Source organism: Rhinoderma darwinii, chromosome 1, assembly GCF_050947455.1.
Source record: "Rhinoderma darwinii isolate aRhiDar2 chromosome 1, aRhiDar2.hap1, whole genome shotgun sequence".
Lineage (NCBI taxonomy): Eukaryota > Metazoa > Chordata > Amphibia > Anura > Rhinodermatidae > Rhinoderma > Rhinoderma darwinii.
In genome coordinates, this window is record NC_134687.1 from 426,493,141 (window position 1) to 426,637,319 (window position 144,179).

Sequence of the window (144,179 nt, forward strand, 5' to 3'; positions counted from 1 at the left end):
GGTAGATTAGGGCTCTCATTCCTTCCCCTTGCTGAATTTTCCCTGAATAACCGGGTCAGTAACTCGTCAGGGGTCTCCCCGTTTTTCTGTAATTTCGGGTTTAACCCTAGGTTCTCCTCCGTCTCCCCTGGTTGTTCCAATAATCCTGGGGTAGAGGAGGTTCATCGGGAACTGTGCACTGTCTGGGCCCAGGTTCAGAAGAACCTAGAGGCGTCCCAGAGCGCACAAAAGATTCAGGCGGATAGTAGACGTTCTGCTAACCCCCGGTTTGTCGTCGGGGATTTGGTCTGGTTGTCGTCCAGGAACTTGCGCCTTAAGGTCCCGTCCAGGAAGTTTGCTCCCCGATTTATTGGACCTTATAAGATCATTGAAGTCCTCAACCCTGTATCCTTCCGTCTGGAGCTCCCCCCATCCTTTCGCATACATGACGTCTTCCATGCCTCCCTCCTTAAACGCTGCTCCCCGTCCTGGTCCCCCTCGAGGATACCTCCTGTTCCCGTTCTCACCCCTGAGGGGGTGGAATTCGAGGTGGCCAAGATTATGGACAGTAGGATGGTCCAGGGCTCCCTCCAGTACCTGGTCCATTGGAGAGGATACGGGCCGGAGGAGAGGACTTGGGTACCTGCCCGTGATGTTCACGCTGGGGTATTGATCAGGAGGTTCCACCTCCTCTTCCCCACTAAACCGGGTCCCCTTAGTAAGGGTCCGGTGGCCCCTCATAAAAGGGGGAGTACTGTTAGGGATCTGCCAGGTACTTCATCTAGCTACACTCCTGGGATTAATCAATCCACACCTGAGGCCAGACCTGTTCGACTGACACCTTCTCCCACCAACCAGGGTGGCAGGCTCAGGAGTGGGAGAGCCTATCGCGGCCTGGTCTCTCGGAGTTAGCTCCGCCCCCTGCCCTTTATTACCTGCCCTGTGCTCTCCCTCAGTGCTTGTAATTCTTTTGGATTCCTGGCCCCACTGCTGCTTGCTCCAGCCTGCTTCTGCCGTGCTTCTGCCTTGCTGCAGTTCTGCTTGCCCTGCTTTGCTTGCCCTGGCTTGCTTCTGTCTCCGTGCCCGCTCGGGTGTACTCACTTCGTCCTGGTCCTGACTGTTCGTTCGCCGCCCCGTTTCCTCGTGGCGTTCCGTGGCTACTGCCCCTTCCCTTGCGTGTTCCCTGTTTGTCTTCCTGTGCACTTAGCCAGCGTAGGGACCGCCGCCCAGTTGTACCTCGTCGCCTAGGGCGGGTCGTTGCAAGTAGGCAGGGACAGGGCGGTGGGTAGATTAGGGCTCACTTTCCCTTCACCTCCTTCCTGCCGTTACAAGACGCTTCATCATTCGTGACATTTGAAAGTGACAGGAAAAGTCGACGTGGTTCCCAAGAAGGCATTATTTATTAAAGAAAACTAAGGGGAAATAGTCCAAATTGTGGCATAAATCTATGTCTGCTCATAGTTTTTTGCTGTTACAGATTTCAAATTGTGCCAAATTTATTAAGAGGTGTGCGCCTTTTAAAAAAATTTGTGCAAATTGATCCAATGTCCTTCTTTACATAGGCTGGCGTAATATATGCCAGTCTTAATAAATGTATGCCATATATTACATACCAAATGAATATATATACTGATGTACTAATTCCTAACATACATATGTGTGAGCAGGTATGTATTCTGTCATGTCAATAATAGGAACAGATATATGTTCTTTTGCATTTAGAGTTGGCATACTACTGCACACCACAGTGAGTTAAACGTATGCAGTCATTCCAAATGTGTATGTTTGTTCACAGGGGAATTTGCCGTCAATAAGATGGGTTTTTTTTGTCGGACAACTATGTTATGTGCAAGACCAACTTCATTGGATTGTAATTGAATGTAGACATTAGGCCACTAAAGAGGTCCTCTAGCATTATTCACCTATGGATGGCCAAATTGAGGGGAGTTTTAAACTTTTAACTTGTTTACTTTTCCCTATCCTGGAAAGGGGGTTCTGAGCTAGGACCCCGCCAATTGATAGATTGAAGGGACACACGCCTCTCTACCAAACATAATGCCTCTTGCCCTTGGAGGTCTAAATATATGTGAACCATGTCGATGGATGGCAGTTCCATTTCTTTCAATTTATGCACAAAGGATTTTGATTTACATAAATGACATGTGAGTAGAGTTGCTCTTTAAAAAAAAATCCGGTTTGTTCGATGCCTCATACAAACATGCTGGAAAGTCCCCTACAGCCCCATACTGTTCTCTCATGTACAAGTCCTTGTTAACAAATGCAGTTATAGCTCATTTCGATGCCCCATTTTTCCTGAGAAGTTCACGCTTATGCACACACCTGACTGCTTGTGTTTATATAGTTATGCCATATGAAGGAAGTGGGGTTGATTTACAAACACACCAAAAAAATAGCTAATAGCATTGAATGGGGCTCTTCTTTAGGTCACTGACATTGTAAATTCAATATTTTAAAGCGGCCAATGAAAATAAAAGTAATAAAACAGTAAAAAGCTTTTCCAAAGTAAATTACCACCTGAAAATACACCATGTTATTGACTTAGAGGGAGATCAATATGTCTCTCTACCAAGGAGTTATTTGACCAATATTTACAAAAATGTATTTCTTGTGCATATAGTTCAATTGCATTGAATTAAGTCAATAAATAATGTGCTGTCCACGTAGCTTACATAACCAGATACAAAACATGCTTCCATTTGGATCCAGCAATGAATTACTTTTATATCTCATTTTATTGACAGTATTCCTTAGCACCGTACACAGAATGACTAGAGGTGATTGCTGAACTACATCTACCCTCTCTCCTAACCAGATGCTCTAGATCACTGTAAAGATGGCTTTACACATTAGATAAATGCTGCCCATACCTGTCAATTTTAGGGAGATCGGCCGATGATCTAATGTGTATGGGAGCTTTCCTACTATCCCCTGTGAGCAGATTTTGTTCTCCCAGGAGATAAGCTGCTAGAGGTATATGGAAGTAGCTTATTCCCCTCTAAATATTATAATAAACATGCATGCTAAGTAACTGAGCATGCATGTTTATGGGAGTTTCAAGAAAGATAGCTGTTGTGCAGACAAGCATCCCTGCTTGTGGTGCCAATACCCACACCAATTTTCATTGAATGCTAAATATTGGTCAATCACTTCTCTTTATAAAGATGATTGTTCCCCTGTGACTCATGCAGGGTGTTGGTCTTTTAGCGGACAAGGGCAGTATATCAAAAGACTGACCTCTGAACTAGGTTGACATGAGCATTTTATTTACATTCACATGAGCATTTACTAGAGCTGTTTCTTTAACAAAAACTGCAAATCTGAATATGTGAAAAATGCTCAGCTCTGGTTCATCTTAGCTTTCTACAATGCAAACCGATGCCAATTGCACCAGTTGGATTCATTCCATTCCAATCTGTGCTTTACTGGACCCAAAGGGCACATCATGGCTCTGTCAACACTGGCATGCCTATTTTAATTTTTTTTAAAAACAACAACTCCATTTCTATTTTTAAAGAAAACTAATTTCACTTAAATTAAATTTCTTAAGGCACATTCAGACGTGGCGGAATTGCTGTTGAATTCCGCTGGGGACAGTCCGCAGTGGAATTCTGCAGCAGCCGTTTTTTACATTCGTTTCTATACATTTTTAAGAAAGTTAGTTCAGACGTTGCGGAAAACTCCACTGCGGACTATAGGCTGCGGTGCAGAATTTTCCCTCCGCAGCATGCACTGTCTGCTGCGGAGAAGAAGCGGAATTTCACTGCGGATTTCAGCCTTTGCAATGCAAAAACTGAAATCTGTGGCAAGTCCGCTGTGATATCTGCAACGTCTGAATTACCTGTCAAATATGCAAATGTTGGTGCAGATTTGTTGCGTAATTGGCCCAAATCTGCACCAACATTTGCTGTGGAAAAATTACGCCACTTCTGAACGTGCCCTTTTACTTTGATGACAAAGTACAAAAGTAATCTAAAAAAAAACGCAGCATGAAGAGGGCCAATGTTATTTTTATATAATTTTTCCTGTGAGGCCAAAAAACTGATAAATTACATCAGTACATTTCATCATTTGTTGATTCCCATATCAATTAATAGGATCCAGTAATAGATCCATCATAACCTTTCGCGACACCCTTCCTTTAACAGAAAAGTATTTTAAAAATGTGTTGTGCTGTGCGACCAGCATAAAAGAAGAACCCAAAATTTTTGTATGCACTTGCTCAATTTATTTGGATCAGTTTAGTATAAAAAGGGCTGGAAAAAAATGTGAGGGTGAACTCAGCCTCACATGAGTAACATAGTAGATGGATGATAAAGTTCCAGCAGTACTATCTATGAATGAGCAACAGTACCACCAGAAAAAAGGCTGCCATATAAAGAAAAAATGTTCTCCAGTGGTAGATGTGGTCTAAGTAGGTGTCACATGTCACAGACGGAACTTAGTACATTTTTGTCTCATGAGTCTTTATCCCATTTAATTCCTTGGACAAATATGTGACCACAAATCACAACCAAAGAGATGCAGTTGTGCACGCCAGTTAGTAGGCATGAGCTTATGGAATGATATTGCTGGCATTAGAATGGCATTAAGAAGTGGATTTGAGTGTTCTATAGCACCTCTTAGGGCATGACCACACGTGGCGGAATTGCTCTGGAATTCCGCTGTGGACAGTCCGCAGCGGAAATCCGCAGCGTACACGTTTCTCGATTGCCTTCCACAGCTTTGTGGTTGGGTTCGTTTACACGTTGCGGACAATTCTGCTGCGTAGCATAGGCTGCGGAGCGGAATTTGGTGTCCGCAGCATACAATGGTTGTTGCGGACGTGTAGTGGACTTGTTGCGGACTCATTGCGGAATTTCTCCATTGACTTCAATGGAGAGTCAAAATTCCGCAAAGAAGTCTGCAGATGTTATGTAGATGTTATGTGTGCTGCGGAGCATATTGGTTTTACTACCATGACATTTCTTCATTCTGGCTGGGCCTATGTATTTCTAGGTCTACAGCCAGACTGAGGAAGTCAATGGGGCTCCCGTAATTACGGGTGACTATGTGTGTGCACCCATAATTACGGGTGACTATGTGTGTGCACCCGTAATTACGGGAGCGTTGCTAGGCGACGTCAGTCCAGGGTGCTGAAAGAGTCACTGTCCAGGGTGCTGAAAGAGTTAAGCGATCGGCAGTAACTGTTTCTGCACCCTGGACAGTGACTACCGATCACAATATACATCAACCTGTAAAAAAAATAGAAGTTCATACTTACCCAGAACTCCCTGCTTCTTCCTCCAGTCCGGCTTCCCAGGATGACGTCTCAGTCTAAGTGACGGCTGCAGCCAATCACAGGCTGCAGCGGTCACATGGACTGCCACGTCATCCAGGGAGGTCGGGCTGGATGCCGAAAGAGGGACGCGTCACCAAGACAACGGCCAGGTAAGTATGAAATTCTTTTACTTTCACTAGGGAAAGGGCTGTCCCTTCTCTCTATCCTGCACTGATAGAGAGAAGGGAAGTACTTTCACCTCAATACGCAACGGCTAGTCCGCATCAATTTACTGCACATTTTGGGCAGAGCCGCAACAGAATCTGCAACGCATTGATGCGGACAGTGGCGGAAGAATTCCGACACGTCTGAGCATGCCCTTAGGCCACAGTGGAATTCTGCAGCAGCCGTTTTTTACATTTGTTTCTATAGCTTTTTAGGAAAGTTAGTTCAGACGTTGCGGAAAATAAGGGCATGTTCAGACTTGGCAGGTATCTGCAGACACTGTCCGCATCAATGCCGCTCATAATCTGCGTTGCAGATTCCGTTGCGCCTTTGCCTAAAATGTGAAGTAAAATGCTGCGGATTAGTCGTTGCGGATTCAGGTGAAGAGTACATCCTGCTCTCTTTTAAAACATTTAATCCCAGTCTGGCTATAGACCTCGACACACATAGGTCCAGCCAGAATGAAGAAATATCCTGTTAGCGAAAGCAATCCGCAACGCAACAAACACATAACATCTGCGGATTTCATTTCGTCATTTTGCAACTCCATTGAAGTCAATGGAGAAATTCCGGCACAAGTACGCATCAAGTCCGCAACAGCCAGTGTATGCTGCGGACACCAAATTCCGCACCGCAGCCTATGGTCCGCAGCAGAGTTTTCCGCAACGTCTGCACAAAGATAACTAAAAAGGTGTGGAAACCAATGGACAAACTGTCTGCTGCAGATTTCCAGTGCGGACTGTCCGCAGCGGAATTCCCCAGCTATTCCGCCACATCTGAAAATGCCCTTACAGAGCGGAATTTAGGCTGCGGTGCAGAATTTTCCCTCCGCAGCATGCACATTCTGTTGCAGAGAAGCAGTGGAATTTTACTGCGGATTTCAGTTTTTGCATTTCAAAGGCTGAAATCTGTGGCAAGTCCGCTGTGATATCTGCAACGTCTGAATTACCTGTCAAATATGCAAATGTTGCTGCAGATTCGTTGCGTAATTTCCGCGAATTTGCAGCAACATTTGCAGAAGAAAAATTCTGCAACGTCTGAACATGGCCTTAAACTGATGGCACCACAGATTTTCAGTGGGCATTATCTGTACCCTTTTCTATCACAAAAATGCCCATCATTAACGTTGATATATTACATCCAATAACGCTGATATATTACATATATTATACTTTCTCAGTATAACTACTTGCCATTCCCAAAGTAAGGAATTTTATTTTTCAATAACAAAATGCTAAATTCTTTATTAGCAAACATTTCTTCACAAATACGTGTTTTGCAGGGAATATACTAAACAAAAACAAAAAACAAAAAAAAACACTAACATATGTACTAAGCATATATCGATACTAATAGCAATTAGATTTATATTTTCATTTTGCTGTATTTGCACTACCATTGGTCATTTTGTAGTAACTCTTTAGCCAAGTCCCCCAAAAAATTGTAAAAAATATAAATATCAGTAAAAAAAAATTTCATCTTACCCAAATTCTCCAGTTTTAACAAGTCATTAAAAACTTTTCCTCATCTGGTATGAAAGGCAGCACTTATAGTGGTTCTACCACAGCTTAACCCATTTTCTCCTCTGAAGGGCACTCTCTAAATTATTTGCCATATCTTTTTAAGCTTTTAATTACAACCACAACATTGTTTTTGCATGTCATATAAAGCCAGAGTTGACTTGTGTTGATCTCCTGTTACAGGGATAAGTTCAGTTATTGAGGCACAAGCTATTCATGAAAAGGGCCTACAGATATCACTAATGAGGGTCTTGGGGTCAGGAGCTAGGCAGACGGAGAATATATCATAGGGGGAAAATAAGCCACCTCTGATCTTCAATAGACCTTTTGTGGACTAGGTAGATAGAGAATAACTAGAAGAGTGGAGGTGTGGAGAGAGAAGAGGAGGGAGACATCAGCACAGGAGGAGAAGAGGGTAAGAGGGACCTGATGGTAGAGGTGATGGTGACGTTGGGGAGGGGGCATAGTGAACTGGATGAAGAAGGGATGCGTTCAGCACTGATAATAGACTGTCTGCTGGGAGAAGACATCAGAGCTTATTCAATGTATTCTCTTCCTGCTCTGCTCCCCCTGGTCTCATATCTGGAGTGTTAATGGGCATTTTATAATAACGTCCTCAACAGCTTCCAAATTGTAGTCATAAAATGAATTTTAAAAGACTGAGAGCAAATCCATTGAGCTGGTTGGCATCATAACCGGTGCTGAGGATTGTGTCATACATTCACTGTCTCTACATTTCAGGAATAATGAACGGATATATATATATATTTTACTATGCAAATCAAATATTTTACAGGGAAGGGAGAGCCGCCAGAAAGGGCTTCCATTTGTGACTAACATTTCAATTAATTCTGTGTGTGTATATATTACACTTCATTTACCTTGCATCATTGCTGTTCTGGATATGGGATGAAATAAAATAATATTACCAATATAAACACAAATTATATTTACAAGAATATCCTGAGAGTCAACAGTGAAGTCAAATTATTTAAAGGCGAAGGAAAAAAGTATTTCCAGAACGCACAATGTGAACTTTCTATATCAGGACAACAGGAAAGTTTAGAGAATTGCGGACGGATGAGTTAACAGCTCATATTATTCTGCTTTTATAACTATAACTAAGTCATCATTTCAGTGATTAGTAAAATCTCCAAACTTCAGGGCATAGGACTAGTTGGTGCTATGTGATCAGCAGCTGGAAACTGCATATGGATTGTGTACTGGTCACTGTGCGTTGCCATATGAGACAAATAATGCAGAAACGAGAAATCCTGGGCTCTGGGTGTGCACACTCCACTGCTCAATACCCTGCACAACCATAGATAATAAAAGTATTATCTATGTGCCCGACTGACATGTATGCGAAAAACGAACGAATCTATAAAAAATAAAGGTAGCTCTAAAGTTAGGGTATGTTCAGACCTTTTTTGCTAAGCGTGTGAACATACCCTAAGACAGAAGATGAAACGAAGAAACACATCAAACGTACACACACACACACACACACACACACACACATATGAATATATATATATATATATATATATATATATAATGTATACGCAATCACACATGCATACATGCAAAGTAAATAAATACATGCATGCTTATATTTATATAAATACATCTTTATTTATACATATTGCTATTAGCACATATATGTTTATCTATATCCATTTATCTGTATACCCGCATATATATTTATATAACACACTCATAGACATATTTACCTATGTATCATATATTTATCTATACATATATTTATCCATAAGTATATACACTAGGTAAGATATATACAGATATACCTGTGTGTTTATATATGTGTGTGTATATATACATATTACATATATATATGTGTGTGTGTATGTATATATATATATATATATATATATATATATATATACATATTATAATGATTAGGGTTTTACAATGTCAAGGAAGGGCGTTGATGTAAGCGAAATAAACTATATGATTGTGAAATGTATTGCAAAAAGTTATAAGGTCTAAATATAGTTTGAATCTATATATATATATATGTGTGTGTGTGTGTGTGTGTGTGTGTGTGTGTGTGTGTGTGTGTGTGTGTGTGTGTGTGTGTGTGTAATTTAATACATAGTATATCACCAACTCATTAAGATCTATTATGATTGCAAGTAGTTCTATTGCATCCCACGGACGTTAACCTTTCGGGTGTAAAGCTGACGATTTTTTTGTGAAAAATAAAGCAGCAACAACAACAGCAGGTAAAAACCGAATACCCACGTAAGAATATACTTAGTAGAAAAAGGAGTGATTGGAAGGCAAAAGTCACGAAAACCTCAGCTGACTAGATGATATTATAAACTATATTTAAAAGCCGATTTAAAATGTTGACTAGGTGCTAAATGTGAATATACACCCATGAATTATGGCTGTACAAAGTATATTGGGATTTACAGTAAAATAATTGTTCTGAAGACAAAGTGATGTACTGTAATATTATGACATACTTCAGAGCTTGCAGAGGGTTAAAGATAATGAAGGTTTAGCTGCTCGCTGTGATGTATTCCTCTCTGCATTATAATGGATATTAGCTTATTCTACATGTCAGATGCAAAGTGTACGATAAAGAGCCACAGTCTGGACTTGATGATCCGACGATCCAGTGATCTCTGACTCATAGAGGACTCAGCAACCATGATCCTGGCATAAAAAATACACTACATATGTGTGCGTGTGCGTGTGCGTGTGCGTGTGCGTGTGCGTGTGCGTGTGTGTGTGTGTGTGTGTGTGTGTGTGTGTACACTAAATACAGATATCGTGAAGCAACACATACCTCAAAGCAATGCTGAGCTTCTATGTGCTGCTGATTATTAATATTCTGCATGTATATGTATTCGATCAGTGTGGGAATCATATGGGAAGAATCTGGAGGAGCGGGTATATATTTATAGGTGCACCCTTCAAATGACATTATATCTGCCGGATGTATAAGAGACACAACAACTGAGGATGAATAGATTAGATAGATAGATAGATAGATAGATAGATAGATAGATAGATAGATAGATAGATAGATAGATAGATAGATAGATAGATAGATAGATAGATAGATAGATAGATAGATAGATAGATAGATTTTTTATGTTTTCTATTATAAAAATACTGTAGAACTTTGAAATAAATGGTATTTAAGGAAAATAAAATAAAATTGAGGTTTATTGCCAGACCTACAAGTGTTCCTGGGTGTTGAAGATGCTTCCATAGTTCCTGACCTTTTGCATCTTTTTCTGGCACGGCTTGACCTAGGGAAATGAAAATAAAAAACCATAAGACCCAATGATATATCTTATTTTGTGCCTCCATTTCCTGCTAAACTCATAAAAACTTTTTTTTTCCATTTGATTTACAATGCATCTATGAACCTGCTCACAGGAACATGTGTTCGGTCTTGTAGAAGTGAACCATAAAAAGCAAATTGCTGCAGACTGAAACCCACCAAACCTAGCCTTTTTTATTGGTACTTAATGGGAGAATCTGGACTGGACTGGGCACGGCACCCTCATTGTGAGGAGGATCAAAGCAACCCACTAGGCTGTGGGACTCTGTACAGGAAACTTGGGTGATGGACAATAGAAGTAGATGCAGGAACTGAGTGGTCTCTGTATGTTACCCTCCAAGGGGTCACTTTGAGAAATATACACACACACACACACATACACACACATGTGTATATATATATGTATGTATATATATATATATATATATATATATATATATATATATATATAAATATACATATATATATATATATATATATATATATATATATATATATATATATATATATATATATATATATATACACACACACACACACTGTATTATTCTTGTATATAGAGTGCAGCCAGGCTTTTTGTGTCCCTGCATAATCCGTCTTCTCTGGTGATTTGCAGGCCTACACAAACCTTTTCAATGTGGGAATATGTGGGTGTATGTAGAATACTTGCGATTCAATGCAGGGCCCCTAATAAGCTGAATCGGTGTAATAACCTCAATCACATGTAAAGCAGAATGCACTTATTATAGAGGATTAGACTTTATGAACTACATCCCCACTGCATCTCCCCCAAACATACCTAATGTATTCCATAACCTATGACAAGCATCCATTTATTTCCTATTCCGACTGCTGGCTATCAACTTGGATTTCACTTTAACCAGAAAAACAACTTTTTTTTTTTCTCTGGTAAACCATTTTAATTAAGTGTAGCAAAGGGCTTTTCTGCCCTAGACTAGGGGGACATGGGATCTGAGTAAATTAACTCGTTCGGGGAAATTACATTTGGAATCAGAACAGGACTAGCCTGGTATTATGTGTGCAAGAGCCAGGAGGGGAATAATTGTAGGAATGTAGAATAGATTACAGCCTATGCCGCAGAGAGAAAATGTCCTATATGTATATATATTGTGTGTATACGGAGAGAATGTGACAGGTATGAGGAGGGAGAGAGGTGTGTAGATGTGGTTAAATCACCCACCTGGGCTCTCACTTCTCCTGCTTACAATGTGAAGATCTCATTTTTGTTTTACATTAACGGTCTAAAATCTTAATCCAGGTGTTGACTAAGTGTTTATCCACTCTGCCCCATGGGAGCTTGGACTGGAAGCAAGGAAATCTAATGGATTCTAGACGAGATTGCATTTGCAGGCTGCTATTTAAGAAGCGAACAGAAAATAATTGAGTCTCCTTTACCAGCAAATATAGATGTATCTATCTATCTATCTATCTATCTATCTATCTATCTATCTATCTATCTATCTATCTATCTATCTATCTATCTATCTATCTATCTATCTATCTATCTATCTATTATCTATCTATCTGTCTATCTATTATCTATCTCAATGCTGGTACTCTGCTCCGGAGGTTCATGTGCTGCAGTTTGAAATCCCAATTTCTGGCTTGTGAATTGAACTCACCAGCGAACACCAGAGCTGTATCGGTGTTATTGAGGGTAGTCCACGCATAGAAAAATGATACAACATCAGTTCCCCACAAAGTTGGTGTTTTCACTTACTGACATGAAGTTTTCGTTTTGTATTATTTGGATATTGTGTGAAAATTGTGGCCAAAGCAACATGACATTTCATAGGGACAACATCAGCAGAGTGCACATTTGTATCATGTATATACACACAAACACGCACACACACACATATATATATATAAATATATATGTAAATATATATATTTTTTTATATATATATATGTATATATATATATATATATATATATATATATATATATATATATATATATATACACATATTCCAGAGAATAACATCGATGGCAACAGAGTATGATGATATAACGGCTTCTGCATTTAGTCCTTGTGACGAAAGTAACAATGTAAGCAGCAGTAATAAAAGAATAAATACATACATAAGGAAAGCTATACTATAACATTACATTGTTAGAATAGGAGACACAGCTATCCTCTCTATCTATAGAAACGCACACACACATTTTATATATATATATATATATATATATATATATATATATATATATATATATATATATATATATATATATATATATATATATATATACATATATATTGTGAACAGAGATGTAGATCCCACGTGTTACTAAAGAGTATTTGAGATGCCCGTTGCTGAGTAATGAATCTATGGTGCAGTAAATGAAGGAAATGCCTTCTCACCCTTCCATTCTTCCCTCACATGATTTCATTGTTACATGTGCTCCATCATTTCTCTAAGACCAATCAGTAAATCTTCGTGGCTAAGCTTGGTGACTCCTCTTTCATAGTGCAGACAATCTGGCAGCCCAAGTCAAGTTAATGTCAGAATTAGAACAACTAATGTCTTGACATTCCCAATGTTGCCAACTGAAATATCAAAGAACGAGGGAGAGTGTGAAGGTTAAGGGGCAATCAAATAGGGACAAGAATAGCTGGATATTAAGATATGGTTTCTATGCCAGAGATAGGTAATGGAGAGAAAGACAGAGAATTGGAGAGTTGATTCATACCCAATTCCATGGAGATCCCGTGAATTTTAACGCTACTCTGCAGAATGACTCGGAATGTCATAGGCTACAGCAGAATTCAGGCTATTGTGTTGGGTTTTTTGTACTTTTTTTTTATTAAGAGGTGGATAATTGAGGTTGGGCTGTAAGTCTCTTCATGGGTCTCAGCCAAATGAAAAAAAAAAAAGGAAAAAATAATAAATGAAACAAATGAGTTGTGGCTTTTGTCACATAAAAACTGATGTGGATGATTGCTGCCAAAGCAAGGGTATAGAAATCTTTAAAAATGTGTGTGTGTGTGTGTGTGTGTGTGTGTATGTGTGTGTGTGTGTGTGTGTGTGTGTGTGTGTGTGTGTGTGTGTGTGTGTGTGTGGATAGATAGATAGATAGATAGATAGATAGATAGATAGATAGATAGATAGATAGATAGATAGATAGATAGATAGATAGATAGATAGATAGATAGATAGATAGATAGATAGATAGATAGATTTAATAAAACATGTATTTTATTTTTCTGTCTGTGTGTCTTCCATTTTTCTATTTAGTCTATATAAAACCATAACAAAATAACATCATGCAACGGATAACTCATTAGTCAAACTAGAGAAAATAAACAGATGAGGGCTAAATGTGGGTGAATATTGTAGGCTGGGGATGCGCTGTGGCTCATCACGGGTTAATCTCGAGCTTATCTAGGCAGAAGCAATGGACTAGTCTTTATCAGAGTAAATAATTAGTCAGTGAAAGAGAAAAGGTTCAGGCAGGTTATCATTGGCTATATATAGATGTGGCATGGAAGGTGTCATCTTATTCATTTGACGTGCCATTTTGTGCAAGTAGTAAAATAAAAAACATATCAGACTTTTCATCCGCCTTCTCCCTCTTATATACGAAACCATCCTGGTAAGATCTAATTGTAGCAGAACCTTTGTTAAAAAAAAATAATATACTCTACAGAGATAAGACTGGCATAGTGTGAAGGCTAGCTGGACACTGCACATCTCTGCACCAGGCATGCCCAGCAGCAGACAAGGGTACATGTGGTGACGTCACTGAGCCCTGGAGGTGCACTGTCTGCTCCCTCAGACAAACCCTCTGTATGCTCTAGTTTCACCAGCCATAAACAACAATATTTCATTTTTTCTACAGGCATCTGAAAGTTGACTGTACTTCTTCTGTCCTAACTTTTTCTCAGTCAAGGAGGAGGATTTCATTGCTACTAGCCGTATCAAGAAGCCAAGACCCCAGGGCATTAATATTGCTACTATTGTGCCACTCATCTGGATCATTTGCGCCACTTTATTAACGGTAAGAGCAAAGAAGTCGCTTACAACAAGTTCAAGCCTTAGTATCTTGAATACAATATGCTGATCTGTGCCATGTATGTTGTACAATTATTGTCTCATGTTCTTAGACATTACATATATGCATATATATATATATATATATATATATATATATATATATATATGTCCGTGATCATAGGGATTTATATTTCATGAGAGAAGTGTTTATCTTGCACTATAATTTTGGTTGAGGATAGTTCTAGGGAGATGTTACCTTTGCCAATAACAGCAGAGAGGCCTTTCCTGTGTATTTTTGAGTAGAGATGTGCTTACTCCACTGCTGTCAGTGTGAGGGATGGAAGGGAAGTGTTCACCTGAAACCCCCTCTCAATAAATAAATAGCACACGCCGCCATGTAAATCGATCATGTCATTTAGCTGAACTGCACAACAGTATTATTAGTATTACTTTGGGTTTAGTCTTAAGTTTTATGATTACTGGTTAATAAACGCTCTTAGATTTATCTTAAAAGTGTAATATATGACAGTGAGATGCGAAAAAATGTATGTACTCAACTAAAGTCCTTGTGTCTTGTGACACTAAAGTCACCAGACGAATGGCGGTGACATTGGGATGGAATTATTGGGTTTAAACTGAATATAAGGAGTGGTGTCCAGCATGGAAAGTGAGTTAAGAGGATGTGTTAATTCAATATATAGTTTGTATAGTATGACAACGATGATAGGAAAAGAGAAAGAAAGGAGGAAAGAAAGAAAGAAAGAAAGAAAGAAAGAAAGAAAGAAAGAAAGAAAGAAAGAAAGAAAGAAAGAAAGAAAGAAAAGGAAAGAGAGAAAAAGAAAAGTAAAAAGAAAGAAAGAAAGAAGGAAGGAAAGAAGGGAAGACCCATATTAAGAAGAGGACAGCAGGAAGAAAGAGGGGGAAGGAGGAGAGAGAAATATCCAGATAAAACCAATCTCCTTTGCAGTATGACGGTTTGATTATTTTATTATAGCCGGACCTGCTGCTTTGTATACATTGTACCATCAAGTTAAATAGTTGGAGCATTCCAAGGACTGAGGACTCTATTTTTACATCTTTTGATGTCTCGTGCTGCAGCTCCAGTTGTGGTGAGGGAGGCAGAGATACTTTGGAAAGTCACAATCTCATTACTAATGAAAGACATAGCCTAGTTAAGACACTTCAGATCGTCAGGAGGAAGAATTGTCCTGTGCATGTATTGTTGGGGAGATGCTGCACTGCAATTACAAGCGGCAGTAAAGGGGTTAAACCAGGCAGGGGTTAGGGGGAGACTGTCTACAGATGGCATGCAATGAAGGGTGATCACAGGCTGGGAAATAAGGTTATGGAGATATACGCGAGACAGAGAGGTCTGGTATAGGTGAGTATGAGTGAGAGATCCAGTGAGTGTGAGTGAGACAGTAGTAGTAAGTGTGACTGCGGTGCACGTTAGGCGCTGGTTGGGCAGTGTCTACACACTTGCACTGCTCCCACTCTCTCCCCTCCTCCCCATCAATACACTACACTGTGTGCAATAGAACAGCTTGTATTTCTCTGTGTATTCAGCGCACACTGCCCTCCAGAGAGAGATCCAGAGACACACAGAGGAGAGGAAAGGATAGACATACAGAGACAGGCACACAGTATAGATCGTGCTCAGACATCATCCTCATCATCCTCATCATCACAAGGCTGCCCTTCCTGTAACCCTAAAGCCACAGCGGTGTCCCCATCTCTAGCTAGAAGAAGACTGTGCTGCAGCCTTCATGCCGGCGATAAGACGCGCTCCAGGATTTATCTCCCCTCTGACAATCTGAGTGTTCACAGGGAAGGATCCTGTGTCTGGGAATGAGATCCCCACTCCTGCTCCAGCCACACAGCAAATCTAGCACGGGGTGAGCTGAGGAAGACGCTGCTGCCCCTGTGATCACATTATTGCTCCATACTAGAAGATAAGGGCTGTGCATGCATTCCAGTACAAGAAGCCAGCCTTCACCATCTTTACTGCACGAGCTCAGACACTCAGCAAATTAGAATCTGAAGGAATAAACAAGGGCCTTCCAACCGACAAAGGATCCCAGGTACCGTGCTTCCCAAAATTCTACCCCAAGCCCCTCTGTGGGGCTCTCTACTGTGTGCTGAGGGAGATCAATCCACAAAACCTAGTCATCTGGATTGTACTTATTATTATTATTATTATTATTATTATTATTATTATTACTACATACTACTACTTTTACTACTATAGAATCCCCATAATCATTACTATAACATTACTAGTACTATCACTAGTATTACTATTAATATTATCTATTTTATACTAGAAGGTAGACTTGTATTTTTGTTACAGGTCACACTAAACAATATTCTTCCATGACTCACATGGGTATTATAAAAATAATAGTATGAAAGTCAGAAAATACTAATAAATGTAATACATGTGACATTTACTGCAATAATATCTTCATATGCAAGGGCTTATTATCATCAATTAGATTAATGTTTACAGGTGCTTACTCCAAAGGGTAAATTAACTTTATGGAAAGAAGGGAAATTAGGATTTATTATCTCTATCACTTCAAGGTAGAGGGAGTAAAACAATGTCATGGTTGACCCTAGTAATACAAAACAATAATCCCAGTGCATTGAGAAGTTGCCTGGACGCTGTGCACAGTACAAAATGATATTAGAACTACAGCGTAAAGTTTTGTAACTCATTTTCCTCTAACTGCTATATAGATAATGGCTTCCCTATACAACTAATATTTACATCATGGATTTAATCTATATATATATATGTATATATATATACACACACACACACACACACACACACACACACACACACACACACACACACACACACACACACACACACACACACACACACACCAGGTAAAGTTGGTGAAAAAAATAAGTGGACTTTATTCAGCTATCTGCAACGATTCAGCCCAACTCGCTGGGGCCTTTCTCTCTCTCTCTCTCTATTTATTTTATTTTTTTCATGGGGTATTTCTATTTGAACCCACTTCCGTAGACAGAAAGTGTCTACTATCAGGAATGCCAGTTATCTGGTCACTTGCTCCTTGCTAGTAATGTCAGTCAGATAGTTTGGAGTTAATTAGGAAGAGTGAAGTCAGTGTACATGTAAATACAGTAAAAAAGATAAATAAAAAAAAATCACTTCCCATAGTGACTGCATGCAGCATTCACAGGATAATTATTTTTTTGTATATTCACAGGACAATAGTATAAATAATAAATACAATAATTGTGATATATATATATATATATATATATATATATATATAATGCGAGTGTGTTCCCAGTTTGAATTTATTTGCTGTATAAAATGTGTTTGCCTCAGCTTGTGTCTTGTACTTGCAGTAAAGCAGTTATTGAAAATACATGATGTATGCTATAAGGAATATTTACATTTCTGCAAACTGTATACTAAAGTGTGTATTTACATAGAGCACGTTCTGGACATACACACCAGTGCATCCAAATGAATTAATAGAATATTGTAATTTTATACTATTTTATAACACCTAACTTTAAAGGGAATAAGAGTACACATAAAGATGAATAACTAGATAGACATTCCAGTTTACACATTGTAAAGGACAGTCATTTATATGAATGAAGAACCTGTAGAAATGTGTTAACTAATAAATGGAGTAATGGGATGGCTAGTAACACAGATAGTGCCTCCTACTCCCTTTAGAAGCCAGCTTTGTAACGTGTAGACACAGGCACTGATATCACACACATATTACGACCTACATTTGCTTGAAGCACAGGGTCCCTGTGTAATATGGCGGACACCGATGAGGGATATGGGATGCCTGATACTCCAGTGGAACCAGACCCCAAGGAGCTGCAGTGTGATCCTAAGCAGGACAGCCAGCTAGGGGCCAGCAGCAAGACCCCCACCTCCCCACAAGCGGCCTTTACTCAGCAGGTAAGCAGCCAGGTCGCTTCTAGAAGTCCGAAGAAAGACATAGTGTAAAATATGAAATTTAAGAAAAGGACTAATAGTCCAGAATATGAAACTTAAGAAGTAGGCTTATAGACATGTATGCAGCCATGTGTAAAAGTAACTACACAATAACATAAAGGCAGATCATATGGGAAAGTAGCAGCCATTTTCATAAAACTAGTTTACATACAGGAAGAGAGAACTATATATACTACCCTGCAGCGATCTAATGTACTTGCATGGCTCTATGTATTTTGTACCAGCCTGTGTATGTATACTGACAATGTAACATATAGTTCTCTATAAAATAAATATAAACAATTGGAAATAACAAACGTCACATTAACAATGACTCACGTATTAAATATCAAGCTTATTTATTAGTGTTGATATTTTCTATAAAAATTGTCACACGTGTATGGGGGAATAGATAGATAGATAGATAGATAGATAGATAGATAGATAGATAGATAGATAGATAGATAGATAGATAGATAGACAGATAGATATGAGATAGATAGATAGATAGATAGATAGATAGATAGATAGATAGATAGATAGATAGATAGATAGATAGATAGATAGATAGATAGATAGATAGATAGATAGATAGATAAATTTTATATATATATATATATATATATATATATACATATATATAAAAATATATAATAGATAGATGATAAATAGATGGACATTATATATATGTATATATATATATATATATATATATATATATATATATTAGATGATTGATTTATAGAGATATAGATGATAGATAGATAGATAGATAGATAGATAGATGATAGATGATAACTAGATAGGTTTTGTTTATAAATATTTATATATATATATATATATATAATAGATGATAAATACGTAGATCATATATATATATATATATATATATATATATATATATATATATATATATATATGTATATATATATATATATATATATATATATATATATATTAGATAGATCGATTCATAGATAGATAGATAGATAAATAGATAGATGATAGATAGATAGATAAATAGATAGATAGATAGATAGATAGATAGATAGATAGATAGATAGATAGATAGATAGATAGATAGATAGATAGATAATATCGTGTACAGTCACACTAGAAAATGACTTGTCTTTGTGTGTATGTATATCTGTACTATAGGTTTGTGTATAGCCCATAGGGGCTACTATTTATTACTGCGATATTTGGTGTTGGATACAATGTGTGTAATCATTTGTTTTACATAACATTCTACGTATAGAAATCCTCACGATTCAGTAATAGACTCAGGAGCCTAACAAATGAGTATGAAGTGATAAACATGTTGCTCTGTGCCCAGGGAATGGAAGGCATTAAGGTGTTCCTGCACGAACGGGAGTTATGGATGAAGTTTCATGAAGTAGGCACGGAGATGATAATCACCAAGGCCGGAAGGTAAGGACACCAGACATTGTCACTATGTGCTGAAGATGTCGGTAAGTTTTTTTTATCCTCTGATGTGTTTGCTAATCCTTTTTTAGCCCCAAAGTCCTAGACAATTATTTTATTAAATAAACTGGTTGTCAGATTACTAAACTTAAATATGTCACTACATTAGAGAAAGATGCTGGTATAGGGAAAAGGAGATGTAAATTAGGGGGCACTAAACTGCACAGGAGTCAGTACACACGGAGAAAGATGGAGAAATGGAAAAAATAATAATGTATAATATAACAATGGACCCAGATACGTGACAACACTCATGTATACCTATATTGTGCCAATGGGAATTAACACAAGGACCTGAAAAGATACAGAGGATACAAATGGGAAATGAAGATAGAAGTAAAAGGTGGCGGAAGACACAGCCATCCCCAGCTAGTTGTTCAAAATCACCGGAGTATTTCTTCCCAGTGCACTGGATTGAATCAAAGAGTCTGGGGAAACGGTCTGGCAGATCCTCAGGATTTCCTAGTACAATCTTTATAGAGACATTTCATTGTTAGTAAATTATACATGTATTTTGTGGAGGTGTGTGATGAATATCACACATTAATGATGACTTGCGCGCGCCTGTGTGTGTGTGTGTGTGTTTGTATATATATATATATATATATATATATATATATATATATGTACATATGTTTAGTATATGTGTGTGTGTGTGTGTGTGTGTGTGTGTACGTATATGACAAGTGGTTAATGCAAGCCCCTGTACATACTACTATAAAACAGACTATGTGTATAATAGCAGAAACGTCCAGGTGATGAATAGTCAGGCGGATCCAGTTTCCCCCCGAGCAGGGGAATAAATAGCTTTTACTGCACTTTTGTTTAAAAGATAAAATAGCAAAATCGCCTTTATTAAACTGTGCCAGGAATAGGAGCGACACAGTCACATGTGTACACAGCACCGAGGCGCCTTTCTCCAGGAGGAAGGGGATATATATAATCTACAAACAATATTATATTCTAGGCTTCCTGTACAGTACGACGAAATTAAAAAAAAAATGATGTCATTTATGCTACACAGCCCATAGTCACAATCATCTTTACTATGGTTCTGGTTCTGGTCGGATTATAATGGCAACAAGTTTTCAAAGAATTGTAAATACCAAACACAAAATAAACAGCTATCACTATTGTAAATAATAATAATAATAATAATAATAATAGTCCTAACAACAACAACAACAACAACAACAACAACAACAACAACAATAATAATAATAATTAATTAACATTATTATTATTACGTTTAATACATTTACTTTATTAAGCTTTTTCTATAATTTTTAGAATAGTAACATGTAACTAAATCCCTATACATATTGAGTCGGGAGCTTATATAGTGCTTGTGAGGACATGGTCTCATTAAAAATTGTGTAGAAAATAGAAAGCAGTGTACAGTACACATACACGCACACACGCACACACGGAACAAGAGATACGGGAAGCTTTCTCTATATTTCTACCTCTGATGACTGATATGTTACAAGTTAAAGTTGAACGATGGCTTCTTGGTCGGATAGGATATTAACAACTAGTGCACAATATTCCAGCAGTGAAAGAGTTTGGGGTGAAGTGACATTTGAATGTGAGATGCATCTTTAATATAAATTAGGTAGAAGATAATACAAATGTGCAATAATCCTACCAGAAAACCCGCGTCTAACATGCCCAGTGCTGAACATATCCTCGTATCGACAACAAGAACACAAACGATCATATTCAGCGCCCACAAAACAAACTTCCTAAACTTTTATATCCATTACAGCCTACAGCAAGTGGGTGTTCTAAAATGTTCGGGGAAAGTGTCTATCTATCTATCTATCTATCTATCTATCTATCTATCTATCTATCTATCTATCTATCTATCTATCTATCTATCTATCTATCTATCTATCTATCTATCTATCTATCTATCTATATCTATCTATCTATCTATCTATCTATCTATCTATCTATCTATCTATCTATCTATCTATCTATCTATCTATCTATCTATCTATCTATCTATCTATCTATCTATCTATCTATCTATCTATCTATCTATCTATCTATCTATCTCATTATTTATTTATTATATATTTATTTAAATAATAATAATAATAAAAATACAGACATCTCCTAAATATCAATTTTTAAACATTGTAGCGCCAGGCTAGAAAATCGACAGCTCTTACTATGGCTATAAGGATTTGTTCCTCATTTGTACTGTTGACTTGAGGTTCCCTGCCACTCCATAGTCCTCCTTCACACTCACTATTTTTCCAGCGTTTTTAAACGCTAGTAAGAAAAACAAGGCATGAATTTCAAGGGTTTTTCATGTAGATTTTTTTTTTACAAGTCTTTAAAAACGCTGAATAGTTTGTGTGTTAAGGAGGTCTAAGGGCATGACCACACATGGCGGAATTCCTCCGCAACTGTCCGCATCAATGCCGCACCTAATCCGGGTTGCGGATTACGGCTGCGGATCTGCACAAAATGTGCAGAAAATTGATGCGGACTAGCTGCTGCGGACTGCGGGAAAAGTGCTTCCCTTCTCCCTATCAGTGCAGGATAGAGAGAAGGGACAGCACTTTCCCTAGTGAAAGTAAAAGAAATTCATACTTACCGCCCGTTGTCTTTATGACGCGTCCCTCCTTCGGCATCCAGCCCGACCTCCCTGGATGACGCGCCAGTCCATGTGACCGCTGCAGCCTGTGCTTGGCCTGTGATTGGCTGCAGCCGTCACTTACACTGAAACGTCATCCTGGGAGGCCGGACTGGAGACAGAAACAGGGAGTTCTCGGTAAGTACGAACTTCATTTTTTTTTACAGATACATGTATATTGGGATCGGTAGTCACTGTCCCGGGTGCAGAAACAGTTACTGCCGATCGCTTAACTCTTTCAGCACCCTGGACAGTGACTATTTACTGACGTCTCCTAGCAACGCTCCCGTCATTACGGGAGCCCCATTGACTTCCTCAGTCTGGCTGTAGACCTAGAAATACATAGGTCCAGCCAGAATGAAGAAATGTCAAGTAAAAAAAGCAAGACGCATCCGCAGCACACATGACATGTGCATGACAGCTGCGGACTTCATTGCGGAACTTTGAATCTCCATTGAAGTCAATGGAGAAATTCCGCCATGAGTCCGCCACTGCTCCGCAACAGACAGAGCATGCTGCGGACACCAAATTCCGCTCCGCAGCCTATGCTCCGCAGCGGAATTGTACGCATCGTGTAAACGAACACTGCTAAATTAAAGTGAAAGTCAATGTAGAAACGGCTCCGCTGCGGATTAACGCTGCGGAGTGTCCGCAGCGGAATTTAAGTGCAATTCCGCCATGTGTGAACCCGCCCTTAGTGGTGGCACTGATACAGACCATAATGCTTAGAATCAAATTTCATGACATGTTACTCAAAGAATTACTAGGGAACCTCAAGTCAACAGTACATATAGGGAACAAATATTCAAAGCATTTTTTTTTCTAATTTAGAAACATTTTTAAACTTTATTTTTTTGGAATGGTTTAAAAATCCTATACGAAAGCCCATATCCAAAGCATGTTGCGTTTAAAAAAAAAAAAAAAAAGCCACTCACCCCAAAAACGCCATAAAGATGGCACAAACCAAAATGCTGCGTTTGTAGACATTTCAACATTTCACTATAGACTTTAAAGTAACATCTGGCTGCAGCGTTTTTTTTTTTTTTAAACCTCTTATTGGAAACTTTCTAATGAGTGCTCTCTATTGGGTGTAGATGTAGTATAAGGCTAGATTCACACACAGTGTTTTGCTGCATTTTTCGTGGTGTTTGTGTTGGTGTTTTTTACAGCGTTGTTTTTTTTTTTTAGGTTAAAAATAATGCAGCCAGATGTTACTTTAGAGTCTATAGGGAAATATTGAAAAGTTTACAGACACAGTGTTTTGGATTAAGTGACATTTTTTTTTTCAAAATGCAGTATGCGTTGGGTATGTAGTTTTTTTTTCATAGACCTCTCTATAAGAATTGAAAAACACCAGAAAAAAAATGTTAGAAATGTTTAAAAATCAAAAACACCAGCAAAAACGCTTGTAAAAAAATGCCATGAAAATGCCTGGCAAATTTTACAAGAGTTTAAAATTGCTGAAAAAATAGGGTATGCGAAGCAGGCCAAACACTTGTGAAGCTGTATTGAAATACTTTGCTAAAAAAAACCATGACAAAATAATTTCCACAATCGCTGCCTCTATAGACTGTAAACATTTATACACATATTTCAGGTGATTATAAAATAATAACTGCACCATGGTAAGAAGGTGCATTTCCTGTATGATCTAAGGAAAAGTCATGCCACTTAAGAATAGTCCCCCCCCCCCCCATACATTTCCAGGCAGCCTTTATCAATCCTGTGACTGGATACATTATATCTTCCTATAATTGGTGTTTACCAAACTCTCATAACTGCACAGATGGAACAGCTCCAGCTATAAATTCAGCACCAGTTTTATCACAGAAGGGGGAATTCTACTGAGAGAAAATGGATTATTGGGGAATGAGGAATCATATTGTTCTTTGAAAGACTTTGCTTACGTTTTAATTACTAATAAAAAAAAAGGATCAAAACATTAATCACACTATATATACTGTATGTGCATACATACCTCTGGCTGGTATACTGTATCCAATACTGTTAGATCAATGACCAATCATATATTTAATAATATATTTATAATGTATTTTAGTTATGGCCAGATATAGATACCCAGATGCATGAATGCAATATACAGAACTGCAGAAACCTAGTTAAGTCATGCACAATTCATATATGTAAGTCAAGGAAATAACCGCTGACTATTACAAGACAAGTATATACAATATTCTAAATCTAATAGATACAGAGGCCGCTTACATGGTATGATTTTTCTAACTACTAATTTATCAACATTGGATGGGCATTTCCATCATTATAAATATCATACTTATACCGTTATTCTCAACATAAGTTCAACCAGAGCGTCAATGTATTTCAATAGACGTCAGACAATCAATAACAATGATTTTTATATATGAATGATCAATTTTAGTTTTAGCGTTTATTGTTGAACTCTTGGAAATGTAATAACTGTAACCATAATAGAGACGTGTTAGAGATGAACTTAGATGTAGCGAATATTGGTAAGGTTTATACCAAAACCACCAACAATAACAATAATATCTTATTGATAAATGACCAAATGATGGTTTCCCGTTCATGAAAATGTTCATGCATGGAAGTTTATCATTCTGCCTGTTAGGTGTAGACAGACATCTTAATAAACAGGACGATAACGCTGCTTGATAATCACTTTGTATAAAAGGAACTTTATGTCATGATTTATAAGTAGCTCAATGTTATCTTCCCTATCAAATCACAGAAGGAAGGCTTACCACAAAGAGTGGTCATGGGAAGAGATGGGGGAGAATATGATGTATAAACTGGAGTCAACCTGTGTAATTATTAAACCTCTAATAGTAGTGTGCATGCTCCAAATTCAATACTAGGTATGACAAATAGGAATTGGATATATTTTCTATTCCATTGATGCAGCAGCGCAGGAAGGCAATCACATATTATGGAGCCTTTGAATCATAAGAAAAACTGTTCCCTTCCTGTGTAATAGAGAATGGTATGTCTAGATAAATATGGGTAATAATTATTAGAGAGGATGGAGTCAAATATGTCACCAATGAATGGACAGAAGGCACACCCTAAATAATAAAACTAATATGGCCTGAAGGGATCAAGTGGAAAGAATGTGTAAAATTATAATTACGTTCCATTTTTAGTTTCCACTAAAGTGAAGGGAGATTGTGCATGTACTTGAGGCTTAAGTCGGATCATTAAGTCTTTCCTCATATATTCATGCTTCTTTATTTTCCGGTTCCAGGCGTATGTTTCCAAGCTACAAGGTAAAAGTTACTGGCCTCAATCCGAAAACCAAGTATATCCTTCTCATGGATATTGTGCCAGCTGATGACCACAGATACAAGTTTGCTGATAACAAATGGTAAGCTGCTTCCCTTCATGTATTTATGTGAAGGGTGCCTGTTTGTTAGCTAGTGAAAGCTGTTTTTTTGGGGGTCCTTTTTTGGTTAATGAGCCAATAATCTGTTGTACTACATGAGATCACTGAATACACAGGGATTTTTTGCTATGGTCTAAAAGATCCCAGGAGTCATTCATCATTAGTGATGTTACATAGTATGGTTGAAACAAAGACTCGTCCACATCAACCAGGAGATTGTGGTAGGGATACATTATATAGCTTTATTTCCCCTATTTATCCTGAAGGGAAACATTTCTGCCCTAAAAAGAAAAACATTTCCTTCCTGATCCCAAGAGACCATCAGACTGGATCAACATTCAAACAATTCTATACATTTATGTTGTGATGGCATTTGATACATTTCAAGTTACTTGAATTGGAATTGGAGGTCTATACAACAGGTCCAGTCTGACATACATTTATGTCACTTTCTGCAGCACATAGCTGTTATAAATATATTGCCCAATATGGCAAATGTTTTTAATTGGTATTTTGCCATTTTGTGATACGTGTCCCTTTGTCTTTAATTACTCGCATTAACCATATATAACATTATCAGCAGAATGTAATTTACATTTACATGTTACAGTTTAAAAAATGTCCAATATATACTCTGACTGAATTATAACCAGTTGAAAAAAAATGCATTGCCACATTTTCTGTATGCTCAGGTTATTGGTCTCCTTTTTCTTCAGAGTTAGAGCATATTTATTGATACGTGTTAAGAAAAGTCACTTATATACTCTCTAAGCCGTTATCTGAACATCCTGATACTGTCATCCTATACCTGTACATGAGGTTGTAAAACAGCAAGAAATTGCTGTTAAATTAATTGATTACATTGGATTGGAAATTTTCTTGTGACCTTTAGTATTTGAAACTATTTTACACAGTAATGTAGATTTTAATGTCAATTAATCTTATGACTAGGACACAATAGAAAACTCTGTTCACTCCATCACTGCTTCTAGAATACTTTTTCTTTGTTTCTAAACTGAAATATATATAACTTTTATTTAACCATAGATGGGCTCTTAAATAATCATGGCGTATGCGATAGCTGCAATATTTACAATCTATTATCCCTATTCTTATGATTCCAACTGCTTCATAAATGTGTCCAAATAGGCAGAATGGCCCATTCCCTCGGATCCTATGAGTTACACAATGGAACTGTATTTGTACTGGGGAACTGCTGGATAGTTTATTGGGAGTTGTATATAGATCTATTCTCATATGAATTATTTGGATGATTGTTATTCCTACCTAAAAAGGAGCCAATTGTTATAAGTAAGTGAACTGGATCACCCATGGAATGGTCTTTGTACAAAACAGTGGGGAAAACATGACCTGATTTAGTTAATAAGAGGTGACACCTTCTGAATTGTGTGTGCTCAATCCAGGTAACAATTACAGGCAAATGTTAGAATTGTTACTTGTTTAAATGCCAAAGAAATGGAAAAGATTGTAAATTATTCTACTGTGTAAGGGAAGGATAAAGATGGAGACAGCCTGTGACAATTCTCCTTAGAAACTGAAGTCCTAAGTCACCCCTAGGTCCTACCTATGTCATTTAGTGACTGCCACTACTAGATACAATATTTTCTCCACTCCCAAACACAATATGCTTATGTGTGTCTTCTATTTTAAAGTCTATTACGTTTGTAACATATGTTACATGTACTATATGTCATGTTATGAGTAGGTGTTTCTTCATGTATACAACTGAGAAGATAACAGAAATGTAAATTAGAAATCTACCAAATATTTATAAACAGATAAAAATCGCATGATATACAATTCTACAGTGACAGTGTGTAAACATCTATAGCTATTGACTTTTGTACGTAGAGATGTATTGTCATAATATCTGTTAGCTATCCTACCCACAGTCATGACATAATCCTAATAATCCTAGATCTACTTTTTAAATGATCCATGAATTTAATGTGACCACCATTCATGGAGATTGCTAGGATGTTTTTCCTCTTATTTGGCAGCTGCCTCACTGGGGCTTCATGTTTCCTTCTTCGAGATCAAAATAACAATTTTACCTCTTCTATACATGTAAACTTTGATTATATACAGGTTGTTTCATCACAATAGTTCTTACCTTTTCATACCACATTTTAACAATAGGGTCACTGTTTCCATAATTCCCTTGTTGCTGACTGAATGGCAGACTTATTTTTCCATTTTATTAGTAAATTTGATTTAAGTTATCATTTTTAAATTGAGATAAAAAGCAGTCTCGTTCCTTTTCGTGCTCCATACAATAGTGTTGTCTTGGTCTGATGTTAGAGTATCAGGTTTCTGTCAACAAAGTTGGAGCCCATACAAAAAGATTCGACACTAGCTACCTATAATTCATTTAGTATAATTTAATATTGGAGCGTTCTTTTAGGCACCACATAGCCTATCACATTCTGAGCAGAAGATCCTCTGGAAAGTTTTCTCCCTCACTTCCACATTCTTGCTGTGCTGTCAGACTGCCCTATATTTATCAGTTGCCCTTATCTACTTTAAGTTGGAGGGGACTGTGATTCTCTGTGCTACATTGTTTACATCCCTAAAAATACAAAAATACAAAAAGTACAAAAATTCTGTTTCAAGGTTCTGAATTGAAACAGCTTTTAGGCTACGTTTAGTCTTCCACCCAGCTTGGAGCTCTTCCTTCACAATAGTTAAGAAGAAATAACCAATGTGCACAACTTAACACAGTGCCAATAGCAGTATTTTTGCCCAAATAACTAGAGAGGGGTTTTTACTAAAGCTTAGAAATTAGAGCTTTAAATGTCAGTGGTTGGCAAGGTGGTACAGTTTTTTTTTTTGTAGTAACATTTGTGTTTTTGCTTTTCCATCATAGGTCCCAGTATATTTGACTGCAAAAATAGAGTAGTCCAGCAATATTCTTGCTGTCAAAAATACCAGAACCCCTATGTAAACCTGATGGACCACATTGTAAGTCAATGAGATCCGTCATAGCTGTCATGGGAGTCATTGTCACGATCTGTGGGTATGTGGACCCCCTGGGCCGTACCGCCGTAGCAGGATAGCAGCTGGCCAAACAGTGTACCAAATCAATGTCTATATAGTCCAAGCACAAGGGTACCTCTCACAGTTCAGACAGTAATAAAGGCTCAGATGGGGACTTGGCAGCAGACACCAGGCGTGGTGTAAAACAGCACTTTCTAAAGCACAGGAACAATGGTAGCAGGATGCAGGTACGGGATGCAGGTATACAGGATGCAGGTACGGGAACACTGGGAACAGGATAACACTAAGGGACCATTTGCAAGACTAACACGGGTAAACACAACAACGCTCAGGCAATGAGCAAAGGGGCAGGGCCCTTCTTATAGTCCAGGGTGATCATGGACTACGGGACACAGCAGAACGGAGCGGAAGTGAGCGCTGGCATCTCCTAGGGAGCAGATGTGGGCCAGCGCTTACAGATCCATGGCTGTAGCCATGGGGGTGTGAGTAATCCCGATAGTCCGCGGCCATGGACGCTACAGTATCCCCCCTCTTACGCTCCCTCTTCTTGGGATCAGAGCGAGATAGGAACTTCTTAATGAGGGTAGGAGCATTGAGGTTCTCTTCTGGCTCCCAGGACCTCTCCTCTGGACCAAACCCCTTCAATCCACCAAATAAAAAGTTCTTCCTCCTACTCTTTTGAAGTCCAGGATCTCCTTAACCTCGAACACATCGGAAGAACCGCTGGGAGCAACTGCAGGGCTAGGTGTTTTTGTGTAGCAGTTCGGGACCACAGGCTTCAGGAGCGAAAAATGAAAGGAGTTGGGGTTCTTGAGTGTAGAAGGCAGCTGAAGCATGTAAGAGACAGGGTTAATTTGCTGTATGATCTCAAAAGGTCCGAGGAACTTGGGAGCAAAGTTGTATGAAGGCACCTTTAGACGGATGTTCCTTGAAGACAGCCAGACTTTGGTATCCGGAAGATACTGAGGCGGCTCTCTTCTTCTTATATCCGCCTTTTGTTTCATGCAATCGACTGCCAGCAGAATAGGGGACCGGGTTTGCTGTCGGATCTGTACAAAGTCCCCGAATACAGAGTCAGCTGCAGGCACCTGCGACCTTGCTGAAACAGGAGGAGGAATTAGTGGATGCTGGCCGTCGACAATGAAGAACGGTGTAGAAGTAGTGGACACACTTGTGTGGTTGTATGAGAACTTGGCCCAAGGAAGAAGCTGTACCCAGTCATCATGCTGCATTGAGATGAAGTGTCATAGATAATTCTCCATGATTTGGTTAATCCTCTCGACTTGGTTGTTGGACTGGGGATGGTAGGCTCAGGAAAAGTCCAACTTTACATCTATGTTGGAAGAAAAAAGGACCAAAGACGGCGCTGCTACTCAATAAAAGTAAATGAATAATCAATGATATTGATGTTTTATTGCAGTCAGGCTACGCGTTTCAATGCCGCACCGGCATCTTCATCAGGCCTTATCAAATAACTATACAGACACAAATGTTTAAATACACCATGCAGTAAGAAAAAAACCGCCAATGTGATCGGGGTCAAAGTGCCTCAGTCCTTTTTTCTTCCAACATATATTGTCTCCATTACGGTGGCCTTTTGGCTTCACCGGTTGGGATCTCGGCAGCAGTACTCACTCCATACTGCAATTTCAATGCGAATATTCTTCTGCCCTGTGGTGAGCATTCACTTGTATTTACTGACTGCTACTCCTTGGATTTACTTACACTATGTGGCGCCATGCTTTTTTTCTTTATTTCTATAACTTTACATCTAGGAGTTTACAGAGGGCTCTCCAGAATTTTGAGGTGAACCCCCCGATCAGACACGATATGAAGGGGCAGGCCATGTAAACGGATATTTGTTCTTGACCATGACTCGATTGAGACCAGGGTAGTCAATGCAAGGCCGAAGAGATCTGTCTTATTTCTTGACAAAGAAGAACCCGGCCCCAGCCGGGGAGGAGGATTTTTGTATGAAACCCCTCTCCAGATTCTCCTTGATATAGGCCGACATAGACTGAGTCTCTGGCAAGGGGAGAGAGTATACACGACCACGGGGAGGGTAGACGCATTTGGAACCAGTTCAATGGGCAGTCATAAGCCCGGTGTGGAGGAAGCGTCTCAGCCTCCTTCTTGCTGAAGACATCCGCAAACTGAGAAAAATGAGGGAGCAATCCTGCCAATGACTGAGGCAGAGGAGGCTGGATAGGATGGATCTGTAACAGACAGCGGCTGCGACATTTGGAGCCCCATTGGAGAACTTCTCCGGATTTCCAGTCCAGGACTGGGTCATTTAGTGGGAGCCAAGGCAGACCCAGTAGGACAGAATTGATGGCTTTAGGCAAAACAAGAAACAAACTTAGTGCCGAATGAAGGGCTCCAACTTGGAGCTTCAGCGGCTTGGTTTCAGATACGATCCGGTCGGGCAGAGGCAGTCCATTCACCGAGGCAACAGCCAAAGACATCTCCAGAGGGACTGTCGGCAACTGGAGAAGATCCACTAGGTCTTTTTGGATAAAGTTTGCTGCGGACCCCGAGTCCAGATTTGCAGAGACCCGGTCCGTCTTTTCACCAGACACTAAAGTCACGGTAACGGACAGTTTCGAGGAGAACTTTCTATCTAGTGCCGTTCCATCTAGGGTTGTCTCTCCAACCAATCCTAGGCATTGGAGTTTTTTTTGTTTCTGAGGGCACAAACGCACAACATGGCCTCCGAGGCCATAATACAGACAAAGTCCTGAAGTGCATATGGGGTGTTTCTCCTGGGCAGACAGTTTGAGCCGGTCCACCTGCATAGGCTCCTCTGGTGGAACAACTGGTGAGGGCAACAGGGATTGCTGGAAGATAGGAGTCAGCTTAGGGAATCTTCTCTCCCGACGAACCTCTTGGGATCGCTCCCGGATCCCCATGTCAATCCTGGTGGTTAAAAGTATGAGTTTATCCAGGGTAGGTGGCAGATCATGAGCGGCAAGCTCGTCTTTAATTTTAGGAGACAGTCCCTGCCAGAATGTAGCCACCAAGGCGTCGTTGTTCCAGGACAGCTCTGCTGCCAGAGTGCGGAACTGAATGTCGTAATCGCCGACGGAGGTGTCCCCCTGGCCAAGGGTCCGAAGAGATGCAGCTGCTGAGGAGACTTTTCCAGGTTCCTCAAATACCAATGCGAAAAGTCTGTAGGAAAGACTGGAAGTCAAGGGTCTCTGGTCCCTGACGTTCCCAGATAGGGTTCGCCCATGCTAGGGCCTTGCCAGTATGAAGTTGGACTGTAAATGCGAATCTTGCGCCATCAGTAGGAAATGTTCTGGCATGTAGACTGAAGTGGATCTGGCACTGGTTCAGAAATCCCCTGCAGGTCCTCGCATCCCCTTTGTAGCGAGGAGGTAGTGACAGCGAGACTCGGGAGTCTGCACTAGTGAAAGGATGGGTAGCAGGAGGAACAGCCGGAGCAACAGGAACGGAAGCTGTGATGACTGCAGCTTGCGCATCCAGCCGATGTGTGATGGCGTTCATCGCCTGGAGGAGTTGATACTGTCATAATTGGCAGACTAGCATATCTGCCTGCATGGCTTGTGATGTCGTCAAGGTTTTGGGTTGACCAGCGGGGTCCATGGCCTGAAAGTACTGTTACGATCTGCGGGTATGTGGACCCACTGGGCCATACCGCCGTAGCGGGACAGCAGCTAGCCAAACAGTGTACCAAGTCAATGTCTATATAGTCCAAGCACAAAGGTACCTGTAGCAGTTCAGACAGTCGTAACGGCTAGGCTCAGATGGGACCTTGGCAGCAGACACCAGGCGTGGTGTAACACAGCAGGCATGACCGATGGCACAACATGACTCCAACTTTCTAAGGCACAGGAACAATGGTAGCACGGGATACAGGATACAGGTAGCAGGTGCAGCAACACTGGGAACAGGATAACCCTAAGTGACCATTTGCAAGACTAACATGGGTAAACACAACAACGCTCAGGCAATGAGTGAAGGGGCAGGACCCTTCTTATAGTCCAGGGTGATCATGGGTAAATTGATGATTATTTCATGTGCGCGCGCTGGCCCTACGGGACACAACAGAACAAACTGGTAGTGAGCGTTGGGGTCTCCTAGGGAGGAGATGCGGGCCAGCGCTCATAGATCCATGGCTGTGGCCGTCGTGGGGGGGGGGGGCGAGTAATACCGATGGTCCGCGGCCATGGACGCTACAGCCACCATGCCAGTGTGAACAGAGACTAAAAGAGAACGCTTGAACTGCTTATCAATTAGGGGTTGCTTCATTCAGAAGGTTTTTGTTACATTTCACACAGAATAATAAGGGCTGAAGCAAATATAATGTACAAAATATAGTTTTCAATTATAGTCGGAAGAGATATTTTGCATTCAATTAAGAGACACCACATCAAGATTTAACAGTCATTTTTAAGGTAGCATTTCCAGTCTGGACTTCTTGTATTAAAAACTCTCCATGTATTAAACATACATTTGTAGCCTTTACTAGTAGCTTTAAATAATAATATTGTTCTGAATTCAGTTTAATAGTCATTAATCTAGATCACATATGTTTTATTAGATTAATTACATTTTGATTATAAAAAACAAAAGGCATCATAAATGAAAAAAGAAAATTGCTAACGTAGTTTATAGCAGGATACTACTTTCTGCCATAGACTTTATATTAGTACTTTTTCATGGTTTTGGCAAAACAATGAATAATCTGGTCATACATTAACAGTCACATTTGGTTGACTGTAACAATGTCTTAACGGAGTTGGATACAGTCGTGCTTCTTGGAAGGCTTTCTGATACTTAAGACAGTTTTACTGTATATCACATCTTGTTCTATTTAAGAATGGGCGTTCCAAACATAAGCCACAGTTTAAATCCGTGTTCTTGGCGGAGAAGCAGAGGAACACTCTGAGTAGAAGCTGTTGATGGGGAAATGCTTCTGTTGGTAATTGTTTACCGTAACCAGTAATTTCTATAATCAATATCACACACCCTCGTTCAACTATGCAAAATATATCATAGCAAGCACAGATAAAAATAAATAGGTGCACCACTACATAAAATAAAATTTACCGCATAAATCACCTCAAAGAAGTGGTGCAGCAAATGACATGTCCTCGGAGGCAGATATCCTATCGAACACAATGACATGCATCCCTAGTGTCGTAAGATTATTGACAAGTAGTGATAAGGACAAAAATTGCACCAAATGTAAAAAAAATAGTGCACTTGGCATTATAGATTTGGTAATAGTCACTTGGTATGTTAGACACATTTGTATTCTTATGTTCTCTTATGCCATTCGTACATATACTGTACACTAATGTTGCAGGTTTTCGCTGCATTCTCTTAGCCTCGACTCCTTTTCTAAACACTTTTCATATTTGTTGAGGTGGACACTTAAAAGAAAAAAAAAAACACATAATACATTTGGTGCATGCCCTTTTTGCCACAACTTGTGTTAAAATTCTGGCACATTTTTCCTAATAAACCACCCTCTGTGTGTAAAATATAAAGTCTTAAAGTTCCCACTTCACACATACACAATTTAGTCTAAGGACAAACCATTCCTGTTGGATAAAGTATTTTACGTATCTCATGTGTCAAAAGCCTTTAAAAATAATATCAATTTTATGAACATTTTACTTTAATAAAATCTTGTTGGACGATAAAAAGGAAATCCAACAAATAGCATCACACTCTTAAAAATACATTGCAGCTAATGTACCAAAGAAGGCTCAATACTGCACTATAATATTGGTGAATAGTAACACAAAAAAGCACACTAAAGCAACACAAAACAGTCAACTATAGAAGTTGTAGTTACTTTTCTACAGTTCTTTGAATTTTTTTAAATATTACCTGGAATCAGGCAGCACATATGATTGAAAGTGCTCAGTCAGGTCCCTAAAATATTATCCAGAAAAAAAGACACAGGAAGGGAATTGATAGATCAATGGTGGAAATGTGTGCCAATAGGGTTGCTATATGAAGCATTTGCTTTCATTGCATCATTGCCCATCTGCACAACTCTGCCTAAATGTGCATTTGTACAAGTAACATACCTTGGAGAGAAAGCATTATATAAGCAAAAAGTAATTGGTGTAAGGCTTTGTTCACATCTGCATCAGGGCTCTGTTCATGGGTTCCATCGGAGCTTTCCGTCAGGGGAACCCATGAACGGAATCCTGACTGAAACAAACACAGATCCCATAGGTTTCCATTTGCATCACTATTGATTTTAATTGTGACGGATCCGATCCAAATGGTTTCCATTTGTCACCGTTGTTTAAGGGTTCCGTCGTTTTGAACGCAGTCGACTACAGTATTAATTCCGTCAAAATGACTGAACCCTTAAACAACGGTGACAAACGGAAACCATTTGCACTGGATCCGTCGCCATTGAAATCAATGGTGATGCAAACCCTGTTTCACATTTCCAATAGTTTGATCTGCACTTGCTTAGGTGTAACCACCTCTTTCTCTTGCTATTAGGTCTTCCCACCATGTTTAAACGATTAGCTCGGTAGGTACTGGTTTAGCCTATCACTTCTGTTAGTAACTCTATTACAGCTGATTAGTTTCGAGCGGGGTTCCGTTTCATGGATTAAGTTTTCCTATTGTTAGCAGATGGGTGAAAAGAGGGAATTTTCGTATTGACCCATAAATTTTGCATATTTACACCATAACCAGCAGGCACCCTCATATAACAAGACTGAGTTTTTTTTTTTTAAACCAAGGCCTCATGCACATGAGTATGTGCATTTCGTGCAAGTGCAAAAACTATTGATATAGTATAGTGCATTGTGCCCGCTTATTTCATTTTCACGGATCGAGTTTCCCTTTATAGTCTTTATATGTTTACCGTTATAGTGGTATGCATAGCCCGAATGAAATGCAGTGACGCTGAATTTGGGATCCCTGTGATACATGTCTACATGAGGTCTTACGGAAAGTTGCCATTTTTAACCAATAACAGTGTCTGGAGATCCATGGATGTACCATTCCTTTACTCAATTAGTGTTATTTTCAATTATTTTTATTTGTGATCCTAAAAGTCCTATACACAGTCTCTAGTACTTTGTAAGCAAACTGCCAACTTATTACTTGATCCTGAACAGCATGATCCTATAGTCATTCTATACAATTTAGTAAATTTCTTTGGTTTGTGTTCTTGATGTAGGTCAGTTACTGGGAAAGCTGAACCTGCAATGCCTGGGCGTTTGTATGTCCATCCAGATTCTCCTGCTACTGGTGCACATTGGATGAGGCAGCTGGTGTCCTTCCAAAAACTGAAGCTCACTAATAACCATCTAGATCCTTTTGGACATGTAAGTACGATTTTCTTACTGTTTAAGGCCATTCTACATTATTAAAAGAAACAACAATTATTTGCAACCATAAGAATGATTTGGAAATGTTTGATCTCTGACTAAGAATTAATGAGCAGTATGTTCAGCGTGGCCCACAGTAAAATATTGAATAAACATCAGATAGAATTAGAAAACTTGAAAATAAGTACAAATTGTCATAAAAAATGTCTGCTGATGGGATTGTCGGGCTAAGGTCTCTGGGCTTGCACCTGTTTTCTTTGTGGACATAGTGCTGCTTTCTTTTTGTGTGATGTTGTTGTGATGTGATGTATTGTACAGTACAGTACAGTACAGTATAGAAAGTATTATCTTATGGCTTGAGATTATAACGTGTAGAACCTTATGTAAAGTCAGATTAAAGAGAACTTTTCACCTGCCGATACATGTGCAGCTGAGTGCACCATGTAATAGGCAGGGCTGCACAAACCTTGTCTCACTTTAAACATTTTTTCCTATCCTCCTTTATTTTGATATCGGTGCTGTTATATTTGGCGCCCGATATGTAAATAACCCCTTGAACTGTCAATGGAGCGTGTAAATGGCAAGGGGTCGTGTTACTATTGCTGTGACACTGTCCAATCAGCTACGGACAGTGTCACAGCGGCTTGTGCTGTGTGATCCCTCTCGCGAGATCACACAGTCTTTCCTTCACTGTCTGACAGGAGCTGGAGAGAGGAGAGCATGCGTGCGCGTTCATGCATGCACGCATACCTTTGCCACCACAGTACAGAAGAGAAGAAGAAGAATGTAAATTTTTCTTCTTCTGTTCTGTGGTGGCGGGAGTATCGTCGGCAGCGGCGTATGAGCTGTGTGCGCGCGCACACGCTCTCACGCTTCAGCTCTCGGCAGACAAGAAGATCACAAGAGATCACACAGTCCTGTCGTCCTTGTCTGCCTCAGAGCTGAAGAGTGAGAGCGTGCACGCGCGCCGGCACGCATAGCTCCAATGCCGCTGCCGACGATACTCCCGCCGCCACGGAACAGAAGAAGAATTCACATTGTTCTTCTCTTCTTCTGTTCCGTGGCTGCGGCAGAGCTGTGCGTGCGTGCGCTCTCTCCAGCTCTTGTCAGACAGTGAAGGAAAGACTGTGTGATCTCGCGAGAGATCACAGCAGAAGCAGTTGTGACACTGTCCGTAGCTGATTAGACAGTGTCACAGCGATGTTACACGCCCCCTTGCCATTAACATGCCCTATTGACAGATCAGGGGGTTATTTACATATCGGGCGCCAAATATATCGGCACCGCTATCTAAATAACGGAGGAGGATAGGAAAAAAAATTTAAAGTGAGACAGGGTTTGTGCAGTACTGCCTATTACATGGTGCTCTCAGCTGCACATGTATGGGCAGGTAAAAAGTTCTCTTTAAATGCACATAGACAGACTGTATATACAATTATACACAGATCCTTGCCTTTTGCTTAATGTAATATGCACATGTCATAACTGGTGACCAATCTAACATGCAGAAACTTTATCAAGGTGTCCTGGCTTTGATGTTTTAGTAGCTTAGATCTACTATGTGTACATTTTGTAAACCACTATGGTTCTATCTATTGTGAATATTGCATAAGGGGCTCATGTTTAAGAGGCAGGGTATCTTTTTTAGGCAGATATGTTCAAACCAGTCATACATCTTGTCATACATAAGCCACTCATCTCAGAACTATATATATTGCAGGTGTCAGATCTCAACACACCTGGTTCAGCGCTACTGCAATGCCAAATTTGCAATAATTTTATGCACACAGCTTCATACTAGCATACAATGAGCTCATTACTAATTCTATATTTTCCACAATATTAACAGTAGTTCTAACACACCAACATTACATACGTAAGTCCCAATTTGTGCAGAGAGTTTAGGCTGGGGCTACATGGTAACAAAAAAATATGGTCAATTGTGGTAAAATTGTGATTGCGGTGCAATTTCTAATTATTCCCCAAAAGTTGCATGTGAGCTTTCTGGCGATTGTAATACTTTCAACATGGTATTTACCTCAATCTAGCGCTATTTTCTGTTGCTCTGTATTATAAGAAGTTCATATTAAACGGGGAGCAAATGAAAGGCTGTAATCAGTAAGAAAATAAGTTATAATACAATGGAAGCGATTCTTTAAAACACTATTAGTTAAACATTCCTTTAAACCGCACAATTGTGACATGCTGTGCAGGGAGATGAAAGGGGCATACCGTGTATGAGGTATGAGCGCTGTGTATTCATTGCCTGACTATATTCTGTTAGTGAAATCATGCGGGTTACCATAGTAACAGACTGGGACTACTGGCAAAAAGAATCTCTGATATTGCACCAAAATTCACAGCCACTCCACATTTTTTCACTATACCAATGTAAAACTATAAATGTTTAACAGCGTATTATAGACAGGAAATATGTAAAATGTATCAATAAGTCATTTTATGTGTTTATTCAAAAATGGATTACAGCATATTGACTTCATATTGGCTGCTAACGTCTGAGCACACCCTACAGTTATCACGCTTTTTAGGGGAAAGCTCATCTTAGGAGTCTAAGCCCTTCCTCAGGAAATATATAAGAAAGTCAATAATAATATATGATAATAATGATGATAATAATATGATAATAATAATAGTAATAATAATAACAATAATAATAATATTCATAATTGACTCACCCCTTTAACCCCTTAACGTCGAAGGACGGATGTATCCGTCCTGTGCAGCTGCTAGTTTGCGCAGGAGGACAGATATATCCGTCCTGTGATGGCGCGGGTACTGCCAGTGTACCCACGCGATCAGGGTCAGGAGCATGGCTGTTATACACATCCTGGCTCTTGCTGCAACTGCCGGAATCGAAGTGCGCTCCGATTCCGGCAGTTTAACCCATTAAATGCCGCTCTCAATAGCGACAGCGACATCTAATGTGTTTGACAGAGGGAGGGAGCTTCCTCTGTCACCCCATCGGCGCCCCCGCAAACAAATCGCGGTGCGCCGTCGGGTTTCCATGGCAGCTGGGGGCCTAACAAAGAACCCCAGGTCTGTCTTCAGAATCCGCCTATTAGCCCATGCCTCCGGCATGGCCTAATAGATTGCCTGTCAGTTTTACACTGACAGGCAATAATGCTTTGGTATACTAAGTATAGTGAAGTCCCCTGGTGAGACTAAAAAAAAAAAAATGTAAAGCAGTTAACCCCTTAGTGACCAGCCCATTTTAGGCCCTAATGACCAAGCTATTTTATTCGTTTTTCTATCGTCGCATCCCAAGAGCTATAACTTTTTTATTTTTTCGTCTACATAGCTGTATGAGGACTTGTTTTTTGCGGGATTAGTTGTACTTTTTAATAGCACCATTTTTGGGTACATATAATTTTTTTATTAACTTTTATTAACTTTTTTTGGGGGGATTATAAAAAAAACCTGAAATTCCGCAATTGTTCTATGCGTTTTTAAATTGACGCCGTTCACTATGCGAAGTAAATAACATGTTACCTTTATTCTATCGGTCGGTACGATTACGGCGATACCACATATGTAGAGGTTTTTAATGTTTTACGACTTTTGCACAATAAAAACACTTTTGAACTAAAATTATTTGTTTTTGCATCGTCGCTTTCCAAGAGCCGTAACTTTTTTATTTTTCCATCAATGTAGTGATTTTTTGGGCTTGTTTTTTGCGGGACGAGACGTAGTTTTGATTGGTACTGTTTTGGGGTACATGGGACTTATTGATTCATTTTTATTATGACTTTTTTGGGGGGCAATGGAAAAAAATTGCAATTTCGCCATGGTTTTTTGCCTTTTTTTTTTACGGTGTTCACCATGCGGTTTAAATTACATATTAACTTTATTAATGGAGTCATTACGGTCGCGGCGATACCATATATGTTTACACTTTTACTAAATAAAACCACTTTTTATGGAAATAATTGTTTTATTTCTTTTTTTACTGTAATTTTTATTAATAATCTTTATTTCACATTTATTATTTATTTCACTAGTCCCACTAGGGGACTTTACTGTGCGATCTTCAGATCGCTGCTATAATGCTTTGGTATACTTCGTATACCAGAGCATTATTGCCTGTCAGTGTAAATTTGACAGGCAATCTATTAGGACGTGCCTCCGGCGCGTCCTAACAGGCATATGTCCAGGGCAGACCTGGGGGCTTTTATCAAGCCCCCGGCTGCCATGACACCCCATCGGAGACCCGCGATTGCATTTGCGGGCCGCCGATGGGTGACAGAAAATAAGTTAAATGCAGCGGTCGCTATTGACTGCGGCATTTAATGGGTTAAAGGGCCGCGATCCAAGTAAACTTCGATCGCGGGTGTTGGAGCAGGAGCTCAGCTGTCATCAGACAGCTGAGCCCCGGCTCCAGCCTGCACGGGAGACCCGTGCAGGACTTAGACTAGGCTCATGTGAAAAGGCGTCAGCCTAGCCTAAGGCCCCTTAGTGACTCACGTGAAAAGGCGTATTGGTGGTCACTAAGGGGTTAAATAAAGTTTGTGGAAAAAAATTAAAAAAATTTACAGTCACAATCAAAACTACTTTTTTTGCCCAAAAAGTGGTTTTATTTAGTAAAAGTGTCAAAACAAATAACACATACACATATATGGTATTCCCGCGATCGTAACAACTTGAACAATAAAATGAACACATTAATTAAACCGCTGAATGAACGGCGTCCAAAAAAAAGCAAAAAACAATGGCAAAATTCTCTCTTTTCTCCCATTCCCCTCCATAAAAAAATTAAATAAAAGTTAATCTATAAGTCCTATGTACCCCAAAAAAGTACTAATGAAAACTACACATTGGCCCGCAAAAATCAAGCCCACATACGGCCACATTGACGGAAAAATAAAAACGTTACGGCTCTTGGAATGTGGTGATGCAAAAATAAGTAATTTTTTTTCTAAAAGGGTTTTTATTGTGGAAATGTAGGAAAACATATAAAACCTTTACATATTTGGAATCCCCTTAATCGTGCCGACCCATAGAATAAAGTTAACATGTTATTTACGCTGCATAGTAAACGGCGTAAATTTATAACGTGAAAATCAATGCTGGAATAGCTGCTTATTTTCAATTCTCTCCTAAAATAAAGTTAATAAAAGTTAATCGATATATTATAAGCATCTAAAAATGGTACAATTACAAAATACAACTCGTCCCGCAAAAAACAAGCCCTTATACGGCTATGTCCATGGAATAAAAGAACAAGTTACGACTCTTGGAATGTGACCGTGAAAAAACAAAAATAATCCTTCGTCATTAACGTGCGAAATGGCCTCGTCATTAAGGGGTTAAACTCAATAGACCCTATGAAGATAGGTTAGGTTAGGCATTTATCATGCTTACCCATGGGTAGGTCTCCTCCACTAAACAGGCAATGGGTCCACTTGTCGTGTGATGTAGATGTGGCATCAAATAGCACCAGGGGAGGCTCCCCTATACGGACACCCCTGCCCAAAATTAATATTGCTCAGACCACAATGTAGACCTCAAGATATAAATGACACCCTCCAGTATCAGCCTCACCCTCATCAGTACTTGGATGGAAATAATTTCATAATGTAGTAAATCACACTAAGAAATATATAATTCAATTATACAACTGTACTGTAATGTATACGAATGTAAAGCTACTGTGATGAAACTGTTGGTATATTATTGACCTATGTAATTTGTAATTAAGTGTAAATATGCAGCTGCTCAGGGCTGAGTACACTATGGTACACTGTCAGAAGAGTCACGTTTTGCAGTTGCTCAGGTCTGAATACACTATAGTACACTGTCAGAAGAGTCATGTTTTGCAGTTTCTCAGGGCTGAGTACACTATAGTACATTGTCAGAAGAGTCATGTTTTGCAGTTGCTCAGGTCTGGGTACACTATAGTACACTGTCAGAAGAGTCATGTTTTGCAGTTGCTCAGGTCTGGGTACACTATAGTACACTGTCAGAAGAGTCATGTTTTGCAGTTTCTCAGGGCTGAGTACACTATAGTACACTGTCAGAAGAGTCATGTTTTGCAGTTGCTCAGGTCTGGGTACACTATAGTACACTGTCAGAAGAGTCATGTTTTGCAGTTTCTCAGGGCTGAGTACACTATAGTTCACTGTCAGAAGAGTCATGTTTTGCAGTTGCTCAGGTCTGAGTACACTATAGTTCATTGTCAGAAGAGTCATGTTTTGCAGTTTCTCAGGGCTGAGTACACTATAGTACACTGTCAGAAGAGTGATGTTTTGCAGTTGCTCAGGGCTGAGTACACTAAAGTACACTGTCAGAAGAGTCATGTTTTGCAGTTGCTCAGGTCTGAGTACACTATGGTACACTGTCAGAAGAGTCATGTTTTGCAGTTGCTCAGGTCTGAATACACTATAGTACACTGTCAGAAGAGTCATGTTTTGCAGTTGCTCTGGTCTGAATACACTAGAGTACACTGTCAGAAGAGTCATGTTTTGCAGTTTCTCAGGGCTGAGTACACTATAGTACACTGTCAGAAGAGTCATGTTTTGCAGTTGCTCAGGTCTGGGTACACTATAGTACACTGTCAGAAGAGTCATGTTTTGCAGTTTCTCAGGGCTGAGTACACTATAGTACACTGTCAGAAGAGTCATGTTTTGCAGTTGCTCAGGGCTGAGAACACTATAGTACACTGTCAGAAGAGTAATGCTTTGCAGTTTCTCAGGGCTGAGTACACTATAGTACATTGTCAGAAGAGTCATGTTTTGCAGTTGCTCAGGTCTGGGTACACTATAGTACACTGTCAGAAGAGTCATGTTTTGCAGTTTCTCAGGGCTGAGTACACTATAGTACACTGTCAGAAGAGTCATGTTTTGCAGTTGCTCAGGTCTGGGTACACTATAGTACACTGTCAGAAGAGTCATGTTTTGCAGTTGCTCAGGTCTGAATACACTATAGTACACTGTCAGAAGAGTCATGTTTTGCAGTTGCTCTGGTCTGAATACACTATAGTACACTGTCAGAAGAGTCATGTTTTGCAGTTTCTCAGGGCTGAGTACACTATAGTACACTGTCAGAAGAGTCATGTTTTGCAGTTGCTCAGGTCTGGGGACACTATAGTACACTGTCAGAAAAGTCATGTTTTTCAGTTTCTCAGGGCTGAGTACACTATAGTACACTGTCAGAAGAGTCATGTTTTGCAGTTGCTCAGGTCTGGGGACACTATAGTACACTGTCAGAAAAGTCATGTTTTGCAGTTTCTCAGGTCTGAATACACTATAGTACACTGTCAGAAGAGTGATGTTTTGCAGTTGCTCAGGTCTGAGTACACTATGGTACACTGTCAGAAGAGTCATGTTTTGCAGTTGCTCAGGTCTGAGTACACTATGGTACACTGTCAGAAGAGTCATGTTTTGCAGTTGCTCAGGTCTGAATACACTATAGTACACTGTCAGAAGAGTCATGTTTTGCAGTTGCTCAGGGCTGAGTACACTATAGTAAATTGTCAGAAGAGTCACGTTTTGCAATTGCTTAGGGCTGAGTACACTATAGTACACTGTCAGAAGAGTCATGTTTTGCAATTTCTCAGGTCTGAATACACTATAGTACACTGTCAGAAGAGTCATGTTTTGCAGTTTCTCATGTCTGAGTACACTATAGTACACTGTCAGAAGAGTCATGTTTTGCAGTTGCTCTGGTCTGAGTACACTATAGTACACTATCAGAAGAGTCATGTTTTGCAGTTGCTCAGGTCTGAGTACACTATGGTACACTGTCAGAAGAGTCATGTTTTGCAGTTGCTCAGGTCTGAATACACTATAGTACACTGTCAGAAGAGTCATGTTTTGCAGTTTCTCAGGGCTGAGTACACTATAGTACACTGTCAGAAGAGTCATGTTTTGCAGTTGCTCAGGTCTGGGTACACTATAGTACACTGTCAGAAGAGTCATGTTTTGCAGTTTCTCAGGGCTGAGTACACTATAGTACACTGTCAGAAGAGTCATGTTTTGCAGTTGCTCAGGGCTGAGAACACTATAGTACACTGTCAGAAGAGTAATGCTTTGCAGTTTCTCATGTCTGAGTACACTATAGTACACTGTCAGAAGAGTCACGTTTTGCAGTTGCTCAGGTCTGGGTACACTATAGTACACTGTCAGAAGAGTCATGTTTTGCAGTTTCTCAGGACTGAGTACACTATAGTACACTGTCAGAAGAGTCATGTTTTGCAGTTGCTCAGGTCTGGGTACACTATAGTACACTGTCAGAAGAGTCATGTTTTGCAGTTGCTCAGGTCTGAATACACTATAGTACACTGTCAGAAGAGTCATGTTTTGCAGTTGCTCTGGTCTGAATACACTATAGTACACTGTCAGAAGAGTCATGTTTTGCAGTTTCTCAGGGCTGAGTACACTATAGTACACTGTCAGAAGAGTCATGTTTTGCAGTTGCTCAGGTCTGGGGACACTATAGTACACTGTCAGAAAAGTCATGTTTTGCAGTTTCTCAGGGCTGAGTACACTATAGTACACTGTCAGAAGAGTCATGTTTTGCAGTTGCTCAGGTCTGTGGACACTATAGTACACTGTCAGAAAAGTCATGTTTTGCAGTTTCTCAGGTCTGAATACACTATAGTACACTGTCAGAAGAGTGATGTTTTGCAGTTGCTCAGGTCTGAGTACACTATGGTACACTGTCAGAAGAGTCATGTTTTGCAGTTGCTCAGGTCTGAGTACACTATGGTACACTGTCAGAAGAGTCATGTTTTGCAGTTGCTCAGGTCTGAATACACTATAGTACACTGTCAGAAGAGTCATGTTTTGCAGTTGCTCAGGGCTGAGTACACTATAGTAAATTGTCAGAAGAGTCACGTTTTGCAATTGCTTAGGGCTGAGTACACTATAGTACACTGTCAGAAGAGTCATGTTTTGCAATTTCTCAGGTCTGAATACACTATAGTACACTGTCAGAAGAGTCATGTTTTGCAGTTTCTCATGTCTGAGTACACTATAGTACACTGTCAGAAGAGTCATGTTTTGCAGTTGCTCTGGTCTGAGTACACTATAGTACACTATCAGAAGAGTCATGTTTTGCAGTTGCTCAGGTCTGAGTACACTATGGTACACTGTCAGAAGAGTCATGTTTTGCAGTTGCTCAGGTCTGAATACACTATAGTACACTGTCAGACGAGTCATGTTTTGCAGTTGCTCAGGGCTGAGTACACTATAGTAAATTGTCAGAAGAGTCACGTTTTGCAATTGCTTAGGGCTGAGTACACTATAGTACACTGTCAGAAGAGTCATGTTTTGCAGTATCTCAGGGCTGAGTACACTATAGTACACTGTCAGAAGAGTCATGTTTTGCAGTTTCTCAGGGCTGAGTACACTATAGTACATTGTCAGAAGAGTCATGTTTTGCAGTTGCTCAGGTCTGAATACACTATAGTACACTGTCAGAAGAGTCATGTTTTGCAGTTGCTCTGGTCTGAATACACTATAGTACACTGTCAGAAGAGTCATGTTTTGCAGTTTCTCAGGGCTGAGTACACTATAGTACACTGTCAGAAGAGTCATGTTTTGCAGTTGCTCAGGTCTGGGGACACTATAGTACACTGTCAGAAAAGTCATGTTTTGCAGTTTCTCAGGGCTGAGTACACTATAGTACACTGTCAGAAGAGTGATGTTTTGCAGTTGCTCAGGTCTGAGTACACTATGGTACACTGTCAGAAGAGTCATGTTTTGCAGTTGCTCAGGTCTGAGTACATTATGGTACACTGTCAGAAGAGTCATGTTTTGCAGTTGCTCAGGTCTGAATACACTATAGTACACTGTCAGAAGAGTCATGTTTTGCAGTTGCTCAGGGCTGAGTACACTATAGTAAATTGTCAGAAGAGTCACGTTTTGCAATTGCTTAGGGCTGAGTACACTATAGTACACTGTCAGAAGAGTCATGTTTTGCAATTTCTCAGGTCTGAATACACTATAGTACACTGTCAGAAGAGTCATGTTTTGCAGTTTCTCATGTCTGAGTACACTATAGTACACTGTCAGAAGAGTCATGTTTTGCAGTTGCTCTGGTCTGAGTACACTATAGTACACTATCAGAAGAGTCATGTTTTGCAGTTGCTCAGGTCTGAGTACACTATGGTACACTGTCAGAAGAGTCATGTTTTGCAGTTGCTCAGGTCTGAATACACTATAGTACACTGTCAGAAGAGTCATGTTTTGCAGTTGCTCAGGGCTGAGTACACTATAGTAAATTGTCAGAAGAGTCACGTTTTGCAATTGCTTAGGGCTGAGTACACTATAGTACACTGTCAGAAGAGTCATGTTTTGCAATTTCTCAGGTCTGAATACACTATAGTACACTGTCAGAAGAGTCACGTTTTGCAGTTGCTCTGGTCTGAGTACACTATAGTACACTATCAGAAGAGTCATGTTTTGCAGTTGCTCAGGTCTGAGTACACTATAGTACACTGTCAGAAGAGTCATGTTTTGCAGTTGCTCTGGTCTGAATACACTATAGTACACTGTCAGAAGAGTCATGTTTTCCAGTTGCTCAGGGCTGAGTATACTATAGTACAGTGTCAGAAGAGTCATGTTCTGCAGTTGCTAAGGGTTAAATACACTATAGTACACTGTCAGAAGAGACACGTTTTGCAGTTTCTCAGGTCTGAGTACACTATAGTACACTGTGAGAAGAGTCATGTTTTGCAGTTGCTCAGGTCTGAGTACACTATAGTACACTGTCAGAAGAGTCATGTTTTGCAGTTGCTCCGGGCTGAGTACACTATAGTACACTGTCAGAAGAGTCATGTTTTGCAGTTTCTCAGGTCTAAGTACACTAAAGTACACTGTCAGAAGAGACATGTTTTAAAACTGCTCATGTCTGAGTACACTATAGTACACTGTAATAGGAGTCATGGTTTGCAGTTGCTCTGGACTGAGTACACTAAAGTACACTGTCAGAAGAGTCATGTTTTGCAGTTTCTCAGGGCTGAGTACACTATAGTAAATTGTCAGAAGAGTCATGTTTTGCAGTTGCTCTGGTCTAAGTACACTATTGTACACTATCAGAAGAGTCATGTTTTGCAGTTGCTAAGGTCTGAGTACACTATAGTACACTGTCAGAAGAGTCATGTTTTGCAGTTTCTCAGGGCTGAGTACACTATAGTACACTGTCAGAAGAGTCATGTTTTGCAGTTTCTCAGGTCTGAGTACACTATAGTACACTGTCAGAAGAGTCATGTTTTCCAGTTGCTCAGGTCTGAGTACACTATAGTACACTGTCAGAAGAGTTATGTTTTGCAGTTGCTCAGGGCTGAGTACACTATAGTACACTGTCAGAAGAGTCATGTTTTGCAGTTTCTCAGGGCTGAGTACACTAAAGTACACTGTCAGAAGAGTCATGTTTTGCAGTTGCTCAGGTCTGAATACACTATAGTACGCTGTCAGAAGAGTCATGTTTTGCAGTTGCTTAGGGCTGAGTACACTATAGTAAATTGTCAGAAGAGTCACGTTTTGCAGTTGCTTAGGGCTGAGTACACTATAGTACACTGTCAGAAGAGTCACGTTTTGCAGTTTTACTGGTCTGAGTACACTATAGTACACTGTCAAAAAAATCATGTTTTGCAGTTTCTCAGGTCTGAGTACACTATAGTACACTGTCAGAAGAGTCATGTTTTGCAGTTGCTCAGGTCTGAGTACACTATAGTACACTGTCAGAAGAGTCATGTTTTGCAGTTGCTCAGGTCTGAGTACACTATAGTACACTGTCAGAAGAGTCATGTTTTTCAGTTTCTCAGGTCTGAGTACACTATAGTACACTGTCAGAAGAGTTACGTTTTGCAGTTGCTCAGGTCTGAGTACACTGTAGTACACTGTCAGAAGAGTCATGTTTTGCAGTTGCTCAGGGCTGAGTACACTATAGTACACTGTCAGAAGAGTTACGTTTTGCAGTTGCTCAGGTCTGAGTACACTATAGTACACTGTCAGAAGAGTCATGTTTTTCAGTTTCTCAGGGCTGAGTACACTATAGTACACTGTCAGAAGAGTCATGTTTTGCAGTTGCTCAGGTCTGAATACACTATAGTACACTGTCAGAAGAGTCATGTTTTGCAGTTGCTCAGGGCTGAGAACACTATAGTACACTGTCAGAAGAGTCACGTTTTGCAGTTGCTCAGGTCTAAGTACACTATAGTACACTGTCAGAAGAGTCATGTTTTGCAGTTGCTCAGGTCTGAATACACTATAGTACACTGTCAGAAGAGTCATGTTTTGCAGTTGCCCAGGGCTGAGTACACCATAGTAAATTGTCAGAAGAGTCACGTTTTGCAGTTGCTTAGGGCTGAGTACACTATAGTACACTGTCAGAAGAGTCACGTTTTGCAGTTGCTCTGGTCTGAGTACACTATAGTACACTATCAGAAGAGTCATGTTTTGCAGATGCTCAGGTCTGAGTACACTATAGTACACTGTCAGAAGAGTCATGTTTTGCAGTTTCTCAGGTCTGAGTACACTATAGTACACTGTCAGAAGAGTCATGTTTTGCAGTTGCCAAGGTCTGAGTACACTATAGTACACTGTCAGAAGAGTCATGTTTTGCAGTTTCTCAGGTCTGAGTACACTATAGTACACTGTCAGAAGAGTCATGTTTTGCAGTTGCTAAGGTCTGAGTACACTATAGTACACTGTCAGAAGAGTCATGTTTTGCAGTTACTCAGGGCTTAGAATACTATAGTACACTGTCAGAAGAGTCGTGTTTTGCAGTTGCTCAGGTCTGAGTACACTATTGTGCACAGTCAGAAGAGTCATGTTTTGCAGTTGCTCAGGTCTGAGTACACTAAAGTACACTGTCAGAAGAGTCATGTTTTGCAGTTGCTCAGGTCTGGGTACACTATAGTACACTGTCAGAAGAGTCATGTTTTGCAGTTTCTCAGGGCTGAGTACACTATAGTACACTGTCAGAAGAGTCATGTTTTGCAGTTGCTCAGGGCTGAGAACACTATAGTACACTGTCAGAAGAGTAATGCTTTGCAGTTTCTCAGGGCTGAGTACACTATAGTACATTGTCAGAAGAGTCATGTTTTGCAGTTGCTCAGGTCTGGGTACACTATAGTACACTGTCAGAAGAGTCATGTTTTGCAGTTTCTCAGGGCTGAGTACACTATAGTACACTGTCAGAAGAGTCATGTTTTGCAGTTGCTCAGGTCTGGGTACACTATAGTACACTGTCAGAAGAGTCATGTTTTGCAGTTGCTCAGGTCTGAATACACTATAGTACACTGTCAGAAGAGTCATGTTTTGCAGTTGCTCTGGTCTGAATACACTATAGTACACTGTCAGAAGAGTCATGTTTTGCAGTTTCTCAGGGCTGAGTACACTATAGTACACTGTCAGAAGAGTCATGTTTTGCAGTTGCTCAGGTCTGGGGACACTATAGTACACTATAGTACACTGTCAGAAAAGTCATGTTTTGCAGTTTCTCAAGGCTGAGTACACTATAGTACACTGTCAGAAGAGTCATGTTTTGCAGTTGCTCAGGTCTGGGGACACTATAGTACACTGTCAGAAAAGTCATGTTTTGCAGTTTCTCAGATCTGAATACACTATAGTACACTGTCAGAAGAGTGATGTTTTGCAGTTGCTCAGGTCTGAGTACACTATGGTACACTGTCAGAAGAGTCATGTTTTGCAGTTGCTCAGGTCTGAGTACACTATGGTACACTGTCAGAAGAGTCATGTTTTGCAGTTGCTCAGGTCTGAATACACTATAGTACACTGTCAGAAGAGTCATGTTTTGCAGTTGCTCAGGGCTGAGTACACTATAGTAAATTGTCAGAAGAGTCACGTTTTGCAATTGCTTAGGGCTGAGTACACTATAGTACACTGTCAGAAGAGTCATGTTTTGCAATTTCTCAGGTCTGAATACACTATAGTACACTGTCAGAAGAGTCATGTTTTGCAGTTTCTCATGTCTGAGTACACTATAGTACACTGTCAGAAGAGTCATGTTTTGCAGTTGCTCTGGTCTGAGTACACTATAGTACACTATCAGAAGAGTCATGTTTTGCAGTTGCTCAGGTCTGAGTACACTATGGTACACTGTCAGAAGAGTCATGTTTTGCAGTTGCTCAGGTCTGAATACACTATAGTACACTGTCAGAAGAGTCATGTTTTGCAGTTGCTCAGGGCTGAGTACACTATAGTAAATTGTCAGAAGAGTCACGTTTTGCAATTGCTTAGGGCTGAGTACACTATAGTACACTGTCAGAAGAGTCATGTTTTGCAGTATCTCAGGGCTGAGTACACTATAGTACACTGTCAGAAGAGTCATGTTTTGCAGTTTCTCAGGGCTGAGTACACTATAGTACATTGTCAGAAGAGTCATGTTTTGCAGTTGCTCAGGTCTGAATACACTATAGTACACTGTCAGAAGAGTCATGTTTTGCAGTTGCTCTGGTCTGAATACACTATAGTACACTGTCAGAAGAGTCATGTTTTGCAGTTTCTCAGGGCTGAGTACACTATAGTACACTATCAGAAGAGTCATGTTTTGCAGTTGCTCAGGTCTGAGTACACTATAGTACACTGTCAGAAGAGTCATGTTTTGCAGTTGCTCTGGTCTGAATACACTATAGTACACTGTCAGAAGAGTCATGTTTTCCAGTTGCTCAGGGCTGAGTATACTATAGTACAGTGTCAGAAGAGTCATGTTCTGCAGTTGCTAAGGGTTAAATACACTATAGTACACTGTCAGAAGAGACACGTTTTGCAGTTTCTCAGGTCTGAGTACACTATAGTACACTGTGAGAAGAGTCATGTTTTGCAGTTGCTCAGGTCTGAGTACACTATAGTACACTGTCAGAAGAGTCATGTTTTGCAGTTGCTCCGGGCTGAGTACACTATAGTACACTGTCAGAAGAGTCATGTTTTGCAGTTTCTCAGGTCTAAGTACACTAAAGTACACTGTCAGAAGAGACATGTTTTAAAACTGCTCATGTCTGAGTACACTATAGTACACTGTAATAGGAGTCATGGTTTGCAGTTGCTCTGGACTGAGTACACTAAAGTACACTGTCAGAAGAGTCATGTTCTGCAGTTGCTCAGGGCTGAGTACACTAAAGTACACTGTCAGAAGAGACATGTTTTTAGAGCTGCTCAGGTCTGAGTACACTATAGTACACTGTCAGAAGAGTCATGTTTTGCAGTTTCTCAGGGCTGAGTACACTATAGTAAATTGTCAGAAGAGTCATGTTTTGCAGTTGCTCTGGTCTAAGTACACTATTGTACACTATCAGAAGAGTCATGTTTTGCAGTTGCTAAGGTCTGAGTACACTATAGTACACTGTCAGAAGAGTCATGTTTTGCAGTTTCTCAGGGCTGAGTACACTATAGTACACTGTCAGAAGAGTCATGTTTTGCAGTTTCTCAGGTCTGAGTACACTATAGTACACTGTCAGAAGAGTCATGTTTTCCAGTTGCTCAGGTCTGAGTACACTATAGTACACTGTCAGAAGAGTTATGTTTTGCAGTTGCTCAGGGCTGAGTACACTATAGTACACTGTCAGAAGAGTCATGTTTTGCAGTTTCTCAGGGCTGAGTACACTAAAGTACACTGTCAGAAGAGTCATGTTTTGCAGTTGCTCAGGTCTGAATACACTATAGTACGCTGTCAGAAGAGTCATGTTTTGCAGTTGCTTAGGGCTGAGTACACTATAGTAAATTGTCAGAAGAGTCACGTTTTGCAGTTGCTTAGGGCTGAGTACACTATAGTACACTGTCAGAAGAGTCACGTTTTGCAGTTTTACTGGTCTGAGTACACTATAGTACACTGTCAAAAAAATCATGTTTTGCAGTTTCTCAGGTCTGAGTACACTATAGTACACTGTCAGAAGAGTCATGTTTTGCAGTTGCTCAGGTCTGAGTACACTATAGTACACTGTCAGAAGAGTCATGTTTTGCAGTTGCTCAGGTCTGAGTACACTATAGTACACTGTCAGAAGAGTCATGTTTTTCAGTTTCTCAGGTCTGAGTACACTATAGTACACTGTCAGAAGAGTTACGTTTTGCAGTTGCTCAGGTCTGAGTACACTGTAGTACACTGTCAGAAGAGTCATGTTTTGCAGTTGCTCAGGGCTGAGTACACTATAGTACACTGTCAGAAGAGTTACGTTTTGCAGTTGCTCAGGTCTGAGTACACTATAGTACACTGTCAGAAGAGTCATGTTTTTCAGTTTCTCAGGGCTGAGTACACTATAGTACACTGTCAGAAGAGTCATGTTTTGCAGTTGCTCAGGTCTGAATACACTATAGTACACTGTCAGAAGAGTCATGTTTTGCAGTTGCTCAGGGCTGAGAACACTATAGTACACTGTCAGAAGAGTCACGTTTTGCAGTTGCTCAGGTCTAAGTACACTATAGTACACTGTCAGAAGAGTCATGTTTTGCAGTTGCTCAGGTCTGAATACACTATAGTACACTGTCAGAAGAGTCATGTTTTGCAGTTGCCCAGGGCTGAGTACACCATAGTAAATTGTCAGAAGAGTCACGTTTTGCAGTTGCTTAGGGCTGAGTACACTATAGTACACTGTCAGAAGAGTCACGTTTTGCAGTTGCTCTGGTCTGAGTACACTATAGTACACTATCAGAAGAGTCATGTTTTGCAGATGCTCAGGTCTGAGTACACTATAGTACACTGTCAGAAGAGTCATGTTTTGCAGTTTCTCAGGTCTGAGTACACTATAGTACACTGTCAGAAGAGTCATGTTTTGCAGTTGCCAAGGTCTGAGTACACTATAGTACACTGTCAGAAGAGTCATGTTTTGCAGTTTCTCAGGTCTGAGTACACTATAGTACACTGTCAGAAGAGTCATGTTTTGCAGTTGCTAAGGTCTGAGTACACTATAGTACACTGTCAGAAGAGTCATGTTTTGCAGTTACTCAGGGCTTAGAATACTATAGTACACTGTCAGAAGAGTCGTGTTTTGCAGTTGCTCAGGTCTGAGTACACTATTGTGCACAGTCAGAAGAGTCATGTTTTGCAGTTGCTCAGGTCTGAGTACACTAAAGTACACTGTCAGAAGAGTCATGTTTTGCAGTTGCTCAGGTCTGGGTACACTATAGTACACTGTCAGAAGAGTCATGTTTTGCAGTTTCTCAGGGCTGAGTACACTATAGTACACTGTCAGAAGAGTCATGTTTTGCAGTTGCTCAGGGCTGAGAACACTATAGTACACTGTCAGAAGAGTAATGCTTTGCAGTTTCTCAGGGCTGAGTACACTATAGTACATTGTCAGAAGAGTCATGTTTTGCAGTTGCTCAGGTCTGGGTACACTATAGTACACTGTCAGAAGAGTCATGTTTTGCAGTTTCTCAGGGCTGAGTACACTATAGTACACTGTCAGAAGAGTCATGTTTTGCAGTTGCTCAGGTCTGGGTACACTATAGTACACTGTCAGAAGAGTCATGTTTTGCAGTTGCTCAGGTCTGAATACACTATAGTACACTGTCAGAAGAGTCATGTTTTGCAGTTGCTCTGGTCTGAATACACTATAGTACACTGTCAGAAGAGTCATGTTTTGCAGTTTCTCAGGGCTGAGTACACTATAGTACACTGTCAGAAGAGTCATGTTTTGCAGTTGCTCAGGTCTGGGGACACTATAGTACACTATAGTACACTGTCAGAAAAGTCATGTTTTGCAGTTTCTCAAGGCTGAGTACACTATAGTACACTGTCAGAAGAGTCATGTTTTGCAGTTGCTCAGGTCTGGGGACACTATAGTACACTGTCAGAAAAGTCATGTTTTGCAGTTTCTCAGATCTGAATACACTATAGTACACTGTCAGAAGAGTGATGTTTTGCAGTTGCTCAGGTCTGAGTACACTATGGTACACTGTCAGAAGAGTCATGTTTTGCAGTTGCTCAGGTCTGAGTACACTATGGTACACTGTCAGAAGAGTCATGTTTTGCAGTTGCTCAGGTCTGAATACACTATAGTACACTGTCAGAAGAGTCATGTTTTGCAGTTGCTCAGGGCTGAGTACACTATAGTAAATTGTCAGAAGAGTCACGTTTTGCAATTGCTTAGGGCTGAGTACACTATAGTACACTGTCAGAAGAGTCATGTTTTGCAATTTCTCAGGTCTGAATACACTATAGTACACTGTCAGAAGAGTCATGTTTTGCAGTTTCTCATGTCTGAGTACACTATAGTACACTGTCAGAAGAGTCATGTTTTGCAGTTGCTCTGGTCTGAGTACACTATAGTACACTATCAGAAGAGTCATGTTTTGCAGTTGCTCAGGTCTGAGTACACTATGGTACACTGTCAGAAGAGTCATGTTTTGCAGTTGCTCAGGTCTGAATACACTATAGTACACTGTCAGAAGAGTCATGTTTTGCAGTTGCTCAGGGCTGAGTACACTATAGTAAATTGTCAGAAGAGTCACGTTTTGCAATTGCTTAGGGCTGAGTACACTATAGTACACTGTCAGAAGAGTCATGTTTTGCAGTATCTCAGGGCTGAGTACACTATAGTACACTGTCAGAAGAGTCATGTTTTGCAGTTTCTCAGGGCTGAGTACACTATAGTACATTGTCAGAAGAGTCATGTTTTGCAGTTGCTCAGGTCTGAATACACTATAGTACACTGTCAGAAGAGTCATGTTTTGCAGTTGCTCTGGTCTGAATACACTATAGTACACTGTCAGAAGAGTCATGTTTTGCAGTTTCTCAGGGCTGAGTACACTATAGTACACTGTCAGAAGAGTGATGTTTTGCAGTTGCTCAGGTCTGAGTACACTATGGTACACTGTCAGATGAGTCATGTTTTGCAGTTGCTCAGGTCTGAGTACATTATGGTACACTGTCAGAAGAGTCATGTTTTGCAGTTGCTCAGGTCTGAATACACTATAGTACACTGTCAGAAGAGTCATGTTTTGCAGTTGCTCAGGGCTGAGTACACTATAGTAAATTGTCAGAAGAGTCACGTTTTGCAATTGCTTAGGGCTGAGTACACTATAGTACACTGTCAGAAGAGTCATGTTTTGCAATTTCTCAGGTCTGAATACACTATAGTACACTGTCAGAAGAGTCATGTTTTGCAGTTTCTCATGTCTGAGTACACTATAGTACACTGTCAGAAGAGTCATGTTTTGCAGTTGCTCTGGTCTGAGTACACTATAGTACACTATCAGAAGAGTCATGTTTTGCAGTTGCTCAGGTCTGAGTACACTATGGTACACTGTCAGAAGAGTCATGTTTTGCAGTTGCTCAGGTCTGAATACACTATAGTACACTGTCAGAAGAGTCATGTTTTGCAGTTGCTCAGGGCTGAGTACACTATAGTAAATTGTCAGAAGAGTCACGTTTTGCAATTGCTTAGGGCTGAGTACACTATAGTACACTGTCAGAAGAGTCATGTTTTGCAATTTCTCAGGTCTGAATACACTATAGTACACTGTCAGAAGAGTCACGTTTTGCAGTTGCTCTGGTCTGAGTACACTATAGTACACTATCAGAAGAGTCATGTTTTGCAGTTGCTCAGGTCTGAGTACACTATAGTACACTGTCAGAAGAGTCATGTTTTGCAGTTGCTCTGGTCTGAATACACTATAGTACACTGTCAGAAGAGTCATGTTTTCCAGTTGCTCAGGGCTGAGTATACTATAGTACAGTGTCAGAAGAGTCATGTTCTGCAGTTGCTAAGGGTTAAATACACTATAGTACACTGTCAGAAGAGACACGTTTTGCAGTTTCTCAGGTCTGAGTACACTATAGTACACTGTGAGAAGAGTCATGTTTTGCAGTTGCTCAGGTCTGAGTACACTATAGTACACTGTCAGAAGAGTCATGTTTTGCAGTTGCTCAGGGCTGAGTACACTATAGTACACTGTGAGAAGAGTCATGTTTTGCAGTTGCTCAGGTCTTAGTACACTATAGTACACTGTCAGAAGAGTCATGTTTTGCAGTTGCTCCGGGCTGAGTACACTATAGTACACTGTCAGAAGAGTCATGTTTTGCAGTTTCTCAGGTCTAAGTACACTAAAGTACACTGTCAGAAGAGACATGTTTTAAAACTGCTCATGTCTGAGTACGCTATAGTACACTGTAATAGGAGTCATGGTTTGCAGTTGCTCTGGACTGAGTACACTAAAGTACACTGTCAGAAGAGTCATGTTCTGCAGTTGCTCAGGGCTGAGTACACTAAAGTACACTGTCAGAAGAGACATGTTTTTAGAGCTGCTCAGGTCTGAGTACACTATAGTACACTGTCAGAAGAGTCATGTTTTGCAGTTTCTCAGGGCTGAGTACACTATAGTAAATTGTCAGAAGAGTCATGTTTTGCAGTTGCTCTGGTCTAAGTACACTATTGTACACTATCAGAAGAGTCATGTTTTGCAGTTGCTAAGGTCTGAGTACACTATAGTACACTGTCAGAAGAGTCATGTTTTGCAGTTTCTCAGGGCTGAGTACACTATAGTACACTGTCAGAAGAGTCATGTTTTGCAGTTTCTCAGGTCTGAGTACACTATAGTACACTGTCAGAAGAGTCATGTTTTCCAGTTGCTCAGGTCTGAGTACACTATAGTACACTGTCAGAAGAGTTATGTTTTGCAGTTGCTCAGGGCTGAGTACACTATAGTACACTGTCAGAAGAGTCATGTTTTGCAGTTTCTCAGGGCTGAGTACACTAAAGTACACTGTCAGAAGAGTCATGTTTTGCAGTTGCTCAGGTCTGAATACACTATAGTACGCTGTCAGAAGAGTCATGTTTTGCAGTTGCTCAGGGCTGAGTACACTATAGTAAATTGTCAGAAGAGTCACGTTTTGCAGTTGCTTAGGGCTGAGTACACTATAGTACACTGTCAGAAGAGTCACGTTTTGCAGTTTTACTGGTCTGAGTACACTATAGTACACTGTCAAAAAAATCATGTTTTGCAGTTTCTCAGGTCTGAGTACACTATAGTACACTGTCAGAAGAGTCATGTTTTGCAGTTGCTCAGGTCTGAGTACACTATAGTACACTGTCAGAAGAGTCATGTTTTGCAGTTGCTCAGGTCTGAGTACACTATAGTACACTGTCAGAAGAGTCATGTTTTTCAGTTTCTCAGGTCTGAGTACACTATAGTACACTGTCAGAAGAGTTACGTTTTGCAGTTGCTCAGGTCTGAGTACACTGTAGTACACTGTCAGAAGAGTCATGTTTTGCAGTTGCTCAGGGCTGAGTACACTATAGTACACTGTCAGAAGAGTTACGTTTTGCAGTTGCTCAGGTCTGAGTACACTATAGTACACTGTCAGAAGAGTCATGTTTTTCAGTTTCTCAGGGCTGAGTACACTATAGTACACTGTCAGAAGAGTCATGTTTTGCAGTTGCTCAGGTCTGAATACACTATAGTACACTGTCAGAAGAGTCATGTTTTGCAGTTGCTCAGGGCTGAGAACACTATAGTACACTGTCAGAAGAGTCACGTTTTGCAGTTGCTCAGGTCTAAGTACACTATAGTACACTGTCAGAAGAGTCATGTTTTGCAGTTGCTCAGGTCTGAATACACTATAGTACACTGTCAGAAGAGTCATGTTTTGCAGTTGCCCAGGGCTGAGTACACTATAGTAAATTGTCAGAAGAGTCACGTTTTGCAGTTGCTTAGGGCTGAGTACACTATAGTACACTGTCAGAAGAGTCACGTTTTGCAGTTGCTCTGGTCTGAGTACACTATAGTACACTATCAGAAGAGTCATGTTTTGCAGATGCTCAGGTCTGAGTACACTATAGTACACTGTCAGAAGAGTCATGTTTTGCAGTTTCTCAGGTCTGAGTACACTATAGTACACTGTCAGAAGAGTCATGTTTTGCAGTTGCCAAGGTCTGAGTACACTATAGTACACTGTCAGAAGAGTCATGTTTTGCAGTTTCTCAGGTCTGAGTACACTATAGTACACTGTCAGAAGAGTCATGTTTTGCAGTTGCTAAGGTCTGAGTACACTATAGTACACTGTCAGAAGAGTCATGTTTTGCAGTTACTCAGGGCTTAGAATACTATAGTACACTGTCAGAAGAGTCGTGTTTTGCAGTTGCTCAGGTCTGAGTACACTATGGTACTGTAAAGGATCTGCCAGACACAGCTTCTGTGTCGACGCCGGTGGTTAGTCAGTCTGCACCTGCTCCTATGTCTGATCGAGTGACCCCCTCCTTCTACCAATCAGGCTGGGAGGCTGAGGAGTGGGAGAGCCTATCACAGCCTGGCCAGACGGAGCTAGCTCCCGCCCTCTGTCTATTTATACCTTCACTTCCTGCTCCTCCTTTGCCTGTAATTCTGTCTGTGTCCTGGCTCTGCTGCTGCTGCTTGAACATTTTGTCCTCTGCTTCATTTTGACCCTGGCTATACTGACAATTCTCCTGCTCTGCGTTTGGTACCTCGTACACTCCTGGTTTGACTCGGCTCGTTCACTATTCTCCTGCTCTGCGTTTGGTACCTCGTACACTCCTGGTTTGACTCGGCTCGTTCACTACTCTCGTTGCTCACGGTGCTGCCGTGGGCAACTGCCCCATTTCCCTAACTTCTGTGTACCCTTGTCTGTTTGTCCGTCGTGCAATAATTGAGCGTAGGGACCGTCGCCCTGTTGTACGCCATCGCCTAGGACGGGTCATTGCAAGTAGGCAGGGACTGAGTGGCGTGTAGATTAGGGCTCACCTGTCTGTCTCCCTACCCCGGCATTACAAGTACACTGTCAGAGGAGTCATGTTTTGCAGTTACTCAGGTCTAAGTACACTATAGTACACTGTAATAAGAGTCATGTTTTGCAGTTGCTCAGGGCTGAGTATACTATAGTACAGTGTCAGAAGAGTCATGTTCTGCAGTTGCTCCGGGCTGAGTACACTATAGTACACTGTCAGAAGAGTCACGTTTTGCAGTTTCTTAGATCTGAGTACACTATAGTACACTGTCAGAAGAGTCATGTTTTGCAGTTGCTCCGGGCTGAATACACTATAGTACACTGTGAGAAGAGTCATGTTTTGCAGTTGCTCAGGTCTGAGTACACTATAGTACACTGTCAGAAGAGTCATGTTTTGCAGTTTCTCAGGTCTAAGTACACTAAAGTACACTGTCAGAAGAGACATGTTTTAAAACTGCTCATGTCTGAGTACGCTATAGTACACTGTAATAGGAGTCATGTTCTGCAGTTGCTCAGGGCTGAGTACACTAAAGTACACTGTCAGAAGAGACATGTTTTAGAGCTGCTCAGGTCTGAGTACACTATAGTCCACTGTCAGGAGAGTCATGTTTTGCAGTTTCTCAGGGCTGAGTACACTATAGTAAATTGTCAGAAGAGTCACGTTTTGCAGTTGCTTAGGGCTGAGTACACTATAGTACACTGTCAGAAGAGTCACGTTTTGCAGTTGCTCTGGTCTAAGTACACTATTGTACACTATAATAAGAGTCATGTTTTGCTGTTGCTAAGGTCTGAGTACACTATGGTACACTGTCAGAAAAGTCATGTTTTTCAGTTTCTCAGGGCTGAGTACACTATAGTACAATGTCAGAAGAGTCATGTTTTGCAGTTTCTCAGGTCTGAGTACACTATAGTACACTGTCAGAAGAGTCATGTTTTGCAGTTGCTCAGGTCTGAGTACACTATAGTACACTGTCAGAAGAGTCATGTTTTGCAGTTGCTCAGGGCTGAGTACACTATAGTACACTGTCAGAAGAGTCATGTTTTGCAGTTTCTCAGGGCTGAGTACACTATAGTACACTGTCAGAAGAGTCATGTTTTGCAGTTGCTCAGGTCTGAATACACTATAGTACGCTGTCAGAAGAGTCATGTTTTGCAGTTGCTCAGGGCTGAGTACACTATAGTAAATTGTCAGAAGAGTCACGTTTTGCAGTTGCTCAGGTCTGGGTACACTATAGTACACTGTCAGAAGAGTCATGTTTTGCAGTTTCTCAGGTCTGAGTACACTATAGTACACTGTCAGAAGAGTCATGTTTTGCAGTTGCTAAGGTCTGAGTACACTATAGTACACTGTCAGAAGAGTCATGATTTGCAGTTTCTCAGGTCTGAGTACACTATAGTACACTGTCAGAAGAGTCATGTTTTGCAGTTGCTAAGGTCTGAGTACACTATAGTACACTGTCAGAAGAGTCATGTTTTGCAGTTTCTCAGGTCTGAGTACACTATAGTACACTGTCAGAAGAGTCATGTTTTGCAGTTGCTAAGGTCTGAGTACACTATAGTACACTGTCAGAAGAGTCATGTTTTGCAGTTACTCAGGGCTTAGAATACTATAGTACACTGTCAGAAGAGTCGTGTTTTGCAGTTGCTCTGGTCTGAGTACACTATAGTGCACAGTCAGAAGAGTCATGTTTTGCAGTTGCTCAGGTCTGAGTACACTATAGTACACTGTCAGAAGAGTCATGTTTTGCAGTTGCTCAGGTCTGAGTACACTATAGTACACTGTCAGAAGAGTCATGTTTTGCAGTTGCTCAGGTCTGAGTACACTATAGTACTGTAAAGGATCTGCCAGACACAGCTTCTGTGTCGAAGCCGGTGGTTAGTCAGTCTGCACCTGCTCCTAAGTCTGATCGAGTGACCCCCTCCTTCTACCAATCAGGCTGGGAGGCTGAGGAGTGGGAGAGCCTATCACAGCCTGGCCAGACGGAGCTAGCTCCCGCCCTCTGTCTATTTATACCTTCACTTCCTGCTCCTCCTTTGCCTGTGATTCTGTCTGTGTCCTGGCTCTGCTGCTGCTGCTTGAACATTTTGTCCTCTGCTTCATTTTGACCCTGGCTATACTGACAATTCTCCTGCTCTGCGTTTGGTACCTCGTACACTCCTGGTTTGACTCGGCTCGTTCACTATTCTCCTGCTCTGCGTTTGGTACCTCGTACACTCCTGGTTTGACTCGGCTCGTTCACTACTCTCGTTGCTTACGGTGCTGCCGTGGGCAACTGCCCCATTTCCCTAACTTCTGTGTACCCTTGTCTGTTTGTCCGTCGTGCACTAATTGAGCGTAGGGACCGTCGCCCAGTTGTACGCCGTCGCCTAGGACAGGCCGTTGCAAGTAGGCAGGGACTGAGTGGCGTGTAGATTAGGGCTCACCTGTTTGTCTCCCTACCCCGGCATTACAAGTACACTGTCAGAAGAGTCATGTTTTGCAGTTACTCAGGTCTAAGTACACTATAGTACACTGTAATAAGAGTCATGTTTTGCAGTTGCTCAGGGCTGAGTATACTATAGTACAGTGTCAGAAGAGTCATGTTCTGCAGTTGCTCAGGGCTGAGTACACTATAGTACACTGTCAGAAGAGTCATGTTTTGCAGTTGCTCCGGGCTGAGTACACTATAGTACTCTGTCAGAAGAGTCATGTTTTGCAGTTGCTCCGGGCTGAGTACACTATAGTACACTGTCAGAAGAGTCATGTTTTGCAGTTGCTCCGGGCTGAGTACACTATAGTACACTGTCAGAAGAGTCATGTTTTGCAGTTGACCAGGGCTAAGTACACTATAGTACACTGTCAGAAGAGTCATGTTTTGCAGTTTCTCAGGTCTAAGTACACTAAAGTACACTGTCAGAAGAGACATGTTTTAAAACTGCTCAGGTCTGAGTACACTATAGTACACTGTAATAGGAGTCATGTTTTGCAGTTGCTCTGGACTGAGTACACTATAGTACACTGTAATAGGAGTCATGTTTTGCAGTTGCTCTGGACTGAGTACACTATAGTACACTGTCAGAAGAGTCATGTTTTGCAGTTGCTCAGGTCTGAGTACACTATAGTACACTGTCAGAAGAGTCATGTTTTGCAGTTGTTCCGGGCTGAGTACACTATAGTACACTATAGTACACTGTCAGAAGAGTCATGTTTTGCAGTTGCTCCGGGCTGAGTACACTATAGTGCACTCTCAGAAGAGTCATGTTTTGCAGTTGACCAGGGCTAAGTACACTATAGTACACTGTCAAAAGAGTCATGTTTTGCAGTTTCTCGGGTCTAAGTACACTAAAGTACACTGTCAGAAGAGACATGTTTTAGAGCTGCTCAAATCTGAGTACACTATAGTACACTGTCAGAAGAGACATGTTTTGTAGTTAATCAGATCTGAGTACCCTTTTTTACACTGTCAGAAGAGACATGTTTTACAGTTACTCAGGGCTGAGTACACTATAGTACACTGTTATAAGAGTCACGTTTTGCAGTTTCTCATGTCTGAGTACACTATAGTACACTGTCAGAAGAGTCATGTTTTGCAGTTGCTAAGGTCTGAGTACACTATAGTACACTGTCAGAAGAGTCATGTTTTGCAGTTTCTCAGGTCTGAGTACACTATAGTACACTGTCAGAAGAGTCATGTTTTGCAGTTACTCAGGGCTTAGAATACTATAGTTCACTGTCAGAAGAGTCATGTTTTGCAGTTGCTCAGGTCTGAGTACACTATAGTGCAAAGTCAGAAGAGTCATGTTTTAAAACTGCTCAGGTCTGAGTACACTATAGTACACTGTAATAGGAGTCAAGTTTTGCAGTTGCTCTGGACTGAGTATACTATAGTACAGTGTCAGAAGAGTCATGTTCTGCAGTTGCTCAGGGCTGAGTACACTATAGTACACTGTCAGAAGAGTCATGTTTTGCAGTTGATCAGGTCTGAGTACACTATAGCACACTGTCAGAAGAGTCATGTTTTGCAGTTGTTCCGGGCTGAGTACACTATAGTACACTGTCAGAAGAGTCATGTTTTGCAGTTGCTCCGGGCTGAGTACACTATAGTACACTCTCAGAAGAGTCATGTTTTGCAGTTGACCAGGGCTAAGTACACTATAGTACACTGTCCGAAGAGTCATGTTTTGCAGTTTCTCGGGTCTAAGTACACTAAAGTACACTGTCAGAAGAGACATGTTTTAGAGCTGCTCAGTTCTGAGTACACTATAGTACACTGTCAGAAGAGTCATGTTTTGCAGTTTCTCAGGTCTAAAGCACTAAAGTAGACTGTCAGAAGAGACATGTTTTGTAGTTGCTCAGGTCTGAGTACACTTTAGTACACTGTCAGAAGAGACATGTTTTGCAGTTACTCAGGGCTGAGTACACTATAGTACACTGGTATAAGAGTCACGTTTTGCAGTTTCTCATGTCTGAGTACACTATAGCACACTGTCAGAAGAGTCATGTTTTGCAGTTGCTCAGGTCTGTGTACACTATAGTACACTGTCAGAAGAGTCATGTTTTGCAGTTGCTCAGGGCTGAGTACACTATAGTACAGTGTCAGAAGAGTCATGTTCTGCAGTTGCTCAGGGCTGAGTACACTATAGTACACTGTCAGAAGAGTCATGTTTTGCAGTTGCTCCGGGCTAAGTACACTATAGTACACTGTCAGAAGAGTCACGTTTTGCAGTTGCTCCGGGCTGAGTACACTATAGTACACTGTCAGAAGAGTCATGTTTTGCAGTTGCTCCGGGCTGAGTACACTATTGTACACTGTCAGAAGAGTCATGTTTTGCAGTTGACCAGGGCTAAGTACACTATAGTACACTGTCAGAAGAGTCATGTTTTGCAGTTTCTCAGGTCTAAGTACACTAAAGTACACTGTCAGGAGAGACATGTTTTAAAACTGCTCAGGTCTGAGTACACTATAGTACACTGTAATAGGAGTCATGTTTTGCAGTTGCTCGGGTCTAAGTACACTAAAGTACACTGTCAGAAGAGACATGTTTTAGAGCTGCTCAGTTCTGAGTACACTATAGTACACTGTCAGAAGAGTCATGTTTTGCAGTTTCTCAGGTCTAAAGCACTAAAGTAGACTGTCAGAAGAGACATGTTTTGTAGTTGCTCAGGTCTGAGTACACTTTAGTACACTGTCAGAAGAGACATGTTTTGTAGTTGCTCAGGTCTGAGTACACTTTAGTACACTGTCAGAAGAGACATGTTTTGTAGTTGCTCAGATCTGAGTACACTTTAGTACACTGTCAGAAGAGACATGTTTTGCAGTTACTCAGGGCTGAGTACACTATAGTACACTATTATAAGAGTCACGTTTTGCAGTTTCTCAGGTCTGAGTACACTATAGTACACTGTCAGAAGAGTCATGTTTTGCAGTTGCTAAGGTCTGAGTACACTATAGTACGCTGTCAGAAGAGTCATGTTTTGCAAGTTTCTCAGGTCTGCGTACACTATAGTACACTGTCAGAAGTGACATGTTTTAGAGCTGCTCAGGTCTGAGTACACTATAGTACACTGTCAGAAGAATCATGTTTTGCAGTTACTGAGGTCTGAGTACACTATAGTACACTATCAGAAGAGTCATGTTTTGTAGTTGCTTTGGTCTGAGTACACTATAGTTCACTGTCAGAAGAGTCATGTTTTGCAGTTGCTCCGGGCTGAGTACACTATAGTGCACTCTCAGAAGAGTCATGTTTTGCAGTTGACCAGGGCTAAGTACACTATAGTACACTGTCAAAAGAGTCATGTTTTGCAGTTTCTCGGGTCTAAGTACACTAAAGTACACTGTCAGAAGAGACATGTTTTAGAGCTGCTCAGTTCTGAGTACACTATAGTACACTGTCAGAAGAGACATGTTTTGTAGTTGCTCAGATCTGAGTACCCTTTCTTACACTGTCAGAAGAGACATGTTTTGCAGTTACGCAGGGCTGAGTACACTATAGTACACTGTTATAAGAGTCACGTTTTGCAGTTTCTCATGTCTGAGTACACTATAGTACACTGTCAGAAGAGTCACGTTTTGCAGTTGCTCAGGTCTGGGTACACTATAGTACACTGTCAGAAGAGTCATGTTTTGCAGTTTCTCAGGTCTGAGTACACTATAGTACACTGTCAGAAGAGTCACGTTTTGCAGTTGCTCAGGTCTGGGTACACTATAGTACACTGTCAGAAGAGTCATGTTTTGCAGTTTCTCAGGTCTGAGTACACTATAGTACACTGTCAGAAGAGTGATGTTTTGCAGTTGCTCAGGTCTGAGTACACTATAGTACACTGTCAGAAGAGTCATGTTTTGCAGTTACTCAGGGCTTAGAATACTATAGTTCACTGTCAGAAGAGTCATGTTTTGCAGTTGCTCAGGTCTGAGTACACTATAGTGCAAAGTCAGAAGAGTCATGTTTTAAAACTGCTCAGGTCTGAGTACACTATAGTACACTGTAATAGGAGTCAAGTTTTGCAGTTGCTCTGGACTGAGTATACTATAGTACAGTGTCAGAAGAGTCATGTTCTGCAGTTGCTCAGGGCTGAGTACACTATAGTACACTGTCAGAAGAGTCATGTTTTGCAGTTGATCAGGTCTGAGTACACTATAGCACACTGTCAGAAGAGTCATGTTTTGCAGTTGTTCCGGGCTGAGTACACTATAGTACACTGTCAGAAGAGTCATGTTTTGCAGTTGCTCCGGGCTGAGTACACTATAGTACACTCTCAGAAGAGTCATGTTTTGCAGTTGACCAGGGCTAAGTACACTATAGTACACTTGTCAGAAGAGTCATGTTTTGCAGTTGCTCTGGTCTGAGTACACTATAGTACACTGTCAGAAGTGTCACGTTTTGCAGTTGCTCAGGGCTGAGAACACTATAGTACACTGTCAGAAGAGTAATGCTTTGCAGTTGCTCAGGTCTGAGTACACTATAGTACACTGTCAGAAGAGTCATGTTTTGCAGTTGCTCAGGGCTGAGTACACTATAGTACACTGTCAGAAGAGTCATGCTTTGCAGTTGCTCTGGTCTGAGTACACTATAGTTCACTGTCAGAAGAGTCATGTTTTGCAGTTGCTCTGGTCTGAGTACACTATAGTTCACTGTCAGAAGAGTCACATTTTGCAGTTTCTCAGGTCTAAGAACACTAAAGTACACTGTCAGAAGAGTCATGTTTTGCAGTTGCTCAGGGCTGAGTACACTATAGTACACTGTCAGAAGAGTCATGTTTTGCAGTTGCTCTGGACTGAGTATACTATAGTACACTGTCAGAAGAGTCATGTTTTGCAGTTGCTCAGGGCTGAGTACACTATAGTACACTGTCAGAAGAATCACGTTTTCTAGTTGCTCGGTGCTGAGTATACTTTAGTACACTGTCAGAGGGGTCATGTTTTGCATTTGTTCAGGTCTGAGTACACTATAGTACACTGTCAGAAGAGTCATGTTTTGAAGTTGCTCAGGGCTGAGTACACTATAGTACACTGTCAGAAGAGTCATGTTTTACATTTTCTCAGGGCTAAGTATAATATAGTACACTGTCACAAGAGTCTCGTTTTGCAGTTGCTCGGTGCTGAGTACACTATAGTACACTGTCAGAAGAGTCATGTTTTGCAGTTTCTCAGGGCTGAGTACACTATAGTACACTGTCAGAAGAGTCATGTTTTGCAGTTTCTCAGGGCTGAGTACACTATGGTACACTGTCAGAAGAGTCATGTTTTGCATTTGCTCAGGGCTGAGAACACTATAATACACTGTCAGAAGAGTCATGTTTTGCAGCTGCTCAGGTCTGAGTACACTATAGTACATTTTCAGAAGAGTCATGTTTTGCAGTTGCTCAGGTCTCAATACACTATAGTACACTGTCAGAAGAGTCATGTTTTCCAGTTGCTCTGGTCTGAGTACACTATAGTACACTGTCAGAAGTGTCACGTTTTGCAGTTGCTCAGGGCTGAGAACACTATAGTACACTGTCAGAAGAGTCATGTTTTGCAGTTTCTCAGGGCTGAGTACACTATGGTACACTGTCAGAAAAGTCATGTTTTCCAGTTGCTCTGGTCTGAGTACACTATAGTACACTGTCAGAAGAGTAATGCTTTGCAGTTGCTCAGGTCTGAGTACACTATAGTACACTGTCAGAAGAGTCATGTTTTGCAGTTGCTCAGGGCTGAGTACACTATAGTACACTGTCAGAAGAGTCATGTTTTACATTTTCTCAGGGCTAAGTATAATATAGTACACTGTCAGAAGAGTCTCGTTTTGCAGTTGCTCAGCTCTCAGTACACTTTAGTAGACTTTTAGAAGAGTCATGTTTTGCAGTTTCTCAGGTCTGAGTACACTATAGTACACTGTCAGAAGAGTCATGCTTTGCAGTTGCTCTGGTCTGAGTACACTATAGTACTCTGTCAGAAGAGTCACATTTTGCAGTTTCTCAGGTCTAAGAACACTAAAGTACACTGTCAGAAGAGTCATGTTTTGCAGTTGCTCAGGGCTGAGTACACTATAGTACACTGTCAGAAGAGTCATGTTTTAGAGCTGCTCAGGTCTGAGTACACTATAGTACACTGTCAGAAGAGTTATGTTTTGCAGTTGCTCAGGGCTGAGTACACTATAGTACACTGTCAGAAGAATCACGTTTTCTAGTTGCTCGGTGCTGAGTACACTTTAGTACACTGTCAGAGGGGTCATGTTTTGCATTTGTTCAGGTCTGAGTACACTATAGTACACTGTCAGAAGAGTCATGTTTTGCAGTTGCTCAGGGCTGAGTACACTATAGTACACTGTCAGAAGAGTCATGTTTTACATTTTCTCAGGGCTAAGTATAATATAGTACACTGTCAGAAGAGTCTCGTTTTGCAGTTGCTCAGCTCTCAGTACACTTTAGTAGACTTTTAGAAGAGTCATGTTTTGCAGTTTCTCAGGTCTGAGTACACTATAGTACACAGTCAGAAGAGTCATGTTTCGCAGCTGCTCTGGGCGGAGTACACTATAGTACACTGTCAGAAGAGTCATGTTTTGCATTTGCTCAGGGCTGAGAACACTATAATACACTGTCAGAAGAGTCATGTTTTGCAGCTGCTCAGGTCTGAGTACACTATAGTACACTGTCAGAAGAGTCATGTTTTGCAGTTGCTCTGGTCTGAGTACACTATAGTACACTGTCAGAAGAGTCATGTTTTGCAGTTTCTCAGGGCTGAGTACACTATAGTACACTGTCAGAAGAGTCATGTTTTGCAGTTTCTCAGGGCTGAGTACACTATAGTACACTGTCAGAAGAGTCATGTTTTGCAGTTGCTCAGGTCTGAGTACACTATAGTACATTGTCAGAAGAGTCATGTTTTGCAGTTGCTCAGGTCTGAATACACTATAGTACACTGTCAGAAGAGTCATGTTTTGCAGTTTCTCAGGGCTGAGTACACTATAGTACACTGTCAGAAGAGTCACGTTTTTCAGTTGCTCAGGTCTGAGTACACTATAGAACATTGTCAGAAGAGTCATGTTTTGCAGTTGCTCAGGTCTGAGTACACTATAGTAACTCTGTCAGAATAGTCATGTTTTGCAGGGGCTCTGGGCTGAGTACACTATAGTACACTGTCAGAAGAGTCATGTTTTGCAGTTTCTGAGTACACTATAGTACACTGTCAGAAGAGTCATGTTTTGCAGTTGCTCAGGGCTGAGAACACTATAGTACATTGTCAGAAGAGTCATGTTTTGCAGTTTCTCAGGGCTGAGTACACTATAGTACACTGTCAGAAGAGTCATGTTTTGCAGTTTCTCAGGGCTGAGTACACTATAGTACACTGTCAGAAGAGTCATGTTTTGCAGTTACTCAGGGCTGAATACACTATAGTACACTGTCAGAAGAGTCATGTTTTCAAGTTGCTCAGGTCTGAGTACACTATAGTACACTGTCAGAAGAGTCATGTTTTGCAGTTGCTCAGGGCTGAATACACTATAGTACACTGTCAGAAGAGTCATCTTTTGCAGCTGCTCAGGGCTGAGTACACTATAGTACACTGTCAGAAGAGTCATGTTTTGCAGCTGCTCAGGGCTGAGTACACTATAGTACCCTGTCAGAAGGGTCATGTATTGCAGTTGCTCAGGGCTGAATACACTATAGTACACTGTCAGAAGAGTCATGTTTTGCAGCTGCTCAGGGCTGAGTACACTATAGTACCCTGTCAGAAGGGTCATGTTTTGCAGTTGCTCAGGGCTGAATACACTATAGTACACTGTCAGAAGAGTCATCTTTTGCAGCTGCTCAGGGCTGAGTACACTATAGTACACTGTCAGAAGAGTCATGTTTTGCAGTTGCTCAGGTCTGAGTACACTATAGTACACTGTCAGAAGAGTCATCTTTTGCAGCTGCTCAGGGCTGAGTACACTATAGTACACTGTCAGAAGAGTGATGTTTTGCAGTTGCTCAGGGCTGAGTACACTATAGTACACTGTCAGAAGAGTCATGTTTTGCAGTTTCTCAGGGCTGAGTACACTATAGTACACTGTCAGAAGAGTCATGTTTTGCAGTTGCTCAGGGCTGAATACACTATAGTACCCTGTCAGAAGGGTCATGTTTTGCATTTGTTTGGGGCTATGTACATAATAAGTTTTATGTCATAAAAGTCATTATTACATTTGTATAGCACAGATGTTCATAGTGTGCGTGCGTGTTGTGGTTAGCAAATGGTTGGACAGCCCATATGTTTAATGTGCACAGTTGAATACCCTAGAAAATAATATAAAGTTCCTTGTAACAAACCGAAAAATACCCAAATCGGAGCATAGAGACCAAAAAGGTTGTTTACATATGTAAAAAATATATATTTTGTCATTTTCTTAAAACAACAATATGAATGTCAAATATATACATAAATATAAAAGGAATATTTTAAAAAGGATGTTAACAATGAGCAAAATACACTACTGCAGTTAGTAAGTAGGAGTGAATAAAACAAAACTCGAGCATAGCAAATGGATGCTAGTTGATGCAAAAAAGATTTCAAGAGATGTCAAAACCCAAGAAAAGGGAAAAGAAAAATCTATGTATCAAATATTGTAATGATGATAAAAAATACCAATGGTCGGTTTAAAAAAAGTCGATGAAACTAAGTATGTTACAAAAACGTAGGAAACATTGTTTACAAAAACAGACTATAAGTATTTAAGTGTAATAACATCAGTATAGATTATCGGAGATCTAAATAAAGCATCATACATAGGTGAAGTACAACAGACAGTGCGTTTCAGCTATGAACAGGTGTTAGTTAGTGTGCAACTTACTTAGTCCATATAACTCAGTGGTTTCTGCAAGTGTACTGCGCCTCGACTCATGTTTTACTAAGTATTCCTCAGGAGGGTGGCTAGAAAGATACTTGATGTGCACAGTTAAATACCATAGAAAATAATACTTGTAAATATGTTGATATGTTGAAATTTTTCGATCATGTTTCCAATGCGTGGCAAATCAATTATTTTTCATTGAGCTCTTTTGGTACTAAATCTTCATGATATTATTTTACAAACTAGTAAGTGAGATCTAGAAGGTAGGATCAGTTTTGTAATTTCCCAGTTTGCTGATCAAGACATAATTTTGCATAAAATATTAAATAACAGAATATATCTACTATTTTGATATAGTGACAGTCTAACCTCCAAATATGTAAATGCTAATGATTATATTATTGCATATGTTCTAATGTAAATAGTATCTGCTGCAATAATGCTATAGTACAATATATTCTCATCGCAGTATATAGTTTAGTGATGCCATACCATCTTAGTTTCCTATTGAGCCATTTTTCAAGAATTTTTTTATGAAGGAGAGAGGGGTTGCCTAAATTAATGTAAAGGTAAAAACTTTAGTGAACACTTTGACCAATTACAATGAGTTACTGTCAGGATACTCCTAAACTAAATATTCTTAATATAAATATAGAATTAGTATTGAGATCATTGTACGCTAGTATCAAGCTCTGTAAATAAAAGGATTGCAAATTTCGCATGACAGTAGGTCTAAGCAGGTGTGTTGAGAGCTGACACTTGTAACATGAATAGTTCTTAATTATAATTTTAAAGGACCAGAAAAAAATTTGTTTGGAGTTTTTTAATAATTTGTAGGCAATATCGTATGGCAAATTAAAGGAATTAACCATTTACAGAATAACATCTCCAACAAACTTCTACACCAAGAAATCTATAGCTATAGGATATGCCTAAAAAATTCCCATAGGTAGGTGTCCCACCTCTGGGACCCAGCCGAATGGAAAAAAATGTGTTCTCTGTCTTTTTAAACTCTAGTCACAACGGTGAGGAGAAGGGAGGGAGTGGCACATCTCTATGGCAGTCTATAGGGATTTATGTATACAGCCCAGTGCTCCTTCTGATGTTTCCATAACTTCCCATATCCTATAATGTAGCATGCTGTGCACATACATGGCCATGAATGAAATTTGGCCAGAAACAGAATTGTAACAGGAGACATTCTAATTTACTGTGTGTTTAACAGCCTACCTTAAGCGTATCTTGAAAATCTACCAGTGGTACTGTATAGCGTTTGATATAAGGGAGCATATGGAAATGTTCCACAGGGAGGGTCCCTCACTATATTGCTACTATAAAGGGTAGAAATATATCAAAAGAGTAGGATTAGTTATTGGAACCAGTTATTAGGGTATGTTCACACGCTAGCTGGCTTTTACGGCTGAAATGACAGCCTGTTTTCAGAAGAAAACAGCTGCGTCGTTTCAGCCGTAAATGCTCCTCCTCGTAATATACGAGGCGTCTGTGACGCTCGTATATCTTGAGCTGCTCTTCATTGACTTCAATGAAGAACGGCTCAAATTACGTGGCAAAGAAGTGTCCTGCACTTCTTTGTCGAGGCAGTCAATTTACACGTCTTCGTTTGACAGCTGTCAAACGACGACGCGTAAATTACAGGTCGTCTGCACAATATGTCGGCAAACCCATTCAAATGAATGGGCAGATGTTTGCCGACGTATTGTATCCTTATTTTCAGACGTAAAACGGGGCATAATACGCCTCGTTTACGTCTAAAAATAGGTCGTGTGAACCCAGCCTAAGTGTTACAGAGGATGTAAATGCGACAATATCACAGTTGATATTGGACAACACCTTAAAACGTGTGGTTTTATTAGCTTAAGAAATCAACCATACTGTATGTCTGATAATGACCCTCACTACCAGGATTGTGACAAGGAAGGCAGAAGCACGATACTTTGAAATGAGTAAATTTCCTGAAATTCATTTCGGGGACGATTCTATTGAATCGGCTGTACAATCCTACTTGTTCCGAATAAATTTGCAGCGATTCGCAAATGCCCCAATTGCCCTGTCTGAGTCTCTGATGTCTTCTAGGACTGTATCCAAGATGGATACAGTCCTAGAAGACATCAGAAAGTTAAACACAGCAGTCGTACACTTGCAATTCTACTCCGAAAGTTAAAAAAACGGATACTCATGTTCGCAGGTCTCTCGTGGCAGCTTCCCTGCCAACCTCCTGAGATGAGGTAATTTTGCCCCATGTAACTGCTGCTGCACCGCATCCCTGGCAGCCTCCTGAAATGACGTAGTTTTGTCCCATAAAACAATTTTATCAAAGGGAGCCGCCAGGGACGCGTCACAGCAGCGTTCACATGGCAAAAAACTACATCATCTCAAGAGGCCAGAAGGGACATGTCGCTATGGGAGACCAGGTGAGTATGGAATTTTTTTTATCTCCTCTTCTATCATCTTCCCTTTTTTAATCTGTAAAATGTTGGCCATCATTTTGCAGTTTTGTACGCCATGAACCCCAAAAGTTTCGGATTTTGCAGAATTTTTAACTTTTAGGAAATTTGGATCGAATTTGATTTGTTTAGAATATGTTCGCTCATCTCTAATGATAGGTTTGGAGCAAGCAAGGGTATGGCCAATTCAGAGATGTGTCCCTGTATCTTAAAGGGGGTATCCAGGGTCAGGAAAATATTGCTGCTTTCTTCCAGAAATAGCACCACACCCGTCCATGGGTTGTGTCTAGCTGTAATGATAGGGGTAGGGAAACGGACAAGTGAGCCCTAATCTACCCGCCACTCTGTCCCTGCCTACTTGCAACGACACGCCCTAGGCGACGGGGTACAACTGGGCGGCGGTCCCTACGCTCAGTAAGTGCACGAGACAAACAGACAAGGGTACACAAAGCTAAGGGAAATGGGGCAGTTGCCCACGGCAACACCGTGAGCAACAAGAGAGGTGAACGAGCCGAGTCAAACCAGGAGTGTACGAGGTACCAAACGCAGAGCAGGAGAGTAGTCAGTAAGCCAGGGTCAGTATGGAGCAGGATCAAATAGTCAGGAGCTGTAGCTGGGCCAGGAAACCACACGAGAAGAATCACAAGCACTGGAGGAACAGGAAAGGCAGGTATAAATAGACAGAGGGCGGGAGCTAGCTGAGTCTGGCCAGGCTGCGATAGGCTCTCCCACTCCTAAGCCTGCCAGCCTGAGTGGTGGAAGCTGGAGTCAGTCTCAGAGACATAGACTCAGGTGCCGACTGATTACCTATGGGCGTTAACCCCGCTGTGCCTGGCAGATCCTTTACAGTACCCCCCCTTTTATGAGGGGCCACCGGACCCTTTCTAAGTGGACCTGGTTTATTGGGGAAACGAAGGTGGAACTTCCTGACCAATACCCCAGCGTGAACATCCCGGGCGGGTACCCAAGTCCTCTCCTCAGGCCCGTATCCTCTCCAATGGACCAGGTACTGGAGGGAGCCTTGGGCCATCTTGCTGTCCACAATCTTGGCCACCTCAAATTCCACCCCCTCAGGGGTGAGAACGGGAACAGGAGGTCTCCTCGAGGGAGCCAAGGACGGGGAGCAGCGTTTAAGGAGGGAGGCATGAAACACGTCGTGTATTCGAAAAGATGGGGGCAACTCCAGTCGGAAGGAGACAGGATTGAGGACTTCAATGACCTTATACGGCCCAATAAACCGGGGATCAAATTTCTTGGACGGGACCTTAAGGCGCAAGTTCCTTGACGATAACCACACCAGATCCCCGACCATAAACAAGGGGTTAGCAGAACGTCTTCTATCAGCCTGAGTTTTTTGTACGCTCTGGGACGCCTCTAGGTTCTTCTGAACCTGGGCCCAGACTGTGCACAGTTCCCGATGAACGACCTCTACCTCGGGATTGTTGGAACTACCAGGTGAAACGGAGGAGAACTGTGGATTAAACCCAAAATTACAGAAAAAAGGGGAGACCCCTGACGAGTTAATGACCCGGTTATTGAGGAAAAATTCGGCGAGGGGAATGAATGAGACCCAATCATATTGACAGTCAGAGATAAAACACCTTAAGTATTGTTCTAGAGATTGATTAGTCCTCTCAGTTTGGCCATTAGTTTCAGGATGGAAGGCAGAGGAGAAGGACAGATCAATCTCCAACTTTTTACAGAAGGCTCTCCAAAACAATGAAACAAATTGTACCCCTCTGTCCGAAACAATATTGACAGGGACCCCATGGAGACGCAGGATGTGTTTGACAAACAAGGTAGCTAACGTCTTGGCATTGGGTAGTTTCTTGAGGGGCACAAAGTGGCACATCTTACTGAAGCGGTCTACTACAACCCACACCACCGACTTGCCTTGAGATGGAGGCAAATCGGTGATAAAATCCATGGAGATATGGGTCCAAGGTCTCTGGGGAATGGGCAAAGAATGTAGTAAGCCCGCTGGTCGGGACCTGGGAGTCTTGGACCTAGCACAAACCTCACAAGCGGCGACGTAGGCCTTAACGTTTTTAGGCAACCCAGGCCACCAATAGTTTCTGGCAATGAGGTGTTTGGTACCCAGGACGCCTGGATGACCAGATAGTGCGGAGTCATGGTTTTCCCTAAGTACCCTTAGCCGGAATTGCAGGGGAACAAACAGCTTGTCCTCAGGAAGGTTCCCGGGAGCTGAACCTTGATCAGCAGCGATTTCTGAGACTAAATCAGAATCAATAGAAGAAATGATTATACCAGGAGGCAGAAAACAAGCAGGATCTTCCTCCGAAGGGGGGCTGGCCATGAAGCTACGCGACAGTGCATCGGCCTTAATATTTTTAGACCCAGCCCTATAGGTAACCAAAAAGTTGAATCTGGTAAAAAATAGCGCCCATCGAGCTTGTCTCGGGTTTAGCCTCCGGGCAGATTCTAGGAAAACCAGATTCTTGTGGTCGGTAAGGACAGTTACCTGGTGTCTAGCCCCCTCCAGGAAGTGGCGCCACTCTTCAAATGCCCATTTAGCCAGGGTCAGTATGGAGCAGGATCAAATAGTCAGGAGCTGTAGCTGGGCCAGGAAACCACATGAGAAGAATCACAAGCACTGGAGGAACAGGAAAGGCAGGTATAAATAGACAGAGGGTGGGAGCTAGCTGAATGTGGCCAGGCTGCGATAGGCTCTCCCACTCCTAAGCCTGCCAGCCTGAGTGGTGGAAGCTGGAGTCAGTCTCAGAGACATAGACTCAGGTGCCGACTGATTACATATGTGCGTTAACCCCGCTGTGCCTGGCAGATCCTTTACACTAGCATTGCATTGCATCTCAGCTCCATTGAATCGAATGGTGCTCAGCTGCAATACGAGACTCAACCAATGAACAGGTATGGTGCTGATTTTGGAAGAAAGCAGCCATGTTTTCCAAATTCTGGACAACACCTTCAACCCTGAATGTCTTTGACCTGTTGTATTCGTGTTAGTAACATAGTTTTATATAATTTAGCCCGCTAGTATTTTTGTGAATAAGCTTTAACTTTTCAGAGACTATGAAAGGGTTATTTAGAAAACTTTGGGGGCGGATGTACTAATGTAGTCTAAGTTTTAGACTGTGTAAACGTAGACCAGGCAGTCAGAAGATGCGCCAAAGTTTTTTCAGTCGTGAATACTGTATGATAAGCTTGGCGCATCTTGCTTGAGCTGCTAGACACTTTTCTCCTTCTTATACCACTTTTGATTTGGCATAGATTGCACAGAAATTTGTGCCATTTTTTTGGGGGCATGATGTCACACGATGGAGCATTTAAAGGGAATGTGTCGCTAGAAAAATATATTTTTTTTTTAGTTAAACTGTTAGTATATAAATGATTACACATTGTTCTAAGTTTTTACATTTTTTCACAAGTCAGGAAATATTATAAATTAGATTCTAATTTATAACATTTCCATGTGCTGGTCACTAGAGGGAGCAATTCCCAAAATTGCAGCATTGGCATGTGGTAAAGCAACCTCATTGGTTTATGCTGCAAAATTGGAGAAGACACACTCGCTCTAGTGTCCTCAAGCAATCCCTCCTCCCTTATTCTGGCTAGTGCCAGGAGAAAGGAGGGGGTTGAATGTTCAAACCTCCTACACTGTGTGCCGCCATTTTTTGAGCGAATGCACAGTGTAGGAGGATTAGATACAGTGGTAATCACACAGTATAACATGAACATACACACACATCACATACACAAACATAACTTACCTTCTCCTGCAGTCGCTGCCGCTGCCTCCGCTCCTAGTCCTTGCTTCTGAACATATGGACGGAAGCCGCGACCGGAAGTAGTCATCTTACTGTCCGGCCGCAGCTTCCTGTCCACATGAAAATGGCGCCGGATGTCGCTCTGTCGAAGACCTCCCTTTTGGACTGTGTGGGAGCGGCGCATGCACACAGATGGCATACGCTATAGTGAATGGAACGGCTCCCGTTCGCATTCTCTATGGGGATGTATGTGCCGTATTCCATCTCTGTATGTGTCATTAATCGACACATACAGAGATGAAAAAAAAATGTCAGCCCCCATAGAGAAGTAAAAGAAAGAAAAAAGAAAAAAGTAAAACACAAAAACACAAATAAATAAAATTTATTTTAATGACATACTAAAAGCAATAACATATAAAAATATTTTTTTTTCGTGACACCTTCCCTTTAAAGCCAAGCCCCTTTTTAGAACACTTTTAAAAAGTGTCTAGTGAGGCACAAATATCTGGTTTAAGAAGAAATGCGCCAAACTGCACCAAGATGTGCCAGATTTTGGCGCAATCATCGACACATTCAAGCTGCAGACACATTAGTACATCTGTCCCATTGCCGGATTAACCAAATTGTAGTGAGAAGATGGTAATTGTCAGCAAATTACTTTGCAAACAGCGTGCTGGGTACTTCCTTCAAGGGTTCATTGTAGAAAGATTTAAGCAGCCATCGGGTAAGCTCTGTGATCAGATGGTGGTTAACGCAGGTGATGCCAATGGAGCAACAGATAAAATCTCAGTCATACATCAGTTCATGAATGAACAGGGTTTTTATATGCACACTGCTGTTTGGCAGGAACGAACTCTGCGGCTTTTCAGGATTGATGGAATGGTTGTCTTGGAAAAAAGGCAGAGAGGGAGAGAAGCCTTTAGGGAGACAGGAACCACACGAAAGGGAGGGCTTCTAGGATTTAACTGTATATGCTATTCTACCCACAATGATACATGTTTTATGTGCTGCTCAAATAGAATGCGATCAACAAAGGAAATGAGAAGCAAAGGTTAAACAGTTTTAACAGTTCAAATAACACGGATATAGAAATGGCACAAGATAAAAGTAAAATAAAGACTGGACCTATTTTACATACTTTAAATAATGATGCTGCAATGAAGATAGGCTGCGGGTCCCATACAAAATGCCCAATTCATTACTGAAAACATAAATGCAGAAAAAATTAGGGCTCATTTATCCATTGCCGTACTACAAAAAGAGTAAACATGAGGGTCAGTAGTCTATGTTAAAGTAATGCTAATTTCTTACCTGAAATATCAACAGCCCCAACAGCTTTAATAAAAGACAAGTTATCCGAAAGGATTTCTGGCTTTATGTAAAAAAAAAATAAAAAAAATATATACATTTAAAAAAAATAATATGTATATATATATATATATACTATATATATATATATATATATATATGTATATATATATATATATATACTTTGTGCTTCTACACCCAACCACACTTTATTTGTTGTCAGTGAATGAGAATATTCTTGTTTGCGTTTAGTGGCTGAAAACACATCCTGACCTAAACCTACTCACACAACTGATGGGCTTTTTAGGACAGAGTATCAGTTGGACACGATCAGGACAATTCTTCAGCCTTTGAATGTAAGCAATTAATGTTTCCGTCCACCAATGTCAAGTAGACATCTTGCAAACTGGGGTAACTCATAAAAAAAAGAAACATACACAAAAATAATGTACATTATTATAAGACTGGACAACCCTAGGAATTTTAGACTTCTCGCCGGTTGACAAAATGGATGAGATTTCCGTTTTCCTCCAGGTCAGACATTGCACAAAATTAGACGCTTGCATACACAGGCCAATAGACAGCCGGCTTTGGCATATGGTTGTTCAGTTGTCTGTTACAGTTTACTAGTTGCATTATAGGCCTAATGCATGGAGCCAGAATATAGCACCCATAGAAGTCTATAGAGACATACCTTTTTTTCTGTTGCATTCTGTGCTATGTTCAATCACATTCTATATTACGGAGATATTCTCCCCTAGAGGCATTGCTTTTGGGGGAGAATACCTCCTTTATGTTATGTCGTACGGATGCACCATATGGTAGCACGTAGAATGCCGTCATAAATGCTTTTTCTACACGGCTCTGCCATCTGCATTAGCCCATAAGATGATAGTTCACATAGATGACTGAAGTAGCTAAACATTCCTTAGGGCTCATGCACACAGCATTATTACAGCTTTGTGCAGGTGCTTTTTATTTAAAACCAATAATAGGATTCTGTGAGACCCATGCTATAAAGAAAAGGTTAAGAAACATTTATATACACTCATGTCATTTTGGCTGTTATTAATATTAGTTTTTACTAGAATCATTTCATTTATGAATGGGAAGAATTCTGAAAATTCCCTTTTTTAGGAAAGACAAAAGTTGTTTTACAGAACACGGTGGCAGCTGCACCATTGGCAGAATACAGGCTGTTGTAAATGGTGACATGTATTCTGCTGGAGGACTTTCAGTGTATAACGGCTGCCGTCACTTCTGCTGATCCCCGCCGCCGTATAATTACATCTCCACTGCGTCCTCTGGCTCCTGGCCAACGCCACATTCCTGCCTTCTTCTCTGCTGTTTGCGGCATTCCTTGTCGCTGCTCTCCTGATGTGTCTCGTGCACTTCCTAGTGCACGCGAGTTGACTCCTTCAGTTTTAAAGGACCAATGCTCGCCTACTACCCAGTTTTTTCATGCTATAAAAGGAACCTCCACTGTCTACCATTGCCTGAGCCATTAGGTTCTTTCCTAGCCTGCTAGTGATACCCTTCATTTATTTAATTTGGATTTCCTGTGATTGACCTTTGCCTGTATCTTTGACTATCCTTGCCTGCCGCCTGCCCTGACCTCTTGCTTGTAAACGGTGACGGACCTCTGCTGCCTGCCCTGACTTATGCTATATCAGACCTCCTATTTTTTTCTGCTGATTTTGTACTACACCTGTTTACGTTGGCCATTTCCAAGGTAGACTACTCTGGGGGTAGTACCTGGGGTTCCCATGCAGCCAAGTCCAGATCCCTGTATAGGGGTTAAAGGGTGAATAAGTGGGGTTCCACTAGACTCCGCTCCCGAGTTTAGCCCCATGTCAAATCCCTTGCTGACACAGTAGGTTAACACATCCTCTACAGTCCCCATTTCATTTCCCACGGGTCCTGTGACACATTACTATGCGTAAGTTTACCAAAGGTGCTGTGTAGTGTTGATAATTTAGACTCAATAAAAGACCTAATTTTTGTACGGATCGGTAATATGGTGCATAGAGTCTATTATGGGCTCTTACTGTACTTCTGTAAGTAACCTATTTTATTTGTTATATGGAAGTCTCACGATGAGAATCTGCAAGAGCTAAATTGTGGCAGACTCAGTCACATGTTGTATTACAGAAATATGACAATGTTTCCAGGGGAGAATTCAGCGCCTCACAGATGCACCATATGATGGCACATTGAGTTCCTTCAGATTCAATGCTATGCTCATGGATCCTTAATATGCTGAAACGTTGCCATTTATTTACTTAAAGGGGCATAACAGCCCAAGGCATTTATGGTATATCTAGAATATATTTCATGAATGTCTAATAAGTGGGAGTCCGGCCTTTTGAACTCCCACCTATCAGGCATATGGAGGTCTGTGTGTTTCTCTAACTCCTGTAGAGTATAATAGAGAGAGTGCAGACAGCTCTCTCCTGCATCTTCTTAGCGGTCAGCTTGTATGGCACAACGGGAGTCAGGGACCCCCCTTCTTCTGATCATATGTATAAGCCCTAATAGTTTGGTTTTTGTGTGGACGTTGAATGTCCGATTACACACAAAAGTCTATACAACACAGTCCATACAGTAGTAAATCCTCATCATCAGCTAGAAGAAACTAAATAGAACAAGTACACCAGCTCCACCCTAAGCAAAGGAATGAGGAAGATAAAAGCGTAATCGAGGCCTGAGCTTATCCAAAGAGCTAGTAACAGTCACCCCTTTACACTTGGCAACACTATTCAGAATACTGTAGATTTAATAATTACAACAGGTATTCAGTGTAGAAAGAAGAAGCTCTAAGTCTACTACGTATATAGAGCTCCATTTTGGAATATATATTAAGTTTGGAAAACTCCACCAACAAAAGATATTTATAATATAGAAATACTATAGATTGGGGCCAAAGATGGGTGTCAAAAATGATCTCTCCCACTTGTAAACAAACAAAAAAACAATGCCTGCCAATCTAATAAATTAGGTTGAAGGTTTAGGTCTGTCGGACACATCTCTGATAGACAAATAAATATCACGTCACTCTATATAGCCATACTTTTCATACAGCATGTTTCTGCAGTGAGGGTTAAGGGGGTAGAAGGATTCAATCACTAGGACTGACTGTCAGGGAGACCTGAGTTAGGGTCGGCGATGCAATGAGTGACCAAGTGACTGAGAAATTATTTCCATGAGAGCTGATATAGCTGACAGCTACTTCCTGTCCCAGAAACAGAACACAGGAGAAGTCTGGGGCACAAACAGCTGAGCTTACAAACTCACAGTTACTGCACATGAGGATTTGGGAGTACAGTCAAGTTTTCATTTTTGGCTGGAGGTACACTCTAATCTCTATGTCAGCAACTAGTCAGTGTGATGTCCTAATGTCAGGAGAGGGAACAGCTTACGGCTAAAGCTGATGGATGCACTGTACTACAGACTTCCAGTATTAGGTGAAATTAAAATTGCTCATGATTGACATAGACACATCCTGAAGATGTTAAACTGCAATGTTTCTCTTTTTTGCAAAAACTTTTAAATATGAAAAATATATGATATATCACTTAATAAAAAAAAGTAGATGAAAACGGTCCATAAAGAAAAAATAGGGGCATGTTAGATTGCCAGATAGTCAGAAAATTATTTTAGAAAGGAAGAATGGATGATACTAAGGTAATTATTTTCCCATTAAACATAGGATTAAAACTTGTCAGGGCAACTTGCAAGGGTGTAAGAAAACTTTTTTAACAAGTACTTTATTAGGTTTTTCTGTGTTTAATGCATCCAAAGTATAGAAGTGCAAAGGTACCAAGGAGCAGGAGAACAACACACTGTTGATGAATAACATCCACCGGCAGCTACGCTGCCTGGCATCACTTGCAGTGAAACCCATGCTTGTGCCCACAAGACCACTATTAGCTCCTCCTGCTCCACCAGCTCCTACAGATCATGTCCGTCCCCATCCAGTGTTCACAAAAATTTGGTTTCAAGTCTTTAGGTTTTAGGGCTCCCCAGAGTTAAAGATGTTAAATGCTTAATATGTAAAGACATGCTATGCAAGAAGGGCCAACATGTTCAACACATTTATAGTGTGGGAATTTCTAGACTGAGCTTTGAGTATAAACAAGCTGCAGAAATGAATCTACAACTATTGGTGCTAGTCCAGTAATATTGTAAAGTTTAGTAGATATGAATTCAGTATCAAATATATTCTTTGCATTCGTTATTTTTCTGAAGTAAATATAAAAATCGATTGTTAAACATGGACTGTACATGCATATAAAAAAATTTAGAAGACCACAAAGACTGAACAGTGGTAGGTCAGCGCTATTACAATAGTCAACCTTTATAAGGCCTATTGCAATAAGTTATGCAGTGCTGTATAAACCGATACCACCTATAGCTACAGTGATAAAACAAGTTTGTGGTTGTCTGCTTGGTTCTTAGCAGCTGAATGTGTCGTGTAAGGCCAGTGTGATGGTTTCTTCTACTCAGTAAGAGTGGAAAACCATTAAGAAGTCAATGGAGAACACAGAAATGATTACATCACCAGAATGTTTATTTGTACTATACAGAACACAAAGGGATGGATGAGGGGCTGAGAATGGGGCTATGTGCTTATCTGCTGAATGCTGCTAGTGAGTATGTAGATAAGACAGAGTGACTTTGGATTTAACCTTGGAGTTCCTGAGACTTTCACATGGAGATATAATTCCAAATGTACTAATCTACTAGAAGTACAACATTTGACTCACTGCTAACCTATATTTGCCTGGGCAGCTCATTAATTTAAAATGTAAATGATGATAAAATATTAGTAAATATACATACACTGCTTACTATTACTTAGAGAATAACTTGGAGCTTATGTTGAGTAAAATTTCTACCGCTTGATAACTAAACTTAAGTATATCGCAGGTTAGTAGAGCACAATAAATGAAATAGTTATGAGGGTTGGGGTTAAACTGATTTAGTTTCAAATACCCTTATGTTTAAATATGGAAAGCAGCAACACTGTATAGTATATGTTTAATTAATCTATGACTCTTATTGGCAATAGAAATATAACAGGTAGTAATGGCGCTTGTCCCGGTTGCAGAATGTAGAAAAATTAGAGATGGAGCCTGAATATGGGACAACTGCTAAAAAATGCAGAATACAAGTCATATAATGGACAGAAACAGTGTTAGGCTGGGTTCACACGTGGCGGAATTTCACTTAAATTCCGCTGCGGACACTCCGCAGCGTTAATCCGCAGCGGAGCCGTTTCTCCATTGACTTCCACTTTAATTTAGCAGTGTTCGTTTAGACGATGCGTAAAATTCCGCTGCGGAGCATAGGCTGCGGAGCGGAATTTGGTGTCCGCAGCATGCTCTGTCTGTTGCGGAGCAGTGGCGGACTGGTTGCGGACTCATGGCGGAATTTCTCCATTGACTTCAATGGAGATTCTAATTTCCGCAATGAAGTCCGCAGCTGTCATGCACATGTTATGTGTGCTGCGGATGCGTTTTGCTTTTTTAACTTGACATTTCTTCATTCTGGCTGGACCTATGTATTTCTAGGTCTACAGCCAGACTGAGGAAGTCAATGGGGCTCCCGTAATGACGGGAGCGTTGCTAGGAGACGTCAGTAAATAGTCACTGTCCAGGGTGCTGAAAGAGTTAAGCGATCGGCAGTAACTGTTTCTGCACCCGGGACAGTGACTACCGATCCCAATATACAGCTACCTGTAAAAAAAATTGAAGTTCATACTTACCGAGAACTCCCTGCTTCTGTCTCCAGTCCGGCCTCCCAGGATGACGTTTCAGTCTAAGTGACGGCTGCAGCCAATCACAGGCCAATAACAGGCTGCAGCGGTCACATGGACTGCCGCGTCATCCAGGGAGGTCGGGCTGGATGCCGAAGGAGGGACGCGTCACCAAGACAACGGCCGGTAAGTATGAATTTCTTTGACTTTCACAAGGGAAAGTGCTGTCCCTTCTCTCTATCCTGCACTGATAGGGAGAAGGGAAGTACTTTTACCGCAGTCCGCAGCAGCTAGTCGGCATCAATTTACTGCACATTTTGGGCAGATCCGCAGCAGAATCTGCAACGCAGATTCTGTGCGGCATTGATGCGGACAGTTGCGGAGGAAATCCGCCACGTGGGGGCATGCCCTTAGGGTACGTTCAGACGTGACAGAATTTTTCCACTGCAAATGTTGGTGCAGATTCAGGGCAATTACGCAACGAATCTGCAGCAACATTTGCACATTTGACAGGTAATTCAGACGTTGCAGATATCACAGCGGACTTGCCACAGATTTCAGTTTTTGCATTGCAAAGGCTGAAATCCGCAGTGGAATTTCGCTTCTTCTCCGCAACGTCATGAGCATGCTGTGGAGGAAAAATTCTGCACCGCAGCCTGATTTCCGCAGTTATTTTCTGCAACGTCTGAACTAAGTTTCCTAAAAATGTATAGAAACAAATGTAAAAAACGTCCGCTGCAGAATTCCACTGCGGACTGTCCCCAGCGCAATTCAACAGCAATTCCGCCACGTCTGAATGTGCCCTTATTCCTCATGTACACACTAAAGACAGATTATTCTAAAAAGTCACCTAAAAGGTTTAGGTACGCTAGGTGTGCATGAATCTTTGTCAAGAAAGCCTAGCTACAGCTCTGAATGTGACACCCTGTTACACAACACCATGGTCCCTAATCTATTGTTGCTTACTTAATAATAAAATAATAATTATAAATGTCCTCTTCTGCTACAATTTAAAAGGATTGCTTTCATTCAAATGGGCATGACCAAAAACCTCTGTATAAATTGGAGACATACAGACATACAGTATAGCCTCATAGACTTCTATAGGTGGCATATTACAACTCACAGTTTGTACAGCCACTTGCATGAGGACTATAGAATACAATTGTAACAGACTACCGAAATGGTTTCCCGATGTTTAACAAAGTGGGAGTCGACATTAACTGTCAGTTGCCCAAAATAAAAAGACTGTATGACTTTCACTTTAATTACACTGAAATAAGTCTACATATTAAAGAAAATAAATCTGGTTTGTGTCACATCTCACATAACCTGATGCTGATAATAATGTTCTAAAAAATACACTGAAAATGCAATTTAAAGATTATATGCATCTATCAACTGAGTAACTACTTGGCCTTTGGTACTCCATATGCTTAACCAAAGTGTCAGTCACATGTGTGGATGGCCCTCTAACATGGCAACACGTGATTTTTCTCATTATATAATTAATATTATGCTTATGAAACCAGAAGACTGCAAAAACAGAACAACATAAAATAACAAGTAGTGGTAGGCTGCATTCCCACAGTGCAGATTCGCTGCAGATTTTGCATGCCTTTTTTTTTTTTTAGCCAAAACCAGAATTGGATCCAGGAGAGTAGACTAATAAGGCCGTTCTTGATATATTTCTTCTGTTTCAGTTCCGTTTCTGGTTTTTGGCTAAAAAAAAATGCATGCAAAATCTGCACTGTGGGAACCCAACCTTAAAGTTATGTCATAGAAATGTAATCATTTACATAGTACAATTCTATTCATATTAGCACATATTTTTTTTTTAACCCTCTTTAATAGAAACTTGAAACTAATCTATGCAGAAATGATTCATCTCACTATTTAAGAAAGCAAGGAAGATTAAACCACACTCAGGTAAAGTGTACACACTAAATCTTTCCAATAACTGGTCTATTGCTATCAAAGAATTGATGCATGACCCTCATTAGCTAAACTGACTTGGGCTTCTCAATTCCTATGAACAAAGAGACAAAAGAGACATCTCTAGCAATAAACAAAGGATCAAATCCAGCTCACATCCACTATTGGATAAGGAGTTCCAGAGACAAAGAGATCTAAGCAATGAGGAGAGCAGAGGGCAACATGAGGCCGGATGGAAGTGCAAGCAGCTCCTTCCAAACCTCAGTCACTCTTGCAGGGGTTAAGTCACTCTTCAAAGGCTTCTACAGATAAGTCCTGCTTTGAGCCTGTATATTTATCATAAGACAACAGGCAAATTCTATCAGCATCCGCTAGAATGGCTGGAAATTCCATTTCGACATATCTTGTCTACTTTAACCCTTTAACCTCCATATGCATGTAGATTACCCCTGAAGATGGCATAACTAAGATGCTGTAAATAATTTCTATTATAAATGAGTTGCAATGCCAAAGATGCTCAAGATGGTTGGCAGTAGAGTGGTTAAAGGCATTATGAGCAATCTCACATTCCGCCACTCATTCTAGCTCTGGAATGTAAGAGTACGGTGATATGACATTTTAATTCAAACAGATTTCCTAATTTCTTGGTTGAGGATACTAGTACACACGGTCGGATCTCTTTTGGCAATATTTCCGTTTTTATTCTTGAGTTCATCTTAATACTAACATCTTTGTACAATATTGGGTATTTTATAAATGTGTTGTGTCTGTGGGAGAATGTCGGTTTCCACAGAAAACTTGTTTGGGGGTAATTTCAATAGTTTTCATGCATAAGGATATGGCACCTTGTCTAGGAGTAGTCTTTAGCTAACCATAGATATGAGACAACTTGTTTGGCCAAGAGCAATCGCCTCCACCTCCACCGGTCACCATAGACATGAAAGCGGACTTCAAACATAAGATAATAGATTGTCTGCATATCTCATTAAAGTTGCCTTGATCTGCCAGCAAATATCTCATGTAAACAGACAACTTGAAGGTATCTAGAAACTTTTATAAATTCATAAATGCTTATTCAGATAACAGCTATCTCCCTCGGCTACACCATAAACATGCACGCTCGAATTAGCTAGGCATTCATATTTACAGGGCATGAATTTCGAGACACATCTTATACTGCTTAATTCCTGGGGAACAAAGAATCGGGTACGTTGAAAGCAGGCGTCGAGTGACAGTTGGGCTGCCCCATACATATTATTGATGATTGCTGGTAGATTCTACCCAAATAGTGGAGAGAACAAAAAGGTCAATTTACCAGGGGCATCCACCTCCCAGTTCCTTCCAGACACAGCAGAAAGACATTAGGCCGGTGCCCACGTAGCGTAGCCCTGCCAAATTTCCGCAATGGAATTCTGTACGGAAATTCTGCAGCGTTTAGAGTAGCAGCAAAGTGGATGAGATTTAGAAAATCTCATGCCCACAATGCGGAAAAAAACCGCAGCGTAAACGTAATTAACTTGACCTGCGGTGCGGAATTTAATGTCAATTTATGCTGCGTTTTTGTTAATTTTCTCTTTTCTGTTGCAGAAAGCCAAGCGTTACGTTTTTTTGCAGCGAAATCACAGCGTTTACGCCGTAAAAATCGCAACTCCGGAAGAAAAAAATTAACATACTTACCCAGAACGCCCTCCTTCTTCATGCAGTCCGGCCTCCTGGGATGACATTGCCTCCCATGTGACCGCTGCAGCCAATCACAGGCTGCAGCGTCACATGGCCTGAAACGTCACCCCGGGAGGCCGGAGCGGATGTCAGAGGAAGGAGGGGGTAAGTATGTACGGCTTATCCTGCGCAGTGGAATTCCCGTCCGAAAAATTGCACCACAATGTGGTGCGATTTTTCAGACGGAATGTCCTGCGGGTTCTAGGTCGGACACTCTGCGTGATTTTTACGTGATCTAGCATGTTACATCCTTGTCTCCCCCAACAGCAGTGACCACCCTTATACACATTAGATGGTTAGTGGATCTAGTTGGTTTCTGTGATATCTTTTGAGAATTATCTAATTTATATGGCCAAATTATGTTAGCCATTCTCTATATGAAAATGTTACTGGTGAAGAATCCCTTCCTAATATTTTGCACAAGCGCCTCCACCCACATTGATTCACCCCCTTGGTGTTGTAGAGACCTTAGGTCCCTGTCATGGAGACCCAAAGTTCCCTACTGGGAACCCCACAATCTGTACCTGGGCTCGGCTGACCTGATTCACTAACTAACACACAAGACCAGAAGAGAATACACTTCATCAACCACTGTACGCAATGGGACAATGCCACATTTCCACATGAGCATGAAGATACAGTGTTGTCACATATTCGGATTAATGCTTAGTAAACAAAAATATTCATTGGGGCGTCCAGGGAGTAAGGGCCCTTTTACACGAGGCAATTATCAGGCAAACGGTTCACAGAACGCTTGTTCCCGATCATTGCCCTGTGTAAACAGGGCAACGAACAGCCGATGAACGAGCAAATGCTCATTCATCGGCTGATTGTACAGTTTTGGCAGCCTAAAATATTATCATTGTCGGCAGCACATCTCCCTGGGTAAACAGGGAAACGTGCTGCCGACATGATAGAAATGTATGGGGATGGGCGATCGTAGTAACGAGCGCTCGTCCCCATCCATTACTGAAAATAGCTCCTTGTGAAAGCATCAAACGAGCGCCGATCGATGAGTTGTCTTGTTAATCGGCTCTCGTTGTCACGGCCAAAATGGTGCCGGTGTAAAAGGACCCTAAAGGGGGTTTTCCTTTAATACTACTTGTTACCTATATCAAACACTAAAGTATTAATAATAACAGGCTGTATTGTTATTTTGTTGCTGTTATTGTTAAATAATTATTTAAAAATTCTTATATGATTTCTATCTACTACTTTACCTAAACAAAAAAATGACCAGATTTTATGACTGTAAAACTTCTAGCTGACATTGTAAACTTGAGACGCTCTTGGTAACTTATCTGGCTGGTAGATACACATCAATACATCATCTCTACCAGCTACAAAGAGTCGGAGTGTAACAAAGCATATAGTTATTGCAGCAAAGTGGTGGGAGGTGAGGAGGGAGACTGGGGGTTGGCACAAGGGGGTAACAGCCGTGCCCCTACTGTGAGAAGAGACTGAGGGAATAGGGTAGCATGTCCCCCGAGAGCAAAAGTGCAGCAGTAGCCTCTCAGTTAGAGGCACTGTAATGAAATTAAAAGCCATTAGATCATTCACTGCTGAGGCCTGCAAGTTACCTACATGTCAAAGGAATTTGGCTAAGCCAACAAGATGAGAGGGGCCTCGTGAGCTGAGATGTCTCCCTTGTTGAGGTGGCTGGCGCGACTTGGCTTCTGCTGACGCCAAATGTTATAGTGGTGATTTACATGTAGTCATCCATTTTTAAATGACAAACAGGACATTTTATTTATACATGTGCTTAATAGTCTTAAGATATTATGACATATACCTCTCTTCCATTTACAAGAAGATCAGTACAAGACTCTAACCTCAAAATGCAGATATGTTTTTTTTCTTTTATAGAAATGAAACCTCCAAGTTTTACTTACTCCATAGGCATCAGGGAAAATATTTAACCTTTCATATCACCAATATGCATCTCTGCCATGTCCTTTCAATATGATAAATTAATCATGCACCTTTACAATAGCAACAACAATTTTGACTTTAATAAATATGCAAGGTATTACTTACTTATATTATTTGCGTGTCGTAACTTACATTACAAAACCCAAAATCAGGGGGTTAATCGTCAATTTTAGGAGAGTGGATGGAGACATGAAAATCATTCCTTTTTACCATTGCCAACTATGCATCCGGAACAATGAACATAAATACAACATAAAATGAAAGAGCAATTTATACCAACTTACAAACAGCTGTTTCAGGTTTGTTAGTCTTCAACAGTGCAAGGTTTGGAAAGCAGGTCTCTATGGCATAGGGCTTGGTGAGATACATCATGCATTTGTTTGATAGTCTGAAATCAGTCTCGATGAATTCTCTTTATTATCAATGTGCCAATACTGAATACCAAACATTTATATTGTCTCTTTAGTATACATACCAAGACACGGTTATTGTAGAAAGCTCTTGGGATGCGTGATTGAAAATAATTAATATTCCTTTTTCCTAAATCAACATAACTGCTTTGGAGTGAGAGAGGGCAAAAGCTGCTTCTGCAACCTGGCATCTAGCCCTTGAAAATGGTTATTCTTCCAGATTCTGTAAACTTTATGGATTTTCCTATTCAGAAGTGGAAATCTTTACATCTCTAAATAGGGGCATTGGATGACATCAATTAACCCTTTAACGGAAGGAAGATTGAATGATGTCACATAACACCTTAAAAGTTCTGTATAAAAAACTTATTTGTCTATTGGTCAATCACAACTATCCTTATATAATAATAATAATAATAATAATAATAATAATAATAATAATAATAATAATAATGGGGTTTCCACATGTTTCACTGTTGGTAGAGTAATACTGTATATCTTTAAATGATCTGCCCTGTAACCTGTGCAATAATGTAGGTAATAAGAACTAAGCCATACTAGTAAGGGTGTATTCACACATTATGATTTGCTAAATGGTGGCAAACCACCATAAGAACGCGACATGTAAATAAGGCCTAATGGTGATGACACTGATCTATTGCTTATTCAGTTTTTTCTCTGTATCTGATCTGGAATGCTTATTATTAATTCTCACTAGGGCGCTGGTGTCCTTTTCTGTCACGTATTGCTGTGGGTTGCTCTGTCACAGATTTAGCTTTTTACCAGCATCCGTGATCCTATGATGCTGGTTCATCGTTTGTCAGCAGTACGTTTGTTTGCACATTTTCCTTATAATGGAAAATTCCAAGTCTTAGGCCCCATGCACATGACCGTAATTTTGGTCCGCAATTACAGACCATAATTGCGGATCAAAATACCGTAGAAAGTAGCTGTAAAACATAAGATACGTCCTATTTTTTTTATGTTTCGGACCGTGCTGCCATACTTTATAAAATGTGGGTGATGGTCCGCGGCCGTGCCTGTAACCACTGGCTGTGATTATGGGCAGGGCCGTGTGCAGGGAGTCTTACTCAGATTTCTGACTCTTAGGCCACTGTCACACGGCAATATGCTGGTCAGTTTTTTGTTTCAGAATTTGGAAGCCAAAACTAGGAGAGGGTCCAAAACACAGAAGAAGTACATATCTATTTATTATATTTTTTCTATGTGTAGGTTCCTCTCCTGGCTTTGGCTCACAAATACTGACGCAAAATACTGACCACAATACTGCCGTGTGAAAGTGGCCTTACGCAGAGATCCTAAGTATTGTTCCTGTTCTTTTTTCTTGTCTAATCCTAAGCACTGCTACTGTTTCCTATATGGCATCATGGTCTTGAGACTCTTGACCACTGTGTTTGTCTCCTGGTTATGCTCCTCCTGGTATAAGATCCTACATTTTTTCTGGGCTGTAAACATTTGCTTGTGACTACAACCTTGGTTTTGTTACTAGATATTGTTAACCGCCAGTGATTGTGATCTTAACATTGGCTTGTCCTTAACTTTGTTCTTGTCTGTTCCCAAGCTACTTGTTTCTGCCACCACTATTGCCCCTAGTTGGGTAACCAATGTGTCTTAATAGTTACATACTACAAACAAACAAACAAACAAACAAACAAACAAACAAACAAACCCTGTGTAGTCTGAACCTGCAGTGATACTTTCTTCCATCTGTCCCCTACTTTTTTGTTAATCTATACTCGGTAGGTTAGCATGATGTAGGGAACAGATAAAAGGGAGTGTCACTGTAGGATGAGACTTCATAGCGTTTCTTTGCAGTCTATAACCATTGATCTGTATAGGAGCTATAGAAACAAACAGTAGAATACTTTAAACCCAAGAGTGTACTGTAGTGATGCTCCCTTTCATCTGTCCCCTACTATTTGCTAAACTACATTTGGTAGGTTAGCAAGAACCTAGGGAACAGATGGAAGGAAGTACAGGACTACAGGTTCAGACTACATAGAGTTTGTTTGTAGTCTCTAAACACGCAGACACATAGGTCTGCATAGGAGCTGTAGACACAATTGCTTCATTTGTTATTTTGGATGCATAGGAGCAATAAAAAGTGGTTGTAAAGATGAACATACCTATTAATTTAGCATTTTTCATTCCTATTAAAATTACATAAAATAACATAATAGGAAGCAATAACAGTCACCAAAATAGACAGTATAACAGACTACACCGTGTTCCAAATTATTATGCACATTGGATTTAAGTGTCATAAACATTTAATTATTAGTTTTTCAATTAAACTCATGGATGGTATTGTGTCTTAGGGCTCTTTGGATCATTGTAATCAATCTCAGACACCTGTGAGAATTAGTTTGCCAGGTGTGCCCAATCAAAGGAAAACTACTTAAGAAGGACGTTCCACATTATTAAGCAGGCCACAAGTTTCAAGCAATATGTAATGACAGGGTAGGGAGCCAGACAGGTGATCCCTAATCTACCCGCCACTCAGTCCCTGTCTACTTGCAACGACCCGTCCTAAGCGACGGGGTACAACTGGGCGATGATCCCTACGCTCAGTAAGTGCAAGACAGACAAACAGACAAGGGTACACAGAAGCTAGGGAAACGGGGCAGCTGCCCACGGAGACACCGTGAGCAATAAGAGTAGTGAATGAGCCGAGTCAAACCAGGAGAGAACGAGATACAAAACGCTGAGCAGGAGAGTGGTCGGAAAGCCAAGGTCAATAACAAGCAGATGATGAGAAGTACAAGCAGCAGCAGCAAGCCAGGAAACAAGCATAGAAGAATCACAGGCAAAGGAGGAACAGGAAAGGCAGGTATAAATAGACAGTGGGCGGGAGCTAGCTCCGTCTGGCCAGGCTGTGATAGACTCTCCCACTCCTAAGCCTGCCATCCTGAGTGGTGGAAGATGGAGTCAGTCTCACAGACATAGGAGCAGGTGCAGACTGATTGCTCACGGGCGTCGACACAGAAGCTGTTTCTGGCAAATCCTTTACACAATATGGGAAAGAAAAAGGATCTCTCTGCTGCCGAAAAGCGTGAAATACTGCAATACCTTGGACAAGGTATGAAAACATTGGATATTTCAAGAAAACGTAAGCGTGATCATCGTACTGTGAAAAGATTTGTGGCTGATTCAGAGCACAGACGGGTTCGTTCAGATAAAGGCATAATGAGGAAGGTTTCTGCCAGACAAATTAATAGGATTAGGAGAGCAGCTGCTAAAATGCCATTGAAAAGCAGAAAACAGGTATTTGAAGCCGCTGGTGCCTCTGGAGTCCCGCGAACCTCAAGGTGTAGGATCCTCCAGAGGTTTGCAAGTGTGCATAAAGCTATTATTCGGCCACTCCTAAACAATGCTCACAAGCAGAAATGGTTGCAGTGGGCTCAGAAATACAGGAAGACTAATTTTCAAACCGCGTTGTTTACTGATGAGTGCCGTGCAAGCCTGGATGGTCCAGATGGATGAAGTAGTGGATGGTTGGTGAATGGCCACCATGTCCCAACAAGGCTGCGACATCAGCAAGAAGGTGGCGGAGTCATGTTTTGTGCTGGAATCATGGGGAGAGAGCTGGTAGGCCCCTTTAGGGTCCCTGACGGTCTGAAAATGACCTCTGCAAAGTACGTAGAGTTTATGACCACTTTCTTCCGTGGTACAAAAAGAAGAACCGTGCCTTCCGTAGCAAAATTATCTTCATGCATGACAATGCACCATCTCATGCTGCAAATAATACCTCTGTGTCATTGGCTGCTATGGGCATAAAAGGAGAGAAACTCATGGTGTGGCCCCCATGTTCCCCTGACTTCAACCCTATTGAGAACCTTTGGAGCATCCTCAAGCAAAATATCTATGAGGGTGGGAGGCAGTTCACATAAAAACAGAAGCTCTGTGAGGCTATTCTGACATCCTGCAAAGATATTCAAGCAGAAACTGTCCAAATACTCACAAATTCAATGGATGCAAGAATTGTGAAGGTGATATCAAAGAAGGGGTCCTATGTTAACATGTAACTTGGCCTGCTAAGTTTTTTTTAATAGAAAGAGCTTTTGATTTCTGTAAATATGACCTCCTGATGCTGCAAATTCAACAAATTACCATTTTAGTTCTCTTTACAACCTTTAGGGTATGTTCACACGGCCAAATTTCAGACGTATACGAGGCGTATTATGCCTCGTTTTACGTCTGAAAATACGGCTCCAATACGTCGGCAAACATCTGCCCATTCATTTGAATGGGTTTGCCGACGTACTGTGCAGACGACCTGTTATTTACGCGTCGTTGTTTGACAGCTGTCAAACGACGACGCGTAAAAATACAGCCTCGTCAAAAGAAGTGCAGGACACTTCTTTGGACGTTTTTGGAGCTGTTTTCTCATAGACTCCAATGAAAACAGCTCCAAAAACGGACATAAAAAACGCAGCGAAAACGGCGTGAAAACGCCGCGAAAAATGCGAGTTGGTAAAAAAAACGTCTGAAAAGCAGGGTCTGTTTTCCCTTGAAAACAGCTCTGGATTTTCAGACGTTTTTGTTGACTACGTGTGAACATACCCTCAAAATGTTTTGATCTCTGTTGTGCATAATAATTTGAAACAGTGCATTTTGAGTTTTTTACTTCTAAAAAAAATCTGTTATCATTAGGAGATTTGTTCAATAAAATTTGCATTATACTCCAGCAGTTGATGGCTTGAAGATTATACTGACTGTCATTTGCATCGACTATTCAGGAAAATCAGCGAAAAATAACATTTGCATAATAATTTGGAACGCGGTGTATTTCAATCACCTTAAGGCTGGAATCACACATGCAGTTTTTGATGCCGTTTTTTTTCATCCAAATACAGGAGTGGATCAAAAAAAAAAGAAAAAGTATAAAGGAAAGCCAGACATGTTTCCTTTCTTTTGTATCCAATCCTGTGTTTGCAAAAGAAAAAAATAAATAAATAATGCAAAAACGACATGTTTGATTCCAGCTTTACAAAGATATATTCGAATTTCTGAATTTTTATTAGGGACCTGACAAACAAGTGCATTCATGCAGTTTATCCATTAATCCTGTTGAATAATATTGCAATACAATTCCACTCACATGCTTATACAAGCATGTAACCACACAGTTATGATTCCACAAGCTTCGCCTTTCTTCTTTACCCTTCTGGATCATCAGTGTTGCGTTTTCTTCTTCCATTCTTTTCCATTCCTTTTAGAACATAAAGATAAAAAAAATAACTTGTTATAATTTTTTGTAGCATGAAGACAGAAGACACAATGATACATATTATTACACAATGATACATGTTTTAATGTTATGTTCTCTCTTTCAGATCATTCTGAATTCCATGCACAAATACCAGCCCCGGCTTCACATAGTTAAAGCTGATGAAAACAATGGATTTGGGTCCAAGAACACTGCTTTCTGTACCCATGTCTTCTCAGAGACTGCATTTATAGCTGTAACATCTTACCAAAACCACAAGGTAAAAACTTCTTGCCATTAACTTCTACTCCACAAGTAATATAAGGCCTCATGCCCACTTCAGTTTTTTTTTCAGGGTGCTATCCATTTTTTTAACTGATAGCACCCTGATACATTCATTTGAATGGGGCCATGCACACTTCTGTTGTTTTAACGGAAACGTGCGGCCGTTCCATCAAAAATAGGACAGGTCCTGCTCCTGTCCATTTTTGATGAAGCAGTCTCGGCCTTTTCATTGATTTAGTCCGTAAAACAACGGACTGCACACGGAAGCCATCCGTGTGCGGTCCGTGTTTCACGGATCCGTCATTAGCGGTCGTACAACGGCCGACAGAAGTGTGCATGCACACTTTTGTGGCAAACTAAAATGATAACAAATGAAATAACACAACTGCTGCTGCTTCCCTCTGTTGTAAGAAAGAGAGTATACTCAAATACGAACCTTGATATCTCCAAAATCACTTGCATTTAAAAATGTATAGATAAACACACATCTGTGGGATTCTGGGTAAGCGGTGAAAGAGTTAATGAAAAAAATATTCTCATCCCTGAGCTGCCAAGCCTCTCTCAGGCTTGTGCACACATTTTACGGGTTTCTGGAAAGAAGCACAGGCAGCCAATGCTTTTTACTTCTGTAACATCTGTATATAAAGTGAACCATTTTGCCCATGTGGAGAAATGTTAAAAAGAAATAAAATAAAAATATATACAGACCCTTGGAAAGAATTCCATCTTTCACATCTTAAATTAAGGGAGGAGGGGAGAATTATAAAATATCTCCACTGTAAACTGCATGGCCTGACAATTTATGTAAGTGCCCAAATAATGCAGCGGATTTTTATCTGGGAAATGTACTGAATGTACCCGTATTCTCCAACAAGCTGCAATGTGATTCACACATGTTCTCAATTGCGGTTTTTCTGCAACTTTCATGAGATTCTTTTCATACAACTTTCTCTTATCAAATATATGAATAAAAAAAGACTTGGGGTGATAAAAGTCACATAAAAATGGTTAAATGTAATAGAAAATGTGATGAGACAAAAGCCTATGTGTAGCCCTAGCCGGAGGGAGTCTTTACACAAGCTGGTTCTGTGATCAGTTTTATTACACCATTTGCTCAAATCGAAGCAAAAAATAAAATAAAAAATGACTACAAAACACCCTAAGGGCTCAAAACTATCATGAGGCAGTCTCAATGCAGATATGTCAGGATGAGATTATAAGAGCCAACCTTTGCAGCAATCATTAATTTCTTTGTGTCATAGGGATTTATGAAAGAAGCCATACAATAGTACCGTAGGTTTACCTGTGACAGTCATATCTTATAGGCAGTCACATCAGTAAAGCCCCTATTACACTGGCCGATAATCGGCCGGTGCAGCGAGGGCCGATCAACGAGACAGTTGATCGGCGCTCGCTTGCTCCTGTGACACGGAGCTATGGATGGAGACGAGCGGTCGTTACTCCGATCGCTCATCCCCATACGTTATTATCATGTCAGCAGCGCGTCCCCCTCTTTACGCAGTGAGATGTCTGCCGACAATGATAATCCTTTACTTTTTTTAAATTATACGACCAGCAGATGATCGAGCGTTTACTCGTTCATCTTCTGATCACTGCCCATTTTACACAGGGCAAACACGGGAACGAGCGTTATATGAACGCTCGTCTGCACGATAATCGTCCTGTGTAAAAAACCCTTAAGTCATAAACATCTATAGTGGGGAAAAACCCCTTTAAATAAAATGAAACCATGTAGTAAATTTTCTATGTGTCAGTGTATGCTAAAGAATACCGATAACCCGATAACAAGTCTTGAGTTTATTTCTGGACCTTAGTGATGCTTTGAATTTAATGCTGTGATACAACAATATACCAGACTGCAGTCATATCTTTTTAACAGATAACACAGTTAAAGATTGAAAATAATCCATTTGCCAAGGGATTTAGAGGAAGTGATGATATGGAGCTGCACCGCATGTCTAGGATGCAAAGGTATTGGTTTTATTATTTCCTTTGTATTTTAACCCATTCATGACCACGGGTCATTGATGCCCCTGTGTCCAGGTCAAATTTTCCATTTCTGATATGCACTTCTTTAAACGATAATATCTTTGCAACCCCTTTGAATATCACAGCGATTTTTACTTTGTCTTTTACAAGATTTATGAGGCTTTAATTTTGTAGCTTAGCTTTATTAATTCCATATTTTTAATTATTTATTATGAGCAGGCAAATAAAAGCTGTGAAAAAAACAACAGTTTTATATATGTATATATACATATATATATATATATATATATACATATATATATATATATATATGTATATATATATATATTTATTATTATTATTATTATACACACTGTTGCAGCTCTATAACAATTAGTCTTCTCTCTCCGTCAACCTGGTTCGGTGTGAGGGGTGAGTGAAGAGGGCTCCAAGGCTATAGTCACACGACGTGAAAATAAGGGCAGTTAACAACAGATCAACTGTCAATTTTTCATGGCTGTTTTGCATCAGTCTGTCTCAAAATTTTAATCCATTTCCCGGGCGTCTGACCATTTTTAAATGCCATTTACCATCTGTTTCTCATGGACGTTAAAAAAATGGCTGAATTTTATTCGCTAGGGTTTTTTTTGTCCCAGCCACCTGAAAACACCACAGTGCCCATGTAGATAGTGCCGCAATACCCCTGTAAATAGGGCCGCAATATCCCTGTAGATAATGCCACATTGTCCACTGTAGATAATGCCAGTACCCACGAAGTGCCCCCTGTAAATAGTACCACAGTTCCCACTATAGATAGTGTCAACAAAGTGCCACAGTTTCCACTGTAGATAGCACCACTCCCCCACCCACCCCTGTAAATGGCACCCCCTTCCCGTAGATAACACCACTGTATCTCCCTGTAGATTACGCTCCAGGAGTAGCCCCTGACGTCATTGGCCATATATGGATAGTGACGCCAGGGGCTTCTCCAGCAGCGGAATCCCTGGCCAGAGCGTCAGCTGGGGATTCCACTTCTAGAGAGAGCCCCTGACGTCACTGACCAAATGGACAGTGATGTCAGGGGCTCTCTCTAGGAGCAGAATCCTCGGACAGAGGGATTCTGCTTCTACAGGGAGCTACAGTGGTGCTATCTACAGAGCGATCTGAGCTCCTAGAGGGGTCTTAGGTGGCACTATCTACGGGGTGGTGGGTGGGTGCAATGCTATCTACAGTGGGGGGTTGCTATCTACAGGGGGGTTGGCGCTATCTGCAGGGGGTAGCACTATCTACAAGGGGGTGGAGAGACTTCGGAGCTCTCTGTAGGAGTGGAATCCCTGGCCAGAGCAATCTGACTGTGAATTCCGCTCCTAGAGGGAACTTAAGTGGTTCTACCTACAGGGGGGTTTGCGCTATCTAAAGGGGGTTGTGTGTGGCACTATCTACATGGGGGTTGTATTCTGGGGCTCTCAAAGCCCTAGCAGGTATGAGAGTGCAGCGCTGCTTGCACTGAAATAGCACTGCACTCATTAAATCCCGTTTCAGGCTGCCAACGTTTATAAACGTAACAACTGCACGGGGCATTGGCAGTTGGAACGTATATAGCTGTATGGTTGTCGTGAAGGGGTTAAAAAATGACATGACAGTAACATCATAATGTAAATTTATACAATTTGTATAGAACAAGTCAATGGATGATATATAATTAGACTGACTGATTTAAAATAAGTGAACTATAGACTACTTTGCGTGCCTTCTTTTATTTTAAATTCTTAACCACTTGCTAAAATTTTTATCATGGCAAAGTTTACTCATCAAATTATTAAATGTACCTAATGGTACTGAATAAATGAAAAGAATAAATAAATAACAAAAAAGACCTTCAAACTAAAAACAAAAGATCAAACCGCTGCGCCAACAAACCCATACCACCAGCACTAGCCTTCATTACATTAATGCATTTTACATGGATTTTAGTCTATCCAGCCCCAGCCAAAAGTATGCAAGCCTCTGTAGCCTTTTAAAAAAAAAAAAGAAATGTATGTGTAGTATGATTAAAAAAAATTCAAATTGCCATTTATTAAAAATGTTCTTTACTTTTTGCGATGCAGCTTCTATGTATGCACTATACATAGATGCTGCATAACGCCACTGTCAGTCGAATCCGGCAGTCTACTGGAGTGACAGTGGCGCCTGTGTGAACCACACAGGATAAGCCTAATAACGATCACACCTAAGTTCATTAAAGGGTAACTAAATGCTCAACAAACTTCTGACATGTCATAGTGACAAGTCAGAAGTTTTGATTCGTGGGGTCAGAGCACTGAGACCCCCACCAATCGCTAAAACGAAGCGGCAGAGGTGGTCGTGTGAGCGCTCAGCCGTTTAGTTTCTGTTCGGCTTTTTCCGGAAATCAATGTAGCGGTGTACGGACTCAATAAAAAGTCTATGAGCCCGTACTCTGCTACATCGGCTGAGCACTCACACGAGCACTTCTGCCGCTTCGTTTTAGCGATTGGTGGGGGTCTCAGTGCTCGGACCCCCACCAATCAAAACTTCTCACTATGACATGTCAGAAGTTTGTTGAACATTTAGTTACCCTTTAACTAAGATGTGCTTGGTATTAGCAGAGAAGGCTTTCAATCAGCCTACATGGACAGGATAAGCAGGACTCTCACTGTCTCTTCTAGGAGTCCTGTCAGGGTTTTCTCTACATCAAATCACATTAAACGTGTTTTCCGGCACCTCACATATAATGGACAATCACCTACAGCTGCCAATACAAATTACTTTTCAAATTACCGAAGCTGGAGAATCTGCACTTTTTTGCGATCCCGTCACGTTAGGTTACGCCGACCCTGTCTGATTTTGACTCTTCCAGTGACGTCCCGTCCATTCCCTGCCCATGCCCCTTTCTGCCATGCTCAATGTATGTAGCGTTAGAGCTGACATCACGTACAGGGGCCGAGCAGATACTCTCAATCATCCACAGAGCATTGATGCTTCAGACTAACAGTTTGCTTCACCCATGCTCAGCCCATTGCCTCCATTGCGCCTGTGTGAGGATTCTTTCTTCACACAAGCCTTGTTGACTATACTGAGCCTGCACCAATCCAGCAGTCAATGAAAATAAAGTGGGCAGTCTTGCTGAGAACAGAGGAGAAGTGTTGGGCGAATCTGGAGCTGGCTGATATGCCAGTGGTATGCATTTTAGTAGATGTTGCATAGGAGGTTTGGAAACTGCTGGAGACCAGTACTCCTGGATGTTAGCCAGCAGAAAACTGTCATAAACAAGAATAAGGTATTTAGGGGGTTTATTAGAAGGTATTTAGTCATTTGAGATTAGGGTCAGAAAACCCCTTTAAAGGGAATGTGTTGCCAGAAAAACATGTTTTTTTTTAAAAAATTAAACATTTAGTGTGTGGGTGATTAAACATTGTTCAAATTTTTTTTTTTTTTTTTTGCACGAGCCAGGAAATATTATAAATTATTTCTAATTTATAATACTACCCATTTTTGGTCACTAGATGGAGCTGTTCCCAAAATTGCAGCATTGCAACATTGGGTTAAAAGCCCTCGCTCTAGTGAGCTCTCGGCATCCCCCCCTCCTTTTTCCTGGCTAGTGCCGGGATAAACGAGGGGTTTGAACGGTGTAACCTCCTACACTGTGTGTCGCCATTTTTTGAGCTAACCCACAGTGTAGTAGGTTTACATACAGTAGTAAACACACAAAAACACGAACATACATTGAAATCTCTTACCTGCTCCTGCCGCCGCGGCTCCCTCCGGCCCGTCCGCTCCGTTTGCTGCCGCTGGTGCAAGTGCACAAATCCGGAAGCCGCGACCGGAAGTAGTAATATTACTGTCCGGCCGCGACTTCCGGTCCACAGGAAAATGGCGCCGGACAGCGCCAATTTCGAATAGGACTGTGTGGGAGCGGCGCATGCGCAGTTCCCACACAGACGCCGTACACTGCAGTCAATGGGACGGGAGCCGTTCGCAGTCCCTATGGGACTGTGGCTGCCGTATTCCATGTCTGTATGTGTCGTTAATCGACACACACAGAAATGGAACAAAAAATGGCAGCCCCCATAGGGAAGAAAAAGTGTAAAAATAAGAAAAAGTAAAACACAAACACACAAATGAATATAAACGTTTTTAATAAAGCACTAACATCTTTAACATATAAAAAAATAATTTGTGATGACACTGTTCCTTTAACATTCAGTATCTATCACAGAGCTCAGCTTCTATCCCTCAATCAAATATTGCCTTCAGATAGGGCAGTGTAAATCCCCTGACAGATTTGCGTAAAAAAAAAGCACGTTGTATTTACTAACTTTACAATTGATGTAAATGGGAAGCTTAATCAAGTGTTTTTTTGGCGAATAAAATGCGCCAAGAACCACTTAAAATACTCGCCAAGTGAACCTGTCAACTGATATGTCATCATTCTTAGACTTTTGATGTGTCCTATAGCTTCTGCCAGCTGCATTGTACAATCTCTTCAAAAATAGGAGCAGGACAATGCTTAGCAATTTGAAGACACCTTTTCCTGACTTGTAGCCAAAAATAAGGAGGGAGGTGAGTCTCCCTCCCACATTTACAGCAGTTGTAAGTCAGGTTGCTTTGCCTGATTCACTTTACTATAATTCTTGGAAGTGCTCCCTCTGGTGGCCAACATAGGAAAACATGTCAAATTCTTATTTAATGTTTAATACTTTAATAAAAATTCTAATAAAAATAAGTAACTTGCTTGACATTTTGTTTTAATTCGCGACACATTCCCTTTAAATAATGCTCTAAATAATGCTTAAATTTAATATATTGCTTGAATAAATATTTATGGCTACAATTGAGATTAAATTAAGGCTTGGTGTACAATTTGGCCTTCATTGTATTGTATGTTAATTTTTTCTACATTTGATTATGTTTTTGTTTCTGCAGTAAAGAGTATCCAGTTGTTCCAAGAAGCACTGTGCGACAAAAAGTTACTTCTAATCATAGCCCATTCCCCTCTGAATCACGCAATATTACTAGTTCCTCTAACCTCAGTTCCCAGTATCAGTGTGAAAATAGTGTAAGCAGCACCTCCCAGGACCTAATGCCTCCTTCCAACTCATATTCTTCCCTGCCACATGAACCTGGTCCAATATACCACTGTACAAAAAGAAAAGGTAAGTGAACATGAGTAGTAATTACAATAGGAAAGTAACATTTAATATGTGTGCTATTTTATAATGGATTTTCAACATGAGTGGTGGAGGGAATAAGGGTCCAGTTCACATCTCTTTTTTCTTCCGCAACTATACGATGAGGATTCCGGATGTATACGTCCAATAGAAGGTAGCGACGTATTCCACTGTATTGGCATACAGTGGGATACATCACCCGAACTCAGGAACATATAGAAAATGCTGCAGACTGACAAATAGTGGGGGCAAATATATATCCTATTTACTTTTTATAAACATTAGTGTTCCTTTAATCTTTCAACCAATGGTCTCGTATCCACAAAACAATTCCCTAAATCCCATAAGAGGACTTGGACAGCCAAGTTGCCGAGTTCAAAACCTCATTCGATCACCAAATGCTGACTTGCAAAGACTTCTTGAATGTTTTAATACCAAAAGATAGCATTTCTTCAAATGATATTTGTTTAATTCCATCAGTCAAATAATCTGGAAGAATTTGCCATTCTGGCAACTGTCTAGACATGTAGGTGCCAGATTATTGCAATTGTGTTACTAATGGATGAATTTGCAAGTAACCAACCAAATAACCATTTCAATTTTTTGTTGCTGTTCGGTTAATGCCAGACGCGCGTCGCATGGACATATATTAGTCTATGGGGCCGTGCAGACATGTGCGTGATTTTTACTCAGCGTGAGTCTGCTGAAAAAAAAGTCACGACATATCCGTTCTTTGGGCGTTTTTCGCGCATCACGGACCCATTGAAGTCAATGGGTGCGTGAAACCCATGCATGCCACACGGAAGCACTTCCGTGCAACCAGCTGTGAAAAGGATGAATGAAAACAGAAAAGCACCACGTGCTTTTCTGTTTACAAACATCCAAACGGAGTGTCATAATGATGGCGGCTGCGCGAAAATCACGCATCATATGCTGAGGCCACACGGAGCTGTTAAGTGCCTTTTGCGCAGGCAAAACGCCACGTTTTTTGCGTGCGCAAAAAGCACACGCTCATGTGAACCCAGCTAAAAAGTCATAATGATCTATAGTAATCATTATTAATGTCATTGAATAGGGATTAATACGTTTACACACAGTACATCCGGTCACTGAGTTAAAAAAACATGCCGCATAAAAACCATGGGTGGAAACAGATAACTAAGGCCCCTGTGCAAAATAGAGTGTGGGCCCTTCTGCCAGCATGCCTGCAACTTGCAATTTGTCAAATTTAAAATAGTGATTGTAAAAATAATATTTTTTGCTGTTATTTCTCCATAAAATGTCTGGTTAGTCTTAATTTCCCTATAGCAATTGGTAACATCACTGTTGATCTTGGGTTGTCAAAAGGTTAATGGTAACATTCCTTGTGATGTAGAGCAGAAAAGCGGTTTACATTTGATTACATCCTTGGTGTTCTAGGTAAAGAATGGGTTAATGGTAACATCCCTTGTGACCTAGGAAAAATTAAGGCCTTAGGCCCCATGCACACGAACATATTTTTGTTGCCGCAATTCACCCGCAAATCTGCAGGTGAATTGTGGCCCCATTCATTTCAATGGGCCCCATTCATTTCAATGGGCCCATGCACACGACCGTGGTTTCCACGGTAAGTGCATTGCCCAGGAGCCTGGACTGCAAAAAGATAGGACATGTCTTATTAGGCCGTATTTTGCAGGCCAATGCTCATAGAAATAAATGCACGCGGCCATGTCCACGGCTCTCGATTTGCGTCCGAGACGCAAATCACGGCCGTGCGCACCACTACGGTCGTGTGCATGAGGCCTTAATAATAAGGGTATGTGCACACGTAGTGATTTCAGGCGTATTTTGGGGCGTTTACGCCTCGAAAACCGCCTGAAAAATCGGAAGCAGAACGTCTACAAACATCTGCCCATGGATTTCAATGGGAAATACGGCGTTCTGTTCCAAATGGGGCGTTCTTTTACGCCTCATTTTCCAAAAACGGCGTCTGGGCCGCAAATCATGGCCGTGCACACCACTACGGTCGTGTGCATGAGGCCTTAATAATAAGGGTATGTGCACACATAGTTTTTTCAGGCGTATTTCAGGGCGTTTAAGCCTCGAAAAACGCCTGAGAAATCGGAAGCAGATGGGGCGTTTTTTTTACGCCTCGTTTTCCAAAAGCGGCATGTAAAAAGACGCCCGCGAAAAATAAGTGCATATCACTTCTTGGGACGTTTTTGGAGCCGTTTTTCATTGATTCTATAGAAAAACAGCTCTAAAAACGTCCGTAATAAATGCAGCGAAAATCGCGAGTGGCTTAGAAAACGTCTGAAAATCAGGAGCTGTTTTCCCTTGAAAACAGCTCCGTATTTTTAGATGTTTTTTGTTAAGCATGTGAACATACCCTAAGTAGTTACTAAGGGTATGTGCACACGCAAACTCAATGACGGAACCCTTACACAACGGTGACAAACCGGATCCGTCACCATTGAAATCAATTGCAATGAATTGCACTGGATCCGTCACCATTGAAATCAATGGTGATGCAAACGGAAACTTATGGTTTCCGTTTGTTTCAGTTTGGATTTCGTTCATGGGTTCCCTTGACGGAAAGCTCAGACGGATGCCAGGAACAGAGTCCCGACGCAGATGTGAACAAAGTCTTACTCCTTCACTGACCTAGACCACCAGGGATGTTATTATTCATAACATTCTTAGTGAGCTAGTGCAGTGAAGGGTTTAATGATAAAATTTCTGGTGCTTTTTGGCAATTAAAAGGTTAATGATAACATCACTTGTAGTCCAGGGTAGTCGAGGGGTTAATAATAGCATCCCTGGTGGCCTAGGGCAGTGAAGGGGTTAACTATTGATTTTTAAAACTGCTGCAAGCACTCCTTCCACATGCAACTGCATGTGTAGACTGCTCAGACACACAGATACTGCGAGAGAAGCAGGATACTTGTATCTAAAGTGTAGCTAAACATTTGACAATCTTCTGACATGTCATAGAGACATGTCAGTAGTTTGGATTGGTGGCGGTCCGAGCACTGAGACCCCAACCAATCGCTAGAAAGAAGCAGCTGAAGTGCTCGTGTGTCTGTTCGGCTTTTTCCGGAAAGTCGATGTTTCGGAGTACGGGCTCATAGACTTTCTATGGAGTCCGTACACTGATACATTTATTTCCGTAAAAAGCCGTGCAGACATGAAGGGGCTGAGTGCTCACACGAGCACTTCAGCTGCTTCTTTCTAGCGATTGGTCTCAGTGCTCGGACCCCCACCAATCCAAACTACTGACATGTCACTATGACATGTCAGAAGTTTGTCAAACGTTTAGCTACACTTTAAACTCCCTGTGGCCAGAGTGGGCCCCCCCCCCCCCTGAGCCCCGATGCATATTTCCGCCCCTGATCCAAACCATGTTTGAATTTTGAAGTTGTCACCTTGGTAAGAGGTTGTAAGGCTATTTGCAATGCGCACACAAAAAAACATAACTGCTTGCAGACAGTGTCTTTTTTTTCTTAAAAGGAATATTTTTTAGGTTTAGACATATTTGCTAATATATTTTATGACAGTATCATAAATAATGGTTGTGTATTTCAAGTATTTCTAAGGGATATATAAAAAATACATTGATAAAAATCCTCTTTATGAGAAATCTTTATTTTCTCTGCAGCGAGTGAAGAATCAGCTGAGCATCCTTATAAGAAGCCCTATATGGATACATCTCCAAGTGAGGAAGACCCATATTACAGGTCTGGGTACCCCCAGCCATCCTCCTCCTCTTCATCATCAACATCCTTTCGTACAGAGTCTGCCCAACGACAGGCTTGCATGTATGCTAATTCAACCCCTGCTACAGAACCAGTTCCAGGCATAGAAGACATTACTTGTAATAGTTGGTCAGGTGTACCCTCCTATAGCAGCTGTACCGTGGGAGGTGGCATGCAACCAATGGAACGACTGCCCTACCAGCACTTCTCTGCTCATTTCACCTCTAGCTCACTCATGCCCAGATTGGGTAACCATGCAAGCTCACAGTCTGCCGATACCCACACTATGTTTCAACATCAACCTTCTCACCAGGCTATTGTGAGGCAATGTGCTCCTCAGTCTGGATTACAACCAGCATCATCACTTCAGTCCTCTGAATTCATCTACCCACATGGAGTACCACGGACCCTATCCCCACACCAGTACCACTCCGTCCATGGGGTGGGCATGGTGCCAGACTGGAATGAGAACAGCTAACAAAACAGACATGAGACAAATGTTTTGGGTAAAGTCTAAGCAAAGTGTCTCTAGGACCACAGAAAGTGGACATATGTCGAAAGGACAAGATTTGTATGCTAAACTGTTATTTCTTGAACACCTCAAAACAAACATTCACCTTGGTCACTTTCTTCCTATTTCTTCTGACTACAGAATCACAAATAGGACAAAAAGGAATGTTGGATGGGCGAAATATTAGTAAAATATATAAGTCTGTTGGAAAGAGCCTATTTAAAGGCTTTGCACTTCACACAGCAGGCTGCACCGTTACGGTGCCTATGTATAAGAAAGAAAGTGAAAAACTCATGCACTTCATGAATTCACCCGCATGCCTCTGCCATGTATACTTGGTGTTTGCAGTGTGTTACACTGTGTGATATTGGAGGCCGGAACTATGGGTTCAAAACATGTCAGCAAAAAAATGGACACAGCAAGGTTGTGTTGGAGAGTGGCAACTATGCCTTCCAGGATATTCTGGTGTTTTTGTTTTTTTTAAGGTATGGGACTAATACTTTAAAATATCCTTACATACATGTGCACACGACCTAATGTGTACACATGTATAAGAAATTCAGGACAACAAGTTGTGATATTAAAAAAACACAAAAAAAAAATTAATCACCATAACAGATCCAAATGGTCCAAACCAACCCAAGTTGAGGTTTAAAAAAAAATAAATTAAAAATATACCTGTGTTCATCCTTGGTACAACATTATATACTGCAAATAAATTCTACCCCTAGACCCAAGACATTAGAAATGCTTCAGATTTCAATTCTGTGCTTCATTTGTTTTCAAGTATAATGTTACAAAAGCATTTCCCTCGACTGCTTTATTTTTTAATTGAAATATTCTTCAAAGAATAAGTCTATTAAAAGATTTTTTTACCATCAATGCATTTTAATGTCGCATCAATAAAGTTGAGCAACTTCCCATTGATCTCGGAGCCAGTCTAACCTTTTAACATGCCTGGCATTTGGGTCCCTGCCTTCTCCAGAAACACGCTGTGCTATGTTTGTTAACTGTTGTGTTATTGACATTGTTATATAATAAAAGATAATATATTTTTTCTGCTTGATCTTTTTGGGAATGTTTCTTATACAAATGGCTATTATGGTATAACAAATTAATACTGATGAAATCTAAAACGAAAGTTATGTTTACATTGAAAACCATTTTACAGTTTATTTATAGACACAATACACATAAATGGCTGAGTCAGGCGTCATGCACACAACCGTAATTTTTCTCCTCAATTACAGATCCGCAATTGCGGATAAAATACTGACTCATTTATTACTATCGGCCGCGGACACCTTCCTGTATATTTACAGGTGTGTGTCCGGGCCGTAGAAATTACCTGCAAAAAATAGGACATGTCCTATATTTTGCATTTACGGACCGTGCTCCTGACGTGTGCATGAGGCCTAACTTTGTAAATATATTACATTACTTCGCTTGTACTGATCTTGAGTACAGCCACTATTATAGTCCATACCTACTTTTAGATTTCATCTGCTTGCTACTGAACCAGTGTCTACAGACAAATCCTTTTTCATGTAGCTTTAAGTGTGGCCAGATGTTACGCTAAAATCTATAGTAAAACATCAAATTACCTACACACAACTGCGTTTTGGTTAGTAGCGTATTTGAGGCAATTTTGTGGTCAGCTGCATTTTTTTTCAAGCGCAGCATTCTCTGGGTATGGTGTTTTTCCAGGCGTTTTTCCCATATGCTTCTCCTAAAAAATGCTAGAAACGAATCACGTACAAAATGACACCAAATGAAACATGACACCAAAAAATTCCACTAAAAACACAAGAAAAAACTCAGTTTTATTTGAAAACTGCTAGCATTTTTAGGCCAGGGTCATACACACAGTTTTAATGCAGTTTTTAGCTCAGTTTTCTGAGCAGAGCACAGAAATAGACACAAAAGAAAGGAGATGCATCAGTCTTTTCTTTATATCTTTCCTTCCTTTTGGATCCACTTTGGATGATTTTGGCTGAAAAAAAACCTACAAAAACTGCATCAAAACTGTTTTTGTGATCCTAGCCTTACGCCTCATGCACACGACCGTTGTGCCACTCGGGCCGTTTTTCACGGCATCAGAGTGGCACCCGATAGTCTTCACGGACCCATTCACTTTAGCATGTGAATCGAGTACGTGAAAAATGATCTGAGTCTCCGATCCGTGGAAAGATAGGACATGTTCTATCTTTCCTCGGATCGCTGACGGAACTCGGCCAGCGCACACCTTCGTGTGCATGAGGCAAAAGAAGCGCTATTTGATGCAGTCTAAAACACCAGCAATTTTCTGTGTGCGAAGGAGTCCTAAAGGGGTATTCCCATCTCGAGTATTTATGGCACATACACTGAATCTGGCAGAAGTGCCTGATAGGTGTAGGTCAGGTGTAGGAGGTATCCTGTGAATAGGCCATTAAAGCGCAAGATTGGAGTACCACTTTAACTGGGCTCTTACTGTATAATGCAGGTTCTAACAGATTGCAAATCACCAGAATGCAAATGACTAAAGCAAGCTCTGTTCATACAAATCCTGTGAATGGACCTGTGGGTACGAATGGGTAATAGTTTAAGATGTATGTTTTTAAAGTTACTCAACTTTTTACTTAATGGTATATGTCGACTGTAAAATTTTGTTCAAATGGTGTTATGTGAAGCTTCACCTTAAACTTTCAGGCCTACAGGGAATTCATTTCCAATAATGCAATGAATTAGATTCCCTACAGTGCTTCAAAGGTGGACCTTTACTTGAATTTATACAAAATCATGAGTAAATTTAATGAATCATATGCAATTAAACGATGGTTATGGCATATTGGGCATTGATTAGTGTTTTTTGACAAAATATTTTTACTGTAGTGCCTAGTCCCTTGTAGAGAAGTGCTCTAGTCTTCTTATTTCCCATTGACTGTAATGTGAAGTGACCTTGCATGCAGCACCACTTCTCCAGGGACTGGGCATCCAGAGGTCGGACCCCCACCAATCTGACTTTTATCAGCTAATATTCCATAAAAATCTTAAGAACCATGTTCTGGTTTAACGGCTATCGCTTGTTTGTATATTCAAGTGATTTGACTTTCACTTTTACCCATCCAAAAAGTTTTCCTTCAGTCATGTTAAACCTGCAGTCCTAGTCCTTTACAGCACAAAGATAAATAGGGTTTGGTGTAAACTCAGTATATTTTAGTATCTTTTTTTTATAAATTATCCAGTTTTATTTAGAAGCACATTTTTGATTGAATTATATCAACCAATCATTGAAGAGCTTTTACCGGAATAGAGCAAATTAGATTATGACAGTACAATCTGTTATCGTTTGTTTTTTTTTTGCAATTTTAACTACCACGCTCAATGTATATAGCAAAAAATGAGGAAATGAGCCATCTTACCTAGCTGAGTAAGTTACCAACATGAGTTTGCACTGAGAGGCTAATATGAAGACACAATCTTTAAATTAGAGGTCCTTGCAAGTCTTTTTTATGACAAGAAATAAAGCAAACGTTTTTTCTTTCAAAATAAGCTTTTTAGGGAAAAACACATTCCACTAATACAACTGACCGACAATTTCTAGACAAAGGAGTTAAATAATCATCACTCCCGATTGCCTCAAGATTTTTCTAACTGAGCATGCATTGAGAGGTATGGAGGGAAAGGAAAAACCACAGCTATATCTCAGGGGGGTACTTAAGAAGAAAGGCAGCAATGGATCTGCCAACATGAGCCAAGAATCAGGAAACCTGGAATGTGTTTAAGATCTTATTTATGTGGTGATCGGGAGGATAAGAACCCAGTTATCCAGAAGTCCCCCAACCCCGGCCTAGTTTGGTGCAGCTACAAAATTTATCGAGAAGACTAAGTTGTGAGAGAAAATGAGATGCAATGGAGTATGGAAAGATATTGCTTAGAATGGCATACTGCCATTGAATGCATGTCTACAAAGAGACGCTTAGATATCTTGACAGTAGCAAATGCAGCTGGAAGATGAAAGGTTTAATCACATGTTGGAAAAAAATGAAGGTGCAGCACCATAGGCTCAGAAAAAAACAAATAGAAAATACATTTAGGCATGAAAGGTAAAGCTAAATCCAGGCTGGAAGGCAGAGGGCACTCCAGTATATTTGTTTTGGGACGTCGAGGTGGCTGCATTACATGTCAGATTGCTACTCATTGCAATTGCCTGGAGGTCCCACATGTGCCTATGCCGGATATGTTACATAGGAGAATGCAAGATTTTGCGTAGGATAGTTCTTACCCTTGTCTCCACTACTCCGCTGTGCAGCTAAAGCTTTTAAAATGTGATTTCATTTGTTAGATGAAAATGAAATATTCATATTATAGAAATGAATAAATTAAAAGCGATCTCCACTTATGCTGTGTACTAACTTTACGGATTCTCCCTGATTCACCACTGCCCATCTCATGAGTACCCTGCTATTTGTTTTTTTAGAATCTGGCATCTTGTCTGTCGCTCATAATAGCGTCATGTCACATGGCGATAGACAACATGTTATGACGCCACATCAAAAAACAAGTATCAAGAGAACCAGGAGAACGGCAGTGGAGCAACAACAAAAGTTGTATAAATATCACAAAATTAGTTATTTTATGTTCATATAAACCTTATATATAAAAATACAAATGAGAAAACCTCTTTAATTACAGATTAGGCCTTGTACACTCCCTTATGCAGTGACTGCCTCAGGAAAAGTTTAATATTACATGCGGAAAGCCTATGTGACAAATGAACAGACTGGGTGCATCAGAGCAAGAGCTTCTACTTGTTAGCACCAATCTGATCTGATTTATAAAGGGTGCTCCCGAGCCTGGGAACTCCCCCCCCCTCCCCAATGCCATATTACCATATTACATGATCATCTGTCATTCAACATTCTAGTCAAATATGATATGAAACTCCATGTGAAATAGTTCGTCTTGTAGGTGTAGTTTTTAGAAATACAAACTGGAGGTGGTTTAGAAGAGCTTAAGCTTCATGTATACTTCTAATGGCAGTAGGGCCGGGTATTTCTGTCCATGAGATAAATGTATTCAATAGCATAAAACATCAATAGAAATCCTCACGTCCCACTACTCTACTTGTTTTGGATTTTGGAGGCTATACTCACTTTCATTAAGTTTCACTCTACCGATTTAAACAGACATGTTCCTTCCTTTTTATAGCCAACCCAGGAAATTGTTTAGTCACTTTTTTCTAGTGCAAAAGATACATGGTCCCACAGTCCCATAAAAGTAAATTTGCATATATATATGTATAGGTACAAGGTAAATATCTAATGCAGTGCTTTAAATGTGTTCAACAACGGTTCTGCTTTGCAAAGCATACAATGCAGGGAGAGAACATGTAGTATTACTTTCCTGAGATAGGGATAGCCATGGGGTCAATTTGTCCATATCTAGATGTAATACTGCAGACAATAGCATAATACTAAAGCATGGATGAGGTTGAAGTTTCTCCAAGGGCAAGTATTTGCCTGATAATAAATTAGTTATAGGATAGTTAATACATGAAAAAGCAAATATTTTCTTTTGAATGATGACACATTTAAAATCACATCCTTAGCACAAAAAAAAGGAAAAAAAAAAAGGAAAGAGGGACACGGGTCCAAGAGAGGCTAATAACAAGGTTGGTCCGATACTTTTAATGTAAATAAATATCAATAAACTTGAGCTGGAAAAAGTGGTGCAGGGCTTCATAAATATGGTGCAATAGACCAATTGTTGCACTCTATTAGTGTCCCAATATGAAGAAGTTGCACTTGCCACCTCCTACGTTTCCATAAATAGTTGTCAATCCTGACCAGCCATTACTAAGCCTTAGGATATGTCCACACGTAGGGTAAACACTGCAGAATTACCGCAGCGTTATACAGCAGCGGCAGAGTGGATAAGATATGAACAAATCTCATCCACACGCTGCGTAAAAAATCAGCCTAAAAAAGTTTGATAAATTGAACTGCGGTGCAGATTTTTAATCAACAGCATGTCAATTTATGCTTCAGAATCAAAAAATTGCAGTTCAGAAAAAAAAGCTTATACTTACCACGTTTTCCGTAGTAATGATGACACGTCCCCCTGTTCTCTGTCCAGGCCAGCCTCCTTGGATGACATAACAGGGTGTGTCAGTCACATGGGATGAAACGTCATCCCAGGAGGCCGGGCTGCACGGACAACAGAGGAACGCGTCGCCATGACTACGGAGAATGGGGTAAGTGTAAGATTTTTTTTTTAACCGCTGTTTTCTGCAGCGGACATCCCTCCTGAAAAACTGCAGCACAATTTCGTACGTTTTTTCGGCCATAATGCCAGGGCGTATACACTGCCTACTTTTATGCGGCGTATACGCCCTGTGTGATCAGGTCCGGCCTTAGGATAGATGGCGCCCCTTGCGAAATGATCTTTCGGCACCCCACCCCCATCATTAAAAATAATGACCCATAAAAAAAGTATAATGCCCCTTTAGTGCCCCCATACAGTATAATAATAATATTTAATAATATATTACAACCCCTTCAAGAACACAGTATTTTGTCCTCTAATTGTGCCCACAGTATTATGCCCCCTGTAGTACCCCTACACAATATAATGTCCGCTTAGTGGCCCCCACACAGTATAGTGCCCCCCAGTAGATTTTGCAATACAGCCTCCCTGTAGACAGTGCCATAATCCCCCACCTCCTCCTTGTAGACTGTGCCATACAGCCCCCCCCCACCTCCCCCTTGTAGACAGTGGCCCCATACAAAAACAAACATTTTACTCACCTAGGCCCCCTTCCCACGACGAACTGAGCTGCTCGAATGGATTCTTGCGTAGGCCGGCGTGATCCTGTAGCCTAGTACAGAGTTTCTCAACCTTTTCAGACTCGAGACAGCACTGGAAAAATAACATTTCCTCAGGGCACCCCTACCAAAAATTGTTTCAAGAAAGACAGAAAACGGCTACAAACAAGCACTACACTTTTAGGGTTATGTTCACACAGTGTTTTTTGTAAAGAAAAAAAAAAATCTGCCTCAAAATTCCTTCAGGAATTTTGAAGCAGATTTTGTATTGACGGCGTTGTTTGACCTTTTTCTTTTGCCTTTTTTTCTTAAGCCGTTGTAGCTAATGCAAAAGACGCAGGGAAAGAAGTGCCAAACAAGCGCCGCATTTATTTTCTGCCTCCTATTAATTTCAATTGGAGCTCAGAGGTGGAAACTACTTGAAGACCATTAGCCCCCCACTCACAGTAAAATGACCATCAGCCCCCACTCACAGTAAAATGACCGTCAGCCTGCCACTCACAGTAAAATGACCATCAGCACCCCACTCACAGATTCCCCCTTGTAGATAGTGCCGCACAGCCCCCTTGTAGATAGTGCCACACAGCCCCCTTGTAGGTAGTGCCACATAGTCCCTTGTAGGTAGTGCCACACAGCCCCTAGTAGGTAGTGCCACACAGCCTCTTGTAGGTAGTGCCAAACAGCCCCTTGTAGATAGTGCCACACAGCTCCGTTGTAGATAGTGCCACATAGCCCCCTTGTAGATAGTGCCACACAACCCCTTGTAGATAGCGCCACACAGCCCCCTTGTAGATAGCGCCACACAGCCCCCTTGTAGATAGCACCACAAAGCCCCTTTGTAGATAGCACCACACGGCCCCCTTGTAGAAAGCGCCACACAGCCCCTTATAGATATTGCCACACAGCCCCCTTGTAGATAGTGCCACACAGCCCCCTTGTAGATAGTGCCACACAGCCCCCTTGTAGATAGTGCCACACAGCCCCCTGTAGAGAGTGCCACACAGCCACCCGTAGAGAGTGCCACACAGCCCCCGGTAGGTAGTGCCACACAGCACCTTGGTAGGTAGTGCCACACAGCACCTTGGTAGGTAGTGCCACACAGTACTCTGGTAGGTAGTGCCACAGAGCACCCTGGTAGGGAGTGCCACACAGCCTCCTGGTAGGTAGTGCCACATAGCACCATGGTAGGTAGTGCCACATAGCCCCATTGTAGGTAGTGCCACACAGCCCCCTTGTAGGTAGTGCCACACAGCCCACAACCCCCTTGTAGGTAGTGCCACACAGCCCACAGCCTCCTTGTAGATAGCAGCCCCCTCCTGTAGATAGAGCCACTGTAGCTCCCTGAAGGAGCAGAATCCCCGTGTGGCCGTGTATTCCGCTCCTGGAGCGCCCCGCTTGATTTCTCTGTCCATATATAGACAGTGAAATCAGGGGATTCCGGTCCTTCAGGGAGCTACAGTGGCGCTAGTAGATAGCAGATCAGGGAGCTACCTCCCAGCTCTGCTATAGTGCCATCGCTAGCGGCGCTGCCACCCATGGGTACAGCAGTAGCGACGACACTGAGTGAAGAAGCGCCCGGGCTGAAAGGCGACTGCTGAGTCGCTGGGCCCGGGCGCTTTTGAAACAAGCAGGGGAAGGGAGCCAGCACAGCGCCCCCTTCTACCTGCTGGACTGATGCGCCCTGTGCAAAGCAATAGGTCGCACGCCCCTAAGGCCGGCCCTGTGTGTGATGTTGGCTTCAGGCTGGTCAGGATTGACAATTATTCCTGGAATTGTAGGAGATAAGGACTGCAACTTCTTCATATTAGGACACTGATAGAGCGCAACAATTACTTTATTATAACATTGAACATTTGATGAGGTTGAACACGCTTATTAGATTGTTTGCTGCACCCAGGTATCTATCGTGTATGTGGGCAAAATTATTACCCTATGGATTTCATTAATATAGTGTTTGGCATGAATAAAATATTTTTCAATGTAAAACTGTTCTCAAATAATTGAGAAATCTGCCCCTATGTTTCTAGGAAAGAAAGGCTTAGTAGATGATTCTGAGACAATAATTTATTGGGGCAGATTTACTAATTCTGTCGTAAATTCAGACAGTTTATAATTAGACTAGATGCACCAAATTTATCACGGTGGTATAATTTATCTCAAGCTGAAGGATAAATTTGACGCACTTTTAGATGATTCTGTCTAACTTCAATCCAGCTCTTGCTTGACCTATTTTGTTACATTTTTTTTGTCGCAATTTTTTTTTTGGTGCATCGTAAGCCACACCCCTTTTGTTAAGCCATCCACCCATGTCTGAGGAGTTGCAAACATCTGTTCTTTTTGGCGCATTTCAGTGATAAATTTGTCTGAAATTATTGCAACTTAGGCCAGAATTCTGGCGCAACACCAATAGTAAATCTGCCCAATTTTCTTTTTCACTCTTCTTTTATAATATAATTGGTATTGCCATTTCTGATAGAAATAATGGAACTACCACTACTGGTGATGACACATAGAGCGTATATTACATGTACAGACAGCATGGTTATCAGCTAAGAGAAGAAGGTATCAAAACAGGCATAAGGGGGATCTGACAGATACATTCACAGTAGCAGGTTTGAAGGATGTATTTTATTATTGTATTACAAAAAAAGATGTTTTGCAAGTGGAATAAACAGAACCACATTGGTAATGACCCTATTAGTAGATCTCATGTTCTTTTTTAAGTTCTGCCATGTCCTTTAGAAAAGCAGTGGTTATCCTCTTTACAGAGGTTTTTTATTACCAAATGCTTTTGGAAATGGCATCTCTTTAGGTGAATATACAGCTGTGGAAAAATTAAATTATTATGAAGATTTACTATAAAAGGAAAAAGCAACGTATCAATAATTTGCTTTACAACATTTAATGACCAAATAACACACAATTCTTTGTTTTGTTAAGGAGGCTTTTCAATGTCTTACGCTCCACCTTCCTTGGTTCATATAAGGCTAAGAACTGAACACGTACACAAAAATGTATAAGGGTATAAAGTACAGTAGTGCAACCATGTGCAAAGCTGTGCTCTATTTGATGTTGAGCAGATCCCTTCTGTGGAAAGGCCAGCAGCTCCCTCCTAAGACCCTTTAGTTACCTAGTGGTCCCCTCCCCTTATCCTAGCAGAACTAGTTCCATATGGACGTGTGGCTGCAGTATGGAATCCTGATAAATTGCTGTGCACATTGCGGGCAGCACCAACATTAGAAGGAGGGAGTCAGCAGCAAGTCAATTCTTAACCAAAGCACTAGAAGGAGGAGAAAGGAGGGTGAATGATAGAGGATAAAGGGTGGGGGATGTCAATTTTTCTTAGTGGCAGGAAGAATTTTTATAAACATCTGCATTACCTAACGGATAGACAGGGAGTGGGTGGGTTTTCTTATCCAACTGAATGTGAAGACGATACAACTGCTCCCCAAATAATGCTTGAACCATATAGTAAGGTAAAAGGTACTTTTATCAATTGACTATGAACACTAAAAATAGTACCAGTTACTATTTGAAAAAAGAATAGATAACAAAAATGACTGTGCGGTGGACTCTTTTTGCAACACACATACAATATATGAGTATAGGTTGAATAGGGTGCCGTTCAACAGGTGTAATAAACCCTGCTGATGCGATTTAGATGATCTTTCTCAAAAGGGTCTGTCTCCAGTTCCCCCTGAACACAGACATAGTTTAAATATTAACTCCTCTTTTCATATGGCCATCATGGTCTAGAATCTTACCAAGACCAGGGTTGTTTAGGCCAGGATAACAAACACACAGTTTTGATGCAGTTTTTGGTGCAGTTTTTGACTCCGTTTTTTTTAGCTAAAGCCAGAAGTGGATCCAAAAAGAAGGAAAGATATAAAGAAAAGACTGATGCATCTTGTTTCTTTTGTGTCCACTCCAGTGTTTAGTTAAAAAAAACGGAGCCAAAATCGGAGTAATCCTGGCCTTACAGAAAAAAAAAACCTCACATTTGAGTTCTATATGTGAGGACCTTATAATATCAAAAGTATTATGTAATATAACGTACTAATGACTACACATCATTCGCCAGATTGATACAGATGTCAATAGAGGTTAATGCGTATTAACTGTAGATTTTTTCCGCATGGAATTACTGATGGCAAATCGGCAGCAGAATACAGTACCATACATGTGAATGAGATTTTAACAAATGTCATCTACATGCTGCAGAATTTTTTTGCACGGAAATTGGAGTGCAGTGAGGATTTTAAAATCCACATTATGTTAAAGAGGCTCTGTCACCAGTTTATCACTTTCCTATCTCCCACGTAATCTAATAGGCGCTTTATTGCTGATTGCTGATAACTCCTGTGTTTTTTGTTTTAATTTTTTTTTTATTATTTCCAAAGTTATGTTCTTTTTAGAGTTATGCTAATTTTCTCTTAATGGCCAACTGGGCATTTTTTTTTCTTTTCACCATGTGGGCGTTGTAAAGAAAACTGTATGACGCTGACCAATCAGCGCCATACACTTCTCTTCAGTCCAGCCCAGCATGATCTCAGCTAGAATCGCGAGATCACACTGTGACGTTACTTACTCCCGCAGGTCCTTGACGAGAGCGACGGAAGACAGACCAGACATCGCCTCCATCCGTTCCAGGACGATTATCCTCCAGCAGCACCACAGAACAGCTAGAGGCGATGTCTGGTACAGTGAAATTCGTAGGTGGATTTGCTGTGGATATTTCCGTTATGTGTGCAGGGGAATCCACTCAAAATCATTTTCTGATATTCCATAATTGACATTTAAGATCACATTGAAGGTTAATTTTTGAAAATCTGACACAACATTTTAGGAAAACGTTGATTTGAAAGGACTCTTAGACGATTTTGATCATAAAGAGTGATCGTCGGTTAGAAAATTAAGTCAACAATTGTGACAACCACCTGATGGGCAACAGTAACCTCTAAGTTTCTAAAAAAAAAACTGGTCGGCGATGTTTTGAAATTTTCATTCGAGTATCGAAAGGAGTTGAATGTGTATGGGTCACTCGTGTGTCCACAAACGATCGTTTTGCACACAAACCACAAAGGGGGAAAGTAGGAGGGTTGTCTAGGGTTTGTCACTGACGCCAATATAGCTGCCGGTAATCTTCTTGTCCCATTGGACATGTATGGGCAAATTGAACGACTATAATTAATGGCCAACATTATCTGAAATATGTTTGGAGACGTCGCCTTAATGATTATTTTTAGGACGAACGAGTGTTACTGCTGTCTGATATGTATTGCCAGCTTTAGGGTGTTGTGAAACATTTTCAATAACAGAAATCTATTAACAGTGTCAAAATTATTTGATGTAGATCCCTTTCATTCTGAAAATCAGTGGTGGTTTGAGATCCCACACTTCACCAATGGGTCCTTCTCATATGTAGGCTGAGTTCACACGTGGTGGATACACTGCGTAATAGCACGCAGTGCATCCGCCCTGTGCGCCTCAGGGAATTCCGAGCGAAAAAGCGCATCGAACTGTGGTGCAGTTTTTCACCCAGAATGTCCGCTGCGAAAAACTGCAGCACTTAGCCGGCAAGCTAGCAGACAGGCCTCCTGGGATGATGTCTTATTCCAGGAGACCACTGCAGCCTGTGATTGGCTGCAGCGGCAGTTACATGGGATCAAGCGTCATCCCAAGAGGCCGGCCTGGATGACGTCAGAGGGCCGGCCTCTTGGGATGACGTTTCATCCATGTGACCACCACTATAGCCTGTGATTGGCTGCAGCGGCAGTCACATGAGATGAAGCGTCATCCCAAGAGGCCGGCCTGGATGACGTCAGAGGGCCGGCCTCCTGGGATGACTTTTCATCCATGTGACTATCACTACAGCCTGTTATTGGCTGCAGCGGCGGTCACATGAGATGAAGAGTCATCCCAGGAGGATAAAACACAGACTCATAGGTAAGTTTAGTTTTTGTTTTTTTCTGAGTTCTGTTTTTTGCGGCGCGATCGCTGCAAATCCGCTGCAAAAAACGGAGCAACTGCTATTTGATGCGGGACTTACATCACCATTGAATTTAATGGGGAAATCCTGAAACATGTAAACAGCGTTTACGTAAAGACAATGGACATGCTGTGGAATGAATTTCCGCACCACAGGTCAATTTCTGAGTGGTATTTCCGCTCAGTATTTACGCAGAGTGTGGATGAGATTTGTTCAATCTCATCCACCTTGCTGCTACAGTATTTGCTGCGGATTTTCTGCAACTAAATCTGCAGTATTTACGCAAGGTGTGAACCGGCATGTACTGTATATCTACGACATAACAGATCAAACAGGTCATGTTTTTAGGACTTCCTTAGTATTGCAGAGGTGATATACTTATTGTGTCGCATCAGAAGTTGCAACAGTTCTATCCATGGGATACCCTTAAAGGGGTTTGCCCATCACTGACATTTATGGCATATCCACAGGTTATGGGATAAATGTCAGATAAATGCGGGTCACACCTCTGGGACCCGCACCTATGTCTAGAACAGGTCCCCCTAAACCCCGTTCTCCCTTTCTTGCTTCCTGCTGCCACTTGTCATTTCTGACCATGTAATCAGAAAACAGCGTAGCTCACTGAGCTATGTGGTTTCTGTAACTCCCACAGACGTGAATGGTAGTTACGGAAATCCTGTGGATATGCCATAAATATCCCTATTGGGCAAACCCCATTAAAGCCTACCTAACACCTGGATAAAGGTATGAATTTGACTCATACTTACTAACAGTTCAGTTCTTTGGCAGGATAATACTGCAAACTGAACCAAAAAACGCATGGTGTGTTGTTGTTTGGCATAGCAAGCAGGGTAGCCCGCTCTATGAATTATCAAGGCGTCACAAATAGGCTTCTACCTGGCTATACACGTTGTGCCTCATGACGTACACACTATCCCTCCATGTTTCACTCACTTGCACCCCATTATCCATTTATTTCTATTGAGGCACTTCATTTATTACTGCCCCCTATATTTCACTTATAGTATTACACTTGCACACACACTATTCATTTATTATTTCTTACTACACATCCCATGCACCACACACCACTCCCCTCAAGACTAGTGGGAGTGGCTATTATTATTTAAAGCACCTGCTCACCCTTTCATCAGCATTTCTGGCCTGGCTGTGTCCATTTGTAAGTATGGCCTTTTTCGGTGTTTTTGTATATGTCCCTGTGTTTTTATCGGTTCTGTTTGTGCATCTGGAACGTTCTGTTCCAGTTTAGGAGTTAGGGACTCGCAAGTCTGGGGATCCTTGTCGTGGATTGCGAGCTTGCGTCCTTTTGGCCAAAATGATTACAAATACCCCAGGTATTTTTCATTATTATGTATATTCGCTTCTCTTGGACACAGCCGGGTCTTTGATGCTGGGAGAGCATGGTGTGTTGTTGTTTGGCATAGCAAGCAGGGTAGCCCGCTCTATGAATTATCAAGGCGTCACAAATAGGCTTCTACCTGGCTATACACGTTGTGCCTCATGACGTACACACTATCCCTCCATGTTTCACTCACTTGCACCCCATTATCCATTTATTTCTATTGAGGCACTTCATTTATTACTGCCCCCTATATTTCACTTATAGTATTACACTTGCACACACACTATTCATTTATTATTTCTTACTACACATCCCATGCACCACACACCACTCCCCTCAAGACTAGTGGGAGTGGCTATTATTATTTAAAGCACCTGCTCACCCTTTCATCAGCATTTCTGGCCTGGCTGTGTCCATTTGTAAGTATGGCCTTTTTCGGTGTTTTCGCATCAGAAGTTGCAACAGTTCTATCCATGGGATACCCTTAAAGGGGTTTGCCCATCACTGACATTTATGGCATATCCACAGGTTATGGGATAAATGTCAGATAAATGCGGGTCACACCTCTGGGACCCGCACCTATGTCTAGAACAGGTCCCCCTAAACCCCGTTCTCCCTTTCTTGCTTCCTGCTGCCACTTGTCATTTCTGACCATGTAATCAGAAAACAGCGTAGCTCACTGAGCTATGTGGTTTCTGTAACTCCCACAGACGTGAATGGTAGTTACGGAAATCCTGTGGATATGCCATAAATATCCCTATTGGGCAAACCCCATTAAAGCCTACCTAACACCTGGATAAAGGTATGAATTTGACTCATACTTACTAACAGTTCAGTTCTTTGGCAGGATAATACTGCAAACTGAACCAAAAAACGTCGAAGTTTATGAAATTTGGTTTAAATTTGGTTTCTGGTAATTTTGGGGGCATTCCCAGTTGGAACAGGGCGGGGCATAAAATGTTTTGGGGATTTAAATGTTAGTAAGTATGGTTTAATAAAAAAAATAGTTACCCAGCATGAAAATAAATAATGAAAGAAATATAAGTTATAAAAATGTTGAAATAAAGGTCAGGTCCAAACATTCGCTTAAGCAGAACCCATCATGCCACGGCACCTTCCCATAATCCCCAGCGGCATACAATGTCAGAAGGCAAAATATAGTTATCACAAGATCTATCATCCCGGTTTAAAAACAGCACTGTATATAGCAGTATATAGCATTTGTACAGCAGTTATCGATGTAAAGATGCGATTATTATAATCTGTGACATTTTTCTTTAGTAAGTATTCGATTTTATGGTGCGGTTTTTGGTCTTGTATTTTATTGGTCCAAGAAAAAGCACCGTCTAAAAGCCCCCGTAATGTGTCTGTCCCAATATTACTAATAAAATGAAACCACAAACATTTATTTTATTATAGATTTTTAGAGTTTTATCAATTGTATTTTTTATCAATTGTATTTATCAATATGTATTTTTGCATATTTGAGTGCATAAAAATAACAACTGATATATATATATACATATATATACACACACAAATATATATATATGTGTGTGTGTATATATATATATATATATATATACATACATACATACATACATACATAGGAGGCTATATACACACGGGCACATATGAACACAGACACGCACACACACACACACACACACACACACAGGGGGCAGAGTCTAACTGCCCAACTGATATCATGTCTCCCATACATTGCTCACATAGAGAAGAGAACATCCTGCTCCCAAATCCCTTTGTAGCGCACACTCAGAAGCAGCAGTAACATGGAGGACATCATACAGCAGTAATAAGCAGTGTAGGTATAAATCCAGCACTGGGGTGAGATATAACACTTACTAGAAGCTGCAGCAGCATCATCTCTGTGTGTCTCTCTCTGCCTCTCTCTAACTCTGAACCCTTCTCTCCTCCCCTTCCCCACGCTATAGACTTCTATGAGCAGCATGTAACCTGATCCCTCAGTGAGCTAATAGTCCATCTAGTCTCTTATGACTGATTTTAGCAGTAAATTAAGAGAAAATTATCACTGCGGGAGGCAGTGGGGAAGGACAAAAGTGCCTTATAAGTGGAGAATGAGGCATTTTTCTCTAAAATGGTATCCGGGCCATATATCATGGTGCCAGTGTTTAAACACAACAAGCCAGCATCCTCCTCACCTTAATTTATATCACCGCCACTCCAATCGTTACACCACCATGTGGTCGTTTCTGTATACCACTGGCCTAGTAAATGAACTGTTGTTTGCATCAAATCTTGGCCTAGTGTCACCACTTGCGACTAAACCTGCATTACTTAATGATACTCGTGCTTACAGGCACACAGGCATATTTATTTACACACACACACAGACACACACACACACACACACACACACACATACAGACACATATACAGGCGCAAATAAGAGAGCTTCTCCAGTATGCACTTACCCCGCAAAAGCTCACACGTTCCTTGCAGGGGATGAATTTCCCTTTCTTCTGCTGCCTCTGCTCCTCCCCCCGCATCTGTGGACAGGAGCAGAGAATGTAGGAGTAGTGGGAGACTAAACCCACTGAAATAGGAAACAATGCAGCCTGTAAAATAACAGATCCGAATATGGGCAATTCGGGCGGCCATCCGGGGGCCCGAAGTTCATAGGGGGCCCATGGGATCCGGCCGGTTCTCCCCGGTTCTCCCAAATCGTTTGTTAAAATTGCAGCCGATTCGGACAAACGGGGATAAGCGGGACCCAGAACCAGGCCTCTGCACTCAGTTGTATTCACGTCCTTAGGACACATGGTGCCTGCGTTGTTCCCGCCGGATAAAGCCTGGTCGCTGACCAAGCCTGCGCGGCTGGAGGACGGGAATGCAGACAGATGAGCATGTAATGTTTTTTTTTTTCAGTAGATAGAGTTGGGGGGCTCTAACTACAGGGGGTACTATATACAGGGGGCTCTATGCGGGACACTATCTACAGGGGACTCTATGATGGCACAATCTTTAGGGGCCTCTATATGGGCACTATCTGCAGAGGACTTTATGGGGGCATTATCTACCGGAAATTTTATGGGGGCACAATCCACAGGGGGCTTTATGGGGACACTATCTACAAAGGACTCTATGGTGGCACTATCTAGAGGGGACTCTATGGGGGCACTATCTACAGGGGGCTCTATGGGTGCACTATCTACTGGGGGCACTGTGTGTGTGTTTGGTTCTATACTTTACACTGCTTGACACAATTGTATTCAGGAGCACAGTGTATGGTACTGTTATATTCAAGGGAACAGTGTATGGTACTATTACATTCAGGGGCGCAATCAGTGGCATAACTACCGTGGTAGCAGCCATAGCAGCTGCTACGGGGCCGGCGACTTGAGGGGGCCTGTGCCGCCAGCCAACACACCCTCACCATATGCCCGGTGGCGCTGCTAGCAGCCGCTATGGCTGCTACAGCGGTAGCACCGCTACTGTGGGGCCCGCGCCGCCGAGCCTCCAACAAGTATGGGCCGGGCAACGCAGGCCCTCTCATGCCCGTAGGCATTGCTAGCACCGGAGGGGGCCCCAGTGCTAGCGACAGCCACCCCATTTTGCAGTAATTGTACCTGCTTCTATAGCACGCAAGTACAAATACATGCATTAGCGCTGAATGCCCGACCATTCAGCGCCTTACAATGATGCTGATTGGCGGAGCAAAATGACTTGCCCCGGCAATCAGCCCCTTTCAATGAGGCTAGCGCTGATTGACGGGGCAGAATGTCATTCTGCCCCGCCAATCAGCGTCATTGAACAACACGTCGTTCAGCTCCAGCAGACCTGCTCAGAAGAGAGCAGGTTTTCATTGCCATCGGAGAGCGGGATCATGTGAGTATGTAAAGTTTTTTTGTTTTTTTTCTAATAAAACTGTGAGTAGCTGTAATGACGGGGGGTAGGGAAACGGACAAGTGAGCCCTAGTCTACCCGCCACTCTGTCCCTGCCTACTTGCAACGACCCGCCCTAGGCGACGGGGTACAACTGGGCGGCGGTCCCTGCGCTCAGTAAGTGCATGACAAACACGACAAACATACAAGGGAATACAAGCAAGGGAAAGGGGCAGTTGCCCACGGCAACACCGTTAACAACCAGAGTGGTGAACGAGCCGAGTCAAGCCAGGAGTGTGCGAGGTACCAAACGAAGAGCAGAAGAGTAGTCAGTAAGCCAGGGTCTGTATGGAGCAGGATCAAAATAGAAGGAGCTGTAGCTGGGCCAGGAAACCACACAAAAAGAATCACAAGCTCCGAGGGACAGGAAGGGCAGGCTTAAATAGACAGAGGGCGGGAGCTAGCTGAGTCTGGCCAGGTTGCGATAGGCTCTCCCACTCCTAAGCCTGCCAGCCTGAGTGGTGGAAGCTGGAGTCAGTCTCAGGGATGTAGATTCAGGTGCTGACTGATTAATTATGGGAGTTAACCCCGAAGCTGTGCCTGCCAGATCCTTTACAGTACCCCCCCCCCTTTTATGAGGGGCCACCGGACCCTTTCTAAGTGGACCTGGCTTACTGGGGAAACGCAGGTGGAACCTCCTGACCAATACCCCAGCGTGAACATCCCGGGCGGGTACCCAAGTCCTCTCCTCGGGCCCGTATCCTCTCCAATGGACGAGGTACTGGAGGGAGCCTTGGACCATCTTGCTGTCCACAATCTTGGCCACCTCGAATTCCACCCCCTCAGGGGTGAGGACGGGAACAGGAGGTCTCCTCGAGGGAGCCAAGGACAGGGAGCAGCGTTTAAGGAGAGAGGCATGAAACACGTCGTGTATACGAAAAGACGGGGGTAACTCCAGCCGGAAGGAGACAGGATTGAGGACCTCAATGACCTTATACGGCCCAATAAACCGGGGAGCAAACTTCTTGGACGGAACCTTGAGACGCAAGTTCCTAGACGACAACCACACCAGATCCCTGACCATAAACAGGGGGTTAGCAGAACGTTTTCTATCAGCCTGAGTTTTTTGTACGCTCTGGGACGCCTCTAGGTTCTTCTGAACCTGGGCCCAGACTGTGCACAGTTCCCGATGAACGACCTCTACCTCGGGATTGTTGGAACTACCAGGTGAAACGGAGGAGAACCGTGGATTAAACCCAAAATTACAGAAAAAGGGGGAGACCCCTGACGAGTTACTGACCCGGTTATTAACGGAATATTCGGTGAGGGGAATGAATGAGACCCAATCATATTGACAGTCAGAGACAAAACACCTTAAATATTGTTCTAGAGATTGATTAGTCCTCTCAATTTGGCCATTGGTTTCAGGATGGAAGGCAGAGGAGAAGGACAGATCAATCTCCAACTTCATACAGAAGGCTCTCCAAAACAATGAAACAAATTGTACCCCTCTGTCCGAAACAATATTGACAGGGACCCCATGGAGACGCAGGATGTGCTTGACAAACAAGGTAGCCAATGTCTTGGCGTTGGGTAGTTTCTTGAGGGGCACAAAGTGGCACATCTTACTGAAGCGGTCTACTACCACCCACACCACCGACTTGCCTTGGGATGGAGGCAAATCGGTGATAAAATCCATGGAGATATGTGTCCAAGGTCTCTGGGGAATGGGCAACGAACGCAGTAAGCCCGCTGGTCGGGACCTGGGAGTCTTGGACCTAGCACAAACCTCACAAGCGGCGACGTAGGCCTTAACGTCTTTAGGCAACCCAGGCCACCAATAGTTTCTAGTAATGAGGTGTTTGGTACCCAGGATGCCTGGATGACCAGATAGTGCGGAGTCATGATTTTCCCTAAGTACCCTTAGCCGGAATTGCAGGGGAACAAACAGCTTGTTCTCAGGAAGGTTCCCGGGAGCTGAACCTTGATCAGCAGCAATTTCAGAGACTAAATCAGAATCGATCGAGGAAATGATTATACCTGGAGGCAAAATACAAGCAGGATCTTCCTCCGAAGGAGGGCTGGCCATGAAGCTACGCGACAGTGCATCAGCCTTAATATTTTTAGACCCAGCCCTATAGGTAACCAAAAAATTTAATCTGGTAAAAAATAACGCCCATCGAGCTTGTCTCGGGTTTAGCCTCCGGGCAGATTCTAGGAAAACCAGATTCTTGTGGTCGGTAAGGACCGTTACCTGGTGCCTAGCCCCCTCCAGGAAGTGGCGCCACTCTTCAAATGCCCATTTAATGGCTAAGAGTTTGCGGTTGCCAATATCATAGTTACTCTCAGTTGGCGAAAACTTCCTGGAGAAGTAGGCACATGGGCGGAGATGGGTGAGGGACCTGGTACCCTGGGACAAGACAGCCCCCACTCCCACCTCAGATGCGTCAACTTCCACGATAAATGTCTCCATTTGGTTGGGCTGAACCAGCACCGGGGCCGAGATAAAGCACTTCTTAAGGACCTCAAAAGCCTGGACAGCCTCAGGAGGCCAGTGGAGGAGATCAGCTCCTTTGCGAGTGAGGTCCGTAAGAGGCTTAGCGATGACCGAGAAGTTAGCAATAAATCTCCTGTAATAATTAGCGAACCCCAAAAAACACTGTAACGCCTTCAGGGAGGCAGGTTGGACCCATTCCGCCACAGCCTGAACCTTGGCGGGGTCCATGCGGAATTCATGAGGAGTGAGGATTTGACCCAAAAATGGTATTTCCTGTACCCCAAACACACATTTTTCGGTTTTGGCAAACAGTTTGTTTTCCCGAAGGACATGGAGCACCTTCCTGACATGCTCAATGTGGGAGGACCAGTCCTTGGAAAACACCAGTATGTCATCAAGGTACACTACAAGAAATATCCCCAGGTAATTTCTCAAAATCTCATTTATGAAATTCTGGAAGACCGCAGGGGCATTACACAACCCAAAGGGCATGACGAGGTATTCGAAATGGCCTTCGGGCGTGTTAAACGCAGTCTTCCACTCATCCCCCTCTTTGATGCGGATAATGTTATACGCCCCCCGTAGGTCCAACTTAGAGAACCATTGGGCCCCCTGAACCTGATTGAAGAGATCAGGAATCAAAGGAAGGGGATACTGGTTCCTTACCGTGACCTTATTCAGGCTACGGTAGTCAATGCATGGCCTAAGACCACCATCCTTCTTCCCTACGAAGAAGAAACCAGCACCTACCGGAGAAGTAGAGGGACGAATGTAACCCATGGCCAGGCATTCCTGGATATACTCTCTCATGGCTTCACGTTCAGGACAAGAAAGATTAAATAGCCTACCCTTAGGAAGCTTAGCTCCTGGTACCAATTCGATAGCGCAATCGTATTCTCTATGAGGAGGTAACACTTCGGAGGCCTCCTTAGAGAAAGCATCAGCGAAGTCCTGAACAAACTCGGGTAGCGTGTTCGCCTCCTCAGGGGGAGAAATAGAATTAACAGAAAAACATGACGTAAAACATTCATTACCCCATTTGGTTAGCTCCCCAGTATTCCAGTCAAACGTGGGATTATGCAACTGCAACCAGGGAAGGCCTAGAACCAAATCGTACGATAATCCCTGCATCAACAGTACAGAGCACTGCTCCAAATGCATGGAGCCAACAAGGAGTTCAAAAACAGGGGTATGCTGTGTAAAATAACCATTAGCAAGAGGAGTGGAGTCGATATCCACTACTGGGACAGGTTTAGGCAAATCAATAAGAGGCATAGCAAGAGCCATAGCAAATTCCACAGACATGATATTAGTAGAGGACCCTGAATCCACGAAGGCACTGCCGGTAGCAGACCTACCACCAAAAGAGACCTGAAAGGGAAGCAATATCTTAGTACGTTTCCTATTTACGGGAAATACCTGTGCGCCCAAGTGACCTCCCCGATGATCACTTAGGCGCGGAAGTTCTCTGGCTGCATTCTTACGCTTAGGACAGTTGTTCACTTGATGCTTGTCATCCCCACAGTAGAAGCAGAGACCTTTCTTGCTGCGGAATTCTCTACGTTTTTGGGGGGACATTGAGGCCCCCGAGTTGCATAGGTATCTCTGAGTCTTTCGGGGAGGAACGAAGCAACGGAACTTCGGGAGGCATCATCGGGGAGTCGGAGGAGAAAACACATAAACGTTCACGTTGTCGTTCCCTGAGACGTCGGTCAAGTCGTACCGCTAAAGCCATAACCTGGTCTAGGGAGTCAGAAGAGGGATAGCTAACTAGCAGGTCTTTCAGGGCATTCGACAGACCCAACCTAAACTGGCACCTTAAGGCAGGGTCATTCCACCGAGAAGCTACGCACCACTTCCTAAAGTCAGAACAATACTCCTCAACAGGTCTCTTACCCTGACGTAAGGTCACCAGCTGACTCTCGGCAAAGGCAGTCCTGTCAGTCTCGTCATAAATAAGTCAGAGAGCAGAAAAGAAACAATCAACGGAGGAAAGTTCAGGGGCGTCAGGAGCCAAGGAGAAGGCCCACTCTTGGGGCCCTTCCTGGAGCCGGGACATAATTATACCCACCCGCTGGCTCTCAGAACCTGAGGAATGAGGCTTTAAACGGAAGTAAAGCCTACAACTCTCCCGAAAGGAGAGAAAAGCCCTCCGGTCCCCTGAGAACCGGTCGGGCAACTTGAGGTGGGGTTCAAGAGGTGAGGTGAGGGGAACTACCAAGGTAGCATCAGGCTGGTTGACCCTCTGAGCCAGGGCCTGGACCTGTAGGGAGAGACCCTGCATTTGCTGAGCCAGGGTCTCACGGGGGTCCATAGTGGTGTCAGGGACCAGGGTAGACTAGGTATGGGCTTGTGATTATGTAATGACGGGGGGTAGGGAAACGGACAAGTGAGCCCTAGTCTACCCGCCACTCTGTCCCTGCCTACTTGCAACGACCCGCCCTAGGCGACGGGGTACAACTGGGCGGCGGTCCCTGCGCTCAGTAAGTGCACGACAAACACGACAAACATACAAGGGAATACAAGCAAGGCAAAGGGGCAGTTGCCCACGGCAACACCGTGAGCAACCAGAGTGGTGAATGAGCCGAGTCAAGCCAGGAGTGTGCGAGGTACCAAACGAAGAGCAGAAGAGTAGTCAGTAAGCCAGGGTCTGTATGGAGCAGGATCAAAATAGAAGGAGCTGTAGCTGGGCCAGGGAACCACACGAAAAGAATCACAAGCACCGAGGGACAGGAAGGGCAGGCTTAAATAGACCGAGGGCGGGAGCTAGCTGAGTCTGGCCAGGTTGCGATAGGCTCTCCCACTCCTAAGCCTGCCAGCCTGAGTGGTGGAAGCTGGAGTCAGTCTCAGGGATGTAGATTCAGGTGCTGACTGATTAATTATGGGAGTTAACCCCGAAGCTGTGCCTGGCAGATCCTTTACAGTAGCATTATCTTTAGTGGGGGCTCTATCTACAGGGGGGGTCGCCTATATGTGGGGATGTGGGCCACTAGATACAGGGGGGTCTATATGTGGGGATGTAGGCCACTATATACAGGGGGATCTATATGTGGGACATTATATACAGGGGTGGTTTATATGTGGGCCACTATATACAGGGGGGGTCTATATGTGGGAATGTGGGCCACCATCTACAGGGGGGGTCTATATGTGGGGATGTGGGCCACTATATACAGGGGGGTCTATATGTGGGGATGTGGGGCACTATCTACAGGGGGGTCTATATGTGGGGCACTATATACAGAGGGAGCTATATGTGAGACATTCTACAGGGGTGGGTTACATGTAGAGCACTATCTATAGGGGAGCTATTTTTAGGACACTTTACACCATGTTCCAAATTATTATGCACATTGAATTTAAGTGTCATAAACATTTAATTATTAGTTTTTCAATTAAACTCATGGATGGTATTGTGTCTTAGGGCTCTTTGTATCATTGTAATCAATCTCAGACACCTGTGATAATTAGTTTTCCAGGTGTGCCCAATCAAAGGAAAACTACTTAAGAAGGACGTTCCACATTATTAAGCAGGCCACAGGTTTCAAGCAATATGGGAAAGAAAAAGGATCTCTCTGCTGCCGAAAAGCGTGAAATAGTGCAATACCTTGGACAAGGTATGAAAACATTGGATATTTCAAGAAAACTTAAGCGTGATCATCGTACTGTGAAAAGATTTGTGGCTGATTCAGAGCACAGACGGGTTCGTTCAGATAAAGGCATAATGAGGAAGGTTTCTGCCAGACAAATTAATAGGATTAGGAGAGCAGCTGCTAAAATGCCATTGCAAAGCAGCAAACAGGTATTTGAAGCCGCTGGTGCCTCTGGAGTCCCGTGAACCTCAAGGTGTAGGATCCTCCAGAGGTTTGCAAGTGTGCATAAAGCTATTATTCGGCCACCCCTAAACAATGCTCACAAGCAGAAACGGTTGCAGTGGGCTCAGAAATACATGAAGACTAATTTTCAAACCGTGTTGTTTACTGATGAGTGCCGTGCAACCCTGGATGGTCCAGATGGATGGAGTAATGGATGGTTGGTGAATGGCCACCATGTCCCAACAAGGCTGTGACGTCAGCAAGGAGGTGGCGGAGTCATTTTTTGGGCTGGAATCATGGGGAGAGAGCTGGTAGGCCCCTTTAGGGTCCCTGACGGTGTGAAAATGACCTCTGCAAAGTACGTAGAGTTTATGACTGACCACTTTCTTCCGTGGTACAAAAAGAAGAACCGTGCCTTCCGTAGCAAAATAATCTTCATGCATGACAATGCACCATCTCATGCTGCAAAGAATACCTCTGTGTCATTGGCTGCTATGGGCATAAAAGGAGAGAAACTCATGGTGTGGTCCCCATGTTCCACTGACCTCAACCCAATTGAGAATCTTTGGAGCATCCTCAAGCAAAATATCTATGAGGGTGGTAGGCAGTTCACATCAAAACAGAAGCTCTGGGAGGCTATTCTGACATCCTGCAAAGATATTCAAGCAGAAACTGTACAAATACTCACAAATTCAATGGATGCAAGAATTGTGAAGGTGATATCAAAGAAGGGGTCCTATGTTAACATGTAACTTGGCCTGTTAAGTTTTTTTTTGATTGAAAGAGCTTTTGATTTCTGTAAATATGACCTCCTGATGCTGCAAATTCAACAAATTACCATTTTAGTTCTCTTTACAACCTTTAAAATGTTTTGATCTCTGTTGTGCATAATGATTTGAAACAGTGCATTTTGAGTTTTTTACTTCTAAAAAAAAATCTGTTACCATTAGGAGATTTGTTCAATAAAATTTGCATTATACTTCAATGGTTGATGGCTTGAAGATTATACTGACTGTCATTTGCATCGACTATTTAGGAAAATCAGCGAAAAATAACATTTGCATAATAATTTGGAACGCAGTGTATATAGGGGCAGGCTGTATGTGGGACACTATATTCAGGGGTGGGTTACCTGTGGGGCACTAGCTACAGGGGGCTATATGTAGGGCACTGTCTACAGGGGTGGGCTACATGTGGGACACTATATACAGGGGGAGCAATATGTGAGACACTATCTACAGAGGTGGGCTATAAGTGGAGCACTATCTATAAAGGAAGCTATATGTAGGGCAGAACGGTGGCTCAGTGGTTAGCACTATTGCCTTGCAGCTCTGAAGTCCATATGTGGGCACTATCTACAGAGGGTTGTATGTGGGACACTATCTACAGGGTCTTCTATGTAGGGCACTATCTACAGAGGCTCTATGGGGGTCACTATCTACAGGGGGCTATGGGGGCACTATGTACAGGGGGCACGGTGTGTGTGTCTGTGTGTGTGTGTGTGTGTGTGTGTGTGTGTGTGTGTGTGTGTGTGTAACAGTGTATGGTACTATTATAATCAGGGAAACAGTGTATGGCGCTTTATTATATTTAGAGGTGTTGAGATTTTTAACTTCATTTATAGGTGCAGAAATGTTTTAAAAGTGAGAAGCTGAAGACATCTGAGCGGAAAACTGCAGAAATGGGTCGTGGCCGGGAGAAATCCATCATAGAGGTCTGGCCCAGAGAGAGATGAAAATAACTAGACTCTGAGACGTCACCGGCGAGTCAATTAATATAAATGTTTATTCTGCCTCTAATCAGCACTGTAGTCACTGTATGATCTGCAGCGAGATGATGGGTGGTATGATTTTTTTTTTGTGAAACAGCATCTCCCAGCATCTCCTCACCATCGTTCCGGTCATGCTGGGAGCTGTAGTTTTACGCCGTACAAACCTATACGGCAGGTGTTTCACTAAATTGGTCTGTATTTGTGCTGGTGTTGTATATATGTACTGATCTTGGTTCTGATGCTGTATGTAAGTACTGAGCTTGGGTCTGGTGTTGTATATATGTACTGATCTTGGTTCTGATGCTGTATGTAAGTACTGAGCTTTGTTCTGTGGATGTATTTATGTACTGAGCTTGGTTCTGGTATTGTATATATGTACTGAGCTTGGTTCTAGTGCTGTATTTATGTAATGACAGGGATAGGGAAACAGACAAGTGAGCCCTAATCTACCCGCCACTCAGTCCCTGCCTACTTGCAACGACCCGCCCTAGGCGACGGGGTACAACTGGGCGACGGTCCCTACACTCAATAAGTGCACGACAGACAACCAGGCAAGGAAACACAGAACAAAGGGAAACGGGGCAGTTGCCCACGGCAACACCGTGAGCAACAAGAGTAGTAAACGAGCCGAGTCAAATCAGGAGAGTGCGAGATGCCAAACGCAGAGCAGGAGAGGAGTGAACAAGCCGAGTCAAACCAGGAGTGTACGAGGTACCAAACGCAGAGCAGAAGAGTAGTCAGTAAGCCAGGGTCAATACGAAGCAGGGACAAGTAGTTCAAGAAGCTGCAGCAGGGCCAGGAAACCAACAGAGAAGAATCACAAGCAAGGAGGAACAGGAAAGGCAGGTATAAATAGACAGAGGGCGGGAGCTAGCTCCGTCTGGCCAGGCTGTGATAGGCTCTCCCACTCCTAAGCCTGCCATCCTGAGTGGTGGAAGATGGAGTCAGTCTCACAGACATATAAGCAGGTGCAGACTGATTACCTATGGGCTTGGATACAGAAGCTGTGCCTGGCAGATCCTTATCAATTTATGTACTGAGCTTGGTTCTGGTGCTGTATTTATGTACTGAGCTTGGTTGTGGTACTGTATATATGTCAGAGCTTGGTTCTGGATCTTTAATTATATAGGATATATTTATAATAACAAAATTGCAGGGCAGATGGAATTGTTCTCAATTTTTAACCTCTTGAACCGCCACCATGCGGTAATACATGATCTGACAATATTTCCAAACATTCCCTTGTATGATTTTTTTCAGATGCAGCAAAATCTTTCAAATCCACTTTTAAAACGGCACACACTATATGCTAATTACTCATTAAAGTGTCAAGGGGCGGTGCCGCTATCCTGAAGAGTCACAAAGTCCTGCCTCCAAACCCACCTTTCCATGTTAGAGTGACATCTCCCTGGCTGATGCAACTTTCTCAGACCATTGACTTGTGGCACTATACACAAAGGGGGGCTGTGTGGCACTATACATAAAGGGGGGCTGTGTAGCACTATACACATGGGGGAACTGTATGGCACTATTTACAAGGGGGAGGGCTGTGGCTCTATCTACAGGGGGTTGAGTGTTGCGCAATCTACAGGAGTCTGCGTGTGGCACTATCTACTAAGGGGGGGCTGTGCTGCACTATATACTAAGGGGGGGCTGTGTGGCATTATATAGCACTGTCTACAGGGGGGCTGTATGGCACATTCTACAGGGGGCAGTATTTATAAGGGGGGCTGCTTGTGGCACACGGGAGGGGCCCCCAGTCAAGAGTTTGCTATGGGGCCCAGTCTTTCCTAGTTACACCCCTGGGCGCAATGTATGGTACTATTATAATCAGAGTCGCAGTGTATGGTGGTATTATATTTAAGGGCATAGTGTGTGGCACCATGAGAGTTTTATGTTTGTTTATATGTGCAGAAATGTGGGAAAAGTGATGAGCTGAAGACATCTGAGTGGCAAATTCGGCAGAAATGTGTTGTGGTCAGAAGAAGTTGTCATGAGGTCTAGACCAGATGATGAAGAAAAGAGAAAAAGAATGACTAGAATCTGAGAAGATGTCCCCATGAGGAACTAGATTTATAGAGAATCTGTTACCTCTCCTGACATGTCTGTTATAATAAATTCCTGTATTCTACGAAAAGTGTTTTTGTGTAGCCCAGGAATAATAGACAAGTGGGAGTTACCATTCCACTTGTCAAGAGGATATGTCTCTACACCGTGTGATGCTGTCAGTGATGGTTGGAGACTGTCATTATGTAGGGACACAGCCAGGGGCGTAGCTAAAGGCTCATGGGCCCCGATGCAAAAGTTCCTATTGGGCCCCCCCCCCGCAAACTTCTCATGGCCGACGGTCCGCAGCTTTCAGCTGCATCGCTGGGTCCCCTAAGTGATCCAAAAATGCAGCACTAGCAGCCAGGGGCGTCACTAAGGACTTAAAATGTCAGGGGAAATAGCCCCAATATGTGTCCACCCAAAAAAAAAGCGTGTATAGGAGACAGCATAGCATATCTATAGCACTACGACCCTATAAACTATGGATAGGATTAGATACATTGGCTCAGCAGACAGTATCACAGATGATAGGATTAGATACAGTGGCTGAGCAGACAGTATCACACATGATAGGATTAGATACAGTGGCTGAGCAGACAGTATCACACATGATAGGATTAGATACAGTGGCTGAGCAGACAGTATCACACATGATAGGATTAGATACAGTGGCTCAGCAGACAGTATCACACATGATAGGATTAGATACAGTGGCTGAGCAGACAGTATCACACATGATAGGATTAGATAAAGTGGCTGAGCAGACAGTATCACACATGATAGGATTAGATGCAGTGGCCCAGCAGACAGTATCACACATGATAGGATTAGCTACACAGCTCCGCAGACAGTATCACACATGATAGGATTAGATATAGGGCCCAGCAGACAGTATCACACATGATAGGATTAGATACAGTGGCTCAGCAGACAGTATCACACATGATAGGATTAGATACAGTGGCTCAGCAGACCGTATCACACATGATAGGATTAGATACAGTGGCTCAGCAGACAGTATCACACATGATAGGATTAGATACAGTGGCTCAGAAGGCAGTATCACACATGATAGGATTAGATACAGTGGCTCAGCAGACAGTATCACACATGATAGGATTAGATATAGGGCCCAGCAAACAGTATCACACATGATCGGATTAGATACAGGACTCAGCTCGCTGACATTGCGGCTCCAGCGCTGGACCCAGGAAAGGTAAGAATAATAATTTTGCTTCTTTATGTGTTACGGATTATTTTTGTGTGTTTGTGTTTTTTTTCAGGTTCGGTTGTTGGACTTCGGATACGAGGACTTCAATGACAGCGTTTTTTTATTCTCAATAAAATGGTTAATGAGGGTCTTGTTTTTTTATTTCAATAAAATATTTTTTTCTATGTGCTTGTATCTTTTTCAACTTTATTATCACCGCCTTAGTAATGGCCGCTGGCTGATTGACAACCTCCATTACTAAGGCGGGGCTTAATGTTAGCCACTGCAAAGGCCAACACTAACCCCCATTATTACCCCGGTACCCAGCGCCACCAGGGGTACTGGGAAGAGCCGGGTACGAACCAGTACCCCACCATCTGTAGTGACGGGCAGGCACCGGGGTGGCCGCAGGCTGGTAGTATTAGGCTGGGGAAGGCCAAAAACAGTGGCACCTACCACCCTGGTAATGCTGCCTGCTGCTGCTGTGTTGTATCTGGCTGGTTATGAAAATTGGGGGGGGGGGGGGCCTGACATCGTTCTTTCCAATTATTTTTAATTTTATTTTTTTAAATGACGTGGGGTCCCCCACATTTTTCATAACCAGCCAGATACAATAAAGCAGCAGCAGCCGAGCATTACCAGGATGGGAAGGGCCACTGTTTCTGGAATTTCCCAGCCTGATAATACCAGCCTGCGGCCACCCCAGTGGCCGACAATCACTACAGATGGTCAAGTACTGGATGGTACCCGGCTCTTCCCAGTACCCTGGTGGCGGTTGGTACCGGGGTAATAATGGGGGTTAGTGTTGGCCTCTGCACCGGATAACACTAAGCCCCGCCTTAGCAATGAATGCTGTCAATCAGCCGGCGGCCATTACTAAGGCGGTAGTAATATAGTTTAAAAAAAAACACAAAGACATAGAAAAACTATTTTATTGAAATAAAAAAAAAACCCACACAACCCTCATTAACCATTTTATTGATAATAAAAAAAAAGCCGTCATCGAAGTAGTCCTGGAATCCGACGTAGTCCAACGACCGAACCTGTAAGAAAACACACAAAAAAAACTATTAGAAACACGTGTTAGGCTTAGATACAGGGCCCATGTGTGATACTATCTGTGGGACCCTGTATCTAAGCCTACCACAAGGTAGGCTTAGATACAGGGTCCAGCAGACAGTAATCTTATACAGTATAAGATTACTGTGTGCTGGGGCCCTGTATCTAAACCTACAGTGTGGTAGGCTTATATTCAGGGCCCATCAGACAGGATCACACATGGGCCATGTATCTAAGCCTACCATGTGATTGGCTTAAATACAGGGCCCAGCAGATAGAATCACACAATCTGTGATCCTGTCTAATGGGCCCTCTAAGCCTGCTACATCGTAGGCTCAAAGGGGTTGTGCAGTCCCTAAACATTGATGGCCTATCCTCAGGATAGGCCATCAATAGCTGATGTGTCGGGGTCCGTCTCCTGGGACCCGCCAATCAGCTGTTTTGAAGGGGCCGCAGCACTAGTACGAGAGCTGCTTCCCCTTCATTTCACTACTCGCTCACACTGTCACCGGAATGAAGGTGAAGCAGCTCTCGTACGAGTGCTGCGGCCCCTTCAAAACAGCTGATTGGCGGGTCCCGGGAGTCGGACCCCGCCAGTCAGGGCTACTAATCTTACCTTCCTCTTCAGCTGGTGGTGCTTTTCTGTTTTCATTCATACTTTTCACTGCTGTTGCGCGAATCACGCGCGTCACACGGAAGTGCTTCCGTGTGGTGCGCGTGATTTTCACGCACCCATTGACTTCAATGGGTGCGTGATGCGCGAAATACACAAAAAGAACGGACATGTTGTGAGTTTTTCGCAGCGGACTCACGCTGTCTAAAAATCACGCACCTGTCTGCACGGCCCCATAGACTAATATAGGTCCGTGCGACGCGCATGAAAATCAAGCGCGTTGCACGGACGTGTATCCCGTTCGTCTGAATAAGCCCTAAGCCTAATGTTTTTATGCATCTTGTACGACTTTTAAGCAATCTTCGAATTTGTGATATGAATGGTGTGGTTTGCTGCAAGTTTCATAATCGCGGCAACACAGCAGCATTTTTGCCGCGATTACGAAAATCTCGGCAAAACCGTGCCATTTTTGCCGCGATTACGAAAATCGTGGCAAAACGCATGGTGAATTAAAAAAACTTAACAAACCCTACAGGAGTTGGGGTCAGGAGAGACAAGTAAAGAAGAGACAATGGGGATGCAGGGAGAGAGGGGGTTAAGGAAGCGCTCACCAGGACCTGAGAGGTGGACGTGCCTTCTCTTCTGCCGACTCTGCTGCTGCAAATACTCTGGTAGAAGGACCTGATCGGTGGGCGTGGCTTCTGTTCCTCAAAGGTGAATCAGGTCACATGGGCATGACGTCATTAAAGGTCCTTTAGCAAACGGCATCTGTCCAGCTTTAATGCTGCTTATGCAGCATTTTTACATAAGTAACCTCACAAAAATGTGGTGGGGGGGCCGTGGGCCCCCCAGGCTTCGGGGCCTGGTCACAATTGCGACCGCTGCGACCCCTATAGCTACGCCACTGGACACAGCCCTTTAACAAGGGGAATCATAACACCTATTTGTCAATGCTGGCACAGAAAGGTGGTGTTAACTCTAGATATGGCGGGGCAGGGGAGAAGAGGGGCCCAAGTTTGGGGAACAGCCCATGGAATATGGTCTACTTAATCCGCCACTAAGTTGTGAGCTCTCAAAAAACCCAAAAAGCAGCTCCTGGAAATCCTGCAGGGAGTAAGCGGTTAACTGATTAAGAGTAAAGTAGGGTTGCCAAAGTTGCGCCCCCTTAATGCAGGGAGGGTGTAGCGAGCTACATCTATGTCTATGTTTGACACTTTATATATCTTGTAATGCTAATGTGCATGAGTATATTATGGGTACCTGCAAGAAGTGTATATTTAGAGCCAAGCAAGGATTCGATTTCATCCTGTTAGACCAATAAAGCCTTTACCAAAGCTTTGGTAAAGGCTTTCCTGATCTTACAGCAAGGGACCCCAATTCTTCTAGGTACACTTGAACACAGTTTTTTAAGGATTTGGTAAAGAGGTTGTTCCAATCATCTCTGGGAACTAACCACAAATCTTCTGTGGATGCAGGCTTCCTCAAATCCTTCTGTCTCTTCTGAGGTTGAGATCATTGCTCTGTTGGGGCCATATCATCGCTTTCTTGTTCTTCTTTACTTTGAAGATAGTTATTAATGATATTGGCTGTATGATAGGGGTCATGTCCTGATGCAAAATTAATTTGGAGCCAATCAGATGCCTCCCTGATAATATTGCATGATGGATAAGTATCTGCATGTACTTCTCAGCAATGAGGACACTAATAATTCTGACCAAATCCCCAACTCCATTTGCTGGAATGCAACCCAAAACTTGCAAGGAACCTCCACCATGCTTCACTGTTACCTGAAGATACTCATTATTGTATTGTTCTCGAGGCTTTTGGCAAAAGAACTGCCTTTTGTTAACGCCAATCAGTCCAGAGCATCTGCAGCCACTTTTCTGCACTCCAGTTCCTATGTTTTCCAGCATAGTTGAGTGGCTTGGCCTTGTTTCCAAGTCAAATGTCAAACTTCTCTGAACAGTAGATAGGTGTACCTGGGTCCCACTGCCAGTTCTGAGCTGATGGCACTGCTCGACAACTTCCGATTTTGAAGGGAAGTAAGCATGATGTGTCTTTGATCTCCTGCACTAAGTTTCCTTGGCAGACCACTGCGTCTACGGTCTTCAACCTTAACTGTTTCTTTGTGCTTCTTTAAAAGAGCTTGAACAGCACATCTTGAAACCCCAGTCTGCTTTGAAATCTGTCTGGGAGTGACCTTGCTTATGCAGCATAAATACCTTGTGTCTTGTTGCTGTGCTCAGTTTTGCCATTGTTGGCCTGTGACATGAAACTGTTTTTCACAACCTCACCTTTATAGCAGAGTTTGGCTGTTCCACACACAGTTTTAAGCCTCCTACACAGCTGTCACACTCAATGACTGTGTTTTAACCTACATATAAAAATGATGATCATTATCACCTGTTTGGTATAATTGGTTAATCATATAGTGCACCTAGAAGAATTTATATTATTTTTGAGGCAAACGGTGTTCACAACAAATATTGATTTTATTTAAATTTATCTTTTGTTCATTCACTTTGTATTTTGTTAATTGCTAAAAAAAAAAGTATTAGCACTGCTATTTTTGAAAGCATTCTTACTTTTTTTCACAACTGCCTAAAACGTTTGCACAGTGCTATATATATATATATATATATATATATATATATATATATATATATATAATAGCAATATGTAAGGAACAGCACTGTGGCTTGGAAGAAAAACCTTGCGGCTGGTGCAGAGCTTCAAGGGAGCAATCTTCTCTCCATGTGATGTAGTAAAAGATGTAGTAAAAACATATTTTTATATATATATATATATATATATATATATATATATATATATATATATATATATATACAGGGTGGGCCATTTATATGGATACACCTAAATAAAATGGGAATGGTTGGTGATATTAACTTCCTGTTTGTGGCACATTAGTATATGGGAGGGGGGAAACTTTTCAAGCTGGGCATTGACCATGGCGGCCATTTTGAAGTCTGCCATTTTGTATCCAACTTTAGTTTTTTCAATGGGAAGAGGGTCATATGACACATCAAACTTATCGAGAATTTCACAAGAAAAACAATGGTGTGCTTGGTTTTAACGTTACTTTATTCTTTCATGAGTTATTTACAAGTTTCTGACCACTTATAAAATGTGTTCAAAGTGCTGCACATTGTGTTGGATTGTCAATGCAACCCTCTTCTCCCACTCTTCACTTACTGATAGCAACATTGCAGAAGAAATGCTAGCACAGGCTTCCAGTATCCGTAGTTTCAGTTGCTGCACATCTCGTATCTTCACAGCATAGACAATTGCCTTCAGATGACCCCAAAGATAAATGTCTAAGGGGGTCAGATCGGGAGGCATTTCTTCTGCGGTGTTGCTATCAGTGTGTGGAGTGGGAGAAGAGGGTTGCATTGACAATCCAACACAATGGGCAGCACTTTGAACACATTTTATAAGTGGTCAGAAACTTGTAAATAACTCATGAAAGAATAAAGTAACGTTAAAACCAAGCACAGCATTGTTTTACTTGTGAAATTCTCGATAAGTTTGATGTGTCACATGACCCTCTTCCCATTGAAAAAACTAAAGTTGGATACAAAATGACCGACTTCAAAATGGCCGCCATGGTCAACACCCAGCTTGAAAAGTTTCCCCCCTCTCATATACTAATGTGCCACAAACAGGAAGTTAATATCACCAAGCATTCCCATTTTATTTAGGTGTATCCATATAAATGGCCCACCCCGTATATATTTGGAGCCTACAATAGAGATGAGCGAATTTTCTGAAATTCGTTCCAGATCTGAATCGGTCGATCCAGCCATAAGATTTGATTTGGTCCTGATAAATTTTCCGCAAACTGAAAGTGCCCTGATTGGTCTAAAAATTCATGTATGAAACTCTGAGGTATTCTAGGATTGTATCCCACCCCTTTCAAGCTCTTTAATACAAAAACAGCAATAGTAGTGTCAAAGTCCCAGAAATGTATATGACTATAGGCAGGGGTGGGATTCAAATTTTTAACAACAGGTTCCCTGTTTTTCAGATGAAGACAACGTGGGGGGGGGGGGTCACAGTGTTTTGCGGTGTATCGCACCATTAAAAATTATTCTAATAATAAAATAAAACAATTATGATATTTCAAATACCCCCTACATCAAAGTGGACTCTAAATAAAGAAATTCCCTGTCCAAAATGCTTTAGTGTGGATTGCCACACTGTGTATATAATTACATAAGCGTACAGAGCTACTCACACATTATATTAAACTCACCCATTATGTATAGGCCTATATGGGCACATTCAATATCCTAAGCGTGCTCAGCCCATTTAATTAGGCTGTGCACATGAGAAGGGTGGAGGACAGTGTGGAGTGCGCAATAAGCCGCGATAACTCTCCCGGCTAATGCACAGATACGGTGCCAGGTGCAAGCTCAGTACATATATACAGCACCAGAACAAAGCTTAGTACATATATACAGCACCAGAACAAAGCTCAGTATATAAGTACAACACCAGAACCAAGCTCAGTACATGAATACAGCACCAGAACCAATCTCAGTACATAAATACAACACTAGAACCAAGCTCAGTACATAAATACAACACCAGAACCAAGCTCAATACATATATACAACACCAGAACCAAGCTCAGTACATATATACAACACCAGAACCAAGCTCAGTACATAAATACAGCACCAGAACAAAGCTCAGTACATAAATACAGCACCAGAACAAAGCTCAATACATATATACAGTACAGCACAAAAACCAAGCTCAGTAAATGTGTACAACACCAAAACCAAGCTTAGTACCTAAATACAACACCAGAACCAAGTTCAGTACATATATACAGCACCATAACAAAGTAAAGAACTTATATACAGCACCAGAACAAAGCTCAGTACATATATACAGCACCAGAACCAAGCTCAGTACATATATACAACACCAGAACAAAACTCAGTATATATACACTAGTCCTTCTCAATGAATTAGAATATCATCAAAAGTTAATTGATTTCAGTAATTCAATTCAAAAAGTGTATCCAATATATTCTATAGATTCATTACACACAGAGGGATCTATTTCCAGCATTGTTTTCTTGTAATGTTGATGATTATGGTAACAGTTAATGAAAACCCAAAATATAAGCCACTCAGAAAATTAGATTATTATATAAGCCCAATTTCACAAAAAATTATTTTTAATACCAAAATGTTGTCCTACTAAAAAGTATGCCCAGTATCTGCCTCAATACTTGTTCGGTGCTCCTTTTGCATGAGTTACTGCATCAATTGCATGGCATGGAGGCGATCAGCCTGTGGCACTGCTGAGGTGTTATCAATGCGGCGTGGCATGTGGGCGATGAGCCTGTGGCACTGCTGAGGTGTTATGGAAGCCCAGGTTGCTTTGATAACGGCCTTCAGCTCGTCTGCATTGTTGGGTCTGGGGTCTCTCATCTTCCTCTTGACAATACCCCATAGATTTTCTGTGGGGCTTAGGTCAGGTGAGTTTGCTGGCCAATCAAGCGCAGTGATACTGTGGTTATTACACCAGGTATTGGTACTTTTGGCAGGGTGGGCAGGTGCCGAGTCCTGCTGGAAAATGAAATCCGCATCTCCATAAAGCTTGTCAGCAGAGGGAAGAATACAGTGCTGGAAAATGTCCTGCTAGACGCTGCACTGACTCAGGACTTGATATAACACAGTGGACCAACACCAGCAGATGACATGGCCTCCAAACCATCACTGACTGTGGAACTGTCACACTGGACTGTAAAACACTTGGATTGACGCCTCTCCACTCTTCCTCCAGACTCTGGGACCGAGATTTCCAAATGAAATGCAAAATTTACTTTCTGAAGTATGCACAGTCAGTGATGAAGCAACCTGGGTTTCCATAACAGCTCAGCAGTGCCACAGGCTCATCGCCTCCATGCCATGCTGCATTGATAACACCTTAGCAGTGCCACAGGCTGATCACCTCCATGCCACGCCATTGATGCAGTAATTCATGCAGAGTCGGAGCCCCGACCAAATATTGAGGGCACATACTTTTCAGTAGGACGACATTTCGGTATTAAAAATCGTTTTTGAAATTGGGCTTATATAATATTCCAATTTTCTGAGACACTAAATTTTGGGCTTTCATTAACTGTTCCCATAATCATTAAAAGAAAAAGATGCTGTAAATAGATCCCTCTGTGTGTAATAAATTTATATAATATATGAGAGACACTTTTTGAATTGAATTATATATGTTTTGAGCTTGGTTGTTCTGATATATATGTACTGAGCTTTGTTCTGGTGCTGTATTTATGTACTGAGCTTGGTTCTGGTGGGTATATATGTACTGAGCTTGGTTCTGATGCTGTATTTAAGTACTGAGCTTTGTTCTGGTGTTGAATTTATGTACTGAGCTTGGTTCTGGAGTTGTATATATGTACTGAGTTTGGTTCTAGTGTTGTATATATGTACTGAGCTTTGTTCTGGTGTTGTATTTACGTACTGAGAGTGGTTCTGGAGGTGTATACATGTACTGAGTTTGGTTCTGGTGTTGTATATGTGTATGAGCTTGGTTCTGATGCTGTGTATATGTACTGAGCTTGGCTCTGATGTTGTATATGTGTACTAAGTTTGGTTCTGGTGCTGTATATATGTTCTGAGCTTCTCTTTGGTGCTGTATATACGCATTGAGCTTGGTTCTGGAGTTGTATATATGTTCTGAGCTTCTCTATGGAGCTTGGTTGTTATGATGAATATA

The 144,179-nt window shown here is 41.6% G+C and overlaps 1 protein-coding gene across 1 annotated transcript; it reads left to right on the forward strand.

Annotated features, from left to right (window-relative positions):
• Positions 1-19,682: 19,682 nt before the first annotated feature.
• Positions 19,683-106,415, forward strand: TBX5 (T-box transcription factor 5). The gene is made up of 7 exons (XM_075853542.1): positions 19,683-19,777; positions 25,723-25,842; positions 36,062-36,209; positions 94,791-94,943; positions 96,849-96,940; positions 101,882-102,111; positions 105,764-106,415. The coding sequence occupies exons 1-7, from the start codon at positions 19,686-19,688 to the stop codon at positions 106,336-106,338; spliced, it is 1,410 nt and encodes a 469-aa protein (XP_075709657.1). The 5' UTR covers positions 19,683-19,685; the 3' UTR covers positions 106,339-106,415.
• Positions 106,416-144,179: the final 37,764 nt, after the last annotated feature.

Coding starts and splice junctions, on each gene's coding strand:
- TBX5 (XM_075853542.1), top strand. CDS start 19,686: ATGGAAGGCATTAAGGTGTTCCTGCACGAACGGGAGTTATGGATGAAG. Junction 19,778..25,722: donor ATAATCACCAAGGCCGGAAG/GTAAGGACACCA, acceptor TTCCGGTTCCAG/GCGTATGTTTCCAAGCTACA. Junction 96,941..101,881: donor CGCATGTCTAGGATGCAAAG/GTATTGGTTTTA, acceptor TTGTTTCTGCAG/TAAAGAGTATCCAGTTGTTC.